The sequence below is a fragment of the Heloderma suspectum genome, chromosome 1, assembly GCF_057233095.1.
Source record: "Heloderma suspectum isolate Gila_16-S chromosome 1, 16-S_ref, whole genome shotgun sequence".
Lineage (NCBI taxonomy): Eukaryota > Metazoa > Chordata > Lepidosauria > Squamata > Helodermatidae > Heloderma > Heloderma suspectum.
The window spans coordinates 312,008,772-312,152,950 of NC_139458.1; the positions used below are offsets into that span (position 1 = coordinate 312,008,772).

Below are 144,179 nucleotides of genomic sequence, written 5' to 3' on the forward strand. Positions count from 1 at the left end.
GAGACGGACAGGAGACAGGACAAGCTTTGAGGTGAAATTTGGAGAGTTTTGATGAACTCAAGTTTTGCTTGTACACACATCCCTATTCTGGTGCCATTAACCCTTTCCTATAGAAATCCCAGATCTTACAACAATACATAAAGGCCTCATTAAAAAATTGGTTGGAAGTGGTTATAAGGCAGAGGAAGGGAGGATAATTTTGGAGGGCTCAGGTGTCAGGACTGTTCTTCCTCTTCAAACACCTTACATGCGAAGGCCATTGAAAAGCAGCATTATATTTTTGCCTCATGTACAGTTAACTTCTATGGTATAGTTAATCTCTATAGTTAACCTCTGTAACGGTGTAATCCTATTCACGTTTAGACAGAAAAAAGTCCTACAACTCCCAGCACTCCCCAGCCAGCATAGCTGGGAGTTGTAGGACTTTTTTCTGTCTAAACATGCATAGGATTGCATCCTAAGTTAACCTCTATAGCAGAGGGTCTGTATTTTTCAAAGTGCTGCTTCTTTTCCAGTATTTGGCCATTAAGTTATGCCATGTATACCCTTCCTTGAAGGTGAGCTACAAAGAGATATACCCTCCCATCTAATGCTGACATGTCCTTGTTTTTCTTGCCTTCTCCACCCCTCCTTCCATATTTGTGCATTTGACACCTTCCTATTGAAACACTGTTGATGTGTTCTTGTATAAAAGAGAGCACAAGCCTTAAGAGGAGCCTTGGTGGATCAGACCAAAAGTTCATCTGGTCCAATATTGTCTCCAACAGTGGCCAGCTAGATGTTTCTGGAAATCTCACAAGTACGGTATGTCAAGACAACAGCTCTCTCAACTTTTATGCCAGAGCATCCAGCATTTAGAAATATACGTGCTAGATGTTCTCTCTATTTCTCTGTTAATAGTTCGTATCTCCAGTTCATATTTAAGTCATTTCCAGTGGGTCATGTTAGTCTGCTTTGCAGCAAAAACAACAAGAGTTTTGTGGCATCTTAAAGACTAGGAAATGTATTCCTCCCCCAACCATGCACTCTCCAGATATTTTGGACTATAATTCCCATCAGCCCCATCCTGAATGGCCAGTATTAAGAGATTATGGGAGCTGTAATCCAAAATAACTGAACAGAGCCACGTTGGGGAAGGCTGCCAAGCGTTCCTAGGCTAGACTCCACCTCAACAGAAATTTTATCTTCAGTTGGATCCTCAGTAAGCAGTAAACCATATGAAGTGAAGTCAGAGGGAAATGAAATGCAAAAAGTAGACAGTGACAATTTGATTAGAGCTTGGATGTATGCAAAGTAAGCCCTTCACAACAGCAGAGCTATAATGAAAATCATGAAGAGCACCAGACCCAGAATCTTAGTGAGTGGAGTTCAAGAAGTGGACTTACTTCCTCCCAAAATGCCCTCTTTCTCACTGAGCATCACAGCGAAGCCTGGTGGTCCATTTCAGGTTTCAGCCACATAAAGCAGCGGGAGATCAATTTGGGTTACAGCTTCCTACCCATTTGGGCAGTAGACATTTGATACCCAAAACTACCCTTGGCTGGAAGAGTGTAGCATTCATGTATTTGCTGCACTCCTCTACAGTGCCCTCCTGCTTGTCTAATTTTAATGTGCGATAATTAAACAGACAAAAAGGGATACATATGTTTTTAACAGATTCAAAAATAAATCACTTGTTGATTTTAACAGCTATTAATAAATAACAAATCCCTTGACTTGACATGCCACATGCAGCTTTGGAAAACTCTGCACTACTGTTAAACAAAATTTCCTCCCTGGTGCTAGTGCAGGACTTATTCCATACAAACGTGACATCCATTCGTGTATTTTTTTTGCTGTCTGGAATCAGACATTCAGAGAACACTCTGACGACCTCTTCTGAAACATTGCCCCCTTTTTTTTCTTTCCACCTAACCAGGAAAACAAATATCGAGCGCACGTGCACAGGTCTTGCCTATCTTCCTTTACGCCTGGCTTGGCTACCTGGTTGGCCGTGTGCCTCCCGTTAGCGACGGCATTTATACCTTCCCTTGCAAAGGCGAAGAAGCCCCTGCCCCCCAACTCGGTCTCAAGCTGGCATTTTTTCAGATGCGTTTTTCTCCCCCCTCCCCGCCCTGCACACGCGTTTCGTTATTATGAACAAAGCTGATGTGTTTCTCTAGGAGGGAGAGCGCGCGCGCGCGCGCGCACACACACGCGCGCACGAAAGGGACGGATAATCGTTGCAGCAAGGAAAAAAGCCCATCTTGCAATGTGTCACATCCATGAGGGATGCCTTGCTTTTGTTTGCTTTTGCAGAGCCCTGATTTCTCTGCCTTCTTTGTTTGTTTGCTTTTCGTTGCAGCTCGCAACGGAACGCAGAAGGGTTTGCTGAATTTTTGCATGTGCTGGGAAATGGGGGACGTGGAGAGGGCGGACACTGCCCTTCTATGCAACGACCTTCCCAGTTGAATGAGTTGCTGTGGAGCCCAAAGGGAGGGGAGAGGGAAGCGGTGAAGGCTAACTGCTCCACTGAAGCCGCCCCACAAACGGGGACCGCGCTTCACGCAAGCTAGAGGAGAGCCAGGCTCCCGTTCTCTCTGTCCCTCCCCCTCCCCCCCCCCGCCCCCGGGCGGCTCGCGCTTTCTCGGAGAAAGGGCTACAAGACGAGGCTGTCGGGCTCGCTGCAGCGGGAGAGGGGAAGGGAAAAGACCGCGACGCCGGCTGGTCTTCCAGAACAGCAGCAAAGCAGGACGCTATAGGGCTCCCCATGCGCCGCGCGACCCCGCGCGTCGCCACCACCATCACCAGCCACTCTTCTCTGTCCTCCCCCCCACCCCGCGCGCCTGCGCGAGCCCAAGGCTCAGTCCTCTCTCTCTCTCTCTCCCCCCTCCCCCGAGCCTCCTCCATCCAGCACCAGCTCCGGGGATGGGCAGCGAGAGCGCGCGCAGGAGCAGCCCGGGCTCCGCCGCTCCCCCCTGCGCCCGCACTTGCTCCTGCTGCTCTTCGTGCCCTGCTGCCCCCAGGGCGGCGCCTAGGCTGCGCTCCCGCCTTTTCCCACCAAGGACGGGTGAGTTGGATGAGTGGCTCCTCCCTCGAAGCACCTGCTCGAGCCGGGGCTGGGCTGGGCCGGGCCGGCGGGAATGTTCGCGCGCGCTTGGTATCCTGCAGGAAGGGTGGCGGCGGCGGCGGCGGTGCTGATAAGGGGGGGGGGGGCTCTCTAAGGAGGAGAAGTGGACGGCATTCTTGCCCCGGGAAAGGTGCCTGACTCTGCTCTGGACAGTCTCCCTGTCGTCGCTTCCCCTCCTGGCTGAAGGGGCTGGTTGTGGGAGGAAGAAGAAGAAGAAAAGGGGGGGGGTACTTTCCCTGGGATGGAGTTAGGAACAAAAGCCCAAGCCGTTAAGGTCCAGCGCCCCTAAATCTCCAAAATGCTGCCCCCCTTTTAAAAACATACTGCACGTGTCCCACAGATGGTCTCCCCACCAGCACGCGCGCATTTCCCCCAAACGGGTTGGTCACCCAGGAGACATACCTATTTGCCCGCGCTCAGCCGCTCTATGCATTCTGAGGCTTCAATCCAGCCCACCAAAAGAGACCCTTCTGTAACGCTCTCCGCCCCGCGACTCATAATTGTATCGCGGCTGCTTTCAAAACACGTTTTAACTTTTTGAAGGACCTTTTAAATATATATGTATCTAAAAGCAATTGGTGAATGGAAGCTGGAGGTTTCCCCTCAACAGTCACTCATGTCCTTGCAGGCTTCTCGCCTTTCCCTCCTCCTCCTCCTCTTCGCCATACAATGAAGTCTTTAAAGGGAATCCTGGTTGCCCGCTAGCTTGCTTGGGGTTGTGCCAGTATTTATCAAGGGGAGCACTGGACCATTTCTCTGGACTGAGCAAAGAGTTTCTGATCATCTATGCTGAAGAAGAGGGCACACTGCACGCCTGGGTCGAAAGTGCTGCTGTAATGTGGTTTTGCCATAGGTAAGCCTTAGGATGCTCCCGGGCTGAATGCAGAGAGGAGTCAAACATGAACTTTCTTGCGAAAAGTCCCCCTCCCCCTTTGTCTCTTGCTTTCCTTACATAGGTGAATAGTGGGTGATTGTGTTACTGGGATGCCTTCCCTCTCCATTTGTTTCCTGTGTAGTATTTTCAGTAGTTCTCTGTGGAAGGGTTGTTATGACAGCAGTTTCTCTGTCTGCACTGCCTCCCCCCATCACTACTTTGTATATAGCATCACTGTCCGTATTAGGGACACGGGTGGTTGGAGCCTTTTCTCAAAGTAGCTCTGCAATCTTGTAATCATTGAAACAGGAGCATACATATTCTCCTGTATCAATGTTTGTACCCGTTCTTAGAGCATATTTTAATGATGGTTGTACTGGACTGAAACAATAGGAGCAGGTGGTATTCTTCTATAATTCCTGTTTTGATTTTTGTTTGGTGTGCTGTGTGTGTGTTGAAGTTGCAAATATAACAAAGGCGTCTTTCTTATTTTCTGTAATATCATTTCATATTGCACCTGTAAAGGTTTTGGATTATAGGATGAAAAATGTTTCTGATCATTTTATTGATATACACGTGCGATGTGTATTGCATAGTAGTGTCTTTCTATAAGTCAAGGTTGTGGTGATTGATATGGGAGTGTAGACAGTAACTTTTGATAACTCTTGGATTGCATAAATACAGGTAATGATTGGTAATAGCTCAAAGAATGACAATAGTTAAAAACTATCAGATGCATGGGTTGTTATGGAGATAAGTCTGTCTGTCATTAGTAATGGTACCATTATATCATTCAAGGTGGCTCTGCCTCCCTGTTGCAATAAGGAGCTGTAGCTCAGAAGCTGTTGCTCTGGTTTCTGGGTTTCTTTTCTTCACTGAATTATTTTAAGGAAAGAATGTAACATTTGTATATATGCATACCGTGATGCTGGGTGTGAATAAATAAAAAGGTATTCTGTGTTCCATCATTGCTTTTTTCATTTTTCATTTTCTTTTTTTAAGGAAAGCATTCCTTAATATAGGAAGGAATTTACTGTAACAGAGAGTTATACTTGGTTATAAGAAATAGGAGTCCACCCATTGCTCTTCAAGGCTTTTACATTTGTAACCTGTGTTTTATATTGCTGCACCTATGACCAGTTTGCCAGCTTGCTCTACTAACTGTTACAGGTTAACAATAAGACAACAGGAGTAACAAACAATCAGCATGGAAAAAGGAAACAGAATGCTATTTATGCAAAAATCAGTGTTTAATATATATTTACTGCAATACAGGGAATGAAAAATAAAATATTGTAATCCCTAGATATTTGTGTTATGAGCAGGAATTTTGCAGACTTGTATTAGTGCAAAATCTTCTTAGAGAATGTGTTCGATTAAGATACAGAATATATTGAAACATTGGTTATTGGGTTGTTCATAATTGTAAAGTAAACGTCAACAGGAGATTTTATCCCGAGTTGATGCAGTACCAGGAATAGGCACCGTGAGTCAAAAACCTTATAGTTTGACCTAAGCCTGTTGCTGCTGGTTCAAGGAAACTCTGTGCTGCTAAGAGTACCTTAGCCCACTCTTGCCCCAGGCATTGAACCCAGCCTAGAAAACCTCATTATGTGGTAGTAGGATGCATGTGTGTTGCTCTACACCGAGGCTTTCTACACATGCTCCCAGTGAACAGATTGTGATCTCCCTTGGGGTAAGCCTGGGGCGGGAGTGGGGAAAACATCTGAATTCATTCCCCCATTTCCTCAAGCAAGTGACTGATCCTTTTAGAGTAATCTGTGTAAAGGGATGTACCATCCAGCTGTTAAGAGTATCCCACAAGGAACACTGGGATAATGAAACAGCCTTTGGTGCTGAATAGAAGACTTTACCCCACACAACTGCATTTTACATACATTAAAGACATTTTGCATGGTGATTTGCGTGGTGATTGGTCTTGGTGTATCAGGATGAAGCTGTAGTATCCTTTCTGGATCTGGGGAAAACCTGACATTTGGACATGGGATTTGGTACATCCCTAGAATAACCAGTGATATAGAAGATGGGCAGAAGGTGAATTATAGCATGGGAGCAGATCTATAACTGGTCATGTTTAGGATAAGATTGCAACATAAGCGCAGAGAATTCTGCGGGATGATTGTCTCTTGATGAGGATTTCGCCATACATTTTCATTTCTGTGTGTATTCTTTATCGAGATCTCTTAGATTTATAAGAAAACGTTGAAGTCTGTCTGTATATGCTTATCTCATTTTGTCTTTGTAACATCCCTGTGAGCTAGCCTGAGAAGTAGTACATGCCCAAGGCCAACAGGTAAGCTTCATGGCTGAGTGGATATCTGAATTGGAGGGTTTCAGTTTTCTCACACTGGCTTATATATTGGTATGACTTGCTTAGTTGTACCTGCAAGAGTGATTAAAAAGAAACACATATGTTGGAGAAGGGAGATTTCCACTACTAATGCTCTAATGCTAGTTTCATATTCATCACCTGTGAAATGCCATTTTAAGTACAAGGAATTACACACACACACACATATATATATATATATATATATAATAAAATTATGAGAGAGGAGCTAACCTTCTAAAGTACTGGAAAGCAGCTGTTTCCAAATGTTGATTTTTTTTAAAAAAGTTGGATTCTAATCTATGATTCAGTATAGTTAGTTTACTGATTCTGCAATCAGTTGTGTGATCAGCTTGGTTGAAACAGCAGTAGAGGATATTATATTCAAATAACTGAAATTTTAAAATGGTATAATACTGGAAAAACACCTGTAATAAATAGAGTATGAAAAATTAGAAAACTGTGTCCAAAAGACCTCGTGAAAATCTGCAAATTCGAAAGAAAAGTCATTTAGGGTTTCCAAGAGTATAAAAATTAATGTGATAACCATGGCAGACAGTAGTGGAGAAATTAATAATCTTAATAATTATAATAATACTTAACATTTATAGAGCACTTTTAAGTGTTCAAGGAACTTCACAAGCTTTGTTTTAATACTCCTTACAACATGAATGATTGGAGCGAGTACATGAGTACTTTTTTTTAAATTACATGAATTTTCATACATTTTAATTAGGTGCATTTTTGTTTTGGTTTTGCTTTCTGTTATTTTTTTTCTCTATACCCAAGGTGGATAAAAAGAAGGTCTTTTAAAATGCAGATTTCAAAATCTAAATCAGAAATCTTTAAACAGTCCAATATATATTTTTTTTAAAGTAGTAACAGCCTGGTTTCAAAAGGATCAGAATTTAATAGAAACATACGAAGTCCATACTTATAATCTCTGAAAACTGAATCTATAGCTGCCTATCAAACCTAGCATGCTAAGTTAAAGCCTAGTTTTCTATGTAAAAGACCAAATGATGGAAAATAACTAACTTGAGATCAACACAACATATGCTTAATAAATTGTTGTTGCTGGGTGGAAAGTTAAAGGAATTTATGTCAAGATCTAGAGAGAACTTCTTGGTGTCCAGCGAGTGATTGCTTTAGGCCAATTCGATTTTGACAGTTTCTTTGATTAGCGTAGCCTCATGCTATATCATGCCAGTACACTGTTTTCCCATTGTACTGGCATGATATATTTCAAGACAGAGGATAAAGGATGGGGCCATGGGTGGTTTGAGTGCCCGGCATAGCCATCTCTTTTCTTGGGCTGCTTAAAGGAGATTGATGGAAGAAATACAGGAATAATGCTCCAGAGTCCATTTTCTTTGCTTACCTGTGTGGACTACCTTGCCTTGCATCTCCCGTTGCAGCAGTGAAGTTGAGATTCACTGTTTGTATTTGAACTGCTGAAGTGGAACAAATGTAAGTGTTGTGAGAAGGCTGGCATAATATGTATGTGCCAGCCTTCTCATTATATAAGTATTAGCAATATGGCTTTCCTATTTTATCGTCTGCTGTAGCTGCTTGTTTTTTGTTCGCTAAAGTGCTCCATCATCAGAGCTGCCATCACCAAGCCACACTCCCAGTTTTTAAGACATGAAGCCCCACACTACATGCATTGATAATATGAGTTGTGTTCCCTTGTTGGGCTTATATACTCCTTGTGGTTTGCCGTGATTGTCTACTGACTTATATAGACTCTTGTCCTCTGACGTGGCTGGAGGAGCTGGTGATGGAGGCAGTGATATTGGCCTCTCCATTGACACCAATGGGAGTATTTTAATTTAAGATGAGTTTATTGTTGGTGTCACATTACACTGTCACTGAGGATGGGACCAACATACAAAGGGTTGTATCCAGTCACATAAGGTGAAGTACCTTGAGCATAGTGAGCATAGGATACTGAAGAAGTTTGACTTCCCCTCTGCCATAAACCCTAAATCCACCATTTTTGTTCTTAGTTTTGGTTATGTGCTGTTGGCAAAGCTGTTATGGTGCTATTGCATACTGCCAGTGCGACAGTAATGCTATACCTTTATAAATCCACAATGCCAGTATAACAATTTCACATTGATGTAATGGATTTCGTAGCAATCCTAGCCCTGTCCATTCCACAAAACTCATGGATAGTATTGCATTTACATTATTATGGGTTAAATTATGATTTAAATCATTCCATCAGTACCCTCATCCTAAACAAATTTATTAAGAAGTCAGTTGCCTTGAAATCAATGGGGATTACTTCAGGCTGCTCCCCTGTTAAACATTTATGGATAATCTTACTTCGGTGGATAAATGGAACATGTTTTTACCATTTTTTTCCCGGAAGTTAAGTAAAATAACAAGGCATGTTATGTATTGCACCATTTAAAAGGGGAAAAAATCATAGTCAAAATTACTATGTACTCTTACCAAGGTCTGTATACTTCTAGTTATTTTTGCTTTACCTATCTTTTTCTTCTTTGTATTTTTAAAATGGATTTCTAATGTACTTTTACATAACCAGTTCTCACAGAGTATGTAAAAATTTAAAAATCTCTTCTTTGATAAATATTGTCAGAAGCCAAACAAAGCTGTAAAGTGGTATGGTGCAGCTGAAAACCAGCACTATACCACTTTAGCAACCTGAAGATGCCATGAGAACTCTAAAACCGAATGTAATGTAACATCAAATAGAAAGGGTTGTAATGGTGAGTTACACAAGGTGAAGCACCTGCTTTTTTCCAACCCCCAGTCCCTACAACTGCCTCTGTGCCCTATTGTCCAGCTGTCAGGAGCAGCTTTTCAGGGGACATGTGGTGCTGCAGTAGGTAAGGGGGATCAGTAAAAATTGGATGCTTCCCACCTTGCCCAAGCAGAAGTGCTTTCTGCTAGCACAAAAACACCATTAGATAAAAGTCACTATGTATATATGACATATTTATGTTTCAGTTTATTTATTTTACTCCTGTTGGTGTTAATTAGGCAGGAGAAGGACTATGTAACTACATTATCTCCCTACACTATGCATTGCTGCCACCCATAATGATCAGTCAGCCAGATAGCACGTCACCCCAAAGGGGTGACACCAAAGGGGATTGTCCCTTTGGGGTCGTGCAAGGGCACATGCCCAGTTACTGTCATCTATTCGTAAGGATTTTCTGCTGTACTGTTGTGAGATAAGATTGCTGGTACATGATGAGAGAATTTGCTGTTGGGTTGGGAAAGATTGTAATAGGCTATTAACTGAGGAGAGTGGGAGTGGGAGAAAAAGTAGAACAAACTGGTTTTATCTATGTGAATAAATTGTTGTATTGATAAATTCTTGAGTGATTGAATAATTTATATGTGATCAATGAAATGGATATTAATTTGTCATCAACTGGCTCACTTATTAATCTGTTGTTGTGCTGGGTAGCTCTATCTCTTGTTTCCACCTACTGATCCCAGGGAGGCTGTGACAGTTCTGAACAGTTATCTGGAGGCAGTTTTGGAATGGCTGAGGGCAAACCTCAGCCATCTCAAAGTGTCAACTATCTCAAAGAGATGGCATCCAGATGAGATGGAGGTACTGTGGGAGAGGAAACTGACTAACTTGAATGGAGGTCGCACTTTCCCTTAAGACTGGACAATATATAGGGAAGCACTGGTGGTGATGTTGGCTAGGAGTGTATTTTATCAGCTTAGGTCAGCCTTCCGCAACCTGGTCTCTTCCAGATGTTTTAGACTACAGCTCATGACCATTGACCATAGTGACTGGGGCTGATGGACATTGAAGTCCAAAACATCTGGAGGCAACCAGGTTGGGGAAGGCTGGCTTAGGCTGATAAAACAGCTGCGACCCTTTGTAGGGATGACAGATCTTGTTTCAGTTACTCATGCCTTGGTCACATCCAGGCTAGACTACCGTAATGCACTCTATGTGGGGCTGCCTTTGAAGATGGTTTGGAAGCTTCAGCAAAACACGTCTGACTGGATGCTTGTGGGGACTTGATGTTTGCAGTTTATCACTCCAATATTATGTCAGCTGCACTGGCTATGTATGCTTCTGAGCCCAATTTAAAGTGCTGTTTTAGACTGTTAACGTCTTAAACATTTTGGATCAGGCTACTTGATGAACTACACTGTACATCTGCCCAAGTCCTGAAATTGGCTTCAGAGGCCCTGCTTGCATTTTGCCAGTAGGTACAGTCAGGTTGGTGGGGATGCAAGAAAATGGTGGCTCCCCATTATGGAATTCGTTTCCCAGAGACATATGTCTGGCCCCTTTGTTTTCTTCTCAATGGACCCCAAAGATATTTCTGTTTCAGTCTGCTTATGGATTGGGGTGATTGAATTAAGCAAGAATTAAGTTCTTGCTTAATTTTTGGAACTGTGGTTGGGGTCCAGTAAGTTCTCCCATTAACAGAACTGCTTCCGTCAGTGGAATACGGGAGTGATTCCTGCATTCTGCTGCAACATTCCATGTGTCCTGCTTTGGTTGGACCAGACTTGGCACTAGGGCAAATTAAGAGGCAAATCTAATGGCAAGTCAGTAAACAGGCACAGGGTCAAGCACTGAGATATCAATCCAGCAGGGGGGCTGTTCAAGTTAGGGGTAATCAGTAAACAGGCAGTGGTGAAAGGCACAGTATTGCCAGGAAAGAGAGAGAATTCCAAGAAGCAGAGTCAAGCTGGAGTCCAAAGGTCAGTAGCATGGGGCAAGGTCATGGAAACAAGTGTTCAGGGCACTGGAACTGATAATATGATGTTGTTCCAGCAACTTTCAAGTTCCAGCTGAGAACTAATATAGCCAGAGCCTCACCCAAAGGCTCAGTTTCAAGTCCTCTGCACTATTTAGTAAGAGTCTTATTCATGAGGAGTACCCTTACTCCTGAGCAGACTGTTGCTCATGAGGAACCCGGTATTCACCTCTGAATAGCAGCCTGTCCCTGCACGGTAGCACTCTCTCAGGCTGGGCAGTTGCTCAGCCTTCTCCTCTGACACCACGGGTGAGGCACATCCCTCGGGGGCCCTGTCCATGGGTCCCTCAGGGTCCCTAACTGTTCAAGGGCCCAGTGTAGCTTCCCTGCATATGCTGGAGGGGCCTGGGGTACCACTAGCATCAGGGGTTCCACGTGGTCTTCAGGCTGCAGTCCCAGGCTCCTCATCTGAAGAGTCATTCTGGCTTTTGTCTGGGTCAGGCATGATACTGTGTGCCCTCAAAGTATGTTACAGAGGGTTAAAGACCCTACGGAACAGGTTTTCTGGGGGCATGGGGGGCTGCAGGAGAGGAGGAAGAAGCTCCATTGCATGAGCAGACTTTCCCAGAGGACCCCTCCTAGCCAGACCCCACATTCAGCCATCTGTCTTCCAGATCCCCATAAGTATGTTCATGTCGCTTGTGCGTCTCTTGAAGTTTTTGTCCATACATTGCCGTGCCTCCTTCTGTGCACACATCTCCGCTCTGGTGTGTGTGTATTGCTCTGTGTGTGGCTGTGGCTCACCTAGTTCCCTGTACATATGCTTCATAAAACCCACACAGAAAGTACACTCCAAGCCATAGCGTCCAGGATGACCACTCTGCCTATATGCTCCATTTTTGCAGTGATTGGTTTCTCCCAGCCAAGCAGGACACTGCTTTTTATTTACTAGGTGGTCATTTTTTACTGATGCTCTTAATGCATTGTGTTGCTTGGTGTGTGTTTTTAAACTATGCCAGCAGCACCTGCTTAGGGCACCTTAACTGATTCCCTCTTGGTCCCTCTGCTCTTCAAGGCCAGATGCAATTGAGTTCATTGATCTCTTCCCCCTGTCCCTACCCCACTTCTGCTGAGCAGTAGAAAATAGCTGAGGAATGCCTAAGAGTGGGATGATGTATGCTGCTGTTGTTTTTAAGATTAAGTTATTTTTTTATTTAAAACAAACAAGTAAACATTGCAACAGTCTGAGGTGTTCCTCAGCTCACTCTGTGTGTGTGTGTGTGCACGCGTGTGTGCGTGCGAGAGAGAGAGAGAGAATGCTTGCCTGTGCATTTTGCCACTGGCTTCACCTTTTGTTAGCTGCCCTGTCCTCCACCACACCAGCCACAATGGGCCCCAGCTTTCACTGACTGCAGGTCACACGTGTGTTGATCAATTCACCAAGGATTAAACATTCATTTTATACAGTCCCTGGCCACCAGAAGCTAGTTTGAATAAAGATGCCTTACTCTGCTTCTGGAGGATGGCCAGTCTCAGGCTTTGGCAAGTCCCCAGGTGAAGGTAAATGTAGAAACGTGAACATTAAATTCACACACATACCACACCCTGCTTAGATGAAGTGGGCATTTTGGCTTCTCCGCTATCTCAGCAAATGTAGCTGCACTTGGGGTAGCATGCAACATAAAACACAAACAACAATTAAAATCTAAACAATGCAATGCAACAATGCAATTCAATAAAAACTACATTAAAGTGCATTAAAACGCAGTATAGTCACAGTAAGCCTCAGTTAATCCCTGAATGTTAAACACTTGCAGTAGCTTGCATATATTAACACCGGGAGGAGACCTTCAGGTAGAAGACGGTCTTACCTGCTGGCAGCTAGGGAAAAATGAGCATCTAAAGATTTGACCCCAAAGAGTCAAGCTTTTGTAAGTGGCCCATTCAGGTTCTTGCAAAGAGCTCAGAAGTGCTTGTGGAGTACCCACCTCTTAGGAACACAAGAAGGAAGCTACCTTATACTGAGTTGGACAATTAGCTCATGTGTCCAGTATTGTTGACACTGACTGGCAGCAGCTCTCCAGGATTGCAGGCAGCCCTACTTGGAGATGATGGGGATTGTACCTGGGACATTCTGCATGCAAAGCATGTGCTCTGTCACTGAGCTATGCCAAGCAGCTTAGCTGTGGTGGTGAGGAAGGCAGTGGCAGCCACTCCTAGGGTCCTGATGGAGTGTCTTCTGCTAAGAATGGGACTGAAACTACCAGTCCCAGAATTTGTGGTAGGAATATGATGCTATTTGCACCATTTCCACCAGGGAGAACACCATCCCCCCCACCTGGCAAGGATTCTGGGACTGGTAGTCCAGGTCCCATTGCCGCCAGGAGAAGGTACTCCATTGGAGCTCTAGGACCACCTGCTGCTTCTTCCATTGTCTTTTGTGCTTCTGCAGGAATGTTGCTGTGCCCTGGTGGAAAGTGGGGGACAGGAACGGGCCCCCCAAGGGTGGCAGCAGCAGTATTGAGGCAAACGAGACCTGTGCCCACCTCCATGCTGCTCATGGAGATACAAACACTCAGAACATTCCTACTGACAACAACTAATGCAGGAGATATCCAGGTGAAAGTTCTACCGAGGTGCAAAACAGACATTACTTGAAATGTGTGTCTAGCAGCTATGACTTTTTTCTTTCCTCCATTTTTACTCTTGAGTAGGTGCAGGGGCCCCAACCTGGATTGGATAGCATGGGGAATAGGGGGCATCTGGATTGAGGCCCCTGTGCCTACTCTGGAGTAAAAATGCAAAAAAGAAGAAAAAAAGACATAGCTACTAGACACACATTTAAAATAATGTCTTTTTTGGCTCTGGGTGCCATTGTAGACTTTGTCTGACTAAAGTAAGGCACACACATCTAGCTTCTCCAGCAGGATAAGAAGGAAATCCAAGAGGAAACATTCCTTCAGCTCAAATTAAGCTTTTATGCTCACCGTTTTTCTTTCCAGAGCCCTATGAAGAGACTTCAGTGGGAATAGGATGCTCTTTGGAGCATTTCTTGCCTTGGTAGCTTAACACATATTGAAAGCATGCGTGTGAAGTCAAAGGTTTCACTTTCTGAGTTTCAGGAGTTGTGCTGGCTTAAGTCAGGAGTCACTTTTTGCTCAGCTATAATTTTTGAACTCATTACAGTGTGTGATTTAAAAAAAAACCCAATGTAAAATATTTTCAATATTGGCATTAAGAATAAAAATATAATGGTGTGATTATCAGTCTTTGATTCAGATGTCTGAATCCTTGTAAGTTTCTTTTTGCCATATTCACATACAATTTAGCAGGGGTTTTATTAGTATATAGATGTATTATGGTAATCATAACAGATAACCCTTACAAAATGAGATTTTATGCATAGTGAAATAATGATGAAATCATTACGTATATATGTTAAAGTGAATGTTATGAAAATATTCATAAACTGCTCAGATTAAGTTTATTTTGTTGATTTGTTCTTGGCTTAACTCCGGGTTTTTAACCCATATACTACCAAGAGTGTCTGAGTTCAGACAATAAACTAAAAACCTATGATCAAGGTGATTGTAGGTTGTTTATAGAAAGTGGAAGTAGCTGACTGACACATGGTGCACATCCCAGCATATCATGGCTTAATTAACCTACGATTTACCACTATGACATCCGTTGGCTCTATATGTTGGACCATCAACAGCAAAACTGTTTACCAATCTCGTCTGATCTCGGAAGCTAAGCAGGTTAGTCAGCCCTGGTTAGTACTTGGATGGGAGACCGCCTGGGAATCAGGCTTCCTGCACTGAGCAGGGGGTTGGACTCAATGGCCTTCTAGGCCCCTTCCAACTCTATGAATCTACTATTCTTTCTATGATTCAAATTATAGCATCACCATGATTGCAGGAATAAAATGGAGTTTGATTCTGCAGCCCTGATTCCCTCAGTACCTGCTACGCTCTGGGTGGTCATTTGCCCTTCCCTGGGCAACAGGGTCCTGGACTTTAGCTTCAAAGTCCAGGCCTAACTGTACCATTGAAGGTTTGGCAATTTTCTCCAATCCAAAGGGTCCCCTAACCTTGTGGAGTAGTGTTTGAGGTGACACTGGGAGGTGCAGGAGGAATGGGACATCAGAGGAAATTGCTGCTCCACCCCCTTTCTCCAGCTGAGTGCAAATCTGGATCCAATGCATTGTTTCTAACAAAAAACAACAACTAGATTTAGGGTTCAATCCTATGCATGTTTTGACAGAAAAAGCTGGGGAATGCTGGAAGTTATAGGACATTTTTCTGTCTAAACTTGCATAGATTACACCCTAACGGCATAATCCTATGCATGTTTAGACAGAAAAAAGTCCTACAACTCCCAGCATTCTCCACCTAGTACGGCTGACTAGGGAATCCTGGGAATTGTAGGATTTTTTTCTGTGTAAACATGCATAGGGTTGCGCCCTAAATGCATGATGTTAAATACATGAAGGAGTTAAGGCTATTATGAGACTATCTTAATTGAAACACATATATAGCGATACTTGCCAGTCCTAATGCATTGATTAATCAGCAGTATGTTCAAGATTTGCCACTAGTCACTCAAAACATTTGTTTTGGCCATATGTTACTTTACAATGTGCACTTTATGATTTTAATTAAAGCTCTGAGCTGAACATAAAGAGGAATAGGATACAATTAGGAACCATTTTCAGGTGGATTTTGATTGGGTTTAATTATCAGCCTGATCCCAACCATGGGTGCTTCCAGACTGATGGCTTCTACTGCAACTAAAAGACATTGTGCAGCTCTTCAGACTTTTTCTTCTTAATGGATTGTGGAAAGAAAAAAAGATGGAAGAAGCAGTGGTAAAACACAGAGAGTTACAAGTGGAAGATGTTGTTATCTGGACCCCCTGTAAAATGAGGCATGACAATTACATCATAACAACCTGATCTGGAATTATTCCATGTTTATTTGGAAGTCCCATAGAAATCAATGGAATGCTGACATCTTACTGATGTTTACAGAAAACATCAGTAATGTAAACATCGTAATCAATGGAATGCTGATGTTTACTCTGATGTTTCCCAGCTTGTTCTCTGTGGTTAGACCTGTCTGGAGCATAGTCTGTTCTTGTCACTTTCCTCTTTTCTTAGGACCTGATAAGCTGCCAGTAATAGGCCAAGAGCAAACTTTGGTTCACAAAACAGCCTTTTTAGCTAGGCCTTTCTGATGTATTTAATATGACCATTGCCTTCAAAAGCTTTTTGCATTTGCAGCCCCTTCAGTATGCACCATTTTGTTCCTTTTTTTTTTGTTTTCTTTCTTTAGTTAAATATTATTCCTGGGTTTTGTTTTGGTTAAATGGGGTTGTATCTAGTGGTGATCACTCCACTAATGGAAGGTATCCACAGTGGACCAGGAAGATTTTCCAGGATTCATTTCCCCCACTGCAGGTGTCCCCCAAATCTGCTCCGGAAGGTTGAGGACCCTTCTGAGGCAGATGGTCTGAAGCAGACCTGCAGGGGGAGAATAACTTAAAACTGTGTCCCTCCCCGTTCCACTGACAGAAGCCTTCTGACAGTGGAGGGAATCCATTGAATTCCATCCCTATTGTTCCATTTTTTGTGTGGAGTTTAATTTACCACTACAGCATTGTTACCTTCTTGTGGCTGTGCTTGGACTGTTTTCAGGAAGATAATGCTTAACTGACTGACATTTTCTTAGATTTGATCAGGATTCATGCATCATCTAATATAACTTCATTTGCTACAGGAGATATAATACCTTTAAGGTTGTTGTTGTTGCTGTTCAGTCGTTAAGTCATGTCCAACTCTTCGTGACCCCATGGACCATAGCATGCCAGGCCTTCCTGTCTGCTCTCTCCTGAAGTGTGCTCAAGTTCATATTCATTGCATCGGTGATCCTATCTAGCCATCTCATCCTCTGCTGTCCCCTTCTCCATTTGCCTTCAATCTTTCCCTGCATCAGGGTCTTTTCCAGAGAGTTTTCTCTTCGTATTAGGTGGCCAAAATATTTGAGCTTCACCTTCAGTATCTGTCCTCCAGTCAGGGTTGATTTCCTTTGGGACTGACTGATTTGACGTCCTTGCAGTCCAGGGGACTCTTAAGAGACTTCTCCAGCACCACAGTTTGAAAGTATCGATTCTTTGGCGCTCAGCCTTCCTTATAGTCCAGCTCTCACAGCCATACATTACTACTGTGAAAACCATAGCTTTGATTGTACGGACCTTTGTCGGCAAGATGATGTCTCTGCTTCTTACTATGCTGTCTAGGTTTGCCATAGCTTTCCTCCCAAGGAGCAAGCGTCTTTTAATTTCATGGCTACAGTCACCGTCTGCGGTGATCTTGGAGCCCAAGAAAATAAAATCTGTCACTGCTTCCATTTCTTCCCCTTCTATATGCCAGGAAGTGATGGGGCCAGATGCCATGATCTTCGTTTTTTTAATGTTGAGTTTCAAACCAGCTTTTGCACTCTCCACTTTCACCCTCAACAAGAGGATCTTTAGATCCTCTTCGCTTTCGGCCATGAGGGTGGTATCGTCTGCGTATCTGAGGTTGTTGATAATTCTCCCGGCAGTCTTAATTCCGACCTGTGATTCATCCAACCCGGCGTTTCTCGTGACGTACTCTGCATATAAGTTAAATAAGCAGGGCGACAATATGCAGCCTTGTCATACTCCTTTCCCAATTTTGAACCAATTGGTTGTTCCATGTCTGGTTCTTACTGTTGCTTCTTGACCTTTGTACAGGTTTCTCAGGAGACAGGTAAGGTGGTCTGGTACTCCCATCACTTTCAGAATTTGCCACAGTTTGTTGTGATCCACACAATCAAAGGCTTTAGCATAGTTAATGAAGCAGAAATAGACACTTTTCTGGAATTCTCTTGCTTTCTCCATGACCCAGCGAATGTTGGCAATTTGTTCTCTAGTTCCTCTTTCTCTTTGGAACCCAGCTTGTACTTCCAGCAGTTCTCGGTTCACATACTGCTGAAGCCTAGCTTGTAGGATTTTGAGCATCACCTTGCTGGCATGTGAAATGAGCGCAATAGTACGGTAGTTTGAACACTCTTTGGCATTGCCCTTCTTTGGAATTGGAATGTAAACTGACCTTTTCCAGTCTTGCAGCCACTGCTGAGTGTTCCAGATTTGTTGGCATATTGAGTGCAGCACTTTAACAGCATCATCTTTTAGGATCTTAAATAGCTCAGCTGGAATACTGTCATCTCCGCTAGTGTTGTTGTTAGTAATGCTTCCTAAGGCCCACTTGACTTCACTCTCTAGGATGTCCGGCTCAAGTTCAGTGACCGCACTATCATGGCTATCAGGGACATTAAGATCTTTCCTGTATAGTTCTTCTGTGTATTCTTTCCACCTCTTCTTAATCTCATCTGCTTCTGTTAGGTCCCTGCCTTCTTTGTCCTTTATCATGCCCGTCTTTGCACAGAATGTTACCTTGAGATCTCTGATTTTCTTGAAAAGATCTCTAGTCTTTCCCATTCTGTTGTTTTCCTCGATTTCTTTGCATTGTTCATTTAAGAAGGCCTTCTTGTCTCTCCTTGCTATTCTCTGGAACTCTGCATTTAGTTGGATATATCTTCCCCTTTCTCCCTTGCTTTTCACTTCCCTTCTTTCCTCAGCTACTTGTAAAGCCTCATCAGACAGCCACTTTGCTTTCTTGCATTTCTTTTTCTTTGGGATGGATTGAGTTGCTGCCTCCTGAACAGTGTTACGGACCTCCGTCCATAGTTCCTCAGGCACTCTGTCTATCAGGTCTAATCCTTTAAATCTCTTCCTCACCTCCACTGTATGTTCATAAGGGATATGATTTAGGTCATACCTGAATGGTTTAGTGGTTTTCCATTCCATCCCTATGTACTTCAATTTAAGCCAAAATTTTGCAAGAAGCAGCTCATGATCTGAGCCACAGTCAGCTCCAGGTCTTGTTTTTACTGACAGTTTAGAGCTTCTCCATCTTTGGCTGCAAAGTACATAATCAGTCTGATTTCGATATTGACCATCTGGTGATGTCCATGTGTATAGTCGCCTCTTGTTCTGTTGGAAAATAATGTTTGCTATGATCAGTGTGTTCTCTTGACAAAACTCTATTAGCCTTTGTCTTGCTTCATTCTGTACACCAAGGCCATGCTTGCCTGTTATCCCGGTGGTTTCTTGACTTCCTACTTTAGCATTCCAGCCCCCTATGATGAAAAGGCCTTTTTTTTTTTTTTTTGGTGTTAGTTCTAGAAGATGTTGTAGGTCTTCATAGAACCGATCAACCTCAGCTTCTTCAGCCTCAGTGGTTGGGGCATAGACTTGAATTACTGTGATGCTGAATGGTTTGCCTTGGATTCGTACCGAGATCATTCTATCGTTTTTGAGATTGTACCCTAGTACTGCTTTTCCCACCCTTTTATTGACTATGAGTGCTACTCCATTTCTTCTAAGGGATTCTTGCCCACAGTAGTAGATATAATGGTCACCTGAATTAAATTCACCCATGCTTGTCCATTTTTGTTCGCTGATTCCCAAGATGTTGATGTTCAATCTTGCCATCTCATGTTTGACCACCTCCAGCTTACCTTGATTCATTGATCTTACATTCCAGGTTCGTAAACAATATTGTTTACAGCATCGGATTTTCATTTCACCACCAGACACATCCACAGCTGAGTGTCCTTTCGGCTTTGGCCCAGCCACATCACTCTTTCTGGCGCTACTTGGAAATACCCTCTGCTCTTCCCCAGTAGTATATTGGACACCTTCCGACCTGAGGGGCTCATTTTCCAGCATCATATCTTTTAGCCTTGTGATACGTTCCTTGGGGTTTTTTTGGCAAGAATACTGGAGTGGGTTGCCATTTCCTTCTCCAGTGGACCACATTTTGTCAGAACTCTCTGCCATGACCTGTCTGTCTTGGGTGGCCCTGCACGGCATAGCTTATGGCTTCACTGAGTTACGCAAGCCCCTTCGCCACAACAAGGCAATTTCTCCTCAGTGAAACTGTTCAATAGTTTGACTGTTCTTATTGGCTGTGTACCTCACTGTATGTTAAACCAGTTGCTACATATGCTGATTTCAGTGGATTTGTTCTTTCTCTTACTTATTTTTATTTGTTTTATGCATCACATGTATATCCCGTTTTTCCCCTAAGTTCTAGATGGCATACATGGGATTATCCCATTTATCTCTAGAACAATTATGTGATGTAGGTAAAGCTGAGAAATAATGACCTGCTCAATGCCACCCTAAAACCTCCACAGCTGAGCAAAGATTTGAACCAATTCTTCCAGTTGGCATTCTCTTAAAGTCACCCTAATTCCATGCTAAATGCATTTAGTTTCTTGATATATCCTCAACTGAATCAGAATCTATTATAGCCTGATCCCATTAGAAACAGAAGCTCTTTAATTGCCATACATGCATCTCTTCAGTATATTCTCTGGGGGCATTCCTGAGCTTTGACCTTCTCCTCAAACTACTCTATAAACTATGTAGGAAAGCCATAATTTCATCCCATATTTACTCCTGCAGACTTCTTTGTAGCAGAGAAACAGTTCAAATGAATAAAATGATTTTTAAATTACTTTTCAGAATTATTGATCATTATTATATGTGCATAGCTATATTAAAACATGCAGTTAAAATCCCAAAATAAAAGGAAGAAAATTCAATTTATTTATTTTTCATTTTTTTCTAAGGATTTCTTAGAGTAGAGAAACCTAAGCTGCAGGAAACTTCATATTCTTAAGCAATTGTAACAAATAAAAACATTTAAAAATAATTACATACAGTTTTCAGCTCTCTCGTGAAAAAATAAAAAAATCTGTATAACAACTGACACTTCAATGGTCAAAGAAAAATAATTCTAACATGATTGCATGCTAGCTAAATTGAAAAGTGTCACAATTAAATTTGGTTTTAGGAGTCTTTGGAACAATTGCTAACACTTGATCTGAGATTATGAGTAATTTAATTTCGTGTAATCAGTGAGATAAATAGCATGATCTGTGTGCATGTAGACAACTGCAAGAATGAGGCCAGCTCAGTTCAAATTTGTGGGGAAGCCTTCTTTTTCTAATACATTCTGAGAAATATAAAAGAAACATTAAAATATAACCTGGCATAGATTTATGGCACTGACTTTAGAAATGAATACAAAACAGATATTTAATTAAATGTGTGGATTAACAACAACTCTGGGAGATGCTGACATGCACTTTTGGTTTATCTGCCAACAACTCATTCATTTCAGGAGTCGCATGTTCACTGTCCTTTGTATTTGTATGATGATTTAGGAAGACTTGTATCCTACAGAAAGTAACTAGGTCCATTGCTGTTAGGAAGATCTAGGACACTGAAAGAGCTGAAGCGTAGATGAGGATGGGAGTTTATGTCCATTAACTGTTTCTGGCTTTACTACTCATGAAGAGGCTGCAGGCAGTCAATTAAAATGGTTCATAGATTAAGTGATTAATAGTTCAACCCTGTGTCTCCTTACTCAGAAGTAAGTAGCTGTTGATGTTTGAAAAACATCTTGGGCTCAGAAACTAAGTTTGGGACTTGCAGAACCCCACCTCAAAGGACAGGCAGGTTTTAAAATCGTCAAAACTCTTGTTCAGCTCACATTAATAGCATATTAATACTATTAAATCTGGCTTGGACTATGGATGCCCTAATGGCATGTGTGGCATAAAGTGCCTTTTCCAAGTTTAGTTTGGTGGTATCGGTCTCGGATAGAGGTAATATTGCTTTGCTAACATCCAGGGTGGATTACTGTAATGCGCTGTATGTGGTGTTGCATTTGAAGAACATTTGGAAACTTCAACTAGTTCAAAATAGAGAGACAAAACTCTCTTTTTGCATCTCATTGTGTTTCTGTGTTACCTTTAACATGCAGCATGCAGCTACATCAGTGTTCTTTTCTAACTCAAATGTAAGTGCGGGGAATCTAATCCTGATAGGGACACTAGTGGAGGAGGTCTCCCGTACCTGCAATTTGCATAGGGCTAAAAGTCCATATTCACTTCAGTTGAAACCTTTTTTCTATGCAAATTACAGATGTGGGCACTCAAATCTGAATTTGGACTATGGGGGAGGGGGGCAAAGGTTGAAAGTTCCCTGCCCCCCATACTAGGTTCATGATATGAATCAGCTTCTCCATGCTTACCTTTGAATATTTCTTTATGTGCTGAATTTTAATAAGGCCCAATAGCCAAAGCTCTGGGCGGTTCACAAAACAAAGGTTAACACCATAACGTTCACAAATATTTTAAAGCAATGTAAAATCTAAAACAAATTGAAACATCCTCAGAATTAAACCAAAGTAAACCAATAGCGTGAACTTGAGCACACTCTGAACTTGAGCACACTCTGGGAGAGAGCGGAGGAAAGGAAGGTGTGGCGTGCTATGGTCCATGGGGTCACGAAGAGTCGGACACTACTTAATGACTGAACAAACCAATAGCAGAGGACAGCAGCAGTGCAAGGATCTGAAAAGCACCAATACATTTTTAAAACAAAGAATAAAAAGCCTGGGAGAATAAAAAAAAGTCTTCACTGGGTGCCCAAAAGACAAAGAGACCACAAATGTACCCATGCTGTTGAACACAGGGTTTTTTTGGCCACAGATCACATTGAAAGTTCAGAAATGTACGGACTTTGACGCAGATTGTGTTTGAGTCCATGTTCGGTTTGGGAAGTGTGAACTGGGTAAATCCTGGTAAAAAACAAACTGAACGAATTTTTCATACATCCTTAGGACTAAAGCCCAACTGATAACAGAAAATCAGTTTCACCCAAAAGTGACTGGAGTTGACCAGTTGAGAGAGAGGGTGGTACCAGCCTCTTTGAAAGAGGTAGGATTAGGCCACTCCTACCCCACCCCCATCCCAATCTGAACCCAGAAGATTTAAACAGCTTAAGGCCCATTGTCAACATCCCTTCCCGAGCAAGGTGCTTGAGTGGTCACCAGCCAATTCCAGGCACAATTTGATGAAACTGATTCTCTATATCCAGGTGTAATTTGAAGTGCTGGTTTATCTCAGATCGGAGTTAGCAGTGGCGATGAGGGACTCAGCTGCCCATGGGGAGGGCAGCCGCTTTCCCTAGCACAAGCTTCATCCCGCTCATCTCCTGGTGTTATCTCCAACTGGAGATAACACCTGGAGTTCTGCTGCTGCTGCACACCAGCAGGGGAATCCTCACTGTTATCTACAGTCTCAAAATGGAGACATCCAGAAGGGGTTGTCCTCCAGGGATTTCTCCAAGGACCATGCTTGGGGCTTAAGCCACATCTTCTGGAAGAACCCCCAAAGGCTGCACAGGCCATATTGGGATGCCCCACAGACAGGAAGTTCTGCACTCCTGCCATAAAGCTTAAAATATCCTGGGACCAGGACATCTAAAAGAATTCTCCCATGTGAAATTGCCCATTCCCCAAGACCATGAGATCCTCCCATACTAAGAGGTTAGGCATTCTCTGTAGTCATTGTGGATTACCCTGCTCAGAAATATCTGTTTCATAGATATTCTTCTGTCTTTTAGGCACCAGGTTAGATCTTTCCTGAGTGTCTAGTGCGGCCTTACCCAAGCTGGTGCCCTTCAAATGTTTTAGGTCACAACTCCCATAATCCTTGACTATTGGCCATGCTGGCAGTGGCTGATGGGAATAGTAGTTCAAAACATCTGGAGGACAGCAACTGAATGACAGTTTGACTACTGCTGCTATTATTTTTAATTGGATTGTTGGACTAATAGTTAAATTTTAAAAAAATCTTAATTTTCTTGTAAATATCTTTATTGATTTTGTAATCCATGTCGAAAACATAGTAGCAAATAAAAATAATTAAAAATAAATAACCAGGGGATCATTTTGAATTTGGGAAGGCTTGAGGAACTAGTAATATTGTCTCTGTACACTGACATTTTCACTAATCCAAAACATCATCAAAACTCTTCTGCCTAGCATGAAGAGCAGCAGAGGCTTTGATGGCAGTCCACTTCAAAGCATACCAAAGGACTCTCTGGCGCCACCTGCCTGCTCATATGTGAAAATCGCTAGAGCCTCTGGCAAAATGTATGAAGCCTACCTCCCTTTATATCGCTAGACATTCTTCTCAGTCCTGTTGCCTGGCATACATAAGAAGAAAACTGATAGATTTGCTGTTGCTGTTCAAATGGGGTATGTGTGGGTGTTTAAAGACAGGCCTTGGTCTTTGCTTAAAGAGTCCTTTACTCATGTAGGAGTATGTACTAAAGCAGGGATGGCAATTGTGGGAGGTCCTGGAACCATTTTCACACACACACACCCCTGTAGGCTACACTGTAAAAGAAACAAAAAAAGGTTTTAAATTGCCAGCTTGCTGCTGAGATTTTGTGGCAAATTGCTCTGTAGCACATAACCAAAGGCTATGCTGGGGGCCCTGGATTGGGCATCCAGGTATCTATTTCTGTTGAACATATGCATACTGAATCATACCCTTGGTCCATTAAGTCTTCACAAACATGTAGGAAGAAAGCCAGACCATGAAGCACATGGTCTTCGATGTCTAATGCCCAGAGTATGGGAAACAAACAGAACGAACTTGAACTCTTGATACAGGAGGGAAATTATAACTTGATAGGTGTAACTGAAACTTGGTGGGATGACTCCCATGACTGGAATACAGCAATTGGAGGATATAACTTGTTCAAAAAGAACAGGAGGAACAGAAAGGAAGGTGGGGTTGCACTATATGTGAAAAATACATATCTCTGCACAGAAATACAGGAGGATGAGCTTGGTAACCCCATCGAGAGCATCTGGGTTAAAATAAATGGAGCAAAGAATAAAAAGAACCTGGTGGTTGGAGTCTACTATTGGCCACCCAATCAAGGAGAAGACAAGGATGAAACTTTTGAAAAGCAAATAGCCAATGTTTCAAGGAAGCATGATGTAGTAGTAATGGGGGACTTCAATTTCCCCGATATTTGTTGGGAGACAGATTCTGCAAAACATTGCCCCTCCAGGAAATTCCTGACTTGTGTGGTGGATAACTTCCTCCTACAGAAAGTAGAGGAAGGAACTAGAGGATTGGCTATCCTTGACTTGATCTTAACCAACAGAGATGATTTAGTGAATAAAGTAGCAGTTACAGGAACTCTGGGGGAAAGCGACCATTATACTTGAGTTCTTGGTTCTAAGGGAAGCAAAAGCCGAGTATAGTCAAAACGCGTACCCTGGATTTTAGGAAAGCTGCTTTTAATAAACTCAGAACAATGATAAGTAAGGTCCCATGACAAGCGACTCTAATGAGAAAAGGAGTCCAAGATGGGTGGGAGTTTTTAAAAAAGGAAATTCTCAAGGCACAATTACAAACAATTCCAACAAGAAGAAAAGGTGGAAGACAACAGAAGAAGCCAATGTAGCTTCACAAAAAGCATAGAGATGACCTGAAAACAAAAACAAAAAATACACATATAGGAAGTGGAGAGAAGGCCAAGCAACAAAGGAAGAGTACAGGCAGGTAGCACAGAATTGTAGGGATGGCATCAGAAAGGCTAAACCTGAGAAAGAGCTGAGGCTAGCGAGGGATGCTAAAAGCAACAAAAAGGCTTTCTTCAGCTACGTGCATAGTAAAAGACAGGAAAGAAATGGTGATTCAGCTATTAAATAAGGATGGCAAAATGATAACAGATGACAAAGAAAAGGCAGAAGTGCTCAATTCCTACTTTGGCTCAGTCTTCTCCCAAAAGAGGGTCTATGACCCCCCTGGCAAAGGCGAAGTACAGGCTGAAGGGGCAGGATTGCAGCTTGAGATTGATAGGCATATGGTCAAGGAACACCTAGTTACTTTGAATGAGTTCAAATCTCCAGGTCCAGATGAACTGCACCCTAGAGTAATAAAGGAACTGGCAGAAGAACTCTCAGAGCCACTGTCTATTACCTTTGAGAAATCATGGCAGATGGATGAAGTGCCAGATGACTGGAGGAGGGCTAATGTTGTCCCTATCTTCAAAAAGGATGAAAAGGAGGAACCTGGGAACTACAGACCAGTCAGACTGACACCAATCCCTGGGAAAATTCTGGAGCAGATGATAAAGCAATCCATCTGTAAGCACCTTGAAAACAATGCAGTGATTACTCAAAACCAACATGGATTTGTCAAGAACAAACCGTGCCAGACGAATCTGATCTCATTTTTTGATCAGGCCACCTCCCTTGTGGACTGTGGGAATGCTGTGGACATAATATACCTCGACTTCAGCAAACCTTTCGATAAAGTGCCCCATGATATCCTGATGAGCAAACTAGCTCAAAGTGGGCTAGATGAAAAAATGATCCTGTGGATCCACAGTTGGCTACAGAATCGGACTCAAACAGTGCTTATCAGTGGGATCTTCTCAAACTGGGGAGAGGTAATGAGCGGGGTACTGCAGGGCTCAGTCCTGGGCCCAGTGCTCTTCAACATTTTTATTAATGACTTGGAGGAGGAGGTGCAGGGAATGCTGATCAGATTTGCAGATGACACAAAATTGGGCGGGAGAGCTAAAACTTCGGAAGACAGAAACACGATTCAAAGTGATCTGGATAGACTGGAGCGCTGGGCCGAAAACAACAGAATGACATTTAATAGGGATAAGTGCCAAGTTCTGCACCTAGGAAAAAGAGACCAAATGCACAGTTACAAGATGGGGGATATGTGGCTCAACAACACCAGAAGCGAGAAGGATCTTGGAATTGTTGTTGATCACAAGCTAAATATGAGCTCACAATGTGATTTGGCTGCAAAAAGGCAAATGCTATTTTGGGCTGCAATAATACAAGCGTAGCTTCCAAATCCCGGGAATTACTAGTTCCCCTCTACTCAGCACTGGTTAGGCCTCATCTGGAGTACTGTGTCCAGTTCTGGGCACCACACTTTAAGAAGGATGCAGACAAGCTGGAGAAGGTTCAGAGGAGGGCAACAAAGATGATCAGGGAACTGGAAACAAAGCCCTATGAAGAGAGACTGAAAGAACTGGGCATGTTTAGCCTTGAGAAGAGAAGACTGAGGGGAGATATGATAGCGCTCTTCAAGTACTTGAAAGGTTGTCACAGAGAGGAAGGCCAGGATCTCTTTTGGATCATCCCAGAATGCCGGACACGGAATAATGAGTTCAAGTTACAGGAAGCCAGATTCTGGCTGAACATCAGGAGAAACTTCCTGACTGTTAAAGCAGTATGACAATAGAACCAATTACATAGGGAGGTGGTGGGCTCTCCCACACTGGAGGCATTCAAGATGAGGCTGGACAGCCATCTGTCAGGGATGCTCTGATTTGGATTCCTGCATTGAGCAAGGGGTTGGACTCGATGGTCTTTTAGGCCCTTTCCAACCCTACTATTCTATGATACTATTCTATGATTCTAAGCTCAGTAATATCTACTCTGCCTAGGAGTGACTCCAATTACTTAGGGGGGAGGTCATTCCAACCTTGGCTAGCTGTACTTCTAACTGGAGAGGCTGATGATTCTATGTCAGACATGCTCAAGCCAACCCTACCATTAGGCAGGGTATGGCAATTGCCTCAGGTGGCAGATGCTGGGAGGCAGCAGCAGGGTGTTCAAGGAGAGAGCTGCGTGTGTTGCAGCCTACTCGGTGCCCCTTAAGTGAGCCTGCTACCTTGTCATTAGTGTTGAAGATGGATTCATCTGTCCTTCGCTTCAGGCAGCAAAATGTCTTGGCCCAGCCCTGGACATGCTATATGCAACAACTGAGCAATAGTGTAAATCCACCCTTTAAAAATTCAGTTGTTATAAGTAGTGCAAGAACAAAAGAGAAAATGCCATCATCATGCTCTTTTTAGTACAACTATTGCGAATTCCTCAATCTAATCCTCGAGGGTTCACTTTATAGATATTGCTAAAGTATATGGGTTTGTATTCTAAAAATTAGTATGGCTTTGTAATTGAAATATAGCTGTTAAATAGAGGAGAGATAATTATAATATGAACAAGAAGTTCTGCAATTGCTAATACTTGGGACACAGCTAAAAAGTCTAGAGAGATTAGATTAGAATCAAGAAATACACTTGAAATTAATTGAAGTTAAACAAAGTACACAGCACACACAAAACACAATATCGATACACCTGGAAACCCCTCTTTATGTACTACAAGAACAAAAGTATTCCCATTTTAAATAGGTGTAGAAAAGCTGATAAGCAATGTACTTTGCTACAGTAACTTAAAATCAATTCTAGACAAATACAGCTCAACTGTCTTATAGATATGACATATAACATTTCCTACAATCTAGTTTCATGTGTCTGTACCATTGCTTTATTGGTAAAAACCTTCATGAGTTTAAATAGTGTAATTTTGGTTGCAAGATTCATTTAGCTAGTTTTGTCAAATTTTGGTTTAAAAATGATTAGAAGTTTTGAACTAATAAAGAGTCCTCTTTGTCCAAAGAACTAGTGTATTCTACACATGTAAGGTGCTTGTGCTTGTTATGTTTACACAATCATGTTTTATTAAGAAACCTGTTCATGAAAAATTTAAATACAATTCTACAAACAAAAAATATAGCATGGCTGTACCTCTCTTTCATCTTGTCAAGGCATTCTTGTGACAAGAATGGTCACAATCCCTATAATTCTTCAATTCTTGTCACAAAAATTTTCTGACATGATGAAAGACAGGTAGAACCATGCGATATTTGTTTGTAGGATTGTATTTGTATTTTAAATACGTTTAAAAAAATTAAATCAGTTTTTAAATGCTTTTTTTAACATTTCAATTTTATCTTTTTTAAAGAAAAGAATAACCTGATGTATAATGAAATCTAAACGTATACAAACATGTTAAAGCCTGCACATAATTTCAACACAAATCCATGAGCTTTTATTAAACTAATTGAATTACACTTTCCTTTTTATATAAAATAATGAATAGAGTAGGGGCAGGAATCTGACTTTTGAGGTCTAGCATTATGAATATGACACCATAGACCATGGATTGATTTTTGGGGTCCTTGGTTCCTAGACCCAAGCACTGGCAAGTCAGCCATAGGCACTGTGGATCTAGGTAGTGGTCAACAAGCGGTGTTTGGTTTTGGTAGCCAACCATTATCTTATAGTAAGCAGTCTCTGTGAAGTCCAATCCTGTCTCGGTATATTCAGGAACAAAACACATGTTATGTTCATCTCTTTAAATTTATTTCACAGAGGAGTTTTGGGAAGGGCAATTTTAATCTGGAAAATAGCATGGGGTTTAAAAGAAACTCTGCACTGCAGTTCTGATATTTGAAAGAAATTTACACATTCACCCATCTCTGTTATAACATGTAGTATGGCTATGAAAGATTTAGAAAAGAAATCAAATGGCTATTCTAGTTACTTAGACATGTTGAAAAGGCATTCTATATATGCTCAAGATAAACAAACAAATATATATATATATATATATATATATATAAAAATAAATAATTAGGGCAATTCATTGTTTTCCCTGGTAATAAACCCAATTTAGTAATTTTCTTGTGACTATGTCAGTTTGATTACCCCAAAACCGATTACCTTATTTCCCCACACAGTTGCTCTCCTGCTTTAGCTTTTCTGCTTACTGTACGTTGTTAAGGCAAGTTTTTTTAACAGCATGTTTCTATGCATGTCTCAGAGAGTTCAGTGACACCGTACTCCCACGTAAGTGTGAATAGGATGGAAGAAGGGCTCTCACATTGACACACCATGATCCTACCAGCAACTTCTGAGAGGTCAGTGACACCAGAAGCAGGTATCATACAAGTAGTCTTAAGACAGTTCAACAGAAATGAAGTATACTTTGCTGCAACAACCTATGGATAAGTTCACATGATCCTATTTTCCAGAAAGATAAATGTAGTGAGAGATAAGCAGGAGTCACTTCCACCCTCATGCAGGGCCACACTTGATGTGATGTTGAGAAATCCGTGGTGAGAGGAGGTTGTCAATTGGGAGGAGGCTGTGAATTGGCTTGGGATCATGGCCCTAGAGGAGGGATTTAGACCTCCCCCCTCCACGCACATTTATATCACATCCCCCTCTTCCCCAGTGCTATTCATTCCAAAGGAGAAAACATACAGGTACTATAAACCAATGTGTTTTAGTTCTTAACAGCAAACAATATGTTGTTCAGAAATGTATCAATTACAAAATGAGAAGCTTAATTTAAATCAGTTTTTTTAATTGGTCTTTTTTCATAATGATTAAATCCTAGTTTAAACTGCCATTATTTAAACTGCCGTAGTGTAAATCAATGTATACTGGTGTTAACATTGTCATGCTCTACAGTCTGACCTGCTCAAAATTATCCTCTCACCGAACGTTTGCTTGATTCAGGAAAGGCAAGACAAACTAAATGGAAGTCAAGATGGTAGTGACTTGGTCCAAGGCTCCAGCCAGCCAGCCAGCCTCCTCTCTCTCTCTCTCTCTCTCTCTCTCTCGCATTTCTATACTGCCCAATAGCTGAAGCTCTCTGGGCAGTTCACAAAAATTAAAACCAAAAAGTGCAGGGTAAAACAATACAAAGTATAAGAGCATTAAACCCACAATATAACAATACAACCAGAATTAAACCAGAATAAAATCTAGCAGCAATGCAGAGATTTAAAATACAGATTTAAAACACCAAAGCCAAAAGACTAGGAAATTAAAATGCTAAAATGCCTGGGAGAATAAAAAGGTCTTCACCTGGCGCCGGAAGGAATACAACAAAGGTTCCAGGCAAACCTCTCTAGGGAGCTCATTCCACAGCTGGGATGCCACAGCAGAAAAGGCCCTCTTCCTGATAGCCACCTACCTCACTTCCTTTGTCAGGGGCTCACGGAGAAGGACCACTGAGGATGATCTTAGGGTCCAGGCAGGCACAATTATGGGAGGAGGCGATCCTTCAGATAACTTGGCCCCAAACCGTTAAGGGCTTTGAATGTTAATACCAGCACTTTGAATTGGGCCCAGAAATGGACTGGCAGCCGGTGCAGCTGGAAAAGTACTGGCATAATGTGATCTTGTTGGCCAGTCCCTGTTAACAAACTTGCTGCCCTATTTTGGACCACCTGAAGTTTCCGGACCACTTTCAAAGGCAGCCCCACGTATAACACATTGCAGTAATCCAGACGAGAAGTTATCAGAGCATGGATAACTGTAGCTAGGCTATCTCTGTCCAGATAAGGGCGTAGTTGGTATACCAGTCTAAGCTGATAAAAAGTACTCTGTGCTGCTGAGTTCACCTGTGCCTCAAGTGATAGTTCTGAGTCCAAGAGCACCCCCAACCATGAACCTGATCCTTTATGGGGAGTGCAGCCCCCTCAAGAACAAGTTGAATATCACCTAGCCGGGCAGACAAACCACCCACTAACAGTACCTCCGTCTTGTCTGCTGGATTGAGATTCAGTTTATTGGCCCTCATCCAGGCCATTACTGTGCCCAGGCTCTGATTCAAAACAGCCACTGCCTCACCTGGGTTTGATGAGAAAGAGAGGTAGAGCTGGGTGTCATCCGCATATTGATGGCACCTCAGCCCACACCTCCGGATAACCTCCCCCAACTGTTTCATGTAGATGTTGAATAGCATAGGGGATAAAATAGAGACCTGTGGAACCCCATGGCACAATTGCCATGGCACAGACCAGTAATCCCCCAGCACCACCTCCTGGAATCGGCCATCTGTTCTTATCTGTCATCGCCTGTAGCCACTGACAGAGTGAGGGCCAATTTGGGCATAATGGGAAACCAGACTTTCACAGCCCCCCCTACTCCCATCCCCTCACCTTGGGAAGCCAGACTACATGCTTCTACTTCTGGTTTTAAAGTTACCACAGCTCACCATTTCATCTGAATTTGGGAAAAAAATATGGTTTAGAAACCATGCTTTGATCTTGTTCTAACAAATCCCAGCTTAAGCAGCGTGCCAAGTTCAGACATAATGGGGAGTGGTGTTTAGTTTAAAAAAGGAACTGAAGACTTCCAATCAATTTCTGGTTTCCAAGCAGTGCATTTAATTGTATGTTTTTGGCTCATCCCTAATTTTGTCTTCCCTGTTAATGCCTAGGTTAGGCACAGTTGATATTATCAATGGTGTTGAAGTAACCCTTTAGCATACTTGCTATGCCACACAGTTTTAGTAAAGCTTTTTATGTAGAGATACCATTTTGAGACCATATCAGGATAGGAACCAGGAGGGACATGAGATTAATATATCTTTGCTCTGTTGATTATCTGTTTTCATTAAGTGGGCCATGAGGGATGATCTTATCATTTCCATGGAAGGCTTGGAGGACAAACTACTCAGGAAGCTAGAGAAGAATTCTGTTGTCTCTCTCCTGCAAGAACAAAACAGTAACAGTAAATTCCTGACTCCTCCCAGATACAGTTAAGGGCCCAAACAGACATAGCTAGCAGCTATGTCTCCGTCTCCATTTTTACTCTAGAGTAGGCAAGGTGGGGCCCTAGTGAGATGCTATGGGCCCCATCTAGAAAGTGTGTGTGTGGGGGGTGGTGCTGCGCCTGTAATTTCTATTGCAAAATAATGATGTCATTATACCCCTACTTGGGCTCGCAATCCTTACCACAAGCTAAAGGTATCACCAGAACTTTGCACAAGCAGAGGCTACTGGGGAAAAAATCCCATTCAAAACAGTAGCAATTAATGGTGTACAATGCAGATGAGTGATTGGAATGTCTGGCTTGGTGGGGAGCGTGTTAAAATTGTCACTGTGTTACCATTTCCTTTTGTTTTCCTTGGGTGTTTATTACACTCAGCAATTATGCTTTAGTTCTTCTTGCTGTGCAGCTTTGTAAAATATTTATTTTTCCTCATAATAATTAATTATACAAGTAATGCTTTCTTCTCCCTCTAAAATATGATATGCTAGCTTGATGAACCAGTAAGAACACAATAGTATTATTTGCGAACAGTGAGATAAAATTGCAGGGCTTTAAGGAAAGGGTGATTGATGGATTTATTAGAGGACTTTCCCACTCCCTCTTCCCCATGGCAGCACCTCTACCTGCTGAAAATGCCACACAGAAAGTCTGGAGTCCCTGCTGAATGGGGTGAGCTGTGGTGAGGGAGGAGGGAAGTATCCCCCCAAATGGGGTGGACGCACTTTCCATGAGCGGCACCCTTCTATTTACGGAAGGTAGATCCTGATCCAACCCCTTGTTTTTCTCTGTGTTATTAACAGTTTATTAGGTCTGTTTTCATTTCCCAGTACAGTACAAACAGTAAACACTTCCCCACCTGCCCCCATTTCCTCCCCTTTAGGTACCCTCCCCCCACCATCTTCTTAATATGATCCAGTATTTAAAGAGTAAAGGTTTCATGTATATAAGTAAAATCATTAAGCAAACATTGGATAAATAAATAGTTACGTAGAAAAAAAGCTTGTCTCATGCATGTCTCTTTGCTGACCTTTGGTGGATCATATTACTCTGGATATAATTCAAGATAATTCTCCTGTATTAATTGGAATTTACTTTCTTTTAGTAATTTGGTATCTTTTCACGGGTAGACCCTTATCCTGGCAATAGCTTGAAGCCAAACATGTATGGGGACCAGAGGAAAATATGTTTCTAAACAATGTAATTTTTGGCATGGCTTGCTGTCTTAATTGGGCAGGGCTTTTTCTCTTTTTACGTGAGGCCAATAATCTTCTGCATGAATCCCTGTCCTTCAGTAACACAGTGACCTGGTTCACATATTAGGGCAACCCATGGATTGTTGGGCGGTGTGAGAGCCAGTGAGTGTGCTGCTCCCATCCACTCACCACTTCCACTTTGTATCAAGTTTAGAAAGCAACCAAGGAATGCCCCATTGTTCAGCATAACATGCAAACCTAGAAAGTTGGGCTGTGGAGGGGGAAGCAACCTAGAGTTTTAACCCATGGTTTGTTGTTGGGTTAAAAACTCTGGGTTGTTTCCCTCTGAACAACCCAGAGTTCTGGGTTTGTGCATTGTGCCAATCAAACCAGGAACGCGGTGCTCCTGGGTGGTTTTCTAAACTGGATGCAAAGCAGAAGAAGTGATCAGGCAAGAGGCAGCGTGTTCACTTGCTCTTGCATGGCCCCGGCCAGCCATGGATTAATTGTGGTCAGTGGTGTCATGGCAAAGACATGAAAAGCATCCCTGGTGAGATCTTAGCTGAGGAACTCTGTATCTCCCAGTCAGTATATAAGGTATGACATGGGAGATTTATGGATATCCAACATTTTTTTAAACTTCAAAGCAGCCATATAGGGCTACAGATTTGATCAGAGAAGGCCTTGCTCAGGGCAGGTGTTCGGTGTTTAATTTTATCTTCCATGCTGTTTTCCCAAACTAAATATTTTCCTCTTGGTAGTTCTTGATATCCTAAGTGGTATCAAAGCGGCTTGGGGGAGGGGGGAGAGTTTAGATTTAATACTACATCCCCAAACTCTACTTTCCCAACCATATGCAACTGCTTTGAAATTATCCCTCCAAAGAAAGGATATCCTGGTCACAGATCCCCAACATCACGTCTACTTTGTCCCTGATACACTGGCAAGGGAGGGAGGAATGTTTGCCATCTATTTTACACATTAACATAATTTAAAAGCAGCAAATGAGATTTTGTTTTCACCTTATGTATATTGCATGTACATTGAACTTTGAATGTTCTAGAACTTGGAAGATTCTGTGCAGAATAGGATGATGATTAAACTAAGCCTAGCAAGTAGCACGGAACTCTGTATGTAATGCCATTAAATTACAAACAAATTCCTTCTCTATGTACAACTATAATAAAATATGCAATATTAAAGTGAATTATTCCATGAATAAGTAGATTTGTTGTAAATATCCTACAACTGTGTCTGGCTGTAAGCAGATCTTTACTTCTAATTATACCAAGTTGAATGATTATGGTGGAAGGGAGGTATGCCACTGAATTAAAGCTAGCCTTTCATTTTAAAAAAGTCCCTTATGGGCTTGTTTCTTGGCATATGAATGCAGCAGCAATACATTTTTATTCTTGAAAATGACTCTAAGAGATTAATTCAGCAACATTATATATATATATACACACACACACACATACATATATATATAAATAATACATATACATACATACATACATATATATATAAAATTTATTTCAGCAGTGTGGATTTTTTTAAAGTTAACTTTCAGATGGTTTTCTTGGTGGGACTTGCTATAATATACCCACAAGCAGTTCTTTCTTGTTTCTGTTATCTAAGATTGTGATATGGTCCCAGTACCTGGAACTGAGAACAGTTTCTGTAGCTTTGATATCTTGCTTCTGGTTAGTGTCAGCAATCTTAGAAAAATAGGTCTGTTGGTAAAACAGGATTAAACCACTTGTAACTAAACAAACTGAAAAATCAGATGTGGTGTTGTGGCCTGTGTCCAGCACCTATGTGTTTCTGGTCCTACTGATCTGGTTGGACAGTGGCTGGACAGCTTCTCAGATGGAGCTGCACCAGTGGTAGAAATACAGTCATATACTGTCATAGTTTTATGCCTGAAAATCTCTCATATTGGCTTAGTTCACACAACATGACAACCCACATTCAAGGTTGAATATGGATTGAGTGTGAGCTGTTGTTGAACCATGGGTTGTTGTTGAAATGTGGGTTATTGTATTGTGTGAACCCAACTACACTAACAAACCATGGTTTGTTAACCATGAACAACCCTCGAAGAGAACCCATGGTTTCTTTTTGAAATTGTGGGTTGTTCGTGGTTAATAAACCATGGTTTGTTAGCTTGGCTGAGTTCACACAACACAACAATGCACAGTTCAACAATAACCCACGATTCAACAACAACCCACAGTCAACCCATACTCAACTTTGAGTGCTGGTTGTTAAGTTGTGTGAACCCAGTCATTATGCTGGTGTTGAGACCATGACGGTGGCATTATCTCCAAGATCCACCAAGCAAGGGACTTACATCAAATCCTAAAGCAATCCAGTCAGTGTAATTTAAGCACACTTAATTTGATTTTTAATTTGGACAGTTTGAACTACTTCACTTCAGGGTGGTTTGATTTTCATGAATATTGTAAATCAACCCCAACATTAATATCTCAGTTATTTGCTAGACACACCTGTGTACCCATTAGTTCATGTAACCATCAAAACATGTTTTAAAAGTAACTGTGGCCTTTGTGTTACTAATGAAGGTAATCCAAAAATGTTTCCTCATGCAGTTCACATCCCTTTTGCAATATGGCATTCTCCATGTTTATTAGTAGTAGGATGGAGATATTGTGAAACTAATTGATTTCTGATTGTTTCCCTTTGTATTCATGCAAGTACAAGATCATTTACTTGAAGGCTTTGTACTCAACATTTAGCAGAAGCACAGGATATTACCTGGCATGAGATAGGAAATAAATATTTATTTTCTTGTCAGGTAGAAAGTGTCACAAATATTCATAATTTTATAAAAGAGCAAATTGAGAGTTCTGTTAGTGGGCATAAAATAGGAGTCTAAGGCCCCTTAGATGGGCTCTGTGGGTGATCCAGGTGAGATACAGGATATCCTTTCCTGGATTCACTATTTGTCTATAAGGAATTGCTTAGAGATGTAAAATTTCTGGACATTTTGAGGCCATGGGGGGGGGTTCTCAGGGGGTGGGGTAGAAAAATGGACATTTTGGAAAAATTGAAAAATAAGCAATACTTATTTTTGTAGTGCTCTTTACAGATCTAAAGTCACTTTGTTGCTTTAAGATAGCCTTCCCCAACCTGGTGCACTCCAGATATTTTAGACTTCAGTTCCCATCAGCCTCAGGCAGTGTGGCTAATGTTCAGGAATGTTGGGCACTGTAGTTCAAAACATCCAGAGGGCACCAGGTTGGGGAGGGCTGCTTTAGGAACATAAAGTCGCCTTCCTGTTCCTAAAGTTATTTTATGTATGGCTTTGTTTACTCATAAAATTATCATTATATTTTAAAACTTTTAAAAGTAAACTCAGTTAGTAAATTTGTAATTATTGTCTGAATAGATTAGAACTACATTAAATGACTGCTTCTGCACCAGAAACACAGGATTCTATAGAACAAAAACCAAGCTGTCAAGAATGCACATTTATTTATTTAAAATATTTATATACCGCTCCACATCAAAAGATTTCAGAGTGGTGAACAACAGAGATGAAAGAATAAAACACCATGTTAAAACAATTAAAACATTTTAAAAGAAATGAATTCTGAATTTAATAAACCACAACTGGTCACTCAAGGAAGGCCTCTCAAAATAACAGTGTCTTCAGGAGGCTGAAAGTGTCTTCAGGAGGCTGAAAGCAACACAGTGTTGGCACCTGCCTGACCTCCAAAGGCAGGGAGTTCTACAGGAAGGGGGCCACCACACTGAAGGCTCTTTTCCTGGTGGACTCCAGCCGGGCCATGGGTCCATGTGGAATCACCAGGGACATGCCCTCTGATGACCTCAATGACTGGGCAGGTTGGTAAAGAAGAAGGCTTTCTCTCCGGTATCCTGGTCCCAAGTTTTTTATGGCTTTGTACACTAGTACTAATACCCTCAACCAGGCTTGGTAGTGAATAGGCAGCCAGTGCAGTTCCCCCAGCAAAGGAGATGCATGCTGAAAAGTGGCAGCTCCCTATAACAGCCAAGCTGCTGTGTTCTGCACTAGCTCCATCTTCCGGGGCAGCCTTAAGGGCAGCCCCACATAAAGCGCATTGCAGTAATCCAGTCTTGAGATTACTAATGCCTGTACTACAATGGTCACGCTATCCCTGTCCAGGAGAGGCTGTAGCTGGCGAACCAGCCAAAGCTGCTAAAAGGCACTCTGAGCTGCCGCGACCACCTGGGCCTCCAGCGACAATGATGGATCTAGACAAAAGCAGCTATTAATATATGCTTTATTCAGTTTGTTTTAAGTGTAGGGTTTAGCGTGTTTATATTAACAAATTTTATTGTAAACCAGGTATTTTGTTTTGTTTTACAAAACAGAAACTTACCAGATTGACTTGGTCTTGGAAATATATCTGAAAGAACCAAGCAGAAAGCTTTTAAGGCTGTAGTCCTATACACACTTACCTGGGAGTAAGTCTTATTGAACTCATGATTTGTGCTATAAATCTTGTTTTATTTTGTGTGTGTATTGAACTTTTTAAAAGCTATAGTCCTGCTAAAAGATAATGAAATGTCAACATGTGTGTTGGGAGCCTCCTCCCTCCTCATTTATCTATTATTTATCTATTATTTTCATTTGCTTTTCCATACCTTTAAAGGCCGGTGATGGTGGAGAGTGTAACTGATCACTCTTGAATTCACCCTTGGAAATGTGAGGCACATTCAGTTTTGTTCCATTTGGCTTGTCCCATTTGTCAATAGGTAAAACTTTTCAAGTTCTCAGGAAAACACTACCCCCCTTATGAATAGATGCCACAGACAAGCTCTCTTTTGTTTGAAGATGTTTCACTCAGTAAAAAGGGTGGTATAATGAACATGTCAGCTTAATTTTCAGTAAAAATGCCTGATTTCCTTTTGTTAAAAATAGAAGAGCACACACAGGAGTTATGAAAGGAGAACTCTATTCATGAGTATTGGAAGTCTGATAGTATGAAGTGCGGTAGGGAGAAACTGGCTGGCTTTGAAGAAAAGGGTAAAACTGCTTTCAGTAAAGTAACTGAACACTATGGAAATTCCACTGAAGAAGGAACAAGCACATAGAGGCTAAATTACATATAGAGCACAAGCCATTGTCCAAAACATTAATGGCTGAATGCATACATTTTCTATGGCTATGTGACAACATCAGAAGACATCATTTTACTATCTAAAGTTGAATGATTAAAAAAAGTGTCACGCCGTGACATTTCATATTCTGGTGATTTTGTGCACGGGTTATCTCATTATGATTATGAGCAACAGTATGTATTGTAGAACTTCCTCTGATGATGTAAAAGAATTTGTCCCCCCACCCCCGCTTTACATATACTGAAAGCACTTGCTTTCCTTATTCCTTTAATCTCCGCTGCTATCAATTACTTCTAAATATTCCTTATTTGCCTTTTATCACATAGTAGCTGGGTTGTTGGGATAAACAGACATTTAAGAGTTAAGCCAGTCTTATTTATTAAAATATTGGATAATAGAGATATTGAGAGAATTGTGTCTGTATCCTCCCCTTCTCCTGTTGTATATACCACATCCATTCTCCTAGAGGTATAACTATTCCTGCTTTTCGCTAATCCAAGGCGGGGTATCTTTAAATGGTTGGTTGCAGTGTACCATAGCCACTAATAGCTTCTTGGTAACAATACATAATATTAGGGACTGAAAGTCCACCTCTAGCTCTCTCCTGTTGCAATATTTGTGACCCTTGCCTTTTTATAGTTTCATATATATTGATTGATTCCTGATTGAATTTTATCTAAAACCTTTGTAAAAAACCTTTGAGGGGGGTAATTGAAGTCACCCATTATTACAAAACTTCTTCATTTGGAGGTCTCCCTGATTTTGTTTTCCATCTCAAGATCACCCTGAGCATTCTGGTCTGGGGGATGATAGCATGTTCCTAGTAATAAATTAGTTTTGGACCCCAGAGTTGTCACCTACAGTTCTTCTGTGGAACAGTTTGCCCCTTTTAGGTTTTCTAGTCTGGTTTACACTGTGCCCTCATTGACACAATTCAGGATCTGATCAAAGAACTCTTGCAAATCATGTGCTTTAGCCCTAAGATGGATCTCTCTAAATAATGAGATGTTAGAGGATAATGTTGTGGGGATAGAAAAGGAGATAATGATCAGCCATTTTGATAGAGGAAACCTGGCAAGTGTTGAAGCCTGGAATGGTCAGACACTGGCCAGAACTGTAGGGAAACAAACATTTGGAAATAAGGCCTGTTTAAAATAATGAGGTTTAGGTCTGATTCAGAAATTGGGTCTCTTGTCTTGATGCATCTTCTTTTGGATGCTTCAGGGCCAGGTTGCCACTTCAAATGTCATGTTGGTGCAAGGGCTGCTTTAGTGATATGCCTTGCTGTATTCCACAGAAAAGATGGTAACCTCAACCGGAGCATCTGTTGCAAGGGAGAGCTGAGTAAGCCTGGACACACATCTTATCCATTGAGTGGGTGACAAGTATCACATTTTTCTTGCCATCCCTGTACAATCTTCTCAGTAGGCAACCACATCCTCTTTACCTGTCCAGAAACATTCCTCAGTGTTATCAACTAGGGCACTACTTCTTTCTGATCAAAGCCAAGGAGTTGTCACAAGAGCAGTGAGAACAGTTGCTGCAGCAACTACACCAGTTCCCATTGTGTATGGTGGGGGGTGGGGATAATTAATTTGTAGCTGGATAGACTATGGGGCATGAAATCGGCAGCTTTGGCCATGGCCAGTCAATCTGATCAGTCTGTCTGTCTCTTTTACCTATGGCTAGGGACTTACAGATTTTGTTTTGTGCTTTGCGAATTGTTAAGCATCTTGTGCTCCGTCAGCTGCACATTGACGGATTCAGATTTTTTTCCCACTGTTGGAAAAGTAGACAAAAACATCCACCACAATTTACGGAACTTTTTTTGGCACGTAACATTTTGCATATTTTTCTTCACTCAGTATACCATCAGTGAGCACAGTACAAACACAAAAAGATTGCTACACAGCAGAGACTGAAGAGAGATTAGAGATGTCTAGAAAGTTGTGGGGTTGTGTTTTTTTTTTTAACAAAATGGTATATGTATTCATGTATTTTCCAGCAAATTTTATATTTTTCTATAACTAAATTTGTGTACAATTCAGGAGAGTAAAAGAAGGGTCCGCAAGTCCATGGAATCCGTGCAAAAAGCTGGTCCGCTGTGAAATCTGCAAGTCGGATTGATAGTAATGCAAAGTAATTTGAATCCATTGCAGATTTATCCAACATCCTTACGTATGATTTTACAACCTTAACATCAAAAAGAAAGGTGAGTTTGCACAATCATCATGGCATGGTTGTATTTCTTTGATTCAGAAATACAGTAGTTGTGGGCTGTCAGTTTCTGGCATTAACGAGAAAATGGAGTGATAGCCAGAAGCTTAGTCACCATAGCAATGAACTGTGTTTCAAGAAAGAGAGCATAGTGCTGGGACAGGTGCAGACAGCCGCTTCTCTGGGTGGGTTGGTATGTGCCCCTTGTGAGTAGGTGGGTGGCTAACTTTATGCTTGCAGGAGAATACAAAACAATGTTTTAGTCATTTCTGTATGTAATTGTATGTTGTTCAGGAGCCATTCAGTGGCCCATGCTGTTATGAACTTAGAAAGCTTATAACTTCCCAGTGTTCTTTGTTGCTTGCAGTAGGATGATGGGAAAAGTTTAAGAAAAAAATATTTGTGTTCCACTTTTACATGTTATGGTGATATGGATTCCACCACCATTTAGCTAGAACGGAATAATATCAGTATTAGGCAGTCTTTCCTGTAAGGACCAAATTTAGACAATCAGCAGAATCAAGATTAGAGTGAGGGTCCATCTTGTTTCTGACAGTGGCTGGCCTGGTGCTGCAGAGAAGCCCACAACTGAGATAGGAAGTCAACAGTATGTTGCCTCTAAACATGGTGAATCTATTTAGGTGTCACTGTGTTGTTGTTGTTTGAATTCCTGGACTGTTCCTACCTATATCAGGCTGTGGGTTGTACATTTTCCCATGAAAACCAGGGAGAAAGATTGAAGCTACCCATTTCCTAACCTGCTTTTTTTGATGTGCCGGGAGCATCCCCCATCCCCTGCCTCCATGGAGAGAATTAAAGCATGCATCTGTCTGCCTGCAACCTTACATGGCATAGTCCAGCAAAATATTCCACCAGTTAATTCTGTGGATTGTTAAAACTAGCTCTATGCTGAATTCTACTATGACCCTAGCATTGGGAGTTTATGCTGTTGACTGACTTTAAGAGTATTTTTGGTACAGTCTTTGTTAGAGAAGTTGTAGCAATAAAGGTACAGATATCCATGTCTGATGGAAATATCCCACAATAAGGAAATAATGGCAAGAAATTATTCATATCATCCATTTAATAATGGGCCACACTATAGCAGATGTCCCCGAAGTAGACTGTATTCTAGTTTATATAATTTATGAACAGCATGACCTAATACAGCTAATGCTAGTTGTGGCAAATATCTGCTTGGCTGAAAGAGGCAACTGTTCCTACCATAAAAAGCTGGTTGATTAAGATTTGGGCAGTGTCTTTAATGGAAAATATAATGTCTTCTGTTAGGGCAAGAACTGAGGTTAATTAAACAGCTGTATTTAAAAATAAATGGACAGTATTTATTTTATTATGGAAAGATCATGGTAATTTGTTTAGCTTAGGGAAGTCTAGTAAATGTGGAAACATAACTCTGATATGTAGCAGCATATGGATTGATACAGTTATTTGTATCTTTCTAAAAAATTTAAAAAAATTAAAGATACAAATAACTGTAGCGTGCTACTTCATATCGTCTTCCCTAAGCTAAACAAATTACCGTGATCTTTCCATAATAAATATTGTCTATTTATTTTATTCATATGGTGCCAGGAATGAAAAACATGGCACCACACATTAGATTCCTTCAAAAATATTCTTTCTTTTAAAAAAAAAATAAAGTATTTTTTTAAAGAAGGAGGAGGAAAATGGTGTTTTTGAAAGAATCTAATGTGTGGTGCCATGTTTTTCACTCATTCCTCTCCCTATCTCAGGCTGGTTTATTGGCTTCCTAGTAAAAGTTATCATGTATCTTACCCTGATGACTTGTATCTCAGTAGAGCTGTTACCGTGAAGACAGATGCTTTACAAGTGCACATCTTAGAGAAACTTATCATGTTGAGGCAACAGGTCAATTGCTTTTCACAGGAGTCAGTTCTTTCTGTAGTATTTTTTTCCATATTGTATGCATATTAATGTGGAACGTGGACCCATGCGTGCGCACGCGTGCACACACACACACACTTTGAAAAGCTTATCTATCTAGGCTGCTACACTCATGCAAGGTCTGATGTATAGCTCAATACTATAAATGTTTATTCAGTCATAATGACTGTCATAGAGCTCACTCCCAGGTAAATGTCCATAGGACTGTAGCCTTAGAATTCCAACCTAGCTAGTGTGGCTTGTTATCGCTTGTAGCTAACACTAGGGATGTATGGATTTTGCTAAATCCGTTCTATCTGTGTTTTGTGGAATGTCAGGCATCTTTCGTTCCATCATCCACTCATTGATGGAATCATATTTTTTAAACCAGGCTTTTGTTCTACTTGTGATAATTTGCATTAGCGCTAATTTGCGTTAGTGCTAACACGCATTAGCACTAATGTGCACTTGCGCAAATGTACTAGTCTGCCGTAATGTGAATTAGCACAAATGCACATTAACTAATGCAGATTAGTGCATTTAATGCAAGTGTTCCTTAGCACGAATGCGCATTTGTGCTAATTCCCTCCCCCGAAGTTACAAACCCATCTGCAAGTTTGTGTGACTCAGAAAAAGCTGGTCCAGTGCAGAATCTGCAGGTCGGATTCATAGAAATCTAACAGCAAGTGTGTCAAATAAAGTTTCAAGTGTGTCCTACCTACATAATGCCATTCGCATTTCAGTATTAAATATAATCTTAAAAGGTCAGAGGCTGAAATACTATGTTAATTTACAATGTTATGTTCAAGCTTTATTTGACCAAACACTGACCTTCCACAATCATTCACACAAAACAGCAGCAAAGGTTACATGTAATAACTCAGAAAGTTATCTCTCGGGAACTAATTGCTGTAGTTATCTGCTTTAGCTGTTTGCTTCTCAGTACTCTTCTCCAGACTGGACCTGTTCCTCTCAAGCCAGGCTAATTGATGTGCAGTTGCATTCTGCTGTGAACATTACTTCAGGAACATTGTTATCAATCCTAGTTGCTGTGGCTGCCAGTATTATGAAGTATTGTCCCACCATGCCTCCAATGTGGCAATATCGCAGCCCAATTGACATTTAAAATTCAGCACTTTTCTTTTTTGCAATACTAGTCCCAATCTGCTCCGTCCTCCAGTTGCTTTCGTTCTGGTATCCAATTTGGAAATGCATGTCTCACATGACACCTCCTCACAAAGACAGTATGCATGCCAGCTAAGTTGGGATTCTCTTGCTGTCTTATCTGGGGATGAGCCTGAGACAGAAGAGATATAATTCTGTGACATGCTGGGGTGCTATCTGAACCATTTGTACAGATATGCTTGAAAAATTGTGTTCTCTCAGTACAAGTTGTTTTAGTAAAGGAATCACCTGCTTTTTCTGTCACACTTAATACCTGTCACACCTCTCAAGACATGTACTGATGCATTTATGTTCTGCTGTGTGATATGATTACTTGCTGCACGTCAAAGCTGCAGTGATTTACTGGCATGTTTGTACAAAGATAGGAACTAGCAGTGTCTGAAAAATGCCATGGCCTTTCTCAACCTGCACTAAAAATCTCAAGAGAATAGATGCTAGTATCTTGAAATTGTTGACTGTGTCACCAAAGATGCATATGCAAGAAGAGGGGGGGAAAGGTAAATTGTTCATTCATAATAAAAATCCCCCAAGATAATTCACTTTAAATTAGGATAGCTGTCATTACATTCACAATGTACCAGCCTTCAGTGCAACCCGTGACATATCTATATCTCATATGCACACACACGAATGATACACTAACAATGGAATAATTGTAAAATATATTTAGTCCTAAACATATCAGCTTCTTCCCTCATCAGTATCCGCAATGTTAAATGGATACCAAGAGTGGCAGTTTGGAATGCTGAGAGAAGAAAACAAATAAAGGTGTGAGTGGTATAAAGCGTATGAATTTTCCTTCAGGTTAAGGCCATACAGACTAAGATTTCTGAGTCTGTAGATCCAGAAATTTTCCTTTCTGTCAGGTACATCAGTGTCCTTTGTTCAATTGGAAGCAGCAGAGGCTGGCGGCTCCAGTGTCAGTAGGGTGGTGAATCTGCTCCAGGTTTCAGTCAGAACTAGTCAGAAATCTGAAGCAGCTATCCAAGGTGCACCCTCATCTTGGATAAATCCTTTAGGGTTCTGACTGAAACCACAGTGGATTCACTGCCCCACTGACATCGGAGCCACCAGCATCCACTGATTGTAAGTCTGAGGCCATGTTTCCATGACAATGGAAGGAGAATCTAATGGAGGAATACCAGATTTTTTTAAAGGAATCAGCTTTGCTGTGAGCAGGGTTCCACGAGCAGATTCTCTGGACTAGTAAAAATCACTTAACAGAACATACGTCCGGGTTTGGGGGGTGGGGATGGCGTGAACATCATCTGACAGGGGCTGCTCAACCAATACGAGAGTCTTCTCCCCACCCTTTCTCATTTCCTCTGAAAGTCCAGATGCACCTGCATTTCAGGAGCAAGCCTCATTGAGCACACTGGGAGTTACTTCCAAGTAGACACATATGCTTGTGCTGGGAAAGGGGGGGAGAACACAAAGGCAGAAACCAGCCCCCATTGTAACTCGCAGGATCTCAGTAAAGAAGCCATGAAGTAGTTACTTCCTAAGGCAATGAATCAGAGCCTCAAGATTGCACTTAATCGCACTTAAGGAATTGGGATGTCAGTTGAGAGACTTCTCTGTTGTTTCTGTGGTCATTCAGAGGGCAAGGCTCATTCAGCACAATGGGAGGAAACACCCCTTGACTGGCGTCATGGTAAAAGGCACACCCCTGGGCAGGGCTAGCATACTGCCAAGCAAAGCTACAAAGAAATCACGTCAGATTTGAAGCTTTGGGAAAGAAACTCAAGAACTTTGGGGCCCAGGTAGTTTTCACATCCATCCTTCCAGTAGTTAGAAGAGGGATAGAAAGGGAAAGAAAAATACTCTGGGTGAATGACTGGCTACGAAGGTGGTGCCAGCATGAGAGATTTGGATTCTCGGACCACAGGCTATACTTCCTGGAAGATGGACTGTTGGCAAGGGGTGGGTTCACCTCACAAGGGCTGGGAAGAATGTGTTTGACCACAGCATGAAGTTCATCAGGAGGGCTTTAAACTGAATCCTACGGGGGAGGGAGATGTAAAGTTGGGGGTAACAATGGACGTAGGCTCATGCATCACAACAGAGAGAACAGCTCCAATAGCACCCAATAATAGTCTTCAAAAACATGTAGGAAGAAAGCCAGACTATAAATGATGTCTATATCTAATGCCCAGAGTATGGGAAACAAACAGAACGAACTTGAACTGTTAACACAGGAGGGAAATTATGACTTGATAGGTGTAACTGAAACTTGGTGGGATGACTCCCATGACTGGAATACAGCAGTTGAAGGATATAACTTGTTCAAAAAGAACAGGAGGAACAGAAAGGGAGGTGGAGTTGCACTATATGTGAAAAATACATGTATCTCTGCATAGAAATACAGGAGGATGAGCTTGGTAGCCCCAGCGAGAGCATCTGGGCTAAAATAAATGGAGCAAAGAATAAAAGGAACATGGTGGTTGGAGTCTACTACCGGCCACCCAATCAAGGAGAAGATTATGAAACTTTTGAAAAGCAAATAGCCAATGTTTCAAGGAAGCATGATGTAGTAGTAATGGGGGATTTCAATTTCCCCGATATTTGTTGGGAGACAAATTCTGCAAAACGTGCCCCCCCCCCGAAATCCCTGACTTGTGTTGCTGATAATTTCCTCCTATAGAAAGTGGAGGAAGGAACTAGAGGATCGGCTATCCTTGACTTGATCCTAATCAACAGAGATGACTTAGTGGATAAAGTAGCAATTATGTGAACTCTGGAGGAAAGTGACCATATTATATGTGAGTTCTTGGTTCTAAAGGAAGCAAAAGCCAAGTGTAGCCAAAGGCGTACCCTGGATATTAGGAAAGCCGATTTTCATAAACTCAGAACAATGATAAGTAAGGTCCCATGGCAAGAGACTAATGAGAAAAGGAGTCCAAGATGGGTGGGAGCTTTTAAAAAAAGGAAATTCTCAAGGTACAAGTACAAACAATTCCAACAAGAAAAAAAGGTGGAAGACAACAGAAGAAGCCAATGTGGCTTCAGAAAAAGCTTAGAGATGACCTGAAAACAAAAAAGGACACATCTAGGAAGTGGAGAGAAGGCCAAGCTACAAAGGAAGAGTACAGGCAGGTAGCACAGAATTGCAGGGATGGCGTCAGGAAGGCTAATGGTGAGAATGAGCTAAGGTTAGTGAGGGATGCTAAAAGCAACAAAAAGGCTTTCTTCAGATACGTGCATAGTAAAAGACAGAGGGAAGAAACGGTGGTTCAACTATTAAATAAGGATGGCAAAATGATAACAGATGACAAAGAAAAGGCAGAACTGCACAATTTCTACTTTGGCTCAGTCTTCTCCCAAAAGAGGGTCTATGACCCCCCTAGCAAAGGCAAAGTACAGGCTGAAGGGGCAGGATTGCAGCTTGAGATGGATAGGCATATGGTCAAGGAACACCTAATTACTTTGAATGAGTTCAAATCTCCAGGGCCAGATGAACTGCACCCTAGAGTAATAAAGGAACTGGCAAAAGAACTCTCAGAACCACTGTCTATTCTCTTTGAGAAATCGTGGAGAACGGGGGAAGTGGCAGATGACTGGAGAAGGGCTAATGTTATCCCTATCTTCAAAAAAGGTAAAAAGGAGGAACCTGGGAACTACAGACCAGTCAGTCTGACATCAATTCCTGGGAAAATTCTGGAGCAGATGATCAAGCAATCCATCTGTAAGCACCTTGAAAACAATGCAGTGATTACTCAAAGCCAACATGGATTTGTCAAGAAGAAATCCTGCCAAACTAATCTGATCTCATTTTTTGATCAGGTCACCTCCCTTGTGGACTGTGGGAATGCTGTGGACTAGGGGTGGACGAAAGTCACTTACCTGTCGAAGCTTGTTCGCGGTGGGGGGGAGGTGCTTCGCTGCTCCCCCCTCGAAGTTCAGGCCGGGGGGGGGAGGCTTCCCGCCTCACCCGGCCGAAATTCAGGCCGGGGGGGAGGCTTCCTGCCTCGCCCGGCCGAAATTCAGGCCGGGGAGGAGGCTTCCCGCCTCGCCCGGCCGCGAACTCCAAAGTTTAAAAAAAAAAAAAAACGCCCCCGTGATAGGCTACGTGACGATTAACGTAGCCTATCACGGCTAGATCTGCAAAGTCAGCCGTGATAGGCTAGGTTAATCGTCACGTAGCCTATCACGGGTGACTTTAAAAAAAAAAGCGCGTACGCTAATGGCGGCCCCCGTAGGGAACCACCATTCGCGTTCCTTATTTGGTCGCTGTAGTCTACGTAAATCTTTACGTAGACTACAGCGACCAAATAAGGAACGGGAATGGCGGCTCCCTATGGGGGCCGCCATTATCCGTACGCGCTTTTTTTTTTTTTAAGTGACCCGTGATAGGCTACGTTATGATTTACGTAGCCTATCACGGCTGACTTTGCAAATCTAGCCGTGATAGGCTACGTTAATCGTCATGTAGCCTATCACGGGGGTGTTTTTTTTTTTTTCTTTGATTGCAATGGCGGCGGCGGCAGCCAGTCGAAAGGCCGGCTGCCGCCCCGCACGAACACCCGCCGAACCGCCGGCCAGACCCGCTGCCAGGAGGGACATTCGGCAAAGGTAAGTCCCGTCCCGGGGGGGCGGGGGGGCGGAGAATTTCTCCCCGAAACTTGTTCGGGGGGCCGAACACGTTGGCGCTCGGCCCCCCGAAGTTTCGGGGAGAAATTCTCCGCCATCCCTACTGTGACATAATATACCTGGACCTCAGCAAAGCTTTGACAAAGTGCCCCATGATATCCTGATGAGCAAACTAGCTCAAAGTGGGCTAGACTAAACAATGATCCTGTGGATCCACAGTTGGCTACAGAATCGGACAAGAATTGTTGTCGATCACAAGATTAATATGAGCCCACAATGTGATGTGGCTGCAAAAAAAGCAAATGCTATTTTGGGCTGCAATAATAGAAGCATAGCTTCCAATTCCTGGGAATTACTAGTTCTCCTCTACTCAGCACTGGTTAGGACTCATCTGGAGTACTGTGTCCAGTTCTGGGCACCACACTTTTAAGAAGGGTGCAGACAAGCTGGAGAGGGTTCAGAGGAGGGCAACAAAGATGATCAGGGCCCGGAAACAAAGCCCTATGAGGAGAGTCTGAAAGAACTGGGCATGTTTAGCCTTGAGAAGAGAAGACTGAGGGGAGATAGGATAGCGCTCTTCAAGTACTTGAAAGGTTGTAACCGAGAGGAAGCCCAGGATGTCTTCTCGATCATCCCAGAGTGCAGGACATTGAATAATGGGCTCAAGTGTCAGGAAGCCAGATTCCAGCTGAATATCAGGAGAAACTTCCTGACTGTTAGAGCAATATGACAATGGAACCAGCTACCTAGGGAGGTGGTGGGCTCTCCCACACTGGAGGCATTCAAGATGAAGCTGGACAGCCGTCTGTTGGGGATGCTTTGACTTGGATTTCTGCATTGAGCAGGGGGTTGGACTCAGTGGCCTTATCGGCCCCTTCCAACCCTACTATTCTATGATTCTTACCTGAGCTAAATGCAGGGGTTGGGGAGTACAACAACTATACTGGGGGGAGTCTGACTTAAGGAAAAGATTTGGACTTTAAGCAGTTTCAGGTAATCCAGTTTTTCCCTGATAAGCTCCGGGGTGGCTGATGGTTGGCCACGATGTCATATTCCTAATGACCTCAGCACACAGCTGACTCAGGGTAAATTGCTGGTGGAAACACCCCCGAGAGATTTATATGCAGGTGAGTTAAAATGTCTTGCAACAGGCTGCTCTAGCTTTTTATAGTAAGAATTAGAGATTTCTGGTTATGGAATTTTGTTCTTAGGTCTGTTATAGTTTTTCCTACACATTTCATATGACATTCATTTTCTTAACATTTAATGAAATAAATTACATAAGTGGACATGCATGTTACTGATTGTCTCATGAAATGAGTTTTGTTAGTAACTGTACTCTTTAAAAAAGTGGTTTCTTAAAGGTAAGTGCATGTAATGCAGTGGGCTGATTTACATTGGTTTGATCCTGGCTTGCAAATATCTCACTCAAGTGCTGCTTTAACTAGGAATTTATGTAAATTGGGGTTTTTTGTGAATGCGATCATGGTGGAAAGTTAATGGCTTCCATTAAACAAGCTCAATAGGATATAATAGGGCAAGCATCTTTCACAATCTGGTGATAGGGGCAACAGGATGGTAGTCCACAACAAATACTACCCAATTTTCTTTCAGAGAATTAGCTTTTGCTTCATAAAGGAGAGTATCCCTGGATATTACAAATGCTCAATTGATATTGTAGTCAATAATGTGAGTAGGGTATCCCCATTGTTGGAGATGTTGTTTAATTTCATTACATCTTGGAATCCTGGTTGAGATGGCGGCATAATTGGACACGTCTTGGCTTACTCCTGCACCTCTACCTTATTAATAGCTTGATAACTGCTTTAATCTCTACAGTAGATGAAAAGAGGTGACTGGAGGTTTTTTCTCCTTTTTGCTCCTGTCATTAATTTTGTGTTGTTGATGCTAAACTTGCATTTAAATTTGCTCGATGGCAGGCAAGAGAGCTACAAAAAAGAAAACTGTGCCATCTTCATCCCCTCCAAATGCAGGAGCAGCGGGTTTCTCAATAGAATCTGAGAGAGAAGCTAGTTGTTGTTCAGTCATTCAGTCGTGTCCGACTCTTCGTGACCCCATGGACCATAGCACGCCAGGCCTTCCTGTCCTGCACTCTCTCCCAGAGCGTGCTCAAGTTCATATTCATTGCATCGGTGATGCTATCTAGCCATCTCATCCTCTGCCGTCCCCTTCTCCTTTTACCTTCAGTCTTTCCCAGCATCAGGGTCTTTTCCAGAGAGTTTCCTCTTCGCATTAGGTGGCCAAAATATTTCAGCTTCAGTATCTGTCCTTCCAATGAGCACTCAGGGTTGATTTCCTTTAGGATTGACTGATTTGACTTCCTTGCAGTCCAGGGGACTCGTAAGAGTCTTCTGCAGCACCACAGTTCGAAAGCATCAATTCTTCGGTGCTCAGCCTTCCTTATAGTCCAGCTCTCACAGCCATACATTACTACTGGGAAAACCATAGCTTTGATTAGACGGACCTTTGTCGGCAAGGTGATGTCTCTGCTTCTTACTATGCTGTCTAGGTTTGCCATAGCTTTCCTCCCAAGGAGCAAGCGTCTTTTAATTTCATGGCTACAGTCTCCGTCTGCGGTGATCTTGGAGCCCAAGAAAGTAAAATCTGTCACTGCTTCCATTTCTTCCCTTTCTATATGCCAGGAAGTGATAGGGCCAGATGCCATGATCTTAGTTTTCTTAATGTTGAGTTTCAAACCAGCTTTTGCACTCTCCTCTTTCACCCTCAACAAGAGGCTCTTGAGATCCTCTTTGCTTTCTGCCATTAGGGTGGTATCGTCTGCATATCGGAGGTTGTTGATAATTCTCCCAGCAATCTTAATTCCGACCTCTGATTCATCCAACCCAAAGTGATGGCTGTGGATCTCAAAACCATAAAATCTATTGAGCTACTGCGAGCTTTGGTTGATGGCATTTCTATTAGATTAGATGCCGTAGAATCCAGAATCTTGCAGCTGGAGGACAAAGCTACCACCCATAATACTGTGTTGGCTGCCTTGCAGAATCTAAAACTGTTTTGTGGGCTAAGATAAATACAGTTGAGAGCCATTCTCTCTCTTGTAATCTACAAATTATTGGGATGCCGGAGAAGGCTGAACATGATCAATCTTCTTATTTTATTAAGTCCTTTTTGTGCAATTTACTAGATTTGCCAGATGATTATCAGCTAGATATTGAGCATGCACATCACATTTCAACCCTCTGCCTCATTTGTCTGAAACGTCACACCCTTTCGTTGTGAGATTTTCAAGATTTACTGGGTAAGAATTTGTTTTGAGAACAGCAAGACATACAGGGGAATTCAGAAGGGGAAAACAAAATGGCATATAATGATTTCCCCAGATTATATGAAGAAAATGGCAGAATGACAGTGTGCATTATCACAATCTGGAGAGTTAGCTCAGCTGAAGAGTCTGTAGTATTTTATTCACTTTCCAGCTGTCTTTTTTCTCTTCCATGGATCCAGTCTCAATTTTTTCAAACACCTGGTGCTGCTGAGATTATCTTCTTGGCATGGACTTGGCTGCTAGGCTGGCAGAGGCAGCCCAATGTTTTCCAAGTCTCAAGGCCTTTGCTTCACATTATTATAGAACTTTTCTTCTCCTCTTAGTAGTTGGAACGGGACTCTCATCATGAGATTATGTTTGAACCTTTTTTCTTTTCCCCATTTATTAGGACATTTGTTATGTTTATGTAAATAGAATTCTTTCTAAATGATGTTATAAATTATCACTACATATTTGTTGTTGTTGTTGTTCAGTCATTAAGTCGTGTCCGACTCTTCGTGACCCCACGGACCATAGCACGCCAGGCCTTCCTGTGCTCCGCTCTCTCCCGGAGTGTGCTCAAATTCGTATTCATTGCATCGGTGATGCTATCTAGCCATCTCATCCTCTGCCATCCCCTTCTCCTTTTGCCTTCAATCTTTCCCAGCATCAGGGTCTTTTCCAGGGAGTTTTCTGTTCTCATTAGGTGGCCAAAATATTTGAGCTTTAGCTTCAGTATCTGTCCTTCCAATGAGCAATCAGGGTTGATTTCCTTTAGGACTGACTGATTTGACCTCCTTGCAGTCCAGGGGACTCGTAAGAGTCTTCTCCAGCACCACAGTTCGAAAGCATCAATTCTTCGGTGCTCAGCCTTCCTTCTAGTCCAGCTCTCACAGCCATACGTTGCTACTGAGAAAACCATAGCTTTGATTAGACGAACCTTTGTCAGCAAGGTGATGTCTCTGCTTCTTACTATGCTGTCTAGGTTTGCCATAGCTTTCCTCCCAAGGAGCAAGCGTCTTTTAATTTCATGGCTACAGTCACTGTCTGCGGTGATCTTGGAGCCCAAGAAAATAAAATCTGTCACTGCTTCCATTTCTTCCCCTTCAATATGCAAGGAAGTGATGGGGCCAGATGCCATGATCTTAGTTTTTTTAATGTTGAGTTTCAAACCAGCTTTTGCACTCTCCTCTTTCACCCTCAACAAGAGGCTCTTGAGATCCTCTTCGCTTTCTGCCATTAGGGTGGTATCGTCTGCGTATCTGAGGTTGTTGATAATTCTCCCGGCAGTCTTCTGACCTGTGATTCATCCAACCTGGCGTTTCTCATGATGTACTCTGCATATAAATTAAATAAGCAGGGCGACAATATACAGCCTTGTCGTACTCATTTCCCAATTTTGAACCAATTGGTTGTTCCATGTCCGGTTCTTACTGTTGCTTCTTGTCCCTCGTACAGGTTTCTCAGGAGACAGGTAAGGTGGTCTGGTACTCCCATCTCTTTCAAAATTTGCCACAGTTTGTTGTGATCCACACAGTCAGAGGCTTTAGCGTAGTCAATGAAGCAGAAATAGACGTTTATCACTACATATTACCAGAGTGTTATCACAGTGTTAACAAAACTACATGTTGGCGGGGTGAGCTGAGGGACCATGCCATTGGATTATGCTCCCATCTGGCCTGGAAGTACCAGGTTGTTGGGTTTTGTTTTGTTTTTCATACTTTCCCCTTTTCTTTAGAGGTTTCATTTTTTTCTCTTGTCTGTTTGGTTTTGCTTTGAGGTTTGTTTCCTCTTTCTCGCTTAATAGTTGAGTTGCTTCTGGAACCCTTGGTATGTGCAGTTAAGTAGAGGAGAGAAATTCATGGGTTTGTACATGAGCAGCTTGAATATAAAATGGCTTTACATGTAGATGACTTGTTATTTATTAGTAGGTTAGAATCTTATATGCCAAAAATAATAAGATTAATCAATACCTTTGGTACACTTTGGGGCCATACTATTAATTGGTCAAAATCTGAATGAATGCAAGTAGGTAGTATTAAGTTATCTGATGTAGTTACTAAATGGCAATTCTGCTTGTGTCCAGAAATTATGACGTATTTTGGAATACAGATGCATAGAGATATTTCTCAGATGGTTAAACTGAATTTAAGTGGACTGATGGCAGAAATATGTCTGGATTTTGAAAGATGGGCATCCGTTAATTGAAGTACTTGGGGCAAGATATACTTAAGATGAATGTATTACCATTACTAAGTGATGTATTGCATAATATTCCTTTATTCCCCAATCGTATTTTCAAAAATTCTATGCAGTAGAAGTTTATGGGGGGGGGGGTTCTCCTCCTTGGTTTCACTTAAGAGGATGCAGTTGCCAATTAGAGAAGGAATATTTAATTTCCCAGTCCTTGGTCTATATCATAAGGCTTATCTGTTACCTTTTACCAATGAATGGAAGATATATTTTTCATTTTACACTCCTCCGTGGGCTGTTTTGGAGTGAAACTATTTGAAACCTCTTTTCAGCTAGACGGCACTAGGATTTAGGCACATTAAAAAGAAAGGAATGGTTCTACTCACATTTTCAGTGGCTAGAGAAACATGGTAATATCCTCATAAATTAACTTTATGGGGGAATCGTGATTTGAAAATAGAGAAACAGTCTTTTTTTGTGGAGGAATTGGGTTAATAGTGGAATTTATACTTTAGATAAGCTTATAGGATCAGATGATGAGTTTTTACCATTTTCAGTACTAAGGATATCACTTATCAACTAGTGCCAGGTGGTAATATATTGAATTACAGCATTTCCTGGTATCTATATATGGGCCATCAGTGATGAGTGCTTCGGCACCTCCTATACTGTTGCAGAATTAATTGGCTCTTTAGAGAAAGCTAAGCCTACAGTAGTTGTTTATAAATGTCTTGGAATGTAATAAAGTGAATGCTCAGTATGTTAGAGAGGAATGAAATGGGGAATTGGAATGTTCTATACAGCCTAATCAGTGGAAAGTTGCCATCGGTGTTAATTGCTATCGGTGTTATTGTTTGTCTCCCCCCCACACTTTATTTTGTTCTGTTTTGTTACAATTGCTTTAGCTTCCATATGTACTATATCTGCCGATTTAAAACTGAAGCTGATTCAACAAAAAGGATGTTTTGTGCATATTGGTTGAACACCACAGAGGCTGGTTAAGAAAAAGCTGGCTACCTCGGCTAGATGCTGGTGATATAATGCAGATAATGCATCATTGAGGCATATGATGTGGGCAAGTCCTGTGGTGCCACCTTTTGGTTGGAAATTACTGCCTGCATATATTTTGTTCCTGAAAAATCTGTGATAATTGCATTTTTTTTTAATTAAAGTGGACTCAAAGAGCCTTAACAGTTACAAAGAAACTCATACTCCAATCCCTGAAGGCCCACCACCTATTATTCAGTGGAGTGAAGATCTTGCTGCTCTTGCTGCATTTGAATGCATATCTTACAGTTGTCAGTTTTGTCTGGATGCTTATTTAAAATATGATCTGCTTATATTAACATACATTTGGAACAAAAGTGTCAAAACTTTTTTGTTTGTTTTTTGTTTCATTTCTTTTAAATCAATCGTGTTGTGAGCATTTATTGTGATAGGATATGCTTTTATTCTTGGTTTTCTCATGTTCTTGCTATCCGTGTTATTGTTTGTGTGTGTGTGTGGGGGGCTTATTTTGTTCTGTTTTGTTACAATTGCTTCCAATAGAAGAAACAAAACACAGTGACATGCTTGACAGAAAATAAAACTTCTGGATCTACAGACTCAGAACTCTTAGTCTGTAGGGCCTTAACCTGGAGGAAAATTCACAAGCTCTATACCCCTCACACCTCTGAGTTATTTTCTTCTTAGAAATTTTAATCTCCCAGCATTCCAAGCTGCTACTCTTGGTATCCATTTAATGTTGCAGTTACTGATGAGGGTGGAAGCCAAAATGTTTAGGACTAAATTTTGAAATTACTGTGTTGTTAGTGTATCTATCTTTCTTACATATTTTTACTTAAGACTGACTGCATCCATAGTTGATCCAAAGCTTCCTTGTTGCTTTGCTGTTGTGCTGCTTACACCTACCTCTCTCTCTCTTTCTCTCCTCCATATATATACGTGTGTGTGTGTGTGTGTGTGTGTGTGTGGTAGGGATAAGCAGTTGGCAGTTCTTGGGTTAAATCTGGCACCAGTAGGGTGCTGCCTGCCTCCCAGTTGCCTCCACAGAATTAAAAGAGAGGGATATGACAACTTTAGTGAATGGACTTGCAAGCAGTCCAGCTGGGACTAGGAAGTGGGCCTACCATCTCCTGCCTCCTCTCAAAGTGACCTTTCAACATAACTCATTGCTGACCAGATATATACAACATCTCTCTTGTACACTGGTTGTGTATGCGAGTGCAGTCTGGAGTCGAAATGGCATTTTTCAAGCATCTACTTTTGCACAAATTCCAGCACAGCAATGTTAATCTTTGTGGCAAGCCTCTACCTTTATTGTTCATTCCTAATGAGATCTAGGGAATGGCCCACATATGTATGTTCATCATTCACGGAAGTGATGACTTACTTGCATGTTTGAATGAGCTGTCACAAATCGATCTCCACAGATATAATTTGCATTATCAGCCAGTTTTCCCCTGAAAAGAATTACATCTGAGTCTGATACATTCATGCTGAGTAGTAATCAAATGATCAAGTAGATGCATGTGTGAACCACAGGACTATAGGCACAGTATTTTAACCATTGACTTCCACATTATGAAATAATTGTTTTGGCATATATTTGCTCTTGTAATATTAATTGTTCAGTAGAATGCTGGGCAAGAACATGAGAATGTATGAGGACTGCAATGAATGAGCATATGAGCATAAGCACATGACACAATATCAGAAGGTTACTATTATTATGAAGTTAAACATACATTTTATTATTAATGCTGGGTAAAAACAATACTGGGCTCATATAGATATGTATGTATGTTAAACATAGTCTTTGTATTGTGACATGTGGCGGAAAGCATTATCCTGTTCATAGATTTTACTGACAACGAATTAATTTAAATACTTTAATAGCAGGTTGCTCAGAGGTACAGTTTTGACAAAGTACAATTACTACACATTAAAAGTTAAAGAGAGATTAGGGAAAAATAAATTGTAACTATTTTAAGGTAATTAACACCTCTGTTCCTCTTCAGTAAAATGGGGATTTCCTTTTCTTTTTTTTAATGCTTTCTGTTGGGGTATAAATTCAATTGTCTCTTGGAAGAAGGAATCATAAAGATATTTGAACTATGTAAATGAAGGCACAAAGGAGGGAACGAAGTATGACATGCATGAGTAGCATCCATAGTCACATCTACCAATCCCTATGCCCAAAGCAATCAACACAATACAAAAGTGTCTTGCCCCGGCCGTGGGCGTTGAACTCTTAGGTTAGAAATGCCAAGATAGTGATGAATCGGACTCAAAGGTTTGCTTACAAGGAGACTTTATTGGGTAACTTACAGAACGCAGGCGTACCCAGTGGATGGATCAGACAGCTTCTCTGAACCACGATGTATGGTATAAGACCCATTGCGTACAATGGGTCTTATACCATTCATGTTAGCAATAGGCAGCATAACAGCAGCATAGCCCCTAGCGTTCATTCTCAGCATAGGCTAGAAGCGTTTGGTTCTCAGGCACAGCCACCTGTAAACAGACTTTTCTCCCCAGGCACATCAGCGATAAAGACTCTCCTCATTAGCAAGGAATGCACTAAGAAGGCTGTTATCGGCCTTTTGACTCATCTGCACATGCTCAGAGGCTTACTAGCAGGGGAATTGCACCAATAATGAACTTAAACAAGCATTATGGATCTCTAGGCCTCTTTAACACTATAAACGACTTGACTACACTCCTGGGGCCAATACAAGAAGGCCTCTGGCACTTAATTAGAACTGGCATGATAAAATAAGGGCCTGCAGTGTAACATTAAGGTTCCAGGCATGCAGTCACATAATTATCTTGCTGAGACACCATTTTGTCCACATACAGTCATCACAAAAGTTGCTATATGCAACCTCCAGATTAATAGACAGTGGCTTGGATCCAGAGAAACTCTGGTGGAAAGGTGTTGGTGGAAGGGGACTTTCCCAGCAAAAGGCTCCTGAAAAGTCTGTCCCCTGAGGGTCAGAGGACCCTCTTGAATTGGGTTGGGCTGTAGCATGGGATGGTGAGAAGGAAGGGTAGGTCACCAGTAATTGGGCAAAAACACCTTCTGTGAGCAAGTGCTCCACTCACAGAAGAGGCTCCTCGTGATTTTTGGTGAGCTCCCCCTTCCTCTCCAGTGCCCTGCACGACAGCCTACCTAATTCAGGAGGGTCTTCGAACATCAGGAAAGACTTTTCAGGAAGATGGGGGGGGGACACGGGGGGGGAGTCACTTTCTGCTGATCCTTCCACAAGCGCTTCTTTGGATTCATGCCAGTTGGTCACTGAGGGAAAAAGCAGACGTTACTTCACATCATATCTAGCAGTTCCTTTTTTAAAAAATTACTCTAGTAGGCACAGGAGGCTTGATCTGGATTGGATACCTAACCTGGTGGATTTTAAGATCTGGATTGGTCCCCTGCACTTACTCTAGAGTAAAAAAAATGGAAAGACATAGGTGCTAGTTTGTATAGATTTTTTTATTTATTTGATAAAGGGGAATCTCTCTCCAGTGCAGATGTTTTGAAAAGAACTGATCCAACCGTAGTACCCTTTTATCAGTATCTGCAACTGTGTCACTTTTTTAGCCTAAATCTTATTTATTATTTGTTACTTCAAATAAAGGTTTGATATCATCTATTTATAAAATCCTTCAAACACCATTACTGGATGACAAGCCATCCTATGTGCGGGCATGGGAGACTGACTTAGGTGAGTCTTTGGAAGAAGATGATTGGCAGTGTGTTTGGACTTCTTTTGCATCTTTAGCAATCAACAGTAATATAAAGGAACCACAATACAAACTTCTGAGTAGGTGGTACATTACTCCTGCGAGGCTTCATCTAATACATCCAAATTACAATCAGTATCATTGGAAGGGGTGTGGTCATATTGGTTCATACATTCACCTTTGGTGGGAGTCTTCTGCAGTCACAGTGGGAATTTTGGAACATGGTTGCTGGTTACTGTCAGGGATTTCTTTATGTTAGACCATTGGTAGCTCCTAAAGCAATGCTGCTTCATCTTTTTGAACCCAACATTTCTGGATTTCTGCATAAAGACCTTTTTAGGCAATTGTATACAGCTGCAGAGTTATGTATGGCTTGTAACTGAAGTCTCCAAAGCAACCAACTAAAGAGCAGTGGATTAATAAAATTTGGGAGACTATGAATTTGTATAAACTTACTCAGCAAGTGCAGTGAGCAAGGAATCCTAAAGTGAAGAATGATATTATGACACCATGATTTCCATTTATTTCCTATGCTGAGGCACTTCAAACTTTTGATAAAGTTCCAGCACAATACAGTTGCCTATATTTTTTATGATGATTATGCACAAACACACAAAATGGCATACACCTGCACACACTCCTTTCATATGTTGTAGAACTTGCGTTTTTTACTTTCATTAGAATTTGAGCTCCTATTTAGATTTATAATTAGTGAATTCCTTTGTTTCTTTAGTGATTGTGATTTATTATTATGCACGTTCTTGTTTTTGTTGCCTTTATTTTGTCAACCTTGTTTCAAAATAAAATAAAATATGATTTTTTTAAAAAAAGGAGTGGACAACTTTGCGGGGTCTGGGGGCCAATTTTGTCCCCAGATGCCCCCCACAGACTACATTGCACAGGCCACACTCTGTTAGGTGCCAGCAAAAAATCAGCAGAATTCAGCAGCAATCAGTGAAATTCGGTGGCAAACTGCAGTGGCACACTACAGGTGTCAAATTTAGATTGTTCTCAAACTAAATGTGACCCTTTTAGTGCTACGTAGTACTAAAACCAGCAATTACCCCCCAGCCACATTTGGCCACAGGGAAGGGGGTGCGCAGTGGGGGTCATATGCAACCTACAGGCTCCATGTTGCCCATCCTTGATTTAAAGTAATGTCTGTTTTGGCCCCAAACACCAGATTCGGGGTAATAACAATGGGAGAACAATATTTCTTTCATGTTCCACTTGTGGGCTTTCCAGTGGCATCTGGTTGGCTACGGTAGGGAACAGGATGCTGGACTCAATGGACCTTTGTTCTGATCCAGCAGGTTCTTATGTTACCAATCCATAACAAATAGTGGAGACAGATGTCTGACATTGTAAGTCATTATTTAATAAGTTGCTTTGCATATGTCTTTGGTAGAAAAGCAATGAATTAATTTTTAGTAAAAGAAAATAAACATTCTCTATTTCAAGCCAGTTTCTAATGCCTTCTAGTCAAACTGTGTTGCTTAATTATAGGAAAAGAAACATAGCACAATCTATCATTGGTTTAGTTCTAGATTTAGGGTTTTTCCATACCAGGCTTTTTATCCCACAGTTTACATGGGATTCTGCTTCCGGATTCCTTGTGGGATTAAGATTGGCTCATTAAATGAGTTGATACAGTCCCAGGACTTCCTTTGTCTGCAAGTTCTACATGTTTCATTATATAGCCACTAGATGGTGCTGTAGTATAGTGGAACTGTGCAACTTCACATGGCCATTAAAGTGGATTAACACGTATTACTGCATGGAGGCGCCTGGACCTTGATGACGATGTGTAAAGGGCTCACAAACTTCCGTAAGTGACCAATCATGTGTGTGCAATAAAAGCCTCTTGTAGAAATGCTCTTAGTGTGTATCAGTATCTGTGTGTAAGATTTTGAGCCTCACATCATCAAACTTTGGGTACTTCCAGATGGCTTAACTAAAATTTGATGTACACATAATCCAAACTACTCTGATTTCTAGAAAAATATGAAAATACAGCAATTTGTATCTAATGGCCAAAACACAGGACATGAATTTACTTCACAAATAAGAACATTACAGCACAGGGCAAGTAAAATAAAAAATGGGGCAGAATTTTGGACTATGGAACTTCAGTCGGCCCATCACGCATTTGATTGAGCCTTGGAGGGGAGAAATCACAAATGTTGAGCCTAGTTTCTGGTCTTAGATTTTTATTTTTTTAAAAAAAATCTTCAAATTATCACCATAGGCTTAGATAAAGATTTTTTTTCATCCATTTTATCCCCCCCCCTTTTTTTCTCTCTCCTGGTTCGCTTTAAACTTTAATACCACCTGGGTAAGAAACCTATTGATTCAGAACTCAAGGCTTTACAGGCCTTGTAGCTTTGGTGGGAGCATGGAATATGCTATATTTAAGTAATGCCTTTCTTAGGTCACATTTAGAATATTGCACATGTTAAAATATATATTTACATATAATGACTGTTGTACACCTGGATTGCGGATAATATAAACAGAGAGAAAGCTGATAGAAATCCAGTGAATGGAACTTTTTCCCAATCCTTCTTGTTCTTTTTATGTGTTTGGTCTGCCGCAGTAATATGTCTTGTTTCTTCCTTTGTAAATGGTGGTTCCTCTCTTGCTATATCTTTGTCCGGGTGCTAGTTGCTGATGAGACCATTCATTCATCCTATATCCTTGTCAGCCAGGTTTATTTATGTAATTACTAGTAATATAGCCAGTGTTTGGTGTAAAACAAATCTTGACTATCAAAAAAGTATTATAACGGCACATAGGTAGAAACAAATGAAAGGAAAACTACGTATGTAAATGTCCTCCTCAAAGACATACAAAGACTCAAATCTGTAGAGGAGACAGATTCCTAGTTAATAGCAGGATATTTCTTATCAGTTCTGTGGCTATATATCATAGGATACCTCAGAGAAATTAGACTCTTTTAAAGAAAAGTTTAAATATATGCGGTCTAGCCCTATCGTTCAGTATCTGAATATTTTAAGTGCAGGCTATTCAGACACTAGAAATTCTATTTTGTGCCAGCTTCAAGGCAACCTAAGTTCATGGAAATTTAAATGAGTTGTCTTTAATGAATAAAGTGAAAAGCGCTATTCCTTTGGATTACAAATAAATAAAGCTTTATACCTATTTCCATCTAAACCAAACCTAGCTAAGCATTCTTTGCTTCCAAACACCAGTCGGTATTGTGTCACTCTCCTTTTGCTAAGAAAATGTGAAGATAACGAAGATTATTGTGAATGACATTATTGTAAGTACAATAATTTTAGCCACAAACCATTGCTGACTTGGATGAGAAGCATCTTCATCATCTAATCTGCTCACATTCCATAGAGTCAGAAGACCAATGAAACAGTCCAATAATTCTATCTTATGTTCTGTAAAAACTTGAAATCTGTGAAGTGATCAGTGTTTCTTTTTCTAGTCCAATAGTTGTAGAAGGAAACTATCAGGAATGGCTAATGGGTAGATAATGTCCATTATCTAAAGTGCTTTGCAGGGATCTTGAGAACATGAAGCCCCACTTCCTACTGCAACCCCATTATACCCCCAAAGTACTTTATTTAACAATGTGTTGGGTTGGGTGAGATTTAATGGCATACTATTGAATTCCTTGCATGGCCCTTTAGATATTGCCCAACATGTTTTTTTTTAAATATAATAGTATTTTTTTTCCCTCAAGAGTAATATGTTTCATATTTATTTAATAGAAATTATATTACAACCAGAAGAATTTGTGAAATTAATCCCCATTACATATATATGGACTAGTTCAACGTGGTTGAACACATTACAAAACCAGTTTTAAAGTTAATGGATTGGATCCAGACTTCACTTGAATGGACCTGCTTTCATAGGGCTCTCTCTATTGCAGCAAGGGAATGGTGATTTTTTTTTTTTTTCCTTCCCTCTGAAACCATCTGTGCTACCTGGAAAGCTTCTCCAGAGAGTTAGGCTACTTTTCAGAACAGTGCTGGAGGTGGCACTGGTCAATGCAAGGGGAAGAGGAATTGACAAAAATCACTTTCCCCCACCCACTCCTGTTCCTTCCACAAGGAGCCTCTCCTGGATCTCAGTGTTGGGGCACAACCCCAGTGCAGCAGTAGGCTCTATAGCTTACAGTCAGAATCTGATCAAAGTGGTCTGGAAGGGTTTGGAGCCCAATTCAGTAGTGAGAAGCTGAGGACCTAAGAGTTTGGCTATGCCCAGTTATTCATGTAATAGCAAGAAGTGGGCAGAGGGGCTGGTTTGGGCATAATTAGCCTGTGGACCGTCAGAATGAAGCTAAAGCTTATCTCTGTCAGTTTTCCCAGAAGAAAGCAGAGGTGAATGAGTCTCTCCTGTCTAGCCGCTAGTTGTCAACCTTGAATGTCATGCCTATAGTTAAGAAAGCGAACAGCCTCTCCATGAGAAGCTAGCAGAAGAGGTGGGGAGTGGGGGTTCCAGAGGTTTCACACAGGTTGATATATCAGCTCAAGAGGGTGGAATAGAAATGCCCTGTTTGGCGTAGGGTTTGTTTATGGACTAAGATCCCCTGTCAATTAAATCATCAAGAGGTGTATCATCTTTGGAGCTTCCCTCCATCTGAGCTGCAAGAAACACTTCTCACCTGGATTTAGTCTGTTTCACCTGAATTGCCCATTTGATCTGTGAATCATTAAGAACTTGCCGTGGAATGTTTGAATTCTTGTTTGCTATGGACTGAGCATCTTTGTCTTCAATAGCCCAGAGGGTCTGCTTGGATTTTACTATGCCTTGACCCATATAGCGTACCAAAGGAGAAGCTCAGGTTTTCGAAATCTCTGTAGGTTTACTTTAGACTTAACTTTTGAATCTGTGCTTTAACTCTTGGATCTGATAGGCCTTGAACCATGTAGCGTGGAGGTACCGACAAATATTTCAACACAGGACTAACTCTCTGCATGTGTGGATTTACATAGGTCTTTTTCTAGAACCCTTGTCTAGAAAGGGCTGCCTGGGAGGGTTTATGCCCCTTGACCTGAATAGAGATTGTAGCAAAGAAACCAATTTGCATTCAAAGCCTGGACCAAGCAGGGGAAGGCAGCCGGGACATCGAACAGAGGCAGATGGGCCAACTTACCATCGTATTGGCCCTACCTGGGACTGTGTTGCTGCCAGAGAGAAGCCACCCCCCTGGCTGGAGATGTAGAGGGGGGGGAAAAAACTCCCCTGGCCTAATTACTGCCAAATCGAGCTGGCTGAGCCCAGGTTCCCTGGGAAGACTCTTATCTGCCCAGCTCTGACGTGGGGCAGCAGCGAGGTCTCCCCTTTGGGGGGAGCCACAAGGGCCACCCCCCTAACACTGGGTTGACTGGTTTTGAGGCTTTTATGTGTGGGGGTGGTTGTTGGTTTTGGTTTTGGTTTTTTGTTTAGGATCCTGTTACGTGCCTGGGAGAGAGGATATATGGCCAATTCAGAGTACTTGAGGGGGCCCCAATGAGTGTGGTTATGGGTCAAGGGAGATATGGCATTGGGAAGAGGGCCAGGTTAGGAGAACATGGCCCAGACAGTTAATGACTGTACTGTATTCCGTCCCTCCCCCCAGCCGCAGGCATGGTGGTTGCCCTGTCAGCCTGCCCTCGGGTCTCTGGATGCTGCTTTTAAATGCCAGATCAGTCCAAAATAAGATGCCCCTCATTCGTGATTTAATAGTGGATGAAGCGGCTGATCTGGCATGCATAACTGAGACCTGGGTGGGTGAGTAGGGAGGAGTTAGTCTCTCCCAGCTCTGCCCACTGGTGTACTTGGTTCAGCATCAGGAAAGGTCTGAGGGCTGGGGAGGGGGAGTTGCTGTGGTCTATAGGAATTCCATCTCCTTCTGCAGGCTCCCGGTCCATGTGACTACTGGTCTGGAGTGTTTTCACCTTGTGTTGGGCCAGTGGGACAGATTGGGGACTCTGTTGTTGTACCACCCACCCCACTGCTCAACAGACTCCCTATCTGAGCTGACGGAGGTGGGCTCGGGTGCACTGTTGAGATCCCAGACTGTTGGTTCTGGGGGATGTCAACATTCATGCTGAGGGCACCTTGGCTGGGGCGGCTCAGGATTTCATGGCCTCCATGATGACCATGGGACTGTCCCAACTTGTCATCGGCCCGACGCATGTAGCAGGGCATATTCTAGACTTGCTTTTCTCAACTGGACATGGATATGGTGGTGTGAAGGTGGGGGACTTTTCATCAGTCCCCTTGTCATGGTCAGATCATTACCTGCTGAGGTTTAGACTTAAAGCAGCTTTTCCCCTCTGCAAGGGTGGGGGACCTATTAACACTTTGGTTGGTGGCCCAGCTATGCCCCTATCTGGACAGGGATAACCTGGCTTCAGTTGTCTATGCTCTGGTAATCTCCAAGTTAGATTACTGCAATGCTCTCTATGTGGGGCTGTCTTTGAAGACAGTTCAGAAGCTGCAGCTCATGCAAAATGCGGCAGCCAGATCGATAACTGGGATCAGAAGGTCCAATCATATAAGACAGATTCTGGCCTGCTTGCACTGGCTGCTTGTATGTTTCTGAGTCCAATTCAAGTTGCTGGTTTTAACCTTACATGGCTTAGGACCACAATTCCTGACGGAGCGCCTTTCCTGATACGAACCTACCCATACACTGTGCTCAACATCCAAGGCCATCCTCCAGCTGGCTACTCCAACAGAAGCTCAGAAGACGGCAACAAGGGAGAGGGCCTTCTCAGTGGTGGCCCCCAAATTATGGAAGGATCTCCCCGACGAGGCTCGCCTGGCGCCAACATTGTTATCTTTTCGGCGCCAGGTTAAGACCTTTCTCATCTCCCAGGCATTTGGCAGCATATGATAAGTTTTAATTGATCCTGGAATGTCTTATGGTTATGGTTGTTTGCTTTGAGATTGCTTGTTTGAAGTTTTTTCAGATTTATGTTCTTTTGTGTATAGTGTCTGTTTCTGTGTTTTTATGTAAATGCTTTTAATCTCTGTATATGGCTATTGGGTGGTATAGAAATGTAAATAATAAATCTCTGACCCGATTACAATTATTAGCTTTTGACTGTTTTTGAATTAAATATTGAGCCTATAGTTAATTGCCATCAGTTATATGATTTCTAGAGAGTTACCACCATTAAGCTTCTGCCATGATAGCTAAGAAGCTCGTCTATGAAACGTGATTTGCTACCAGTAAAAGTTGCCACTGTTTCTGGTGTTTTGTGTTAGCTTGCCAGGATTTGTTTGCGCCAAAAGATGGGCACAGGACATTCAGTCCCTTCGGTGAACATAAGGAGGCCTTCCATTCATGGAAGAGCAAGTCTGGATCCAACCCAAAGTCTGAACTGGAACTCGACTAGAAAGTTAGGAAATATTGATGAACTCAAGGTTCCTCAAGCCAAATTTTTAGTAGTTCAGCTCCTTGTTTGCTGTACAACTAAATAGTTTTGGTTGTTTGCCTAAAGCTGTATATGGAAGCTTTATATTCCATTTCATTAATGTTTAATTCTATACAGTGTTAATAAAATAGCCTCCTTAAAGTTGTATACTACAAGCTATATGTTCCATTTCATTAATGTTTAATTCTATACAATATTAATGAAATAGCCTTCCCTCTGAGGTGGTCAAATTTTTATATCGGGCACAATTTCCTTGTGAGCGTGCTTTCAAATATGCCCACCACAAGAATTCTCCACTGGACAATTAAGGTAGTATTTTTGCATGGAAGGACTGTACCACTACTACAACTGAGTGGGACTATTTGAATGACAGAACACCCCACTGGGGGTTACTTAACCCATGGTGAGGCTGTAACACATGTGGGACATGTGTGGCCACCATTTTGAAAACCCCTCGGTCCGTTTTAGGGTTATGCATGGGTTGTTTAGCCCTCCCGTAACCCGTGCTCGCTGGGTTCTCACAACATGACATCTCCCAAGTGGGTTGCATATGCAACACAGCACATACAGACGCCGCAATTCACTGTGGGTTAAATAACTCATGAGGAGCTGCAGTGTGTCATCTGAACCCAGTCAGTATCAAGCAAGTTAGGAACCTTAAAAGGGACAGACTCCTGCACAGCACAGAATCACTGTGGGTGACAATGCCAGGTACTAAAAATTTTTTAGTAATAGGGATACGCTATTGTCCCCCTGACCAAAATGCTCAGGTTGATCTTGCAATGGAGAATGAAAGCAGCAGGCATCCAGACAAGGAAGTAGCAATGGGTGACTTCAGTTATCCTCACATTGTCTAGATAAGTGCATATTCCAGTCATCACAAAGAGGTTAAATTGTCAGTACCCTAAACAACTGTGCCCTAGAACAATTGGTCATGGAACTGACCGGAGGGGAGACAACCCTAGACTTTGTCTTAAGTTGTGCCACTCAGGACCTAGTGTGAAATGTGAAAGATGTTGAACCGGTTAGTAACCAGGACCATAATGCTATCAAGTTTAATTTATATTTAAGTGGAAAATTGCCAAAGAAGTCCAACACTGTCATATTTGACTTCAAAAGAGGAAGCTTCTCCAAAAGGAGGGAACTAGTAAAAAAGGAAGTTGAAAGACAAAGTCAAGATGCTTGGAGGTTGTTCTAAACCACAATAATGTAAATTTAGCTAGGTGTATACTGCACGTCGGGAAAGGTAGCACCAAGCCCAAGAGGTCACCAGCATGGTTAACGACCAATGTCAAGGATGCCATGGCTATTCACAAACCACTTAAACTGAAACACATTAGCACTTGAGTTGGTCCAATCTTGTTTAAATCAATAACGCTAAATCAAGAGGAGTTCAAAAACTATCTCCAGTAGCATCCTGCTCAAAAGGCACGCGCGAGATGGCTATAAATTGTAAACTTCTCCATCTACCTATGCAAAAAATAAAGGCTAGTTTAGAATCCTTCTCCCCATGTCAAACTAACTAACCATGTACAGCTAGTAAGTATGTCAGGGACAAGAATCTACGGCCCTCTCCTTGACAGTTTAGCTTTGCACAGGTAGGGGAGTGGTGGATGTTTTCAAATGAGTAATCTTCCCCGAAATTTTGAAGTCGTGCATTGATGTGCAAGACTTACCTCTAAACATTTAAATTTTCACCTAGTGAAGTAAATATCTTCCAGTTAAAATGTGCTGTAGATTGCAGTCTTAAAATGCTATGGGTTGGATCCAGATTTTTCAAAACTTTGAATAGACCTATTGAAATAAATGGGACTTAAATTAGTCTCAACTAACTCCAGTCCCATTCATTCCAATAGATATACTTCGTTGTTGCCGTTCAGTCATTCAGTCGTGTCCGACTCTTCGTGACCCCATGGACCATAGCACGCCAGGCCTTCCTGTCCTGCGCTCTCTCCCGGAGTGTGCTCAAGTTCATATTCATTGCATTGGTGATGCTATCTAGCCATCTCATCCTCTGCCGTCCCCTTCTCCTTTTGCCTTCAATCTTTCCCAGCATCAGGGTCTTTTCCAGGGAGTTTTCTCTTCGCATTAGGTGGCCAAAATATTTGAGCTTCAGCTTCAGTATCTGTCCTTCCAGTGAGCAGTCAGGGTTGATTTCCTTTAGGATTGACTGTAAGAGTCTTCTCCAGCACCACAGTTCGAAAGCATCGATTCTTCGGCGCTCAGCCTTCCTTATAGTCCAGTTCTCACAGCCATATGTTGCTACTGGGAAAACCATATTACATCTGGATCCAACCCAAGTTTATTATTAATAGAAATCCTTTTCAAAATAGGTTTAGCCAGAGATGGCAAAGGCTGATAATATCAGCTATTCTAAGATCTGCTTTTACTAGTTATTTCACTGGAATAAAATGTCAAAAATAAGGGATGGGGAGAGAAGTCACATAGACAGAATATGTTAAAGTGCACCCAAGAATTTTGCAAGGTGAGTGGTTTCTTTGTATGCTGGTTACCCTTTGGCATGTTCCATTAATGGTCCGTTACAAAGCTAGCGGAGATGACAGTATTCCAGCTGAGCTATTTAAAATCCTAAAAGATGATGCTGTTAAAGTGCTGCATTCAATATGCCAACAAATTTGGAACACTCAACAATGGCCGCAAGACTGGAAAAGGTCATTTACATTCCAATTCCAAAGAAGGGCAACGCCAAAGAGTGTTCAAACTACCGCACAATTGCGCTCATTTCACATGCCAGCAAGGTGATGCTCAAAATCCTACAAGCTAGGCTTCAGCAGTATGCGAACCGAGAACTACCGGAAGTACAAGCTGGGTTTCGAAGAGGCAGAGGAACTAGAGATCAAATCGCCAACATTCGCTGCGTCATGGAGAAAGCAAGAGAATTCCAGAAAAATGTCTATTTCTGCTTCATTGACTACGCTAAAGCCTTTGATTGTGTGGATCACAACAAACTGTGGCAAATTCTGAAAGTGATGGGAGTACCAGACCACCTTACCTGTCTCCTGAGAAACCTGTACGAGGGTCAAGAAGCAACAGTAAGAACCAGACATGGAACAACTGAGTGGTTCAAAATTGGGAAAGGAGTACGACAAGGCTGCATATTGTCACCCTGCTTATTTAACTTATATGCAGAGTACATCATGAGAAATGCTGGGTTGGATGAATCACAGGTCGGAATTAAGATTGCTGGGAGAATTATCAACAACCTCCGATATGCAGATGATACCACCCTAATGGCAGAAAGCGAAGAGGATCTCAAGAGCCTCTTGAAAGTGCAAAGAGGAGAGTGCAAAAGCTGGTTTGAAACTCAACATTAAGAAAACTAAGATCATGGCATCTGGCCCTATCACTTCCTGGCATATAGAAGGGGAAGAAATGGAAGCAGTGACAGATTTTACTTTCTTGGGCTCCAAGATCACCGCAGACGGAGACTGTAGCCATGAAATTAAAAGACGCCTGCTCTTTGGGGGGAAAGCTATGTCAAACCTAGACAGCATAGTAAGAAGCAGAGACATCACCTTGCCAACAAAGGTCCGTCTAATCAAAGCTATGGTTTTCCCAGTAGTAATGTATGGCTGTGAGAGCTGGAGTATAAGGAAGGCTGAGTGCTGAAGAATTGATGCTTTCGAACTGTGGTGCTGGAGAAGACTCTTACGAGTCCCCTGGACTACAAGGAGGTCAAACCAGTCCATACTAAAGGAAATCAACCCTGAGTGCTCATTGGAAGGACAGATACTGAAGCTGAAGCTCAAATATTTTGGCCACCTAATGCGAGGAGAAAACACTCTGGAAAAGACCCTGATTCTGGGAAAGACTGAAGGTAAAAGGAGAAGGGGACAGCAGAGGATGAGATGGCTAGATAGCATCACCGATGCAATGAATATGAACTTGAGCACGCTCCGGGAGAGAGCGCAGGACAGGAAGGCCTGGCGTGCTATGGTCCATGGGGTCACGAAGAGTCGGACACGACTGAACGACTGAACAACAACAACCTTTCCTTACTGTTGAGCTGAGTTTTTCTTAACGTTGATGTAGAAAAAATACAAGTCTCTTTTGGAAGGCAAAATTGGGACAAGCTTTCAAAAGATCACAAAAGCTAGACCTCATTTTGAATACCATATGTTGCTGGAAAATATAGAGAGAGCAGTGAAATAAAAAATCTAGTTGACCTTCTGAAATTTTCTGTGTAGTTCTACCATATTTTTAACACCTGTTTGCACATGTTCCACAGAGAGGAAGAATGGGTGAGTTATGCTTCTTTACACCCCATTTTGAGTCTTATGCAACATGGAGGGATACACTTCTCTTCTTTAGGAGATGTTCATATTGCCCCCACATTTGAAGAACACATATCTGTCTGTGCCAGATACAAACATTTTCGTCATCCTTTACATGAGACATGAGACGCAGTAAGCAGGGAGTGGGGGAAGTCCAGCTCATTGGTTTTCCTTCTCTCCCCGCCCCCCCCCTATATAGACATGTGAAGTAGTTCTATATCTAGTCAATTTCATAACAATTCAGAATAGAAAAGCAATGTATGTGAAAACAGTGATCAGGTTCGCATGATCAAAATAAGCCAGTATGGCTTATTTAAGCTACCGTGGCTTATTTAAATTGCAGTGCATGCCAGGCAGGTGCTGGATGTGATTTCCACAATTGCTGCCCAGACACGGCTTGGTGTGTCATTCTAATCCATGTGCCATGGTTTGTTGGATGGGAAAACAACCCTCCACTAACCCTACAACAGCCCATGGGTTATTGGAGAGTTGTTTCCCCATCTAACAAGCCATGCTGCCTGGGTTTGGATGATTTGACAAGCTTCTTCTGGGAAGTGGTTATGGAAATTGTGCCTGGCATGTGCCACATTCTAAATAAGCCACCATGGCTTAAACAAGCCACCATGGCTTAATTTGACTGTGCAAACCAGCCCATTGTACGAGGCATTGTGCCACAAAATTGTGGCTTACAATGTTTGGGGGTTTGTATGATTTTGTTGCATGGTTCTGGGAGCCAGAACTGAAGTGGTTCAGAACCCTAACCCATGTTTCAACATCATCTGGGTCTGAGCAAGCATCACTGAAGCACCACTGTCATTTATGTTTGCTATCCCTGGTAGGAAATGCTTAAAACAGTAGCCCTATTCCAGTGTTCAGAAACTGTGTATGCTAAACACATGAGGAAAAGGAACATGCTAGCCCCACTCCCTTCATCATTTCCTTCATCCTCTATACATGAAGAACAATTTTCTGAAGAGGAGATCGTCCTAGATCCATAGACTCTTTCCACAAAATTTGGAATGCTCATTTTCCAGTTTTCCAAATCAGGTGGAGAGCCTTCACAGATGCAGGAGGCTCACCCTTTCAAAATGTTGCCCTCCATGTGTAGACAGCAGTGGAAATGCACAATGAGGGTCTGGGGCTAGTGTGTTCCCCCAACTTACACACTTATCATACACAGTTCCCAAAAGCCTGAATAGGGCTAGTGTCTTCAGTTTAATAAAGCATAGTATGATGTTTGAAATCATAAGAGCTTACTAATACAGACACCCGGGAAATGTTATCTTCAGTGACAAATGTTTCTTTAATATGATGAGGATTAATAAGTGACATTGCAGTGCCACATTACAAATTGTAGGAAGATTATGAATTCCAAAGTGATGAATTTGTCTTTATTATGTGTATGAAGTGTAATATGAAAATCTGCAGTTAGAATTCTGTAGCACTATTTCAGTGTGCTGCACACTGTCATTTTAATAATAAAATTGGGTCTTCCATTATTATGTAGAAATACAGCTAGTTTAATAAATTTCCTCATGTTGTCGTTAATTCCTTTGACAGACCATTTCTTAAAAGCCAAAGTTATGGCAGCGATTAGAAAACTACACAACTCTTTAGAGCTTGGTCATAAGAGACTAAGTTCCATCTCTTATAAAATATGCAATTAATTTCAGTTTAATAAATGCAATATTTTGTTCCTTTTACAACACAGGTGATTACAGCAGAGGAGAACTATGTTTCAAAGAATCCCTCTTATACTGATACCGTGGGAGGGGGGATGCGTTGGGGGGGCTTGTTGAATTTTACTCAAATATAATTGTGTATCTGATTGTCAAAGTTGAGCACACTGTTCTGGTGCATGCATGGGCCCAATCCAGTAGCAATTATTATGTGTGCAGGCCTAAGTGCCAAGTACAGATGGGTGGGGGGGGGAGGTTAAATTTCTGCATGGTATCCTTTCACATGCAGCCAGCAAAATAAATACATTGATCTTCTAAAACTTAACAAAGTTCGTGCATGACAGGCTCTTCAGAAGTGGAGGTGACATTCCACTTCTACAGTGCCACCTTAAGAAAACAGTGTGTTTTTCTAAGACGCCTTATTCAGTTGTTCCTAGACAGGCATGGAAGCTGCTTCTGGGTGGCTGGATACCACACTGTAAAGATGAACCGTGTGAGTCAGGCAAATGGCAAACTTCCTTTCCATGTCAGTATCACATGTCCTTAGGAGCTAACACAATTGGCATAGAAGAGACTAAGCCAAATGTTATGTCTTTACAGAGCAGTATGGGAACCAGCCAGGCAGAAACGGCTCATGCATTGCTCTAGTGGCATGCAAATTGGTTCTAAGACACAGAACAATGCGACTCTGAAAGATCTCTTCTGCCATCAGAGCTCATATGGAGTAAAATCCAGTGTCTAGTTACCTTCCATTAGTAACCCCTTCAGCTAGCATCATTTTATATTATGGAATTCTTTGTTTTTACTTACATTTTTGCGGTGTATTTAATAAGCTCCAATACCTTTCTCTACTTAATCAGGATTTATAGGGAAAGCTGCAATATTTTCCATCAGTTTAGTTTATTTAAGCACTCACGGTTAATACCTTAGACATACCAACTTCTTTTCTTGGACTATTCTGTCTTAACACCGCATCACCCAATAACTCTTGTGCACTTTCAGATCTATTTTATCCTTAGCTAGGGGCAGACAGCGCAGTTCTTGCTTGAATTCTAGTCTCTGAGGCACTCAGTTCTTCCCACACACCGTGGTGCGAACAGAAAATGCATCAATCCTGATTTGAAGTAGGAGGAAGAGGAAGAAAAATATAGTAACAGAAAAAAAGAGAGCAAAGGCATCTAAAATTAGAAAAGATATAAATGTAGAGTGCAGAGGTCTGAAAAGAGCCTTTTTCATTAAAAAGAGGAGTGGGCAATAAAGAAAACAACAAAAAGCAGGTTCAAGAAAGGAAGGGGAGGAATAGGAGGGGAGGGGATCAGAAAAGCACATACTAAAGAAAAGAATAGTTACTTAGCAGCAAGTATATTGGGTGATACGTAGGTTTTGCCATCATTGAAAAGCAGCAAATCACTAGGCATGGCTACAGATTTTCTTCTTGTTCTTAATCAGTTTTAATGTACCAGTTTTATTCATCTTTATTCAGAAAGGTGTCCCACTGCATTCAGTGAGGCTTACACCCGAGTATGTATACAAAACACTGCATAGTTGAAATCCAGTTTTATGTATATTTACACAGAAGTAAGTCCAATAAGTATGCATAGTATTTGCTTGAATCTTAAAAAAATATTAAAATAAGTTGCAATCCAGATCCATCAAAATAAATGGAATCTTGTGATTGACTTTAGTGGAGTATAAACTATATCCGTGAATATGCATGATTGCAAGGCTTCCAGGTAACATATCATAATAAAATTGACAAAGACTATTAGAAGAACACATTTTCTTTATATACCTGTAGTTAGGTGTTTCCATCAGCTCATTTTCATGTGTTTTGTATCAGTTTGTAAAAAAAAACTATATGAGCTTTGTATTTCTGACAACCCATCCTGTTCCAGTTCACAATCCATTAGTATGTTTCTTAGAGTGCAAATTATTACCTTATAAATCAGGTACTATTCTTGCCGTGGTGTTCTTTTTATTGTAATTTAGACAAATGTTTTTGCAATGCTTCATCTCTGCCATTGTTCCTCCTCCTCCATCTTTATCAAAGCTTGTCGTTTCCTTTGTTAAATATGATTGTACATAGACAACCACTCCTCACAAACAGAACCTTGTTTGGTAAGTGTGTTTTATTTATGATCTTTCATGACTCATGGCAATCCCATACAGACGTTTCAAGATCTCCTTCCTTCCTTCCCTGAGTGTGTGCATGTGCATGTGGTTTGTTTTTTTAATGCCACTTGATTTATTTATATCAAGCTGTACACACATGTTACGCACTTTTCTTTAGAAACCAAAAGCCTGCCCAAGGAACCAAGAGGACCACGTGAATATGTGCGGGAAACACACACAGAGCTGCAAGACACAACAAGGCCTAATTCACATACGATATACACAGAATAATTTCTCATTACTGGATTACTCAATGCTTGATGACTCTCAGCTGAATATATGAGCTACAGCCATTGAAAAATGTGGTGGCTATGATCACTATGGAAGTTGAGTCTCCAGTATTTGTTCTGTGATTGGCCTGGCTCATTCACACAAACAAGCCACCACTTGCTATTGCAAGTTTGGCAGGAACACAACACAGGGTCTTCTCTGTGGTGGCTCCCAGGCTCTTGAACTCTGTCAAGAGAGGCCAGGCTAGCTCAGTCTCTGTTGTCCTTCCAGCAGGAGGCAAAGACATGTTTATTCAGGCAGGCATTTTGCTTTTAAGCTAACTTTGCTGAACTGCATTTTAACTTGTGTTTGCTGCTTATTTCTTCTCTAACTGTATTTTTAATTGTTTTGTATGTATTTATTTTTTAATTTTAATTCTGTGTTTTATCTGTATTTTATTGTTGATAGCCACCTTGAACAGTATTCATAATTGGAAGATGGGATATAAATTCCATCAATCAGTTAATGAAATGTTGAACATACAGGTGTGAACTTACCACGTGGAGCACAAAATAGGAAGGTGAAACAGAATAAGGACTGCTCCAGAGAGGTTAGATAAATATACTGATAGAAACTTGGGATCGGGATAATCTAGAAGAAATGTTAAATTGTAGGACAACACTTGAAAGTTCTATTTTATTATTTATTATCTTAAGTAGTAAATATGCCACATCCCTCCACCACACAATGTGCACACAATCATGTATGCAGCAGTGCTGTGTACTTTCAAGTAAGTAAATTAAATATACAATCATGCCTGGGTAAAGGGCTGTTCCATGTTGTCAGTTGCTTTAGCACAATTTATTTGTCTACTCAAATGGCTCTGTACAATAACAAAACATACAATGCTCAAGTAAAAACAATGTATAAATTAACTAGCTGGACTATAAGGAAGGCTAAGCGCCGAAGAACTGATGCTTTCGAACTGTGGTGCTGGAGAAGACTCTTACGAGTCCCCTGGACTACAAGGAGGTCAAACCAGTCCATACTAAAGGAAATCAACCCTGAGTGCTCATTGGAAGGACAGATACTGAAGCTGAAGCTACAATAATTTGGCCACCAAATCGAAGAGAAAACTCTCTGGAAAAGACCCTGATGCTGGGAAAGACTGAAGGCAAAAGGAGAAGGGGACGGCAGAGGATGAGATGGCTAGATAGCATCACTGATGCAATGAATATGGACTTGAGCACGCTCCGGGAGAGAACGCAGGACAGGAAGGCCTGGCGTGCTATGGTCCATGGGGTCACGAAGAGTCGGACACGACTGAACGACTGAACAACAAATAAATTAACTCCATTCCATTCACCTTTCCACACAGTTTTCTGTCTTCCCACCCCAGTCAACATTCTGTAACCACTGAACATGTACAGTCTTCATTTGGCTGTTGTGGGGGTGCACCCCCTTAGGGGGTTTTTTCTTAAAGATTTTTAGACTTCTGCAAAACTGAAGAGTCCCCCAAGCTGCTGATACCTTGTATATCGATTGTGCTGCTTCTAGCTGAATAAAAGGAATGATGGTCATATGCTACAACATGCACAGTACACAAATTTGACTCAGGGGACAATTTAGCCATCAATGATGATAACGTTTTCAGTAGGGGAACAAGATATCTGTAGACTGTGTCATAAAATAGAAGAGAAATTTATGTACTTCAGGCAAAGTGGCAGCCTTAGAAAAAGACCTCAGACCGTGTCAGAATCCTTCAGCGCAATTACAGATGGAATGCGTAAATGAAGCAACTGTGGTGCAATGTCACAGGTTTGCAAAGTGCAAATTCACATGTAAATATGAATGCTTCATCTAGTTCTGTGCGTTTCAGAAGCAGGTTCGATTTCTGCTCTGATTAGTTCAGCTGAAAAGAGCAACAAGATTATTTTTAAAAACAGAATAAGCCACGAACAGTTTGTGAACTGAGGAAGAAGACTGAATTTATTGTCTAGGCTGACCTCAAGGTTAAATGTGTTTAACCATCATAACCCGCATGTTTTCATAAAGGGTTAATTAGCTGTAATTCAGATTGCATCTGTATGAGAAGGGAAGTGCGCTGCTTCTTTAACAGCATTCAAAGTGCTGCAAGTTAAAATGTAACAGAAGAACCAGCTTTAAAAAGGAATATGGTATCAACCTTACCCTTCATAGTTTCAAAGCATATATGGATGGATTGGAGATAGGATCCTAACTGTCTGTACATCAGATGAGCTGGCGGTGAGCAAAATTCAAAGATTCAGGCTGTAGTTGGCATAGTTGGATAGTAATCAGATGCATATCAAAAACCCGCAAATACACAGTCGTACCCTGCATGGGGAATTTTCTGTCTTCCCCTTCTAGTGCATGTTTGCAAAGAACTACTGCTGCACCAGACTGTGTATTGGTATTAGTATTGCTTCCTAATCATATCAATGTATTGTTTGATCAAAACATGGTGAGTTCTGTATCTATGAGATATGAGCTCAGCTGGGATCCATATACTCCATATGTGATCTCCCGTGTGTGCACAGGGAACTGTCATTCCTCTAGCATCCCCTCATGTTGAGGACCCTCTGTAGCAGCATTCTGTGAGGCTCAAGAAGCTGTTGCAAGAAGGAAAAATTGGCAGCCCTTTTCTCCCATATATGCTTGGAAGAGAAGACTGTGTGGTTATATTGAAAAGCATTTTGTTTTTAAACAGATTGAAGCTACATATATAAAGCTGAAATGTTTTGCATTTTATAACAATTTGGCGACTAAACATAGTAAAATGGAAATAAAGCGATAGGTGTAGAGGTGAACTAAAAAATATAGGCATTTTAGATTGAACATAAAAATGTGTCCTGTGGGATGGGGTGGGGGTTTTAGAGTGATAATTAAAAGAATTGAAAGAAACCATGTTCCTTAAAAAAAATTAAAAAAAAAGCCCGCAAAGGCTTGTCTGAAGATAAAGGAACTTACACTGATAAAGTCCCTTTGAGGGATAGAATCTTTCTAAAGATCAAATTAAAGAAAGCTCTTGATACGACAATGAGTGCAGGTTCAAGTGTATACACAAGAGATGAAGAAAACCATTTCATCTTTTAAAGCTGATATAGAAAACCATAAGAAGGAAATGCATTTTAATTGAATACTGGTTTTTACGAAGAGAAGGGGATCAAGATCTGTTCAGTCTTGGATGTGGAATGAATATGCTACCATACAGATAACAAAGCTGGATGTTCAGAGTATGCCAGCATTTCAAATTATGTCAGAAGAGTATATCTGCAGCTTTTTATTTCCATGTGAAAATTAAGCGTGGTACACTGTCCTTTAACGTTCTAATCAGGCATTTTTAAAAGCACATGTCTCTAGCATAGAACAGAACTAGAATATTGCAGAAATAGTGAACTTTTTTACATATGAGACTAGATTTTTAAATTTTATTACTGAATGTTAGTGCACAAATCTCTAAGCCCTACCTTTGGCTATATGACAACAAGCAAACACAATGATAATAACCAGCTCCCAAACTGAAACTTAACTACAAAATTAAAACAAATTCAACGTTTCAAATATCTAAGTTAAGAACTGGATTTTCAAATATAACTGTACATTTCAGTGTGTGTGTGTGTGGGGGGGGTTAATCAAAAGTTGCTTCAGCTGTGTTGTAGGCACCTATTTGCCTTTCAGCAAGTGTTATAGGTCTCACACCAGTTGTACATGCCACAGTGTCACTCTGGCACTTCCATGGAGCCAAGTAGAAAGGGAAGATCTGTGTACCCACCATTTGGCTTTAAGAAAGCATTATAGCCAAACTATTATTTCACACACTGCTTGCATGATAATAAAAAGGTAAAGGTGTCCCCAACCAGTCGTGTCCGACTCTAGGGTGCGGTGCTCATCCCCGTTTCTAAGCCGAAGAGCCAGCGCTGTCCGAAGACGCTTCCGTGGTCATGTGGCCGGCATGACTGAACACCGAGGTGCACAGAACGCTGTTACCTTTCCCGCCAAGGCGGTACCTATTTATCTACTTGCAATTTCTTGCTTTCGAACTGCTAGGTTGGCAGAAGCTGGGACTGAAGACGGGAGCTCACTCCGTCACGCAGCACTCGGGTCTCGAACTGCTGACCTGCCGACCTTTCCAGTCTGCAGTTCAGCGTCTTAACCACTAAGCCACCGCGGTCCCACATATTGCATGATAATACTGATGAGTAATATTTCTAAAGATGTTTGGAGAGCCATGCTGTACCTCCAGTACAGAGGTACAACCTAGTGGTCAATAGTGAGTGAACAACTGTCAGAGGCCCCATCTACATGGGGGATTTACTCCAGTTTTACTGCACCTCACAGACAATCGTGGCAGATGATGTAGCCCCCACTCCACATCAGCCATGCATTTTTCTGCACGAAAAACCACTTCTTTGCAAAGTCATTTTGCACCAGATTTTCCCGACGTGGCAGCTTCAGTGCAGTTTGGGAGTCTGTGTGATCTCAACTGGCTTCAGCGTGGGCTGGGGGGAGCAGCATTGATAGGCAGAAGGGAAAGTTGGACACAAGGAGAAGTGTTTGCTAAATATGTCTACTCAGAAGTAATTCATTCTTTTCCATTGCACTTCACTGAGCATGCGAGCAGGGAGAGGGGCGGGAGCAAGCATGTTGTTTTAAATCTCTGCTGTTATGGAAGAGCGAAGGTACACAGGACTGTAGTGATTTTAATCATTACAGTCCTGGATGGGAAGGAATAAGCTGAAACTGAATGCTGACAAAACCAAAGTACTTTTGGTGGGAGACAAGGGGAGGTTGGGGAGGTTGACCTGGTATTGCATGGGGTGTGGCTGCCCATGAAGGACCAGGTCCACAGCCTGGGAGTCATTTTAGACTCCCACCTGTCCATGGAGACTCAGGTGTCAGCCGTGAGCCAGGCTGTGCTATACCAACTCCATCTGATATGGCAGCTGCGCCCCTACCTCCCTAACCATCTGCTCCCCTCAGTAGTTCATGCCCTGGTCTCCTCTTGCCTAGACTACTGTAATGCACTCTATGTGGGGTTACCCTTGAAGACGGTTCAGAAGTTGCAGCTGGTGCAGAAAGTGGCGGCCCACCTCATTAAAGGTAGTTGTCGGCAAGATCACATCACTCCAGTGCTGAAGGAGTTGCACTTGTTACCTGTTGTTTTCTGGGCCCAATTCAAAATGTTGGTATTAACCTTTAAAACCCTTTACAGTTCCAGCCCAGTCTATCTTAAGGAGCGCCTCCAGCAATACCAGGGATGCAACTCAACAAGATCAGCCTTGGAAGGCCTTCTGTCTGTCCCATCAGCCAGGACAGATAACCTGGTGAGGACTAGGGAGAGGGCCTTTTATGTGCTGGCCCCCACTATGTGGAATTCCCACCCTAGTGACCTCCGCCATGCTCCCTCTTTGATGAGCTTCCACCATGCTTTGAAAACCTGGCTGTTCAGGCAGGCATTTGGGGTGGGTTCGGAGTTTTTTTTAGAGCAGTGTGTTTAGTTGATTATGTTGTATTTTGTGTTGTTATTTGTGTTGTACACCACTTAGAGTGGCTGGGTAGCCAGCCAGATGGGCGGCTAATAAATCTAATGAATGAATAAATTAGCTGATTGCCCCCAAATGACCCTTATTCCTGTTGAAAAAGGGTGGACACGAGAAGTGTTGGCTAAACATGTCTACTTGGAAGTAACATTTTTTTCCATTGCACTTCACTGAGCATGGGAGCAAGGAGAGGGGCGGGGAACAAGGCTGCGCTCATGCACTGTCCTGCACCTATGCAGTTGATGACATTCAGTTCTATTCGCTGGACTCCGCCACCCAACCCCAGCCCCCAGTGAATGCAGTTTCAGGTGCCGTTTGCCCCATGAAAGATACACACACACACTCACTGCTCTACTGGCTACGTTTGCTGTGGAAGGAGCAAACCGGATTTCATGAAAAACTGGAGTTAAATGGAATCACCTCAGAAAGCATCTCTGTGTAGAGGGGCCAGAGTCTCTCAGCTCTGATGACTTAGCTTCATATGTTGAATGTTGACCAGTTTTTAGCCTAGTTTAGCTGTTTTGGTGATTTAAGAACCATCTTTCCTGTTAGTCAGCCTGAAGAATACAATGGGATTACCATGAAACTTGGTCCTGTTCTTGACTGGCCTAAAGAATTACTGAGGACCTGGAACTGGTGTGAAATATGCCTGGAGCCTTGACTCTCAGCTCGATGGCTGAGACCCACCAACACATCCTTGACAGTAGCCATTTCTTTCTACTTAACTATCTCTTACTTGGCGTTCTACAAAGGTAAGCCCTGTCTCACTAACCTTTTAGAGTTCTTTGAGAGTATCAAACATGTGGATAGGGATCATCTTATTGACATTACTGACATAGTTTTTCTTGGACTTCCAAAAGGCTTTTGACAAGACCGCCCACCAAAGACTCCTGAAGGTTTTTCAGATGATCAGTGGGGGAAACAATGTCGCATCGGTCGTTTCCCCTGCCCCCACGCGTGCTGGTCACACAACTGGGATTACCCTAATTACCTGTGCTGTGTTGCAGGTTGCTGTGTTGTCTGAACCTGGCACACAGCACATGAGTAGTGAACTTCCACCTACTCTTTCTGTTGGAGGGACTCGGGCCATGAGTCACTTAACCTGGACTTCAAGGGTTAATGTATACCTGAGTCAGGTGGGAGGGGTGTCTGGGAGATCGAATTGCCTTTTTCCTTGTCTCCTCCCCCTACTCTCCTATTCTTCCTACTTCCTCCTGTAAGGGATGCTGACCATGAGGCTGACCCCAGCCAACTTACCTCAGAATATAAGCTTGTTATTTCTCAAGTAAGGTCTGTTCCTAACCCACCACTTGAGTATGTTTTGTCTACATCCGTGGCTACTGACAGGGGGCTGATTCGGACTTCAGGTTATGTGGCCCAGCAGCCAATAGAGAAGAAAAAGGCTTTCACAAGGAATCACCCGGAAACCTGTGAGTACTGCCCATCAGATAGACAAGGGAGGAAAACCTTGGAGGATGGAATGATGGAATGATGGCTGAAGGAAGTATACATGCAGCCATGGAAAAACTAGGCCCTGGGAACTACCAGATATGGAAGTTCAAGATGGAAATGGTGCTAGTGAAAGAGGTCTTGTGGGAGGTTCTGGAATTGGTTCACCCTGCAGAAACCCCCCAGGACTGGGATAAAAGGGACAGAAAAGCAAGAACAAAAATAGCTCTATCAATCCAAAATGACCAGTTGCACCACACCAGAAATGAGAAAACTGCTAAGCAAATGTGGGAGGCTCTGAGGATGGTGCACCAGCCTACCAACATAAATGCAAAGCTCTTTTTGAAGAGGAAGCTGTTTAAAATGAGGCTCAAGAAAGTCGCCAGCTTGCCAAACCATATAAATGCAGTCTTTCAAGTTGTTGAGGAGCTGCAGGCAATTGGCTTAGAGGCTCCAGGGGAAGATGTTTTGGCCATCATTTTGTGCAGCCTAGATAACTCCTATGAACCCCTCATAACAGCCTTGGAAGCACCCCCTGAAGCAGAGCTAAAATTGGACTGTGTAAAGGCCAGACTGATTAGTGAGTGGAATCGCAGGGTAGAAAACATGGCCCACGCCTCATGTAAGAGGACAAAGGCTAGGTCAGAAACAAAGGCCATGAGGGAATCAGAAGCCCTTAAGGCAAAGACACATTTCAAGAGAGACTGTCCTGAAAATGGCCACAAGAGGGAGCCAAAGTGCAACAGAGGGCAAGGCAGAGTAAACTGCGAGCCACAAGGGCCCCATGCTTGCCAGTCTGTTTACCTTGGAGTAACCAGAGCTCAGAGGCACAACCTACTTTGGGTGCTGGACTCAGGAGCTAGCAGCCACATGACTAACCAGAGGGAGTTCTTCAAGGAACTGGATCACCAAAACCAAGTTTACATTTGCCTGGTAAAAAACAGATAAAAGCAGCTGGAATAGGAGAAGGCACCATAGATTGTATCGCACCACTGCATGGCAGGAAAACAAAGCTAATAGACGACTTGTTTGTGCCAGACCTAGAAGGAAACTTGCTCTCAGTAAGAAAGCTTACAGCAGATAGATTTGTCCTACTTCTCGAAGGGAATAAATGCCAAATCTCCAGAGAAGAACGGTTGTGGGGCAATGCCAAGGCAAAAAACTGTATGTATGAGATTGCTGGCAGCAGAGGAGAGGCCAAGAGGGCAGACCACACACCCCATGACAGTTGCATCCGCCTCTGACACAGACACATGGGGCACAGAAGCATGGAGGCAGTGAAGGAGTTGGTGACCAAGAAACTTACAGATCCCAGCATGCAGGTCAAGGATGAGCTGTGTGTGCTGCATCAAGACCAAGTCCACATGAGCCCCACTGCCCAAGGCAAGCGAGAGCGGAGCTAAAGAACTATTGGAGCTCATCCACTCCCGACCTCTGTGGCCCAATGGAGGCGATGACCCTTGGAGGGGGTGTGAGGCCCTGAGGCCTTTATGATGATCTCACAATCCTTCTAGTCACCAGGTCAGGTGCTTTGGTCAGCGTTTCTCCTCACACTGCCACTTTTAGGCTGTCACCCACAACCCTCTGTTTGTGTATTGTGATGCTTCACCACTCTCTCAGTTGCTGCCATCCATAACCCTTTCTTGAGCTGCTTTCTTTCTTTTTGGTAGCACAGACCAAGCAGCCAGCACGTGGGGGTTATTCCACGAAACCTTCCTAATCACAAAAAAGGAAACTGTCTTTTAAAATTGAAAACAAAAAGAGTTATTTGGCACAACAGGATCGGAAATAGGAACTGGGTTGGGATGAGGAAAGGATATCAGGAATGATGATTAAAATAAGGCAACACTATAAACTGCACAATATTGCTCTTGCTTTTAGTTCTATGTTCAAAACCTCTCACACCCTCTCTCACACTCTCTAACCCACAGACTATCTCATAGATGTTCTCACTCTTATATCCTAATCTAATATCAGACTTACCTAGCTGTACCCAATCTACCTTCCTCCCAGACTTATCTGACTGTCTCAAAGCAATCACCCCACCTTTTTCTGCACAAGCTCTCATCCAGTCACACTGTATTCCAGTCTCACTCCGCCACTCCCCCTTTCTTCCACTTGCCAGACTGTCATTCTTGCCCACACTCTGCCAAACCCCACCTCACACTCACCTGTCAATCATTCCAGATACATACCAGCCACCATACATATATATATACAAACCTTTACTATTTACATATTGTACATGTGGAATCACCACATGGGGTAAGTACTTCCTCACCTTCATTGATGGTTATTCCAGGTTCAGAACAGTGTACTGTCAGGGTGGAAACTGAGGCCATAGAACCCCTGAGCAGTTCTGATTCTGAGGAGGAACAGCAATCTGTGGGAGAGGAGCCCACTTATCCCTCACAGGCACAACAGCTGGCAGAGATTCCTCCTGCCAGCATTTCTGAGATAGATAGTGACCCTGGCAGCGAGAGAGTGCGGGAGGGGGGCTTGCTAGATGCTCGATGCAGACGCAGGGAGTGACAAGCGATGGAGGGTGCGGAAAGGAGGCGTAGCGCCCGTTTGGTGCGCAAGCAACGGTTGCATCCCGTGGACCCAAGGGAAAGAGGGAGGAACTCTCCCTAGCCCATACGTTCAGGGTCTGCAAGTGACTCTCCGTCAAACGGGGACCAACTGCCTACCCGGAGCATAGGCTACTCTGCTCTTCATTGCTTAGTTGCTGGTGATTAGCATCTGAAAGAGTCATTAAGTTGTGAAAGGATTAAAGCCTTGAAAAGAATCCTTTCGTCTTGTGTCTTGAGTTGGCTATTGGAGTAGACTGAAAGAGGCCGCTAGGGCGCTCCTGACATGTACATCATCAAGTGTAAGGATCAAGTATGAGCAAGCTGAAGGAGTTTGTTGCAGCAACCAAGAACAAATTCCACACGACATTGGGCACCATTCGTACCGACAATGGAGGAGAGTACATCAGAAGAGAGATGGAAGCATACCTCCAGGCCCAAGGCATCGCACACCAAAAGACAGCTACTTGCCGGGACAGAATGGCGTGGCTGAGAGGTGCAATAGATCACTCCTAGACATGGCATGAAACATGCTGTCAGATGCAAATCTGCCATTTAAATTCTGGGGAGAGGAAGTGTCTTCGGCAGCCTACATACAGAACAGGCTGCCAACCAGGGCCACTAGTAAAACACCTTTCGAACTGTGGCATGGAGCGAAGCCAAAGGTGGATGTGCTCACATCCCAGAACAGAAAAGGACCAAGCTAGCTGACAGAGCCATTGAAGGCGTCCTGGCAGGATACAGTCCCCTCCATAAAGGCTACAGAATTCTTATTCCCCAAGACTGCAGCATCAGAGCCAAAGTGTGCAGTTCAATGAGACTGCGAGGTCTGGGATTATGGAGCTGATAGAGGTGAATCTGAGTGCAGCTGAGAGTGGAGAAGGGTTGCTCACAGCGCCCAAGGAAGATGAGAGGGCAGCCAACACACCTAATCCCAACAGTGAGGCCGGTAACACCGGGAAGCCCAAGCTGAATGCAGCAGGAACCCAGGAGGTCGGAGAGGGCCACCAAAGGCACGCCACCAGCCAGGTATGGGGACTATTACTTTGCAGGCAGAGCACAGCAGATCCAAGAGCCAGCGAGTTGGGAGGACATTGCCTCCTTGCCAAAGGATGAGGCAGACAGGTGGAAGAAGGCAGCACAGGAAGGGATGGACTCATTACACCAAAATGGGCCCTGGGCCCTGACTGAACTTCCCCCCAGTTGCGAGGCAGTCGGCTGCAAGTGGACCTTCAAAGTGAAGCGCAACACAGACAGTGAAGTGGAATGCTACAAAGCCAGGTTAGTAGCGAAGGCATACTCTGAAAAGTATGGGGAGGACTATGATGAAACGTTTGCCCCGATGATAAAGCACACCGCCATTAGAGCAATGCTGAGTGTAGCAGCCAGCAGGGAGATGCGAGTTAGGCATCTAGACATTAAAACACCATTCCTGTACAGTGAAATAGAGGAAGACCTGTACATAATGCAACCGCCAGGGTTTGTAGATCCAGAAGCGGCAAAGAAAGTGTGCAAACTGCACAAAAGCATTTACTGACTTACGCAAGCTGCCAGGGCCTGGAATGAGAAAATTAATGGAGTCCTAGTAAATCTGGGCTTCACCAAGGGGAAAGCAGACTCCTGCCTCTATACCAGGCAGAAGGGGGGCAGGGGGGCATACATACTGGTGTATGTGGACGATTTGGTCCTGTGCTATGAGCGGAAAAGCGATGGCACGGAAATTATAAGACTAAAGCAGAGCTTTGAAATCAAGGACCTGGGTCCAATAGTGTACTATTTGAGTATACAGGTCAAGAAGGGGGATGATGGGAGCTTCCTCCTTAATCAAAGACAGAAGATCGAGGAGATGCTGCTGGAGTTTGGAATGGCAGAGGTGAAAAAGGTCAAGACTCCAGTGACCACAGATCACCTGATGCGGGGAGATGATGACGTCCCACTGCCGGATAATCAGCAGTATCGAAGGGCCATTGGTAAGCTGCTATTCATCGCGACAGTTACCAGACCAGACATAGCTGCAGCCGTGGGCACCCTGAGTAGGAAAGTGGTCCAGCCATCTCAACATGACTGGAATGGAGTGAAGCATGTGATGCACTACTTGAAAGGTACTACGCATACAAAGCTCAAACTGCCCAGCAGCACACGTGCAGGGCTGATCAGGTTTGTAGATGCAGACTGGGCGGGCGATGAGTCAGATGACAAGTCCACATCAGGAAACCTGTTCACATACAACAGCGGGGCTACCAGTTGGGCCAGTAAGAAGCAGGCTGTTGTGGCCATGTCTTCCACAGAAGTAGAATATGTGGCAGCAGCCAGTGCATATCAGGAAGTGATTTGGCTTGGACAATTATTCACTGACATGGGACTGGAGAACACGCAAGCCACAGTGCTATATGAAGACAATCAGAGTGCCTAAAGCTGGCATCGAGCGAGAAACTGAGGCCACGGATGAAGCACATTGACATGAGGCATCACCTAATAAAATATTTAGTAGAGCAAGAGGTGATTGAACTGAACTGACTGAAGAAATGGTGGCAGATGTACTGACAAAGCCTCTGCCAAGGGAATTGCACCAGTGCCACTTGATGGGCATGGGATTAGTACAGTGACCCATTGCCCTCAAGAAGGGGTGTTGGAGGGACTCGGGCCATGAGTCACTTAACCTGGACTTCAACCTGTTCAAACGACACGGCATGGGTAATTAAGGTAATCCCAGTTGTGTGACCAGCACACACAGGGGTGGTGGAAACAAGCAACGCTGCAGTGTTTTCCCAGCTGATTGTCTGAACCCGGACCTGATCAGACTTTGCTATCATGAGATAAGAGTTAAAAAACATAAAGCAGAGTACAGGAATCTTGCAGTGAAGGGAAGTAAACAGTGGGGTCTCCCAAAGATCTCTACTGGGACCAGTGCTTTTAAATCTGTTCATAAATTATCTGGAGTTGAGGGTGAGCAGTGTGGTGGCCAAGTTTGCTGATAAGGCTGGATTATTTAGGGTGGTTAAAGCAAAATGGTTTTGTGAAGAGCTCCCAAATGGGGGAAAAAAACATTACAACTGTAAATGTAATTTGATGTAAGCAAGTGTAAAGTGATGCACATTGGGGCAAAAAAAAATCCCAACTTTACATAAATCGCAGTTTACATCATGTCCTGCTGCGGGCTTCCCATAGGCATCTGGTTGGCCCTGTGTGAACAGTATGCTGGACTAGATAGGTCTTTAATCGGATGCAGCACATCTCTATGTTCCCAATAATGGCAGCCTGAGAGCAGAGTATTCAATCCTGAATACAAATCAAATAAACAAGCAAACAAATATTCACTGATCACATAAAGTGTTGGGTTGGTCTAGCAAAATTTCAAGACAGAGTGTATATAGATTAAATTATTCATATTGATGGAGGGTTGAAAACTAAAATGTAGTGTAACATTATGAAAAGTCATTCATTAAACAGTAAATAGTGAATTAATTCACTTAAAAGAGAAAATCACCAAAAATTTGGCTTTGTTTAACTTTATTTATCAGACATATGGTGAGGTCAGAACACTAGTTTGCCTAAAGTAAATCTAAGGAAGGGTAGCTGTTTGGAGAAAGCAAAATCGTTCCTATCTCTCCCCCATATATCTATTGATCTTCAGATTGTAGTTGTTGCTACGACAGTGTTTCAAACATAAAAACCCAATATCCCAGGCTTCAAGTAAATCTGACATATTTGAAATAACTGTTGTATTAATATAAAATACATATATGCCTCTTATTTTGTGGGAGCTGAGAACACTATGCTTACTTTACTACAATACATTTGCATTTTAATTCCACACCTGTCTATAGTGCTATTTGTGACTATCATCCAAGCTTTCACTTAGCAACATAAATCTTTTTTTCCAGAGGGGCAGTCATGTTAGTCTGTTGCAGCAAAAACAACAAAGAGTCTTATAGCATCTTAAAGGCTAACGAATTTATTCTGGCATAAGCTTTCCTGGATACCAGGCACTTCATCAGATGCATGAAGTGTTAATTGGCAGATTTATGTACACATGCTGGGTTGGGGGTAGGTATAAACTGCTGTCAGGAAGAATTGGAATGCAGAAAGTACACACAATGATAATTACTTTAACATTTGCAATCACAAAATGTTGTTGTGTAATAACATAGACATCGTTGCAGTGGTGAGCTGACTAACATATGTAGTGTGATTTTTTTTAAAAAAAAATTCCCTTATCCTTATTCAAACCACAGAAAATAGAGTTGAATCCTGATTAATTGTAGTTCAGCAATTTTACATTGATATCTGCCTTTGAAATTCCTTTGTTCAAGAATGGCCACTTAAAGGTCATTGACAGAGTACCTGGGAAGCTGAAATGTTTCCCCGCTGGTTTTTGAATGTTACCATTTCTGATATCAGGTTTGTGTCCACTTATTTTTTGTGTAGAGACTGTCCTGTTTGTCCAGTGTAGAATGCCATAGGGCGGAGTTAGGCAACCTTTTTGGGCTGTGGGCACATTTGGCAATTTGAGAAACTGTCCTGGGCACCAGCACTACAAAATGGCTGCCAGGGTGGTGTCCAGGACACCATGGTAACCTGCCCAAAAGACTTGAGTGTGTGGTGGTATATGAGCCCAAATACATGGAGGGAGCAATCCTATGGCCACTGGACACTGTCAAGAGGGCCATAGGATTTTTTGGTTTCTGGGAACCAAAGTCAGAGCCTTTCCAGAAGCCACACTCCCCTCCCCCTTGTAGCCAGCATGGTTCTTTCTGCACCAGCTATGTCTCCACTCTTGGAAACGGAGCACAGAGATGGTGAAAATGGGGTTGTCCCAGGGGAGGGCAGGAGACCACAGAAGCTGCATTACACAGCTTTCTATGCACCACATGGCCTCCCCACCTCCCACTCCAAAGCACCTCCAAAGCACAAGAAATCACTTGTCTGGCCAAAAATGCAGTGGGGCCAGAGCAGGGAGGTGAGGGTCACCTCCATGCTCCAGCCATCCTGCATTGGATAGTCATCACCCTCCAAGTTCAGAGGCTGACAACTATCGCCATAGGATTGCGCCCTAAACAACTCTTTTGAGCCCTATTTTCAGCACCAACAGAAAGCTATTTCACAGCAATCTCTGCTGCCAGTAAGAAAATGTGTTAATTAAAAAAAAAAGTGGGAGGAGTAGGGCACCTTGGTGGGTGCCAGGAAAGGTGTCTGGGGTGCATTGATGCCCACAGGCACCATGTTGTCTACCTCTGCCATAGGGCATTGGTGGCAAATGATGGGATATATCACATTGGAAGATGAACAGGTTTGTGAACTCCTGATGTTGTGGATGTCATTATTAGAGCGTCTTGTCTTGACTTGTCTTTTCATCTGAATGACCCATAGTCTTTACGAAAGACTTTCACAATCGTCATTAATAATATCTCACCTTTAAATTTGTTTCTAATGCTATTTGAGTGAGTTTGCACTTATGAGCCACTATGGTTATTCATTTTACCTGTTTAGTAATAACCTTCATTAGATATCTTTCATTCCTAAGAGGGGATACGTTGATGGTTTTAACAGATGTTAAAATTATATTGAATCATGGTCTGTTTCCACATACAGACCCCAGTTTCTTACATATTTTATAGGATGAGGCTATAAAGTATTATAAAATTTTCTCAAATGTGATTATTGGGTGCTATTGATTCAGAAATGTAAGTGTGTGGGTTTTTTTAATGGTTTTCTTGACTTTTTTTAGTAGTGCTGCTTGAGAAAAAGGTGCTATAAAGGTTATTTGGAATTAGGAATGCCATCTGTAGAACTGAAAAGGGTTCCTTCCTGTAGAAATTGTGTAGGTGATCTTCTACCATCACTGTAGAATCTATTAAAGGCTGTTGGCTGTTAAATGAGTTGGGAGCTTGAATTCTGAATGACACCATTTATCTCATTTTTCTGTATCTGAGGTTCTCTTTCTAGTGACCCTCCTTAGGCCAGAGAAGCAGGATGAAACTTAGTTGAGCATCCTGAAGTGTAAATCCTTTGCAAAATACAGTAAAAGATACAGAATATGGCAACATGGTCAGATACGGCATGGTTTAACATTAGGCATATTAGACCATTAGGCATATTAGACCATTTAGGCAGAGAGAAACAAAATTCCTCGGGGAAAAAAATAGGAGGTTGCTTCTGGTGCAGTGCCTGTGTATATGCAACAGAGTTATCTGTGCATCAAGTAAAGCAGCAAGTTGCCCTTATGTTCATTGCAATAAAAAGGAGGAGGCATACGGTGAATTAGCAAATCAATAGATGCGACACCAAAAGATGTGTCGGATCAGAGAGAAGCTGGTATTGCTGTTGACAACTACTTAAACTAGGGCTAGGGAACCTCCAGCCTTCAAAAGTTTCCCATCTGGCCTGTGAAGACATGGGCTCCCTCCCACTGGCCTGGAGCCTTCTAGAGACTTGCTGGTGGGCAGAGGAATCCCCTTGCTACCTCCAATCACAGATCCACTGGTCTCTCGTCCTCCTTGCATGTAGAAGGCAAGGGACAAGTGAAGCCAGCTCCTCAGCTGAAGCACCAGCCAACCAGCAATTCAGGGGGCAGACCTGATGTCATGGGCTGGGCCCAACCCTCTAACATCACCTGGCCCAGAATCTGCGGTGGGCCAATTCAGCCCATAAACCAGTATAGTTCACCATCCCTGACTTAAACCAATATGGAGTCTACCTCACCTTTGAAACTGCAGATCTAGCCTAAATGAGAACAGTGTAGCAATTTATACAGCAGCAGGAATAAATGCATGGAGATTTCAGATGTAGAGACAAAGTAGCCATTACTCTATTTCGCTTTTATTGCCTTCTTCACTGATTTTCCAATATAACATACGATCCTGTGGCTCTTCTCATATTAATTCATAATGACTGAATTCTGTTATTCTTAATAATCACAAAGCCAGAATAATAATAATAAATCACAATTTTTTTGCCAGAGAGTCATGAACATAGATATACCGCTGGAAAAAGTGGACAAAGAAGACCAGAGCCTCTTGGCCTCTGTGTCAGATAGAATTTTACATGTTACCAATACATATTTCAAGCAATAATTTGACTAGAGACTTTACAGCTGGGTATTTTTTAAATCAACATGTGAAATTCAGCTCCTTCACTTCGCTGTAACCCTTACCAGCAAACGCACACATCTTGTTTTCTCCCTAGATCCTGTATGAGGTTCAGGCCTTCCATTGTTTATTATAAAGAGTCAAATCTAATGAGCACTGCAGAATATGCATGTTTTCTTCACAAATGACACAGTATCTATATATTTTATTTTGTACTTCTCAAGTATCATACTGAAGTGCAAAAGACTGACCCAGGTTGCACAGTCACTGCGGTTTATGTGAGTGACAGTGGCTTGTTTAACCTGCAGTGCAGACCTGTGCATGTGAGGTGCCATTTGCCTAACTACCCGCCCAGGCACAGCTTGTTCTGTCATCCGAACCTGGGTGGCATGGCTTGTTTGAGGGGAAAACAACCCTCAAATAACCCATGGCCTGTTGTTAGGTTATTTGAGGGTTGTTTTCCTTCAACAAGCCATGCCACCCTGATTTGGATGACATGACAACCTGCACCAAGCAGGTAATTAGGCAAATGGTGCCTGGCACATGCCACAGTTTAAACAAGCCACCATTACTTGTTTAAGCTGCAGTGATCATGCAAACTGGGCCATTATGTGAGAAACTGCTCACAGCCATCCTGGGCTCTAGGAAAGGTACTTTCCCCATTGAATCTGAAGTTCTTTGTACTCACAAGGCAGCGTCCTGTAGTGCTGCTGCACCTCTGCTAGTTATCTTGCACAAGCGGAAATTACTCCTTGTGCAACCGAAACTACGGGGCCCTGAAACAATCCCAGAAATGGGTGGAAACACTTCTGGAACTGGGCAGGTCAGCAGGGCTCCCTTCTCTCATTTCTGTTGTTTCAGGAACTGCTAGCTCCTGTTCTGCTAGCACGGAGACAGCATGGGATACTGACCAATGTCTTTAGAAATGAATAGTTCTACATGTGCACTTAGTGCAACACTCTGGTTAGACCCCACCCATATTTTGGACTTCTTCTCTGCATATTTTTTACCAACTTCACATATTTGATATTCTTAATTATTCAGATTTTTTACCAAAAAGCATTATGTTAAGTTTCTTATACAATGCTGTCAGCATTTCTGAAAAGCCCAAGACATTTTCCTGTCCGAAGCAGAGTCCAAGCGCACTGCCCCAAACACACACACACCAGGCCAGCACTAAAAAAAAATTGTGCCATCTAGACACCAATTCTTGTCCATCTATCTCCCACTCATGGTGCTGCCTGAAGCAGGTCACTTCCCCCTGTTGTATGGCAGGGTGTAATCCCCCTGATGCCTTCCCCACATCTACAGCATATCCTCAGTTCAGTGGCAACAACTCTGGGGATCTTCTCAAGTGTAACTCCTAGGAACAACCTCACCCCAGCCAAGAAGTCAGATGAGTGAGCCCCAGCTGTGTGGTGTTAGTAGAGAGGCAGGGATAGTGACTACAGTGATATCTCAAAAGGGCAAAGCAGGCAAATTAGGAGTGATGTCTTCCTTGACTTTGAAGGCTGTGTGATGCATGAGGCTCCTCAGAAAGGAAAGAAAAACCAACAGAAGCAGAAGCATTTCATGGAAAAAGCGTAGAGGCTATACTTGCCAGAGAGGAGGCTAGGAATAGAACCCCATCTTAAGCTTGAAGCACTGTCATTCAAGGGGATATCAGGTACTTTGGGGTGGGGGCAGAGAGAACTACTACAGACTGTTCCCCTTTTGGTTGAAGAAGCAGCTGGGAGGGAATGGAATTGTGCATGGCTAGGAGAACATTGAAGTGTGAGCCAGTGTTGCTTTGAGAGCAATTGTGGTGTAGTGGTTAAAATATTGGACTGGGCCTGGGGAGACCTGGGTTCAGGTACTTATTCAGTCATGAAATTCACTGAGTGGCTTTCGGCCAGTCACTGGCTCTCAGCCTAACCTACCACACAGGGTTGTTGTGAGAAAAAATGGAGAGGAGTCAGAGGATCATGTATGCCACCTTGGGTTCCTTGGAGGACAAGGCGGGATATAAATGTAACTAATAGATCATCAATAAACAAGCAAGAGAAAAGCAGCAGAGAAGGGCTTTGGGCTCACATCCTGCCAAAACATAGCTACCTGCCACTAGAGTTGGTTCTGGTTCTAGATATACTTACACTTGCTTATCTAAAGGCAGAAATCCTTTCTCTGCATTTGGAGACTAAGTCTCTTCTTCAGGAACAACTAATCTCTTGATCAAGCTTGCTTCTATTTCCATAGGAACTAGTCTGTTCTATCAGCTATAGAACGGCTATAGATACAGCCTATAGAACAGACTAGTTCCTATGGAAATAGAAGCAAGCTTGACCAAGAGATTAATTGCTCCTGAAGAAGAGGCTTCATCTTGAAATGCATAGAGCAGAGCATTTTAGAGATTTGTACAATGAATAAACAATTATTATAGACCGTACTGTGTGGCGTTTTGGGATTTTTTCCTTCCCAGTGTGCTTTGTGCATAGTGCCTTCCCTCTCCGTTTTCTAGAAATCCTTTCTCCAACAGCGACGTTTCCTCCCATGGTGACCATCTTTGCCATGCAGATAAAAAAGTATAGTTTGGACTTCCCTGTTGAACTAATCTGTAACTATTAGTTAATTGCCCTTAAAGCTAAAGCCAAGCATTGTTTTGTTGCAGACAAGTAATCTTGCTTCCATTTGTAATAGAGGCCATAGAGGTGAGTGGTGTTGAGGTACCCTTGCCCCCGCTCACACAGGGCCAGCAATGTTTCTCAAGAGCAAGACACTATCTACATGATGGTTTGCCTTGCACTGTGAGCAGAGGAGCTTTTCCAGCTGTTTCACCATTTTGTCTACATGAAACTGGGTCACAGGGGAAATCCCACACAAGTTTGAATCTTGGATCAGCTTTGCCAAATACAAGCTGTCTCGCAGCTGCAGCATACACATTATCCTTTGTGTGAAGAAGTTCCAAGTGGATCTCATCAGAAGGCAATTGGAAAAACCCACTTCATGGTGGAAACAATATTCATTTGAATCCACCCTAAGACATAAATGTGTAAATTATGATGAGCAGATTTTTAGATGTTGATGGCTTCCCCATGAATTTATATGAAAATTCATATATCTGTCTAAAATTCAGTAGTGTGGTAATATGCTGTACAACAGTTCTATAAGAAGCTTTTAAAAATTAATTTTATGCAAGATTTTTTTTTCTGCAAGAGGAAGTATACAGCAAGAACTTGCTGACTTTTAATATTTAATCTTCTGGTTAAGCATCATATTTTCTTCTTAATACTTTTCCTTTTTTAGCTCCAGTACAGAAGGGATTCAAGAGGGAAAATGGAAATTATCCTTATATTGAAATGCATCAAATATGCTTCATTTCTCTATATTGTCATTCTTAAAAAGCACACTAAACACTGAATATGTTTCCTAAGATTTAAACTGGAAGATTTCTAAATTACTATAGAGGAACAAAAAATATACAGTGGTAATAAATTACCTGCCTGCCTGATCGACAATCCAACACATGTAATGCCAACACAGAATAGGACTGATTTGAAAATGTTGGTCTTTTATGAAAGATCAGGCTTAGAGGAAGAAGATGTAAACACTGAAAATGTCTGGTCCTCAGATTGCGTGCTCACATGAAGATTTGCTGTATCCATTAATTTGAATCCCTTTACATGATTTGTTCAATAACATGCACAATATTCATTTAAAAAGTGAATCTACTAGAGAAATGCAAGTAACAGGGAATGTTTTCATTTGAGGTGGGTACTATACTGCTTATCAACCTCACTAGTTTCCCACCACCTCCATCCTGGTCCTGTAGGGATGGGTGAACTCACCCAGGTCTGCTTCACATACTGCTCAATGGACCCCCACCAGCTGTTGAACCCTGTTCATCACACAAGATGCTGGCTGGTCCGCAGGTGAGCAGTGTGCAGCAGCCTGCCCACCCACTCCCTCACCAAGCCGCCATTTTGCACAAAATACCGGTTCATTCTTTTAACGTAAAGGGGCTTTTTACACAATTGGTGGACATAAAAGGGCCATTTATGCAAAATTACAGGCGTAAGTGGTCATTCATGTGGGTAATTTTGCATAAATGCCCCCTTTACAGCCATTTGCATAAAAGCCCCTTTACGTAAAAACAATGAGCTGCCATTTTGCACAAAATGGTGGCTCAGTAAGGGAGCGGGGACCGCCTTGCTTGTCTGACTCAGAACGCATCGAGATGGGCAAGCATGGTGGTCTGCAGACTGGAGTCCCAAGTGGTGGTGGGGGGGAATCTGCTGGACTCCACCCCTCCTCTCGGATTCCCACAACATCCCTATGGTCCTGCTGTGTATGTTCTGTAATTTCCATGCCATGACAAAGAAGTCCATCTTTCCAGTAGCCTCTGAAGGGCAGTGGGAGGTGGGGGACTGGACATGTGGATGAAAGCCTCTGAAGATGGTGTGAACTGGCAAGCAGTTTCACATGGAAAGCCTCTGAAGAAGGTGTGAACTGGCAAGCAGTTTCACATAGAAAGCCTCTGAAGAAGGTGTGAACTGGCAAGCAGTTTCACAGCATTGTTTTCAAACCTTGAAAACAATGGCGTAATTACTCGAAGCCAACATGGATTTGTCAAAAACAAGTCCTGCCAGACAAATCTGATCTCATTTTTTGATCAAGTAACCTCCCTTGTAGACCGTGGGAATGCTGTAGACATCATATACCTTGACTTCACCAAAGCTTTCGACAAAGTGCCTCATGATATCCTGATGAGCAAACCAGCTCAAAGTGGGCTAGATGAAACAACGATCCGGTGGATCCACAGTTGGCTACAGAATCGGACTCAAAGAGTGCATATCAATAGGACCTTCTCAAACTGGGGAGGTAACAAGTGGGGTACCGCAGGGCTCAGTCCTGGGCCCAGTGCTCTTCAACATTTTTCTTAATGACTTGGAGGAGGAGGTGCAGGGAATGCTGATCAGATTTGCAGATGACACAGAATTGCGCGGGATAGCTAATACTTTGGAAGACAGAAACAAAATTCAAAGTGATCTGGATAGACTGGAGTGCTGGGCAGAAAACAACAGAATGACATTTAATAGGGATAAATGCCAAGTTCTGCACCTAGGAAAAAGAAACCAAATGCACAGTTACAAGATGGGGGATACGTGGCTCAACAACACTACAAGCGAGAAAGATCTTGGAATTGTTGTCGATCACAAGCTGAATATGTGCCAACAATTGGATGTGGCTGCAAAAAAGGCAAATGCTATTTTGGGCTGCATTAATAGAAGCATAGCTTCCAAATCCCGGGAAGTACTAGTTCCCCTCTACTCAGCACTGGTTAGGCCTCATCTGGAGTACTGTGTCCAGTTCTGGGCACCACACTTTAAGAACAATGCAGACAAACTGGAGAGGGTTCAGAGGAGGGCAACAAAGATGATCAGAGGACTGGAAACAAAGCCCTATGAAGAGAGACTGAAAGAACTGGGGATGTTTAGCCTTGAGAAGAGAAGACTGAGGGGAGATATGATAGCACTCTTGAAGTACTTGAAAGGTTGTCACAGAGAGGAAGGCCACGATCTCTTCTTGATCATCCCAGAGTGCAGGACACGGAATAATGGGCTCAAGTTACAGGAAGCCAGATTCCGGCTGAACATCAGGAAAAACTTCCTGACTGTTACAGCAATACGACAATGGAACCAATTACCTAGGGAGGTGCTGGGCTCTCCCACACTGGAGGCCTTCAAGATGAGGCTGGATAGCCATCTGTCAGGGATGCTCTGACTTGGATTCCTGCATTGAGCAAGGGGTTGGACTCGATGGCCTTGTAGGCCCCTTCCAACTATTCTATGATTCTATTATATGATTCTATGGGACAAGGCAGTATTTTAAATATTATTAGTTGCTTTGTTTTAATAACATTTAAGATGCTGTAATGATGGACCTGTTTTATTTCCAGTGTAGATAACTTACAGTGCAATCCTAACTCCATGTTGTTTGTTTGTTGACTATCTAACCTTTCATTAAAAGGTGAAAGGCGGTAAAAAAAACCCAAAAACCTTGAAATAGACTGGCCAGCTTAAAATGCCCAGGCAAACAGAATAGTTTTGTCTTGGTACTGAAATGGTGGCAAATTTGGTGCCCTCCATTGGGAGGGTATTCGACAAATGGGTTGCCACAACAGAGAAGGCCCTTTCCTTAGTTATCACACAATAAATAGAAGACACCTTGAGAAGATCATCTGCTGCAGATCTTAGGACACAGGCAGGTTGGACTAGTTTCTTTGGGTATTTGAGTCCTAAGCCATTTAGGGAGTAATCCTATGCAGATCGACGGTCACCTCCAACCCCGAGGGCAACCACCTATCCACTGCAGGGTGGGAGGAGTGGTGAGGAGTGGATCCCCTCTGTGCTCCCACTGCCTGCTTTTGTGGCTAGACCTAGCCGTGGGACCATGGAGCCCAGGGAGAGGCGGGTGGACAACACATGGGAAGTGTTGTACTGGCACTTCCGACCTCCCCACCTGCCCCGTCCTCAGGAACTCCCTGTTTGCCCTGCTTCACGCTGCTCTTCTGAGTGTGGAGTGTGAGGCTGATCCGCACTGCCTATGAGGCGGCGCAGGAGGGGGTGTAGGTCAGTTCTCAGGAAACCAACCACTACTATGGCCATTTAGCTGCTGACTAGCAGCCATAGCATTGTGCCCTTAGGACTTTATAGGTAAGCACCAGAACTCTGAATTGGGCCCAGAAGCAAATAGGGAACCAGTGGCTTAGTGGTTAAGATGCTGAACTGCAGACTGGAAGGTCGGCAGGTCAGCAGTTCGAGACCCGAGTGCTGCATGACAGAGTGAGCTCCCGTCTTCAGTCTCTGCTTCTGCCAACCTAGCAGTTCGAAAGCAAGAAATTGCAAGTAGATAAATAGGTACCGCCTCGGCGGGAAAGGTAACAGCACTCCGTGCACCTCGGTGTCCAGTCATGCCGGCCACATGACCACGGAAGCGTCTTCCGACAGCGCTGGCTCTTCGGCTTAGAAACGGGGATGAGCACAGCACCCTAGAGTCGGACACGACTGGTTGGGCACACCTTTACCTTTTACCTTTTAATGTGATCCCATTTGGCCACACCTGTTAACATTCTAGTAGCTGCTTACTACGCTAGTTGAAGATTCCAGGTTGTATTTAAGGCCGCTCCCCCTCTTTTATACAATGCATTACAGTCTAATCCCGAGGTTACCAGAGCATGAACCACTGTAGCCAGACTATCCCTATTCAGGAATGATTGTAGCTGGTGGACCAGCCAAAGCTGGTAAAAGGCACTCCAAGCTACTGAGGCCAACTGGGTGCCCGATAAAGCTGGATCAAGGAGTACCCCCAGGCTATGCATCTGATCTTTCAAGGAGAGTATAACCCTATATAGGATACAGCCATGTGTGAGGAGTCTAATTGTGTGTAGTCGCTGTTCATATAGTCAGTGGAAATCCCCAATTGTCTTCATTTTCCAAGTGCATGACAGTGTTCCAATGTAATCAACATATATGACAATCAAATGTGCTTATCACATTAATTCCTGCAGTAACAGCAAGTATCTTTTGTGTAGGGATTTTGTAACATGTGAAGGAGCCCTGAAAGTATTTGTAGCTCAGTCTTTTAGGCTGCAGTCCTAAACACATTTACCAGGGAGGAAGCTCCTTTATTAATTATCATATTTATATCCCACCTTTTCCTCTTAGAAGGAACCAAAGTGGCTCACATCTCCTCCTCTCCATATTATCCTCACAAGAACCCTGTGAAATAGGTTAGGCTGAGAGTCAGTGACTGGCCCAGAGTCACCCACTGAACTTCATGGCTGAGTGGGGATTAGAACTTGGATCTCCCATGTCCCAGTCCAACACTGTAACCACTACACCACACTGGCTGTCACAGTGGCTGCATTCAGTACAATAAGGAGCCTACGCAAGCCTCAAACTCATGACTACTCCCCTCTCCTCCTCCAGTGCAGATGTAAGGGATCAAAATCTTTCCATTCTGTTTTTGACTAATGGCAGCTGAGCATCATGTCTGAACCCAGAAAACCTGCACTTAGCCTTAACTATGGTTTACTTAAACAAGCCAACTTCAAACAATGGTTTAGAAAGCCAAAGCGTTTCAGTAAACCATAGTTAAAACTAACCACAGTTTGTCCAGATTTGGACATAATGCTCAACTGGGTTTAATTGAAAATGAAAGTGAAAGCTTCAAATATCCTTGGACACACCAGAGAAGAGGGGAGGAGGAAGTGCATGAACCGAAGCTTGCCCAGCTCATTCCCATAATGATAAACCATAATTCATCCATTGTAATGATAAACCCTAGCTCATTATTACTTCCAAACACAACTGGTGGGACTTCTCTCTGAGTAAACGTGCATGGGATTGCTCTGCACAGCTAATTTTTTTTTTTTTAAATAATGTTTTGCTTTAAATAAATGCCATGGAAATATTTTGGTGGTTGTTAGGATTTGTAAGATCCGACATTACAAAATACTGTTTATGCCAGATTTGCTTTGGCAGCATCCCTTCCAAGAAATGTCTTCTAATTTTAGCTAAGCAAGTGGCAATGTAAATCCCCAGTGAAACAAAAGGCAGGGGTTGGGAGAGCTGTAATGATGAAACAACATCAGCTCCTTCCAAATTACGCCTTCCTGGCTTGCACAGAACAACTATTCTAAATACCTTTCCCATGGCCTCATGGGAGATTGATCATATTTAGTCTAGATGGAAATTGTTTTTGGTACTTTTCTGCTGAAGCACTTTCATTTCAGTGTGCTATCTGATCCCAGAACAGTTGGAATTTATTTCATTTCATTTAACTTTATCAGGTAAGGGTTATCCATCCCAAAATGTATTTGGGTGATAAAACATTTCATTCTCTGTCTTATCTGAAATAATATAGAATTCCAGTCAGGTACTATCACCTTTGGAACACTGGAAATACAAGAAACTCTGCTGAGCCATCTTTTATACCCTTTTATAACATTTAGGACAGAGGGTGTTTTTTTGTGCTTTTTTTTTTTGCTTTCTACCTTTTAGAAACACTTTCCACATTACCTAATCAGCCAAAGAATGTCTAAGGCTCTGCTATAGTACATATAGAATGTCTAAGGCTCTGCACATTGTGTAGGCATCTGGGCCTTCCAGATCTGTTGCACCAGAACTCCCATCATCTGTTCTAGGATGTTCCATGACTTCACACAAAACACTGGCCAACCTTTTGGGCCTCATTATCATCCTAGGTCAACTGTGTGTGCACTCTACAACAGGGGTGGGCAGAAAGCAGATCTCCAGATGTTTTTGAACTTCAATTTCCAGCATTCCTGATCATTGGACATGCTGGCAGGGGCTTCTGGGAGTTGAAGTCGAAAACATCTGGAGAGCTACCTTCTTCCCACCCCTGCTGTACAACACATATATCACACTCCTCAGCTGCATATTCACTGCTATGATGGATGTAGCTCTGCGCCGTTGCAGCCAGTGGAGGGATGCTGTCTGAGCAAAGAGCTGACGCCTTACAAAAGCTAACAAGGCCTGTTCTGCACTCAGTTCTGCCTCTCTGAAGGAACTGGCTGTGCCCCTTAAAGTGGCATACTAGGGTCATAGAACTTCAATACCAGGGGTTGTGATCAGTTCCTGTTTCAAGGCAGTCCATGTTTCCTCCTGTTGTGTGTCCCAGCACCATTCATGTTTGTTTTCACGAAGTGCCCAGAGGGGTGCTAGTCTGGATGATAAATGTGGTATAAATTTCCCTAAGTAATTAACCATTCCTAGAAACTGCTACACATCTTACTGGTACTGAGGCTGTGACATTTCAATAAACTTGACCTTTCATGTCTCCCAGAAATGGCAGTTCAGTCACTGCAAATACACATTTTTCCTTAATCTTAAATTTGCAGCTTTTGTTGCTTCTAAGACTTTCCAAAGCCTTAGATCATCCTTTTCCAACCTGGTGCCATCCAGATGTTTTGGACTACAACTCTCATCAGCCCCAGACAGTCTAATGGCCAGTGATGATGGGAATGGTAGTCCAAAACATCTGGAGGGCACCAGCTTGGGAAAACCTGCCTTAGATCATGTTCAGGTCTGATAGAGCCCTAAACAATGATTTCTTCCATGAAGGTATCATCCACCAGTTATTTTGCCGCAGGAAAGAGTCCAACACAATAAACCTCAAAGGAAGAGAAGCAACGGGACAAAGGCATGAGCAGAGGCTTGAACTGGGAGAATCTGGAAACAAGAAGGCTGATACCACCACTGAGGCCTTCAGACCAAGTTAAGTGGGAGAATGAGAGATACACACACACCAAGGGATAGAGCAGCTGCAGTACCTATATTAAAGGGGTGAAGCCAGTTTTCAGTGAGGGTAAGTAGCTTGAGGGATCTAGAAAAGAAAAGATCATGGATTGCTTTCTGGATGGTGGAAAGGCAATTCCAGAGGGAACAGAAGAGGGGAAGGTGGGGAGGGGAGAAAACAAATAGGACTGAGACTTTTGAACGTTTGAAGCAAATGTCTTGGATATCATCAGGAGTTAAAGCATTCAAGGCAGATACAGGCTCTTTAGGAGTCTCTGACAGTTGCTGGAGTTATCAAGGTGGGTAGGGCCAGAGAGCACCATCCTGGGGAACGATGCAATAGTCGTACAGTACTGATCCACCTGGACACACCCAGGCACTTTAACATGCTCATATATCATGTGTATAGTTTTGTGGTACACTTCAGTTGCTGAGGCAGTGCCGCCGAATGGACCCACAAAAAGCAATACCTCCCAAATGGTATTAAATGTACAACATTTGGAGCTGTCCTCTGTGAGCTGTAATTGTCTCAGGAAGCATCTAGTTTACTAAGAAAGTGGGCATTTGCAAACTGCCATCATTGCCTCCCTAGCAGGGAGTTTGAAATGCTCCCTCTTGATAGCCTCGCTAAGGCTTCTGTGATCTAGACAGATTCATAACTTGCCGTCTGCTTTATCTACAATGACTAGGGAGCATGCACATTGTTTGGGTTCCTAAATCTTTTATATGGCCTGTAATGCTTCCCTCAGAAGCGCCTCCCTGACCGTTCTGCTCAGATAAATCACTGGGGAAATTGTTTTATTTATGTGGATAGTACATTTGCCTGGTAAGCACCCAAAACCTTCAAATAAACCTTAATATGATGAAATCATTGTCTCACATTCCTGAGCCCCATGACCTTGCATGGCAAGCACCTTTTGACCAGGTTAAGGTTCTCACATGTTGCCAAACTGAAGATTATAATCAACTGTTTAGGTACAATAATAAATGCCAGTTTATACATGGTGCCTTTGTATGCTGGCAGTACGCCATCCTTTTATTGCTATATTGATCCCAGTTACTATTATGCTGGTTGGATATAGTTTTCACCTAAATTGAAGTCTTTAATCATCTTGTTCAGCAACACAGTCACCTGAACATGTCTAGTTTAAAGGACACCATTGTTCCCTTTATTTCCACTAGCAGACTCCAGTCCTTCTCATTATATCTGCATGATTCCATGTAAAGGTAAAGGTGTCCCCAACCAGTCGTGTCCGACTCTAGGGTGCGGTGCTCATCCCCGTTTCTAAGCCAAAGAGCCAGCGCTGTCCAAAGACGCTTCCGTGGTCATGTGGCCGGCATGACTGAACACCGAGGTGCACGGAACACTGTTGCCTTTCCCGCCGAGGCGGTACCTATTTATCTACTTGCAATTTCTTGCTTTCGAACTGCTAGGTTGGCAGGAATGATTCCATGACAGTCACATAAAACCTCTCTTGCATCTGCTCAACAGCGTTTGTGATCTGAAACATTTTGCAAAATGACTGTGCTCTCTGGCATTCCCAGGAACCTAAAAGACTTGGGGCCCAGGCCCACAGGACACAAAATCTGCATATGTGCATATGCTAATCTGTATGTGCTAATTTATATATATGTAAATTTAGAAAAAAAATACTAGGATTTAAATAAATTTCACAGGAGGCAAAGCCAGCTGATTAATTTCTCATCTAAATCATCTCAAATAAAACAAGTTATTCAATTAAATTTGCACCATGTCCCAAATTATTCCCAACCAATTGGGAAAAGGTTTTTTTTTTTTTCTTCTAAAGTTAAGGCAGGGGAAGATTGCTTTGGGCTGGGAGGAGTATTGCAGCATGTGAGGAAGAAAGCGTTAATCCTTCCCTGCCCAGCTGCAGTCCCCCTTGGAAAATTGCCCCCCTGCGTGGCAATTAAGCTGAGAAAAATACCTTCCATGAGCATGAATGAACACTCAGGACTCTGTGGAATAAATCTGGGGCCCTAGGAAATAAATTCAGTGCTGGAAGCCCATGGGCCCAGGCCCAGCAATGCCCCTGGCTGTGATTGCCACTATTCCAGCAGTTTCCCACATGCAGCTCACTGTTTTGAGCCATGCTATGTGCCATTGCTTGTTTCAGGCCTCTTTCTCCCTTCCAAGGTGCTTTCATAGATGGCTGCTGCTGTCTTTGGGTAAGCTTATTCAGTCACCTGAACACATGTGTCTAGTTTAAAGTCCATATTCCTGCTTGCTAAGTACATGGGCTTTTCTGATGACCTCTGTTCTTTTGTTTGAGCCCTTACCAACTCTGTATATCTTAAAAGAGGTGTTTTTTTTACCCAAGCTGAGGTCTTCTTCATGCAATAACCTTTCTATTATTGCATTTACCTTTATAATGAGAAGGACTGGAGTCTGCTAGTGGAAGTAGAGAGAACAGTGGTGTCCTTTAAACTGGATACAGGTGCTCAGATGACTGTGTTGCCTGAAAAAGATGATTAAAGACTCCAACTTAGGTGAAAACTACACCCAACCAGCATAAGAGTAACTGGGGCCAATAAAGCAGTAAAAGGGTGAATGCAATAAGGGAATGCCACAAATAATCCTGTCTCTTATCAAAGAGTCTGTCAAGTTTCAAGGGCACTGGTCTTGCTAAGGGTTTTTAACTCTATGGCATATTGCTCTATACTGCTAGCCATTTTCTGCATGCATGTATAGAATCTATGCCTTTCAAAGGTCTCATTGTTTTGTGATATACTGTGCTCCTCAAATTTTATCATTATTGCACTACACTTCCTTTTTTTGCCTTCTGCAAATTGGAAATTGTTGTAAATCTCTAGTGCTTTCTTCCCCACCACGTGCAATTTTAGCTGGATTATGCCCCATGTTTTTACAGGCAACCATTCATTGCTGTTTTCACAAGATCTACATTCACAAGCAAATTAAAAGTAAGTGTGCTATAATAAGCTCATACTAGAAACATAAATATATTCTTTGTTTTCAACTGCTACAATACAGATATCTCCATTAACTGAGCACTAGAGAACTAAAGAATTTGCTGTACAAGCAATGGTGCCAGCTTCCTTATAAGTGATGATAGTGTGCAAATAATCCTTATGTAAAATGATCATGGAATCTTGGCGTTGGAAGCAGTTTGATGTGGCATAATTTCTAGTCTTTTTGCTTAAAGAGTGCCAAAGTCATGTGCGTGCATTTAAAATAGAATTTCAGAAAAAGTGGAGAGGGGCTTCTGAAAATGTTAAGACACAAGGATTCTTAGATATGGTTGAGATTAACACAGATTTACACTATAATTCTATGATTTACTATTATATGACTTGTTAATATTGGTTTAGACCTAGGATCTGACTTCCAGGAGAGGAAGGGCTCCATTCTCAGAGGGACCCTCCATCCAATATTTTGGGGTCCCCCTTTCCTGCACACCACAGTTTGCCCCATTTAGCAGGGTCTTCTGGCTTTCTGTGTAGCATTTTTAGGGGGCTGGAAGGGCTGCTATGGGAAGGAGGAGGCAGGGAAGTTCACTTCCACCAGCACAGTTGATCCAGGGTAAATCTGGATCCAATCCATTGTTATCTTGTAACTTTACTTATAATCCACCTTTATGCTCAGAGAGCCCCAAGATCAGCTAATGATGTAAAAGCAATTAAAAAGAACACATTAAAACAATACAATTAATTTTTAAAGAACAAAATCCTAAAAAAAACAAAAGCCACCTGTACCTCTTTCAGTCTCCAAGTGTGTGATGGATTTCTTTTAAAAGCCTTCATAGAATCATAGAATAGTAGGGTTGGAAGGGGCCTACAAGACCATCAAGTCCAACCCCCTGCTCAATGCAGGAATCCAAGCAATCCTTACTTATTACTTGAGGTCATAAGCGTGATTTTACAATGTTCAAAATATGAAATGAGTCTTATGTTCTACTCACTTTAGGACAATCTGAAAAATGAACTAAAACCTGAATCTGCTTAATACCTGACCCAAGGCCAAATTTTAAAGCAGAAGAAATACAAAACTGGTATTTATGAACTGGGAGTCACTAAAAAACTAACTAAAACCAGGAAGTATTTTCTATATAATGATGTATCCATATTTGCCAGAAAAAAACAGCACTGGAGCAATTTGTGTTCTGTATTCTGTTTCATTTTTAAACTCAGCATTATTATATGGAGAGAATTACAGGGTCTTTTGAGAAATGGCTCTCATTTCTTATACATTGCTTCTTTAGCCCTCAGGGGCATATGGAGCCACCTGAGTACTTAATTCCAGGAGGTAGGTCAGAGTTGAGCTGGAAGAAAGACAAGCAGTTTCTTAATCAAGTACATTCCCCACAGAAGTAGCCATCACATTTTACATATTTCATGCTTCCTGTTATAGCCTTGTATGGCCTGGAGCAGTCAGCAGGTAACTGAATAAGGTGGGGCCACAGACTTACTGTGGCCAAGCTCAGAAACTATTCTCCATGGTAAGACAGTCCATTTGGGGGAGATCAAAAGAATATAAATATCACCCTTAGGATGTAATTATAATTACATCCAGAAGTACTAGCCCAAAGCCTGGCACACCTGCATTAAAGATCTTCTCCCTGGTTTTATTACTATTGCACAAAGAAGTGGTACTTTTCCAGACAAGACCAAAACTTAGCTGCAGCCTTTTGATTATGGTAAGTCAGGTCAATAGCACAGTGTTGCAAATTCATCATATTTCTTTCTCTGCCTTTCTTTTTTTCCTCTCTCTTTCTTAGGCCACTCACTGTAAATCTGCTGCATTTTATTACCGGATGTCTATAGATAAGGTGATAGATACACATACACACACACACACACACACGCACACACTTAATTATTTGTGTATGCAGCACTGTGGCTGTATTCAGATGTCATTTATCCAACTGTAATCACTAGTGAATGATCTAAATTGTGTGACTTATTCTTAGAATGGGTCGTTATTGATGTTTCTCTGTGAGGCTTTTCTTCTGAATGTAAAGAAAGCTATTTTTTTCTGACTTTTGGTCTCTGAATTGTCCTTTTCTCCAGAAATCAGTAGACTTGCCTGATGTTTATGGAGTGACTTGTTAAAAAGAATAAGCGAAAGCAAGATTCAAACTCAAATATTATGATGTTTTCATAGTCACATAAATATTCCATTGTTCAATATATCTAGTTTGACTCAAGCCATGTAGAAAACAAAAATGTTGCTGCTGTTAGGATGGATTACGGAAAGTTTATAACTGAAATTCTCCATCTAAAAATTTAGCATATTTGTCATTCTTTTCTCTTTTTTTAAGTGTGGAGAAGGGAAGACACTTGTACACAAATGTGTATTAAAACCATGATGTCTGCTGCTTTTACTCAGAGCTGGTTCAAGGAGGGGGTGATTTTCATCAGAGAAATGAGACAGGCAAGAAGGAAAGGGTGCTTAATTCTTCTGCTACTTTCCACTCTTGCACTGAAAACTTCCACCCACCAGAAGCAGTGGTGCAGCTAGATAATTGTAAACCTTTGAGTGAATGGTGTTATGGGGCCACCTCTTTAGAAGGTCACTAGTGTTACTTCAGTTGTGTTGCACACAACTAACATTTCTGTAACCCACCACCACCATTCCGTGATTGACAACTGCTTCTACAGTCCTGATTTTATAAGCAACAAAACAAAGCTGGTTTGCTAATCCTGATTTTAAAAGGAATATTCTTCCTATTGTGCATGTGCTATTTCACATTTTAAACTCACTTAAATCAAAGCGCCATCATGACTACAGGAATAACATGGAGTTTGCTTTTTCTGCCCTGATGCAAAGCACATTTACTTGGGAATAAGCACTACGTTGTTGTAGGAAAGGATAATTAAATGCTCACAAGAGTGCCCCTTTAATTAAGGTGAGCCCCCCCCCCCCAGCTGCCAAAAGCAGCCTGGTAAATATTGCCACAGGTACATGAAGTTAAAAGGTGTAGCTTTTTTCAAATTCTGGTGAAAACTACTGATGTACTTTATTGAGGCTTGTTGAGGAGGTGTGCCTTATTGCTTTGGTGAAGTTCTGAGCAGCAGTTCAAAGGTTATTAATGTTTTGTGTCCCATGAAAGCCTATGGCAGCAACTGCTGGCATAGTTACATCGGGCACTCTGAAGCTAGAATGCTGCCAGTACTCCAGTGTTCTTGTTAGCATTCTGATGGGGGTGCGGGGTAGCAGGGAACAGTCAACTGAGAAAAGAGTGAGGTATTTTGAAGGCTTTTAGAATCACTGTTACTGAGGAAGAGAGGCAGCCAAAGAAAAAGCTATGCTGGAATCCTGTGCAGGTTTACTCAGAACTCAGCTATTCTGAACATACAGAGACACATCTATTCATTCATACACATCTACCCAGTTAATGACTTGTTTGTGTTTTATTCTTAAGTTTGTGTTTTTGTTTTGTGTTTCAGAACACTGTAATAATAAATTTCATTTTTTTAAAACGGGGAAATTCAATGATAAAAAAAACCTGTAGGTTTAAGACCAGAGTTAAGGCAATCTCATGTTGGCTCAAGTTCCACCAAACCAGGCAACTGAAAGCTTAGGGCAGCATCCGTCATTCCGCTAGCACAGATGACATTGCACTAGCCAAAACTAGGTTCCAAACTATGGACAAAATCCAACATAAGTCCTACTTGGAGTAGATCCATTGAAATGAATGGGACTTCAGTTAGTCATGACTAATGAAATCCCACTCATTTCAGTGGGTCTACTCTAAGTAGGACTTAGGTTGGAATTTACCCTATGCCCAAGAGGAAAATCCAACTAAAGCTACATTTGTGCAAGCACAGTTGCACAACCCATTGTGCAAGCCATTGTGCATTACACTTGTGCAAGCTGTAGTGCAACTGGTTACACAACTGGCTGTGCAAACATAATGCACAACCTACTTGCATAATGAAAAGACTTGGCAGAGCTCCGCTAGTGCTATTTGGGTTTGCGGAATGATACTGTTGGATACTGTCCTTAAGCTGGTGCCTTAAGGGGCACCCATGATCAGTAATTACGTATGTTGTGTAATGTCAAATTGTGCTTGCTTCCAAGCAACAAACAGACATGGGTCAGCTCAAAGGAGGATTTTTTTTCATAATACAGTAAGGCTCAGATGCTTCGTAAGGCAATACAGGACCAGGATAACACGAGGCATCTTTACTGGCCCCAGGCACTCCATCTTCCCCAATTGGGTTTGGACCTGAAAACCCAGGGAAAGTGTGGGTGCAGGGAGGGTAAGTTGTAAGCAAAGACAGTTTGTGATATTGCGCAACATCAACATTGGCCAAAGGGCGTGTCTAAGGCATATGCCTTAGCTTTCAATTTCCTGGCTTTGTGGTGCTTGAGCCAACATGAGATAGCCTTAACTCTGGTCTTAACCCAGGAGGGTTTTTAAAATCATTGAATTCAGTTCAATGATTTAAAAAACCTGCCAGTTTAAATAATAAAATGAGCATCTGTAACCATGTACATATCTGTCCAGTTGCCCCTTAACTCTTAACATTTTTTGCTATGAGCTCTACAGTGGCTGCTTTATCTGTGTGAAGGAATGGGGGGGAAACTAACTTTGCTGATCAGTGCTGGGATTTCCCCAATTTGACATATTATTCCTCTGCAGTAGTTCCAAGATATCCGGCAACTAACCATAGCCTGAACTGACTGGTCATTCACTGACCTGCTGTTGCTTTAGGCAGACTGTGTAACTTACCCAGTTTAACTGGTCAAAGGGGAAGGTTGGAGCAATTGAAATTAACCTCTGTTCTACTCCCTGCAGGTAAAGCTGACCCAAAGTTTTCAGCCTAGATTTTTATTCAGCATGTGGGGGGGATGGGGTGAAAATGCCCCCTCCCCAATCAAATCAATCTTTGAGGCCATGTGTGGAATTTTAAGACCTTTTGGGAAGTGGTCTTCCTATCTTAATTTGAGGTGGCAAAGACTTTTACTGTCCTTTCCCCCCCTTCTTTCTTTAACAGCCAAAAAGGCCTTGAGATTGTATGTATTGGAGGGGGTAGGGAGTGTTACAAGTTTGCCCTGGGGCTGAAACAACTATGCTTGGGCAGTGATGTCATCAACTCTTGCTTCCATGGCTGTATAAGATTTGTTATTCATTGTGCTAGGCTGCAAATTCTGGCTGGAGATAAGAAAACAGCTTATAGCACAGCTTCAAGAGCACTACAGCAGTTGCATCTGAAAACAGTAAAATGTTTATAATTATCCATAATCCATTTCACTCTGAAGGCATTCTTCACAAAAACTACCTTCAGCAGCCAAGCGTTGGACAAGAGGCCACACTTTATCCAGGCCCAGTGGTCCAGGGGGCACTGGCCTGGGCTGCAAGCTCATTACCATGAGGGAAAAAATATGGCTAAATCATACATGCTTATGGCTGTTTATGCAAAGGTATTTCCCTGTATCTGTATCTAGACTATCCACAAGTTATGGTGAGATTTTCCTGGAGCTAATCAGACCAAGCAGCATTTTGAACAGCAAGCTGCTGGCTCAGATGTAGGGTTGATCTCCATTGTCAAGAATCCAAGGTTCAGGACGTGGGAGTGTACAAAAAAGGACTGCATTTTTAGACGTATCTTTTAGTCAGCCCAGTTACATTTTGTGTTAATGAGGTCTTTTTATGCTTTTTAATTGCTGTCTTCTATGCGTCTAAATAATAAACCTGTTTCAGTGACATACTTCCATTGACAGGATTAGCAAAGAAAGAAAGAAACAGACACAAAGCTGTGGTACAGTTACGTGTGTGGCTAGATAGGAAGATAAATAATTGGATACTATAATGCTTATATCACCCACCCAAGAAGATATGGGTGGCGTACATGAGGATGATCCTGTGGAGCCACCCAATAAGCCTCATGGGATGAGATGATCTGTTGCACCATGCTGGTGTGATGGTGCACTGCCACTGTGGTCAGCGGCAGTGCAATGCCAAGATGAATCATGGCCAAGATGAATGTGTGAAGCTACCTTTGCACTGTAAGGCCTCCGGGCAAGAAAATGTTGCTTTTTTATCCTGTACAGTGCTTAACACACCACTAGACCTAAATACATGTTTAGTCGTCATTCTTGCAGGTCCAGAAAATCAATTTTCTGTCCAATCCCTTTTTTGTAATGAACATCTCTACTTTCCTAGGGTTACAGATGAAGTAGGGGCAACTGCACCAGAAGAAAAGGAGACAGTAAAATCTTTGGTACATTATGATAAGTACAGATGAGCCTAAAGGTTCAGTCAAATTCAATATTACTGAATCAAACATAAAAAATTAAATAAGTACACCACAAAACAATGATGTCATTATATTCATCCCAACCTTCCAATACTTTCAGCTTATTTAAATTTCCCATTCAGATGGCAAAAGAAACATTATGATTCTTCCCAACTGTTCATTGTGTGAGAGTTTGTCAAGACTGTTTGGCAACATATTAAAAATTCCATCAAAAATCTGTGAAGCTTTGTAGTTGTAAAAAAAAATAATTTTCCGATACATGTATGCAATTGTTACCATGGGGCACATGGCATTAATCTAAAGATAATAACCTTTCATTTCTGTCTTCTTTCCTTCACAGATCAAATTATGATATCGTCATCCAAAGGGATTTTCCGCCCATTTCTAGTTCTCTTCATTGTGCTGGGCTGTTTCATGGCATGTCTGCTTATTTATATCAAACCCACAAACAGCTGGATCTCTGGTCCCATTGAATCAGCCAGCTCAGTTTTGAAAATGAAGAACTTCTTCTCCAGCAAAAGTGATTATATCAATGAGACGACTATTCTGATATGGGTGTGGCCATTTGGCCAGACATTTGACCTGAAATTCTGCCCAACATTTAACATCCATGGGTGCCATCTGACTACTGACCGTACACTATATAACCGGTCTCATGCCGTTCTTATTCACCACAGAGACATCAGTTGGGATCTGACTAATTTACCTCAGCAGCCTAGGCCACCATTTCAGAAATGGATCTGGATGAACTTGGAATCACCAACACACACTCCACAAAAGAGTGGAATTGAACATCTGTTTAACCTGACCCTCACTTATCGTCGTGATTCAGATATTCAAGTGCCTTATGGCTTCATGATGGTTAGCACAAACACCTTTCTGTTTGAAATGCCGAATAAAGAAAGACTGGTGTGTTGGGTGGTGAGTAACTGGAACCCTGAGCATGCAAGGGTCAAGTACTATAATGAACTAAGTAAATACATTGAAATCCATACCTATGGGCAAGCATTTGGAGATTACGTGAGTGATAAAAATTTGATCCCAACTATTTCCACTTGTAAGTTTTACCTTTCCTTTGAGAATTCTATCCACAAAGACTATATCACAGAGAAGCTTTACAATGCTTTTCTGGCTGGGTCTGTGCCAGTTGTTCTGGGCCCTCCTAGGGAAAACTATGAGAATTACATCCCAGCCAATTCTTTCATACACGTGGAGGATTTCCTCTCCCCAAGGGACCTTTCAGAATATCTTCTGATGCTTGACAAAAATGATCAACTGTACATTAGCTACTTCAACTGGAGGAAGGATTTCTCAGTACGCCTTCCCCAATTCTGGGAATCACATGCATGCTTTGCCTGTGACCATGTCAAAAGACACCAGGAATACAAGTCTGTAGGTAATTTAGAAAAATGGTTTTGGAATTAAACTTTTATCCCATTTTTTGCACTAAATATATATATATATATATATATATATATATATATATATATATATATAAACACAGCTGACAAAATCATTATTCCAAGATGGGGGGAAAAAAACTCCTGAGTAAGGCATCACTGTTTATCATCTGCCCTTTCCTGGGTACAATGTATTCCATTTATACTGTCTCTTCTTAATCTGGATCATTAATTACCTCCAAAATCTAGAAACATGAACCCGTTCTCCTTACTTTTCACACAAAGGTATCTGGTTAAAATAATCTAATGATGTCTTCTGTGTTGTCAACCTGCTTGAAAAAGTGATCATCACCTTTCAACTGCCCTTTTATTTAGATGTGACTTTGAACAGGAATCTATAGCTGGCAACCTGGACAGATGTTTGATTACATTGTTAAAGCAATCAGCACAGTGGTGATTTTCATGTCATATTTTAATCAAACATTTACTGCCCTATGTGGGAAACCTACAAGTAGCAAATTTTGCAGTGTGTACCTAGAGAAAAACTGAAAGGTAACTCACATGGGTGCTTTTAAAAAGATCCATATGTGTATCTGGCACAACATGGCTGCACAAATTGTTCCATCTTGAACAATTGGCATTGTACCTTATTTATATTTTGTTGGAAATCCTGCTATGTATATAGCTAGTTATCTGCACTGGAGAGCAATTTATTGTTTACCATTTCTGTTTCTAATCTCCCCCCCCCTTTTTTTTTGTAATGCATCGGTTACAGGCCAGTATATAGAACATCCTTTTCCAACGTGGTGCCCTCCTGATGTGTTGAACTACAACTCCCAACATCCCTCAGCACACATGCTAGAGGATGCTGGGAGTTGTGCACACATCTGGAGCACACCAGGTTGGGGAAGGCTAATATAGAATAATGATGTAATGATTGGCTCAACTGGTTTCCTCTTTTGGGGGACAAGAAGCTACTGTTGACGGAAGCATAGTTTCTAAAGATGTTCGTAAACAAACCTTAGGAATACATGGATTTTCCTCAATCTACTTAAGGTTTGTGTGACTGACAAAGTGAACATATCCACACCCTTGGTAAAGTGTTAAAGGACATCTACGGGACTTCTGGACGCACAGTTAAGAGACAGCATTGGAATGTTTTCTGGGGAAAAAAACTCGAATTTCCTAGAAAAGGTTACCATTTTTTTCAGCTTGAACTTAAACCCATGGAACAGAGTGGGCAAGTGCCGGAGGTCTGTGGCCAATTTTCAGCCTCCAGAAGACCACCACCCCCTATGTACCACACACACATGGGCACAAAAATAAATGTGAAAATGATGTCTATAGCAGTGCCAGAAGGGCCAAATTAGCAAACAAGCTTATTTTTACACTGTTGGCACTCCATAGCTTCTACGGGCAGCATTTCCCCCCAAAAATGTTTTCCTCGATTTCAGGCGGCAGTGAGAGGCCTGCAGTGTGAGTCACGTGTGACCTATGGGCTGTGTGTTGCCTACCCCTGCCATAGAAGGAAGGTTATCAACAACAACATTAATGCATCATCACAAAATATGTCATTATGTTGCCACTTCAGCGATATTATAGACAGTTATAGGGGCACAAATGTTTTAAGGTCCGATTTAAGGTCAAATATTTTAAGTAATTTTACCTTACCCATTGTTCATATTTCTTTCTAAACTAAAAACACAAATGCTTTTTCTTGCTTCGTGTTTTAACAACTGATGTATAAGTATCCCTATCAGGAGCTTTTTGAGCACAGCAGAAGGCTGCAGCCCCTTTGCCAAAATGTATTGTCGCTGCTGACAGGACTGCTCATCTGTTGGGACTGGTAGAGAAGAGGAAGCAAGCCAGTGACCAGAAGGCTATCGGCAGTGTCAAAGTTGCCAGTATTTGGCAGTGTGCATACGGGTTGGGAGCTGACGAGAGATGTGGAGCTCCTGCCTTCTGCCCTTCCAGCAGGGATGATATGTGAGCAGAAACCTACTTCTAATTGGGGCTGCATTCACTGGGCAATAGAGTATTTTAATTCTGTTTCAATGACGTTTATAAATGTACCACACTCTATAGAATGTCTGGCACAAAGGATATTCAGCATCAGAAGGTTGTTTTCCCAATCACAGAATACTTTTCCTCCACCAATAAGTGATGGTGATTTGATTGCATATATAATTACTGCTATAATAAGTAAGGTATGTATTTTTGAATATATTTGGGAAGATGCACTTACCCTTTTATTTCAAAAGGTTTTTCACTGGTTCAGCGCTTCATGGCTTGATTTACTCATGTCCTTTTATTAATGTATTAACTGTGGTTTTATTTAACACTATATCGGGGTGGGCAAATTGTGACCCTTCACATGTTTTGGCCTACAACTCCCATCAGTCCCAGCTTGCATAGCCACAAGTTGCCTACCCCTGCACTACATGAATACAATAGAAGGGTTAGAGCCACATTTAATCATACTTTGAGTAGACCCATTGAAATCAATGGGCCTTATGTTAGTCATAGTATGACTAAATCTTCATCCCACCTGAAAATAACAGCTTGTATAAGCAGTGCAAGCAGCTGGTGGAGACAAGTGTTTACTCAGAGGCTGTTCGCATGTAATGCCAATCCATTGGTTTAAAACCAATGAGTTGTGCATGAGCAGGCATACTGCCTGAAGCGCAAGAGCCTATTCTGCTTTAGCGCATAACCCATGATGGCTCCTTCGTAGGTTGTACAGTGTGACATGTGAACCTGAACTGCAGGGTTGTGCTAAACAATCCAGGCGGTGTCTCCATGACAATGGAAAAAGAAGTGAATGGTTGCTTACCTGGATTTTTCAAGGAACCAGCTTTGATCCACTCGGGGCTCCCCAAATGAGTGCATCACACCATTCTAAGTCCCTTCACAGGAACATACTTCTGAGTGGGGCGGGGGGGTTGGAGTGAATGTCATCAGAATGGCAGGGGCTGCTCAACCAATAAGAGAGGCTTCCCCCCCCCCCAGGCTCTACCCTGCTGTCTCCTTCCCCTGAAGTTCCCATAATGTGAAGCTTCAAAGCTTCACATTAATTATTTCCTTGCAGCAAGAAAGCAAACAGTAAAGAAACAGAACATCAATATTTAGGGAATAAGCCTCATTGACCACAAAGAGAGTTACTTCTGAGGAGACAGCTGCTTCCCCAACCTATGCCCAATTCCACCAGTTTTGTTTTTTATTTCTTTCCCTCCCCTATCTCACTATGGCACATTTGCCAGCAAGTCCTATAGCCTCTGCCTCACTATCATACAATTGTGAGATAGGGGCTATAGGACTTGATGGGAAATGCAAGATAGTGACGGGGGGTGTAGGTATTGCCAGGCAAAAGTGCTAAAGGCTGCCCGGAGCACACCTATACTTTGTGGGGATGGCCACCAGAGTTTAGTGGTGACTGGGATCAGTGAAGTCACAGCCCGTGAAAGACACACGCCTAGGCAGAGAAAACATGCCAGAATAAATGTGGAGGGTGGTGCACACCACAACAGAAGTGCAGACAAGCTGAATTAAGGAAAGGAATTAGACTCAAAGTTTCAGAAGAACCAGTTTTTTGGCCCAAAACTCCAGGGTGGCTGTGAGATGGCCACAACATCATGTGCCCCAAACAACCTCCAAATACAGCAACCTTGCAGTAAATCGCTCATGGAGACATACACACAGCAGTTAACCCATGGTTTGTTGCTGGGTTAACCACTGAGTTGTTTAGCCCATAAACAACCCAGTGGTCCAGGTTTTCATGTCACTCTGTACCACCTATGAAGGAGGCAATCGTGGGGTGTGCTGTAAAGCAGAAGAGGCAGGTATGCTCAGGGAGTGTACCGCTCATACACGGCACCCCATCATTTTTTAAACTGGTGGGTTATCATGTGTGAACTGGGTCTCAGAGTCCTTCTCTTCCCCCTAGTTTCACTGAAGCCACCAATTTTCTTAAATGTATATTATTTAATAAACTATTGTGGGTGTTGGATGAATGCAATCTTCTTAAAATGTAGTTTAATCTAAATCATATCCAACAACTGAAGACATGTACTGCTTGGATATTGCATACATTTTAAAACTGTCATAGATGCCAGAAACTGAAGAAATTGAATTCAAACATACAAACTTAGCTTCCAAACATATACATAAGTTAGGCCACAAAACCAATGTGGTTTTGCGCATAAAATATTGGCATGGGGCTTTAAATTTCAATTTGTGAAACTAGCCAATGGAATCCAAAATTAAGTATTTGCCTCAGACTTCTCTGAAGAATTTGAGTTATGTGGTCAAACATTTGTCATTCATTTTCTATCAAAACCTACTCAGGCATTCCCCCTCATGAGAGTAACTACTGCATGAGGCAGGGAGGCCACACATGCTGTTCTCCCCCCCCCCCCCCGCACCATTGTGTCTTCAACTCCAGTCATTAAAGGGCATGTCTTTAGAGGGGAGCCTGCTGTACACACATTGGGTCGCTGTTTGACATGGAAGCATCCGTGATCAGGGCTCCACATCATGGGCATTACAGATGTGCATTGAAATAGTCATATTTGTGGTTTCAAATTCATTTCCCCCTCTATTTGTTCTGTTTTCGTTCGAACTCAGTCCAGCAACACATGTAACATACTTTGCGCTTTATTACCATGCCTCTTGTGGCAACAAGGATATTTAGTTAGATCCAGACTTAGTCATGCTTAAATATGACCCTTTGAAATCAGTGGGACCAGTTAGTCCTACCTTAAGTCCCTTAAGAGTTGATTTCAGTGGGTCTACCCTAAGAATATGTCTAGATCCAACCCAAAAACTATAATTTTTTTAAAGTGTTAAATAATGGACAAACTAACCTTTGTTATCGGAAATACAATGATCCAAAACTTTTTATAGCACAGATTCACTGTGGATTTGTCATGTAACTCTGTCAGTAAATCCTATGTAAACAGTGTTCCCTTTGTAACTTCAGACTTTCAAAATGATTTGCATGTTCCACAGAGCATTTAGGGAAATGGATCTGTAATGCATTAATCTTTTCCATTTTTTTTCTTTTATAAGCTGTCTAGCAATTGTTTATAAATACAGGAATTGTGATACATATATGGCTGCAGCAGCTTCCCCATTAATTTCAATGGAGGAAACAGATCTGTGTGTGCTTCCTAAATAAGGAAGGTTTCCTTTTGTAAGAGCTCTTATGTGTACATCACTGTCCGATCAGGGCAGTAGCCTCCAAAGTGTATAACAAAAGGCTACAGAATTACAGGGTGAAACTGACACTGATGTTTTCCTAAAGATACTTTGATTTTTGTCATATATTTGTGTCATTATGTATGTAGGTACTACCACTTTTAAAAAATGCTTTCTTACAGGAAACTGTGAATCCTTACATTCACCAGCATTTGCATTATCAAATTAAAAGGGAAAACTGATATTATGTATAAATGTGATAGAATGAAATCTAGTCTTTGAAAAATGTGTTTATCTAAAAGGGAAATCTACAGCTTGGGTCCAAAGGTGTCTGCTGCAAGCAGCATGGCATTTCTGCTTGCATAAGGGAAGTCTGCTATTTCTGACAACTCTTCCCTCCATCTGTAGCCCCCCTGTGCTGTTTTCCACAGCATTCCTGATGACCTCAGAAAATGCTTAATCGTTTTGGGTGGGGGCACTGCTGTAGCAGATAGGGGAGGAAAGCCCCACTCCATGACTGGAACATTGTTCACAGTTCTTAGGATCCAATCATGTGTGCGTGCGTGTGCATGTGTGTGTGTGTTTGTATGGGTTTTTTGTAAAGCAATATGCTGCAAAGCAAAATGAAGGTTGTATTTTAAAAAACTATTCTTTTGTGTTGGGGAATTTGAAGACAGCATACCATGTTGAAGTTATTTGGAAGCTGAGTCCTCTTCTCTCAAGTATTTTCATTGCATGATATACCAGGGCAACTGATTCTGGCCCATACCGACCATATATTTGCCACTTACCCACTTATTTGCTAAGCTAAATGAACACCTAAGTCATAACATTAAAGATGTGAAGTTATGTCATTGCCTTCAGGTCTCGGCTTTCTGGTGCACAGTAAACATCATGTAAAATCAAAACGACTGTGAAATAGCAAAGTTTACATAGCTCTTGCCCAGCAAAAACTCCATATTATAAGCTTTTATGGGCAAGGTCACATGTCTCATTCTTGCAATAATTGCAGTTCTCTTATGATTACTTGAATGTGTGAAACTACTGTTACAAAGCAAACACAATGATGTGGGAAGCTGCCATGTAACAGCAACTCTTAAAAGTGTTTTGATACATTCCTGACACAGCATATCCACAGATCTTCCTATAGTATTTAAAATGCCATTCTTCGAAGTGCGTCTCCTGTTATATGAAAATGATGGAGGAAAAACTCAATTACAGTACAAATTAATTGTTGTTGTTGTTCAGTCGTTCAGTCGTGTCCGACTCTTCGTGACCCCATGGACCATAGCACGCCAGGCCTTCCTGTCCTGCGCTCTCTCCCGGAGCGTGCTCAAGTTCATATTCATTGCATCCGTGATGCTATCTAGCCATCTCATCCTCTGCCGTCCCCTTCTCCTTTTGCCTTCAGTCTTTCCCAGCATCAGGGTCTTTTCCAGAGAGTTTTCTCTTCGCATTAGGTGGCCAAAATATTTGAGCATCAGCTTCAGTATCTGTCCTTCCAATGAGCAGTCAGGGTTGATTTCCTTTAGGATTGACTGATTTGACCTCCTTGCAGTCCAGGGGACTCGTAAGAGTCTTCTCCAGCACCACAGTTCGAAAGCATCAATTCTTCGGTGCTCAGCCTTCCTTATAGTCCAGCTCTCACAGCCATACATTACTACTGGGAAAACCATAGCTTTGATTAGACGGACCTTTGTCGGCAAGGTGATGTCTCTGCTTCTTACTATGCTGTCTAGGTTGGCCATAGCTTTCCTCCCAAGGAGCAAGCGTCTTTTAATTTCATGGCTACAGTCACCGTCTGCGGTGATCTTGGAGCCCAAGAAAGTAAAATCTGTCACTGCTTCCATTTCTTCCCCTTCTATATGCCAGGAAGTGATGGGGCCAGATGCCATGATCTTCGTTTTTTTAATGTTGAGTTTCAAACCAGCTTTTGCACTCTCCTCTTTCACCCTCAACAAGAGGCTCTTTAGATCCTCTTCGCTTTCTGCCATTAGGGTGGTATCGTCATGGCAAAATCTGAGCAGGTTCATCATGAATGTAGACTTGGAGGGTGGGGGTTGCTTGTTTGCAAGAAGAATGCACCCCAGACATACCAGAGTTGTTCATCTCTGCCACTGGCTATACCAAATAAAAGTTTCTGGAAAACGCATTAAACTTATGCATATCATGAAAAATAATTTCCAAAACACATAGAAAGAATCTTTAGATGTTCAAAACTCATTAATGAATTTAGTCTGGACAAATTAAAAGCCTGGTGCTTCTCTATCATAGCTGCCTGTACTAAAATGTGTATGTGTTGCTAAAACATTACCACATAATCGGACCTGAAAAGAGTTGTTATAGCAGTTCTTAACCTGATCCACTAGTTCCTTGTGTGAGGGTGGCCTCCCTCCAGCGTGCACATGGAGGAAGAACATAAGAACCAAAGGCCTGTCTAGTACAACGTTCTGGTTTCCACAGGGGCCAACCAGATGCTTCTGGGACGTCTGTGCAGTACACCCCTCCCACTGCTGCTCCCTAGCAACTGGTATAAAGAAGCTTGCTGCCTCTAATGATGAGTAATAGATAGTAGTCATGCCTAGTAGGCACTTTATAAATTTGTCTAATTCCCTTGTAAAGCTGGTGGTCATCTCTAACTATAGTTTTATAGAACAAGGCAGTAACTCTATAACTATCATTTTACAGAACTAGGCAATCTGAGCAAAGCAACATCATATCCTTATGAGAATTCCCTGTATAGAAAGAAAAGAGTTACTGATTGCTGAATGTCGGGGCCTGCACCCATCCTCCGCCCAGTGCTGCAAGTCCCCGCCCAACTAGCTTTGGGCCTCTCCCAACCCACTCTGGAACTGGCCTGCTTCGGCCTGAATCACCCTGATCTGCTTCAGGATTCAGTCTGAAGCAGTACACAGCCCGGATTTTAATATCTACATTAAGTAATGAAACAGGCCAAAAATTAGCATGATGAGTATGATCTTTACCAGGCTTAAGAATCACAGTGGCATAAGCATCATTTAATGAAGAAAGGAGAGTGTCAGATTTTTAAAAAATACTGTTATAGAGACAATGTAATTTTGGTGCATAAAATGGTGATATAACTCCAGTCCTTAGTGGAGATCACAGTCAAAATCACAGAACTGTCACTCAGTGAGGGGGCAATTAGAAGACCACACATTTTTTTTGAATGATCAATTCTAATTAACTGCCACCATATTATTATGTTATTACTAAAGCAGATCAGAACCAATTGCACGTGCAAAAACAAACGTAAATGAGTAGATACATGATATATGCATGGTACCAAAGAGAGGTGAACATGTATTATTCTACTACAGTTTCTTTCTACTTTCAGCAAAGCATCCTGTGGCTAGACAGTTATGGATCCCAAGGGCTACCTATGTATGGTCTTCTGCACACAGAGGTTTTTCATCTCCCCTTCTACCACAGCCCCCTCCCTGCCATTTACCCTGAAAAGCTTTCCCCCAAGTGTATGCACATGGGCCTCTTTACATCACAGCCACAATTTGGTCACCCTGGAGTTAGCTTGCATAGTGAAGGCATTCATTTATTAGTCATTCATTCATTATATTTCTATACTGCCTCATAGCCAAAGTTCTCTGAGCGGTTCACAAAAATTAAAAACCATTAAAATACATAATATAAAATATAAAACCATTCACGTAATGACATAGAACAAATAACACAACAACAACAACATATATCTAAAATAAAAACACAACACATGCTTTATTCCTACAGGAATGTCCTTACCAGCATGGACAATTTTTTAAAAAACACACCCAAATCTGTGACATTTCATAGAATAGTAGGGTTGGAAGGGGCCTATAAGACCGTCAAGTCCAACGGAGGTATTTCTAATCAGTAGAATAATTCACTATGTACCAGATGTATGTCAAGGATCTTGGCAGGCAATGATCCAAAGTTAGCACATGTATAACTCTTAACACTGATCTAAGTGGGACTTAAAAGTGCTAAATTTTGGTTCAGTCATGCCTCTTGTTTTTAATTCTGTAATTAAAGCATCCTACTTACTTATTTTCTAGCCAAGAGGAGAAAAGTTTGACTAATGTTTAACCCTATAGAGACAGAGCACGTAAATCACATGAGCACTTACAAATGTGTGTAGTCAGCACCTTAAATAAACCAAAATGGTTTGCTGGAGTAAAACTACTGGAAAATCCATTGAGCCATCAATAGTAGGATTCAGTACCTGTCCTGGATGAAATGCTATATTATCACTTCACTCCCACATGTGAAATAAATTGAACATTTTGTTCTTCTCTGACATGTATTACTGGGATTACTGTGTCATTACTATACTACTGCATTTTGTCAATATGCAACCAGAAAGTTGGTACAAAAATGTTACTTTCTTTCATACAGTTTAAATATTTCAAGGGCCAATTCACATATATGTAAGGAGATGTTCTTTATGATCATTAAGGCTGCATGCAATTCTGTGCATATTTAGCCCATTGAACTTAATGGGACTTAGTTCTGAATAAACATGCATAGGATTGTGCCGTTAATCTTAATGTGCCAACTCGTTTCCGGTGAATGAGCACAAGGTTAAAAATGGGGGAAATATTTGTTAAATATCTCATATTAATGCACTGTAATTTTGCACTACTTTGTGTTTTTTTTTAAAAAAAAACTTTAAAAAGTCTAAAACATGCCAAATGTACAGTATGTAAAATGATATTTTGCTTACTTTTTCTCATTGTTTTCTGAGTTATTGTGAAGTGTAATGTATTACTTTGACACAAGCCAATAATAACCACATCCAGCACACCAATGAGTCATTTTGATTTTTATATCAGCTACTTTCATAAATCACCTTTTCTACTTAGTTTTGTATTTTTCCACATCTAAGAAATAGCTAATCTTTGCTAACTTTGGTTTAGAATAAGAGGTTGCTTGAGAATATCTTCAGATGCATGCATTAAATAGGTCAGCAAATGAAATGGTTAGCCAAGGTGCTTTTAAATTGCAGAATCACTAGTTTGCCAGAATACTTGACATGTCTTACAAAATGAGAAGGGGTGCTATTAGTCAGTCTCACTGTTCTTTCATTCTGATAGCGAATAACGTTGGAGTGTGATAAATGTTGATTGGTTAAATTATCAATAATTTATGTTCTAGTGAGAGTTAGAACAGAGCTACAAATGATAATGGAGTGTCCAGTTCTGTGCACCTCTAATTAAACCAAATGCATAATATAAGAAACAGAGGTTAAACTCCTCCATGTTATTGTCAAGAATGGGTTAAATCCAATGTTAGTCCTACTTCAAGCAGACCCATTGAAGTGAATGGGACTTCAGTTTGACTAACTGAAGTCCTATTCATTTCAACAAGTCTACTCTAAGGTAGGCCTAATATTGGATTGAACCCAGTGACTGGGGGAAGTATGCAAGCTAAAGCATTTTTCCAACATTATGACAATGTGATATCTTAAATACTTAAAGGATGATGAGTTGCTAGAAAACGACTTAGGGTATGGGTGAAATCACACCAAAGGAGAAGTAGCTCGCATATCACTTTCCATGTGTTTATGAGACAAGATTTTAGGTAAAGCAAGGACTTTCTGTATTAACTACTAAATTCTACAGGGAGACAACATGAAATGAACAATTCAGTTCTCTTCTACTCTAGCCTACCAGAAAGGGGTTATATCCTTTTAGTATCTCCCCTAATTCAGGAACTGAGTTTCCATTTATATGCATAAAAATATAAAACAGGACTGCTTTGTTATTCCAGACATATGCATCATTGTGTTTATCATCTCTCATTTATTGTACATAAATATAAGTACATTTCCAATGGTGATATAAACTGCAATGGAAAATTATTTCTCACTTCTAACATACAAATTCCAAGAAGCCATGAAAAGAGAAGGCCTTGTAAAAATGTGTATACCTTTTTATTAATTGCAAATTAAAGATCTCTGTGCTCCCTGAGTGCAACCTCAAGCAAAGCCAGGGCTCCTGTTGTTTGGATCACCATTTTGCCTCCTTAATATGTGAAAGTAAAATTATAGGGTTGTATTCCTCCTCCCCTTTTGTTGTGAAATTTCTGTGTCTTATTATCTGTGATTATGTTCATGAATACATATTAGATTGACTGCAGTCTGCAAAGATCAGTTTTGTGGAATGCCAGGGAACTGGAATCATAATGAATTCTTCAATATGTCTGTGAAAATTAGTTTTCGACTAGATTTCAAGCGCTCTATTTTTTAATGTATTTATTTAGCACATACATTATCCCAAAAGGTAAAGATAAACACTGGATATGTAAATAAGTGTCAATACATGGGTCAAATTGTCGTAATAGGTATATTTAAAATAAAAAGACACAATCTAAAAAGTACTTTTTCCACTGAATTTGATTTTCCCTATGGTCCCAATCCAGATCTCACTTGAATCAAAGGATTGCTTTTCATCTCTGATGTTCCAAGCATAATCAGAATAGTGCTATAGTTTATCTATTTATAAGAAAATGTATACGTCATAAGAACATCAGAAGAACCATGCTGGATTAGACCAAGGGTCCATCTAGTCCACACAGCAGCCAAGCAGCTGCCTACAGGAAACTCACAAGCAGGACATGAGTGCAACAGCATGCTACTTTTCAGCCCTAAGTGGGTTACATTAAAATAATTAAAACATAATGAAACCAATATCAACCCAGTACAAAAACTGGAAACAGAATAAAATAACCAGAGTATAATCACCATGCGAGAGTCTTTCAATATGATCATGAGTGTCTTCATTTGTGGATTTCAGAGGGACCTTTGAGAAGGTGCTTACAAAACAAAACAAAAATTGCCCCCAAAGCAGAGCATCCATCGCCATGAGCTTTATGTGAATATATAGGCCCTCATTGTATCTTATGTATCTCTGTTTGAAGCAAGTCCTGGCTGCTAACCTCTGGAGATGGGTACAGGCAGCCCTGTCTTGCAACACTAATACACGTTTACCATGTACTCACACATACTTAATTGCTTAATGGATCATGGGCAGGCCAATCCTACCTGCAGTGGGGAAAAGATCTGCTGGCCAAGCATCTGCCAAATCCATTCCCTAGGAAGGGGAGGGGGAACAGCGATTTCCTTTTCCCTTCCTCCTTCTCATTAACTACAATGGAAGTAAATTAACTACACCAGCCCCATAGCATCTTACCTATTTCATGGGAGTGTCAGGGTAATGAGGGTGCTGTGAATGTGGTGTATCCATGTACACACACCTCAACCTGCTCTGCTTCCTGCACGCACACACGTGGAGCATTCTAGTAGGGGACAGCTGGAGGTGCAAGTGCCACCCCACTGCTGGATATTCATCTCCGCCAGTAGAGCGGCACTTACACTGCTTCCTAAGGCCTCCCAGCTGGCTACTTAGATTGCACTCTAAGGTACTTCAATCCAAGAACCTTCATCCAGGGTAATTTGATTACAGCAGCTTCTGAGTTGCTGTCACATCCAAGCTTTACTGTATGCTTATTCCTTACATTTGTATCCCACCCATACTCCAAAGAGGTCAAAGCAGTGTGCATGTGGGTTATTCCACTTTATTCTCATAATAGCCTCATGAGACAGGTTACGCTGAGAGGATGTGAGGCCACACAAGGTCACACAGTGAACTTCATGGTGGGTGGACATTCTGACTCGGGTCTTCCCAAGTCCAGCACCCTAGCCACTGTATCATACTAGCTCACCAATACTGTTCATCCATACTGGTCGAAAAACATGTCGTGGGTACAAAGCTAGGCTCAGTTACACCTAATTCATCTTCTTACAGGCAGCTATCAAAAATACACAACTGTAGCCACTTCCACCCCAACTTTGCTTGGGAAAGTGAGAGCTATGGAATCCGGAAAAGGGTGCAAAAGATAAGAGATAAAATGAAGTTAGGGGCCCAAACAAGTGATTTTAAAGAAAATAAACCTAACTAGAATTAAACTACATCTGAAATTGAGCATTTTGCTCCCGAGAATTTATTCAGCCACAGGCTGATTACTTACTGCAAGTGCATCATTTATTCAACCTCCTTACTAAAGGGCTACTGTGTGCTAAACTACTGTAATAATCCAGGCTGCAGTTGTCAAAGGCAGCCTTCTCTGCCAAACTATCTTTTGTGCTGCATGTAAGGAAATGTTCTTATCTGCTGTTTGTTTCACACACACACACCCTGTTCTCCATCTGCTCTGAATATCACTTAACATTATTACTCAGAACCTCTTATAAAAATGGCAAAACTTTAATCTTTGAGGAGATTTTCCATTCCCATCATGTCCTTTCTACCGTGTGGTTTAGCTGATGATAAAAATGAACACAGTTTTCACAAGAACATATTATCTAGCCAAATTAAACTGTTTATTTGATTTTTTTCTGGAGTCCATACCCTTTCGAACTAGGGATGTAGTTAGCACAGGAGAATTGCCTCTTTAACAATTAGATGAAAATGCTGTCAGCTTATTATGATACACAACTTGAAGGCAATGAGTACCCTGATATACATGAATTAGGTTCACAGATATCACATTTAAAAGTGTAAATTGAAGAAGACATGTCGACATAAGAGGAGCCTTGCTGGGTCAGACCAAGGGTCCATCTAGTCCAGCATTCTGTTCCCACAATGACCAACCAGCTGCCTGTGGGAAACTCACAAGGTGGACATGAGTGCAATAGCACCTTCCCAGTTGTGTTTTCCAGCAACTGTTGTACAAATTTACAGAAAACTTGCAAATACATATGAAATGGCTGAGCTCCAAAGTAAGTATCCACCCAATCGAATATCTCTTTCTCTGTTCACCAACACATCTTGCCCAACAATCTACGATCACCAGTATTCCATCTGTTCCACCACCTCCTCCCTCTTCATTCCAATCTGGCTACCTGTCCTTTTGGAAGGGGTTTATCAAGTAGCAACAATAGTCCAACAATGCTTTTTCCAGCTGGAGACTACAGACTTAGTAGCTGGATAAAAAAAAAGGTAAAGGTGTCCCCAACCAGTCGTGTCCGACTCTAGGGTGTGGTGCTCATCTCCATTTCTAAGCCGAAGAGCCAGCACTGTCCGAAGACGCTTCCGTGGTCATGTGGCAGGCATGACTGAACACCGAAGTGCATGGAACGCTGTGACCTTTCCCGCCAAAGCGGTACCTATTAATCTACTTGCAATTTCTTGCTTTCGAACTGCTAGGTTGGCAGAAGCTGGGACTAAAGATGGGAGCTCACTCCGTCACGCAGCACTCGGGTCTCGAACTGCGTGACGGAACCTTCCAGTCTGCAGTTCAGCGTCTTAACCACTAAGCCACTGCGGCCCCAAGTAGCTGGATAGGGGACTGTTAAGTGGAAAGGAGACTGGGAGCTTTTCTACATGAGGTATTTATTGTGCACTCATGATTCCTTAGTCACGGTTGTTTACAGTTTCTTTAGACAACATCATGATCCTTCAGTTTCACGTCTGTTTTTTAAGAACACTATCCCAGGGGGAGTTTTTTAGAGTGGGGAAAATGGGGCATTCTTTCTGAAAATGAAAGAAAGGGTATTTTCCTATTTCTGTAATTGTGATATTCCACTATAGCATGGTGCCACCTAGAGGTTATGTAGCAGAAAAGCAGGAAAGCTCTCTTTGTGTAGAGCTTGGATCTCAATTCTGCAATGAAAGTGAAATTAGATAAGCAATTAGCCTCGTGTAGAAAAGCTGTGGATGAGCCCATGTATGTACTTTTATTACCTGTGGCTGATTGACACAAATTATGTACAGCATAAAGCTTGTTTTCCAAAAAGTTTGGATCTGCTTGTAACATGTCTTCATTGACCAGCCTTTTTAATTCCTTGCATTTTTTCTGCCCATGCTAGAGATGCTTAGAATTGGCTAACAGAGCTATTCCTGGATAGTGGATAGTCTTGGTGCTTCAGGGAATGATGAGTCACCAATGCACTGACACACTCATGAGGATCCTGAAATCTAACAGAACCAAGTTGCTAAATAGTGTACCTTTGTCAATTGTTACATAGCTACAGTGGGTTAAGGGGACTTACAGGGGCACAGGAATACTGGAGGGTCCCGAATTGTACCTGATCCTCTAGCCATTTATTACACAAAGATCAGAACAAAGGGCTTCTGTGAACTGATCATCCTCTTCCAATGCTCATTGTACAAACAGCAGGCAGATGATCAGGAACATCAGTAGATAGGTACACCACCAGTCAGCCCAGAGAATCAGGGCTTTCTTTACTAACACAGAAACAACAACGCCATTGAAAAATGTAAGTTTCTTAAGCATATCTTATTACCATAGTAATTAAAATTCTCCAAGAGATACAACCATTTCAAGACAAGGGCATTGTGGATTGCATTCTAATACTGCACTGCTAGCCAAGATGCATTATATTACATTATTCCCAAAGAGAATTAAATAACTTTTTAATAATTTGTGTAAATCTTTTGTGAAGTTAGCTGTGTTTATTGATGTGGTGCCTGAGGGTGCTTCCTATTTTTTAATGCATTTCCTAAAGATAACTCTCTACCCAATCAACCATTTCCACAGAATACTAGTATATCATTCTCACTCCAGTTATGAATACCAACCCATTATAATTATGCCCAAACAAACCCTCTAATTCTTGAGTCCCTTGTTGTTTCTCCTTGTATAATAGACATCATTTCCTCATCCTGTTTCCCTCCCAGCTGCAACAGCTGAGAACACAGCCATTTTAGAGAGCGCTGCTCCCATTCTGTGCATTCCCTTCGCACATACCTACATGGTGTTTCCCAGTATGTGCTCCTATGTAGCTGTGGCATGTGTGAATCCTGGTACTACGTGGGCAGGGCCAATCACGTCGGTGTTTCTCACCCAAACATAACTTGCCTTCCTCACTGGACAATGATGTCCAGAAGGATATCATTAGTCTTGGCTGTGTAGTTCCAGTATTTACACACATCCCACAACTGAGTGGCAAAAAGCCATCTTTGCGTCCTCTTCTGCACCTTCATAAGGGAGTTTGCATACACCTGCTCTTCCTTTTCTCTCCCCTTGTCCTTCTTCTTCAAGTAGGTGCTTGATTTACAGCCGGCAACTGCCTTTGCAGTAACAGAAACAAAGATCTTCATACTAGTGTTAATCATTTATTTAACAGTAGCAGTTGGCTAGTTATGCACAGAATACAGATGTACTTAGTGGCTTTACCATCTGGCGCCTTCTCTAATCACACTGGATGTGATCCAACCAATCCCACTGGGCAAAAGTTATTTATTTATTTATTTATTTATTTATTTCATTTCTATACCGCCCAATAGCCGAAGCTCTCTGGGCAGTTCCGAAGATCATGCCCAGTTGAAATCAAAAGGTTGCCTAGATGCTTTGGCAAGATTATAGCCACTACGTATATTGAAATAAGGGGATGTTGGACCACAAAACACGTTCAGGATCAGGATATAAAGCGAATGACTTTAATAGTGCAGTCCTATTCCAGTCTATTCAGATGTGAGCTCCATTGAGTTCAATGGAACCTAACTCCCAGGGAAGTGTGTGTATAGGATTGCAATGTGAGTATACTTACTTGGGATTAGGTTTCATAGAAATTATTCGGCATTGAATAAATGTACTGAGATGCTATCACAGAATAGGCAAATGTGAAGGGAGAGAACAGATATAACCTCTTCTATTTGCTCGCTCCCCACAAATATGTTAACATACCTGGTCGGCGCTAATTTGAATAGAAAGTCTGTTTCAGAAAGTGAAGAAGGGTGCTGGCTTGTGATTACTCCATCCTTCATATAAAAACAAAATATAAGAAGAGCCCTGCTGGATCAGACGAAGGGCCCATCTAGTCCAGGATTCTGTTCCCACAGTGGCCAATTGGATACCATGGAAAGCCCACAAGCGGGACGAGAGGCAATAGCACCCGCCCAGTCGTGTTCCCCAACAACTGGTATACATAGGCATACTGTCTCTGACAGTAATGTATAGCGATCATGACTAGTAGCCATTGATAGTCTTATCATGCATGAATTTGTGTAACCCTCTTTAAAGGTGTCCATGTTTGTGGCTATTAATGCACCTTGTGGTAGTTAATTTCAGAGTTTAACTATGTGCTGTGTTTAACTGTTTGTTTTATTTGTACCCCGCCTTTCTACCAAAATATGGCACTTAAGGAGGCTTACAGAAATAATTGAATTTGATTAAAACAATGAAACAATACAATAAAAAATCAGTTATAGAAAAAATAATGATTAAAAACAGCACCCAACCCAACAGACCCACTTACAGCCTAAAGGCCTTCTTAAATAATGCGGTCTTTGCCTGATGGTGGAAGGACAGCAGACAGGGAGCAAACCTAACTTCCCTTGAGAGGGAGTTCCACAGCCTGGGAGTGACCACCAAAAAGGCCTCTCTCACCTCTGAAGACTTTTCATCTACCCTATATCTCCCACCATTCCTCTTTATGGGATGACTCCAGGTTCTACTACTATCCAGTTTCTCCACCCATGCATGATTGTATACACCTCTATCATGTCTCCCCATACCTGCCTTTTTTTCTACGCTAAAAAGCCCCAAACATTGTAACCTTTTCTTATAAGGGAGTTTCTCCAGTCTCTTAGTCATTTTTGGTTGGTCTTTTCTGCATCTTTTCCAGCTCAACAATATCCTTTTTGAGATACGGTGACTAGAACTGCAGAAAGTATTGTAAGGTTGTTTCTGCATTAAGCAACTCCCCTGCAAAAACCCACATCCTTTCCAGAGCTTCCTGCTTTCAGTTTCTTTGCAGGATTAGGAAGGGCTTCTTTACACAGCAGCCACGTGGTTTTAACTAAAGGAGTGCCTCCCTCCCTCCCTGGCATGTGTGCAAAGGAGGGTGGGGGAGTCTTGTTTTCGTAGTGTAACTTCTGCTGTACTGTTTTCTCACAGCTGCCAGGAAACCTCTGACATACTATCACCCTGTAAGTCTGCAACCCTTGGCACACTTACTTGGGAGTAAGCCCCATTGAACTTAATAGGGTGCTCTGAAACAACAGAGGACGTTGCTTCTGAGCTTGGTGGGGTGGGGGATCAGATGTGTCTCCCCTCATTGCAAGGGAGGCATTTTACTCTCTTCTCCCTCCAACTGAGAAATGCAGAGGCAGGAGATGCAATCAGCAGGCGATCCTTGCCCTCGCGCCTGTCAAATCTCATCCTTACCGTGCCCCCAACAACTGAAAACAAACACCCACAGCAGGTACATAGAGCAGTTTCTTCTTCTATTGGAGAATTTCACAGGGAGGTCATGGCGCTCTTGTTATGTGGGCTGGAAAAACCACTTTTTGTGTTGGGGGAAAACATGAGATAGGCTGAAGGAAATTGTGGGAGACACCCTAAAGGGTAACGGTATCATCTAAAGAGTCTGCAAATTTCCAAGACAGAGCCATCTCAATAGCAGGATAAAAGCTCCGTTTGATGAACTCCTAAGTGTGGTTGCACCATAGATTGTATAAGGGCATTATGAAGTTGGCAGTTTTATTTTTTTATTCCTTTTCTAATTATGCCCAGCATGAAATTTGCATTTTTCACAGTAGCCACACACTCGGTGGACATTTTTATTTGCCATTTGCCACTCTCCCTGTTTGGAGAGCTCCTGTAGGAACTCTTTGCAATCCCATTTTATTTTAACCACCCTAAATGATTTGGTGTCATCTGTAACCTTGACCACCTCACTCAACCCTAACTCCAGAACATTTCTGAACAAGCTGAAAAGTACTGGTGCCAGTACAGGTCTAGTATAGACAGGGCCAGCCCCATTAGGCAGAGTGAATCCCCTGCTCAGGCAGTGGATTGGAAGAGGTGCTGGATCATGCCCTTCCCACCTCTGTGTGGGCCCCGCAGCTGAGCTGGCCCCATTCACCTGCTGCAACAAATGCCGCAGTGGGAGAGCAGCCAGCAGAGTTCCTTCAAGTGCCCCCTTCCCGCAACTCTTGTTCTAAATACTCTCCCAGAGGGAGAGATGGGGGCTACTCCAAGGACAGGCTGCCCGCCTGATCTCTCACTTTGAGGACTCGCCCAAAGAAAGAGACTGGGCAGGCAACTTTTGTATTGGCCACAAAAGTGGCCAGCTTCTTCAGAGAGGCCACCTGCCTGATCTCTCATTCTGAGGCCTCTCCCAGAGTGAGAGACTGGGCAGACGGGAAGCCTCTCCAAAGAGCACATATGTCCAATCTCTCATTCCGGGAGAGTCCTCAGAACAAGTCCTCTCTCCGCACAGACTCCAGGGCCACCTCACAATGCCTCGCTCTGAGGAAGATCTTCTCAAAGCATGGCATTTGGGCCTCTGTAGAGGCTGCTTATCCGATCTTTCATTCTGGAGCGGGTGTGGGCGATGGTGGCAGTGCAGTGAGGAGCAGAACATGTCCTCACACCTCAGGCGATGAGACATCTTGTGCTGTGCTGAGTATGGAGTACATTACCAACAACTTCCATGGCCACTGCCCTCTCCAAACTGGTGGCAAGTTAATATGTGCCTAGCGTCAGCTCCAGGATTTTGCGTAGTCCTGTACAAGACACCCTCAATGGGCTCCTTCCTTCAGTGAGTCTCCTTCCTCACCACCATTGTCACCAGCTGCTATTGCTGCCAGTCCTCTTTTCCACTGCTGCCACTTGTTTGCTTAACAGGCCAAGAGGCAGAGGCATCTGCTGCTGCTCCTCACCACCACCATTGCTTGGGCCAGAGTGAGAGGCAGCTGAACAAGCAAGGTGCAAAGGTGAAGAGGAGGAGCATCTCCAGGGGGCTCTTGCCAGTGGACTTCTGCTGGGATACGGAGGCTCAGTAGGTGCCTGACCATGCCTGCTCCTGACACCAGCCGTGTTGTGTGCCAGGGGATTCGTGCACAGCAAAAAAAGGAAGAGGAGGAGAGGCAGCAGTGGTTTCATTGTGAAAAAGTGACCTGAAGGAATAAAGGCAATTTATCCATTCAAGAGAAAGAAGATAATATTTTACACTTCAAAATTTGATCAGACCAAGTTTCGACCTAACCCTTATTATAAACTTCTTCATGCTTTTTCAAGGTAACTTTCTTAAAACGTGTAACATAATTCTCTGAATTATGTAAAAGGCCCATTGAATCTGTCTTAAAATTCTTGACAGACAAAGATCATCTTACTTCCTTAGATAGCTATCAAAGTCTTCATCCTTGGTTCAGCAATACAGAAGTGAATGGAATCTTTTGCATATAGGGGGACTAGGAAACTCCTTTTCAAGAGCACATGTATTAATCTCCACCTGATCTCCACCACACGTCTATTCAGGGATTGATTTTTCCCTCTGCTCACAAAAGACAGTCTCAATCAATATAATTAAAAGGGAATGGGATATTCAGATCACATTCCAAACTGGAGGCTGCACACAATTGAAACCAATACTGGGTTATACTAATGAAAGAAACTATATGTAGCTCATTTCTACAAAGAGCTGAGAAAAGGGCTCAGGGGGTAGGGAAGTCCTCATCTTAGCTCTGCACACTGGGTAAGATGAAAACAACAGCTGGAGAATGAGGCACACAGAGAGACCAGAGCTTACTGGTCTAAAGAATCAGGTGACTGGCCTTTCATTACTGGCACAGAAGCAATCTAACATCTTTTAAAATCCCAGATAGCTTTATGTGATCTTATAAACATAATTTATTTATGTTTATTTGTTATGTTTATTTGTTATGTTTATATCTTGCCTTCCCTCCAAGGAGCCCAAGGCAGCAAACATGATCGTCCTCCTCTCCATTTTATCCTCATAACAACCCTGTGAGGTAGGTTAAGCTGAGAGTCAGTGACCGGCTCAAAGTCACTCAGTGAGCATCATGGCCCAGTGGGGACTAGAGCCTAGAATTCCCAAGTTCCACTCTCGCATTCTAACCATGTCCAATAGCCATGTTGGCTGGGAATTATGAAAGTTGTAGTCCAAGACATCTGGAGGGCACCAGGTTGGGGAAGGTTGATCTAAGCTTTAACAAAAACACACACACCTGCTTAATCATTTATTTCACTATTGTGAAGTTAATTTTGAACACTGGTTTAGCGCCTGAGAGTTCCTGTAACATCCCATTCCTCTGATAACCATCTGCTGAAACACCTTGATTCTCTCAGTGTTAATTTTAAAACCCTAATAAGGATTTTCTTGATTTGAAACGGAAGGAGAGGAAAGAGTGAGAGGAACCATCTGCAGAAAACTACATGGGAATTGTTAAATCATGGTGCTGGGAGAATCAACGCCTTGCGGACTTTCGGCACATTTCTGCTCTTCACACATGGAGGGCAATGCCAAAAAAGGAGCGGAAATGCACGGCCAAAAAAAGAGGACAAAAGAGGACACAGATGTGCATGCAATGTGCATGTAGTGATGGATATGTATCGATGCAAGTGCAAAAATAATTATTGTGATTTAAACAGAGATACATTCACCATGGTGAAGACTGTGAGCAGGTGACCTCTGGTGACCTCTCCTGTCAAGTTGCTAACTATTGCTGGGCAACTTCAAGGCCCCTGCTCTCCCTTCTTCAAGGCCCCTGCTCTCCCTTCTTCAAGGCCCCTGCTCTCCCTTCTTCAAGGCCCCTGCTCTCCCTTCTTCATGATTCCTTGGGCAGGTCCCCACAATCACAGAGGGAAATAAGTGGCTTTCCCCCTGTCCCTGCATGTGCAGGTCACAAATGGCCTAATTTGCGTAATTACCCTCGCCAGGTGCAGGTTGTTGTGACATCCAAACCTGGCGAGGGTGGGTGGCTGGGGTGGTTTACAAACCATCCCAAAGCCCTAGAACAAACCATTATGTTAATTAAGCGGCTCGCAGCCAGCACATGCAGGAAGGGAAAATAAGTCACCATGGCTTATTTTCCCTCCGTGATCATGCGAACCCAATCACTATCTTTAAACCAGGCTTGGACTGACCAGACCTTCAAATGGAGCATATCTTCAAATAGAGGACTGTCCTCTGCAAAATAGGACTTCTGGCCACCCTAAGTTATTTCCAGCATCCCTGTCCATTAGCCATACTGGCTGAGGCTGATGGGAGTTGTAGGCCAACTTCTGGAAGGAAAGCTGGGCTAGAGGGCCTTTTGGAGCCCCACAGAAGTGCGCTGTTCCTGTGGAAAGAGACTGTGAAAGACCTAACGAAACACGGTGTGAGCTGTGAAAAGGCTTTCTGCACTGAATTTGGAAGCTGCATCTGTGTGATCAGGTGGGAGGAGTAGAGCTTAGCTCATAGCAGAACAAAACCACACCAACGCCTGTTTGGAGGTACAGCCGTACACGACTATATCACTTGATTCCTTTCATTTTTCAGAATGAAAACCAAATAACTCCAGTAGAAGTTACAGAGGAAGCAAAACTCTCTCTGACAAAGAAGAATAGGGCTCCCGTTGAATTACAGGGAGGGAGGAGAAGATGCTCCTCTCTTTAGCTACTGTTTTAAGAAGGCTGCAGCAAGGCAGATTTGGTTAAAATTGCTGGAAGCCAGGCAGTGGGGTTTGCCCATTGTCAGTACCCAGCGTCTTCAAGCAACTACTGGGGCCATAGCAGTACCAGGCAGCTGGGTCTGCAAGCCATCACCATTGCTAGTACTCACAATGCTCCAGGGCAATGCTACCTTGGGGCACTGTGGGTAATCAAAATGGCGGGCAGCCAGGAGGGCGGATTGTAGCCCTGTTGCTGCCTGCCTTCCATCACCTGGCATGGAGGTGTACTGAGGTAAGAGGGGGCCACCCGAGCACACTGCTAGGTCCTTTCTCAAACCAGCCAGACCTTGGCTTGCAGATCTCGTTAAATGCCATCTTTTCTTCCACTTCATAATTGGAGCACTGCTCCTGTTCATGAGACTGCATTTGTATACCCATTGAAGTCAGTGGGTTTTTGATGTATTTAAGAGGTCAGAAAAGAACTGAACTTCCCATTTTTCAGCAAGCCCGCTCAATATAAATCTTCGCCCATGGGCGAGGCTGCCTGTGTGTTCCCAAGAGCTTACAAATGATTTGTAAAGAGTTTGACCATTTTTCACTCTGCCAGCTTTGCTGAATTCATTCCTTTCCTCATAATTAATAAGCCAAATTCTAGCCTAACAAATAGTTCTAAGTGTATTTTAGGATTTATTTACCTTTCAGGTGCTCAGTGAAGAGCCATTAGTCACTAGGATCTATTCCCCACAGCTTTGGGTTTTCATTAAGAGATTTAAGCCGCTCAATTAATCAGAGGCTAATCAACTCAAGTTCAGTTGCACTTTACATCAACAGGTCATCCCACCGAACCATTTCACCTGTTGTCGTATCTGCACAAGACAGTTGGATTCTTGAGCCCTCAGTCCACTATGTGAGAGTAATCTCTCCCAAGTGTAGGAAGGGCTGGCATTAGAGAAAGCCAGCATGGTATAGTGGTGAGAGTGTTGGACTAGGGCCCCATCTACACAAGCCTTTTACTCCAGGGTGGCTACAAGTTGAGGTCCCTCGAGACAGACGATGCAGTCACCACTTCACAGCCATCCATGGTTTTCTCCCGGAAAATGCGGGTTTCCAAGGAGGCATTTTGCTGCGATGTTTTTTCGTTTGCTGCGGGTTTCTCTGCAGTTGCGAGCTGTCTGTCCCTTCCCCAAACCACCTTCACATTTTGTGAAGTGCAGGCACGCGTAGTGCTTGCATCACTCTGTGATGCTTCTTTACTCCCCCCATCCCTTCGCAGCTGCGCAGTTACAGAGGCACAGAGAAGCGTTTTCAGTTATTTAATCACACTTTCGCGCATTTTTGCAGCTTCATATCTTTGCAATGGTTGCTTTTGAACTCAGTGCCCAAGGGCTGGGAGAGTCTTGGGGGAGGACCAACATTGCTCCAGCCACCATTTCGGAGCGATGGGTAGGCACGTACCGCTCATACTTGTGAGTGTGAACCATCACGAGAGTCTCAGGCTGGGGAACTGACAAACAGATGGAGTGGAAATGAAGGAGCACAGAACACCCACTTTTTACATAACAAGGGGAAGAAAGACACAACAGAATCCTAAAATACAAAACAGCCACTGAGGTATCGCACCCCCATGCTCACGGGACTGCACAGCTGCGCATTAAAGTATAATAGCAAAAGAAAAAAAGGGCCCGGCAGAGTCTGTTAGGGAAGCCCGCAGTAAATCAAGAGTGTATCCCAGCAGAAGCTAATTCGAAGCTGAAATGCTGTGCAGTTGCGACGCAGTGAAGGGTGAAAGCGTGCCGTGTAGATGGAGCATAGGACTAGGGAGATCCAGGTTCAAATCCCCACTTGGTCATGAAGCTCACTGGATGATCTTGGGCCAGTCACCAGCCCTCAGCCTAACCTACCTCACAGAGATGTTGTGAGGGCCGAATGCATGGAGAGGACCATGTATTCTGCCTTGAGCTCCTTGGAGGAAAGGCAGGATATAAATGTATTGAAATAAATAAATAAAAATAAGAAATAACATGTGCTCATCATATTACAGAGCCAGCAAGCAGCAGTCTTAGATCAAATCCGGCAAGTGAAGTGCTACTATCAACACCTCCTCACCACCCTGGCCGCTACTCTTTTGCGTTCCCAGAAAGAAAGAAAAAAGAGCATGGCTAAGTTGCATCTATGCTAACAGGTCTGAGCATCAAGCCATTTCAGGTGATGGGCCATGAAGCTATTTGCCAGAGTAAGTGAATGGCCAAGCTAGTCCCTGATTAGATTACATCATACCTTTCAGAACACCTTCTCCTGGGATGCTTACCAGTAAAAACACCTTTAGAGCACCAGACACTATATCTACACCATGGACTCACTCTACATAAGGTAGCCACTTATATATAGTCAAAAAAGAAAAAAATACATCACACATACACATACAAAAAGAGGGCAAAAGATTATGATATTTGCATAAAATTTACATATCTATATGTAGAAATAATTACTATAATTTAACCAGAAACACAATTCATCTCGCCATATTGGAGAGGACTGTAACTAGGTGACCTGTGTTCCTGCTCAGCCTGCTGTCCAGGTACTAGCTGTTGATGGGCAACTTCAACCTCGCTGCTCTCGTTTCTTACGAACCTTTAGACCAGAGATTTATTGGACAGCCCACCTTCAAATAGAGAACTGCCCTCTGTAAAGTTGGGCCACATGGCCACCCTGCTTCTACAGACCAATGCTCTGCTACATGGCACATCTCCAGGATGGACCTTTGTATTATAACACATGAAAGGAAGGACTGTGTCTAATGCTGGAACTAGATGTTATCACAGACATGCAGCTGCCACTGAAAACAGCAGCACTGGGTGCCATGATGTAGTAGTAATGGGGGACTTCAATTTCCCCGATATTTGTTGGGAGACAAATTCTGCAACACATGGCCCCTCCAAGAAATTCCTGACTTGTGTGGCGGATAACTTCCACCTATAGAAAGTAGAGGAAGGAACTAGAGGATCAGCTATCCTTGACTTGATCCTAACCAACAGAGATGACTTAGTGGATAAAGTAGCAAAGCTACCATGTTATACTTGAGTTCTTGGTTCTAAAGGAAGCAAAAGCCGAGTGTAGCCCAACACGTACCCTGGATTTTAGGAAAGCTGATTTTAATAAACACAGAACAATGATTGGTAAGGTCCCACAGCAAGTGACTCTAACGAGAAAAGGAGTCCAAGATGGGTGGGAGCTTTTAAAAAAGGAAATTCTCAAGGCACAATTACAAACTATTCCAACAAGAAGAAAAGGTGGAAGACAACAGAAGAAGCCAATGTGGCTTCACAAAACGCTAAGAGATGACCTGAAAACAAAAAAGTGCACATATAGGAAGTGGAAAGAAGGCCAAGCTACAAAGGAAGAGTACAGGCAGGTAGCACAGAATTGCAGGGATGGCGTCAGGAAGGCTAAAGCTGAGAACGAGCTGAGGTTAGCAAGGGATGCTAAAAACAACAAAAAGGCTTTCTTCAGCTACATGCATAGTAAAAGACAGAGGAAAGAAATGGTGGTTCAGCTATTAAATAAGGATGGCAAAATGATAAGAGATGACAAAGAAAAGGCAGAGGTGCTCAATTCCTACTTTGGCTCAGTTTTCTCCCAAAAGAGGGTCTATGACTCCCCTGGCAAAGGCAAAGTATAGGCTGAAGGGGCAGGATTGCAGCTTGAGATTGATAGGCATATGGTCAAGGAACACCTAATTACTTTGAATGAGTTCAAATCTCCAGGGCCAGATGAACTGCACCCTAGAGTAATAAAGGAACTGGCAGAAGAACTCTCAAAACCGCTGTCTATTCTCTTTGTGAAATCATGGAGGATGGGGGAAGTGCCAGATGACTGGAGGAGGGCTAATGTTGTCCCTATCTTCAGAAAGGGTAAAAAGGAGGAACCTGGGAACTACAGACCAGTCAGTCTGACATCAATCCCTGGGAAAATTCTGGAGCAGATGATAAACAATCCATCTGGAAGCACCTTGAAAACAATGCAGTGATTACTCAAAGCCAACATGGATTTGTCAAGAACAAATCCTGCCAGACGAATCTGATCTCATTTTTTGATCAGGTCACCTCCCTTCTGGACTGTGGGAATGCTGTGGACATAATATACCTGGACTTCAGCAAAGCTTTGACAAAATGCCCCATGACATCCTGATAAGCAAACTACCTGAAAGTGGGCTAGATGAAACAACCATCAGGTGGATCCACAGTTGGCTACAGAATTGGACTCAAACAGTGCTTATCAATGGGATCTTCTCAAACTGGGGAGAGGTAACTAGCGGGGTACCATAGGGCTCAGTCCTGGGCCCAGTGCTCTTCAGCATTTTTATTAATGACTTGGAGGAGGAGGTGCAGGGAATGCTGATCAAATTTGCAGGTGACACAAAATTGGGCGGGGTAGCTAATACCTTGGAAGACAGAAACAAAATTCAAAGTGATCTTGATAGACTGGAGCGCTGGGCAGAAAATGACAGAATGAAATTGAATAGGGATAAATGCCAAGTTCTGCACCTAGGAAAAAGAAACCAAATGCACAGTTACAAGATGGGGGAGACGTGGCTGAACAACACTACAAGCGAGAAGGATCTTGGAATTGTTGTAGATCACAAGCTGAATATAAGCCAACAATGTGATGTGGCTGCAAAAAAGGCAAATGCTCTTTTGGGCTGCATTAATAGAAACATAACTTCCAAATCCTGGGAAGCACTAGTCCCCCTCTACTCAGCACTGGTTAGGCCTCATCTGGAATACTGGGTCCACTTCTGGGCACCACACTTTAAGAAGGATGCAGACAAGCTGGAGAGGGTTCAGAGGAGGGCAACAAAGATGATCAGGGGACTGGAAACAAAGCCCTATGAAGAGAGACTGAAAGAACTGGGCATGTTTAGCCTTAAGAAGAGAAGACTGAGGGGAGATATGATAGCACTCTTCAAGTACTTGAAAGGTTGTCACAGAGAGGAAGCCCAGGATCTCTTCTGGATCATCCCAGAATGCAAGACACGGAATAATGGGCTCAACTGACAGGAAGCCAGATTCTGGGTGAACATCAGGAAAAACGTCCTGACTGTTAGAGCAATATGACAATGGAACCAATTACCTAGGGAGGTGGTGGGCTCTCCCATCATGGAAGCATTCAAGACGAGGCTGGACAGCCATCTGTCGGGGATGCTCTGACTTGGATTCCTGCATTGAGCAGGGGGTTGGACTCGATGGTCTTATAGGTCTCTTCCAACCCTACTATTTATGATTCTATGATTCCTTTTATTTCTCTACTCTACAAGCTGTAGCCAATGAAACAGAAGGAATTTGAAGCGCAATGAAGACATGAGTTTATACTGCTAGATGTTATAGGAGAGAGAGGAGGAGGAAAGGGTAGTGCAGGATGCTGTTTTTGGCTGCAGGCTACCATCTGTTGTAATGCTGAGTTCCGGCCCTAACTAGTTATTGACATAGCAAGTCAGGTAAATTTATCCAGTATTTTGTAAAGAAGAGTTTATTTTCTATGTTGTAGGATTAACGAGAGAGAACTGATCAAGCCACTGATTCATTTACAGTTAATGAACCAAAAGAATTGCTTGCACCTAAGCTGAGCATCACCAATACAGTCATATTTAAATATTTATAAAAACGAACAAGCCAATTATTTATACATGGATAAGCCTAGCACTGAGCAATCAAAACAAGCATCAAGTCATCATTCCCAGCTTTTCCTTTGGAAAATAGTCCAAAGGAAGAGTTTTTCTTGTTGTCGTCCAGTCGTTCAGTCGTGTCCGACTCTTCGTGACCCCATGGACCATAGCACGCCAAGCCCCCCTGTCCTGCGCTCTCTCCCGGAGCGTGCTCAAGTCCATATTCGTTGCATCGGTGATGCTATCTAGCCATCTCATCCTCTGCCGTCCCCTTCTCCTTTTGCCTTCAGTCTTTCACAGCATCAGGGTCTTTTCCAGGGAGTTTTCTCTTCGCATCAGGTGGCCAAAATATTGGAGCTTCAATTCATACCAATTCCTGGTGTTTATTTATTTAGTTATTTATTTAAAGTACTTTTTATCCTGCTCCTCAGCTAAAAACAGCTGAAGTCTCCACCCTCAGGCTTATGATCTAAAAAGGCATGGCGCACAAGGAAAAGGGAGTGGGGAGGGAAGAGGAAAAATAAGTGGACTGTCATCAGGAATGGCCCTGCTCCCCCTCTCATCTCCTGGGAGAGGAGCAGTCCAATGAGCAGGCCAGGATGTTTCCTTTGCCTGCTCCTGTCTTCCCATTCCTTCTTACCCACAGGGCAGTTGACGTCACTTAGCCCCATGGTGGTGGGGGCATCCAACTGGAGCAGGCCCTGATGTTTCCTTTGCTTGCTCCTGTCTCCCTCACTCCTTAAAGGTGCTACAGGTGGAAAGATGACCCAATGTCATCTTCCTTCTCAATAAACCTCAGCTCCCACTGTTTGAATTAAGTGCTAGGCCAGGCTTTGTAGCAAAGGGAAGTGACAAGTTTTGACTTCATTAGGCTTCTGTGTCAGGAGAAACCAGGAACCTTGCTTACTACTTTGTGACATGTGAGCTGAACCTGATAAAGGTATTATCTTATTCTTACTTACGGAGTTTTTCCCCTAACAAACCAGCATAGCTGCCTGCAGTCCTGAAAGGCAATATGTACTCTGTGTAAATATTTAGTATCACTGAGGAAGGGAGGCTTAAAAATGCCAGAACTGATAGAAAAAAAATATTGTATATCATTTTACTTCTTGCCTTAGATTAAATTAGCCAGCTACATTTACATTCACATGAGTTCTGCTTTAATCATAATCTTACTATTTAAATAATAGTAGTAAAACTTCCTTTGTGGAAGAAAAATGTATTTATATTCATGAAGATTAATCCTATGGTCTCTAGAAGAACTTTCTAGGCACCATAGGATATGATGGATCCCCCACCCTTCCCAAGGCCATAGACACTGCTACGTCCTTGGGAGGGAGGATCCAAGACCAGATTTTTCTCCCTCCCAAACCCCTTTGCAGCCACTGGAGAAAGCAACAGCAACCTCAGAAGAGCTTGGAGTAGGAATGTAGAAATTTTGTAAAATCTGTTCTGTCTGCATTTCGCAGATTGTCAGGCGCCTTTCATTCCATTGTCCATTCATTGGCAGAATCAGATGTTTTCCAATGTCCCAAATTTGCACAAATTTGCACTTGCAAAAATGTGCAAATCCCTCCCCTCAGTGTGCAAATCTCCCCAAAATGCACAGATCACCCCAAAATGTGCATTTTCATGCTTTATCCTATGGAAGAAATGTGCATTTTCAGCTTGTGTTTTTTTTATTTATGTATTTTTCTACAACTAAATTTGCATAAGATTCTGGAAAGTTTAAACAAAAAACAAAAACAACAAGAGAAGTTAGCTAGACAAGCCAAGAGGCTCGTCTAGCTGAAAATGTAGAGAAAAGGAAAACTGGAGGTGCTTTCACCTCTGTCCTCCAACCACCCTGTCTAGTTTCTGCCGGCAGAGCTGTATATCAAGCAGCAAGCCCTTAGTATTGCACTCTAATATGATCTTTTCTTTGAGTTTACGGGATTTACCAAAGGAAACGCACTCATTCAGTATTTCACTATCTTTCACTTTTCCAGGCCCACATATTTTACTCTTATTTTTAAATGGAATGAAATAAGCCAAACAGTGCATCAGGCTGTTTATTAAAGAGGTGACTGGGAAGTCGAAATCCTCTGTGTACATGAAAACAATTTAAAATAATGCTAGCACTTCTGTGAACCTAGTCCAAAAAAACTACCCTGTGAAATAAAGTGTCATTTGTTGTCTGAACCATTTCTAACACTGCGTGCCTCTGGCAAGTGTTGTTAAATATAACTAATGTAATTGAGGGTGCTAAATGTGAATCATACCGCTGCCGCACAAAAAATAGTTCTGTGAGGACTAAAAAGCTAACCCTAGTCAGCATTTAATAGAAAAGGAACAGAAACCATGGGTTTGCTTTTGGAAACTAGGAAAGCATTATGTTATACCTGAAAAACTGGTACTAAGTTGTTAAAAGTGTGTCAATAAAATAATAATAGTAGTAATATTAAGTAAAATTTAGAACTGAAATTCACTTAACAGTTCCCCCCAAAATAATTATCCATAAAAAAATTAAAAAATATTAATTAGATGAATCATGAAGAGAAGGCCACACAGAAGATGCAAAACTAACAACTACTTTAATAAATCCAGCTAACAAAAGTACCTTTCAGTTTAACATGTTGACAGCCTTCAGTGTGGTGGCCCCCTTCCTGTGGAACTCCCTGCCTTTGGAGGTCAGGCAGGCGCCAACATTGTGTTGCTTTCAGCACCTCCTGAAGACATTGTCATTTCGAGAGGCCTTCCTTGAGCAACCAGCTGCAGTTTATTAAATTCAGATTTAAAAAATAATAATTGTTTTAGTATGGTATTTTATTCTTTAATCTTTGTTGTTCACCGCTCCGAAATATTTTGATGTGGAGCAGTATATAAATATTGTAAAGAAATAAATAGTTCACTAATGCTCCAAATAGGGGTGTACGAAATCCCACTTACCTGGCTCCGCCGGGCTCCGCCGGGCTCCGCAGGTGGGGGGAGGCACTCCGTCCCTCCCCCCGGAATCCTCGCTGGGGGGGGAGGCTTTCCGTGCCTCCCCCCGGAATCCTGGCCGGCCAGCTCCACTCCGCAGTCAAGCCGTGGAGCTGCCGGCCAGGTCCAGCCGCCTGCAGCCGGATATCCGGCCACTGGGCAGCCCTGCAGGGACGCAAATGGCGGCTGTCATAGCCGCCATCATTTGTGTCCCTGCAGTGAGCCGTGATAGGCTACATAAGTATTTACGTAGCCTATCACGGCAGGGGGAAAACCACCGCGTACGCAAATGGCGGTAGCCACCGCCATTTGCGTAGGCTGGTTTTTTTTCCTCCTTGCCGTGATAGGCTACATAAATATTTACGTAGCCTATCACGGCAGGCGGGGGGGAAACCAGCGTACGCAAATGGCGGTAGCCGCCGCCATTTGCATACACTGGGGTTTCCCCTCCCCCGCCATGATAGGCTACGTAAATACTTATGTAGCCTATCACGGCTTCCGCAGGGATGCAAATGGCGTTCCTGCGTTAGCCGTGATAGGCTACGTAAGTATTTACATAGCCTATCACGGCTGAGGGAGGAGGAAGCGAATGGCAGCCGCAGGACAGCCGCCATTCGCACAGCAGCGCAGACAGGAGCAGGTAAGTGCTCCGT

General features: G+C 42.4%; 1 protein-coding gene across 2 annotated transcripts; it reads left to right on the forward strand.

The window, feature by feature from the left end:
• The first annotated feature begins 2,907 nt into the window (after nt 1-2,907).
• FUT9 (fucosyltransferase 9) lies at nt 2,908-112,297 on the forward strand. Of its 2 annotated transcripts, XM_084827140.1 has the most exons (4): nt 3,131-3,962; nt 40,828-40,991; nt 110,779-110,836; nt 111,213-112,297. In XM_084827140.1, the coding sequence occupies exon 4, from the start codon at nt 111,221-111,223 to the stop codon at nt 112,295-112,297; it is 1,077 nt and encodes a 358-aa protein (XP_084683266.1). In that variant the 5' UTR covers nt 3,131-3,962; nt 40,828-40,991; nt 110,779-110,836; nt 111,213-111,220. The 2 variants fall into 2 exon arrangements, with proteins under 2 accessions (XP_084683265.1, XP_084683266.1); XM_084827139.1 differs by lacking the exons at nt 3,131-3,962; nt 40,828-40,991; nt 110,779-110,836 and adding an exon at nt 2,908-3,049.
• Nucleotides 112,298-144,179: the final 31,882 nt, after the last annotated feature.

Excerpts from the sequence above, each read along its gene's own strand:
- FUT9 (XM_084827139.1), top strand. The coding sequence starts at position 2,908 with ATGGGCAGCGAGAGCGCGCGCAGGAGCAGCCCGGGCTCCGCCGCTCCC. Across the intron at positions 3,050-111,212 it reads CCTTTTCCCACCAAGGACGG|ATCAAATTATGATATCGTCA; the intron begins GTGAGTTGGATG and ends TTTCCTTCACAG.